The 119,531-nt window shown below is 38.1% G+C and overlaps 6 protein-coding genes across 13 annotated transcripts; 5 read left to right on the top strand and 1 right to left on the bottom strand.

Moving 5' to 3' along the window:
- Positions 1-20,395: 20,395 nt before the first annotated feature.
- Positions 20,396-22,131, top strand: ptgfr (prostaglandin F receptor (FP); the record flags this gene model as incomplete). The annotated part of the gene is made up of 2 exons (XM_084395820.1): positions 20,396-21,205; positions 21,802-22,131. 2 exons carry the CDS (start codon positions 20,396-20,398, stop codon positions 22,129-22,131), a joined length of 1,140 nt encoding a protein of 379 aa, XP_084251946.1.
- Positions 22,132-29,859: 7,728 nt separating this feature from the next.
- On the top strand, positions 29,860-33,231 carry btf3l4 (basic transcription factor 3-like 4). 2 transcript variants are annotated; one of them, XM_084395956.1, is made up of 6 exons: positions 29,860-29,945; positions 32,110-32,171; positions 32,283-32,396; positions 32,482-32,683; positions 32,769-32,828; positions 32,909-33,231. In XM_084395956.1, the coding sequence occupies exons 2-6, from the start codon at positions 32,118-32,120 to the stop codon at positions 32,953-32,955; spliced, it is 477 nt and encodes a 158-aa protein (XP_084252082.1). In that variant the 5' UTR covers positions 29,860-29,945; positions 32,110-32,117; the 3' UTR covers positions 32,956-33,231. The 2 variants fall into 2 exon arrangements, with proteins under 2 accessions (XP_084252082.1, XP_084252083.1); XM_084395957.1 differs by having other exon boundaries at positions 29,924-29,945; positions 32,113-32,171.
- Positions 33,232-34,349: 1,118 nt separating this feature from the next.
- zfyve9b (zinc finger, FYVE domain containing 9b) lies at positions 34,350-54,865 on the top strand. The gene is made up of 16 exons (XM_084394516.1): positions 34,350-34,442; positions 37,562-38,153; positions 38,228-38,327; positions 38,417-38,550; positions 39,453-39,567; positions 44,360-44,482; positions 44,748-44,903; positions 44,998-45,225; positions 46,141-46,223; positions 46,327-46,431; positions 46,639-46,789; positions 48,163-48,243; positions 48,401-48,563; positions 48,641-48,746; positions 52,771-52,947; positions 53,210-54,865. The coding sequence occupies exons 2-16, from the start codon at positions 37,668-37,670 to the stop codon at positions 53,369-53,371; spliced, it is 2,370 nt and encodes a 789-aa protein (XP_084250642.1). The 5' UTR covers positions 34,350-34,442; positions 37,562-37,667; the 3' UTR covers positions 53,372-54,865.
- Positions 54,866-55,442: 577 nt separating this feature from the next.
- On the bottom strand, positions 55,443-86,979 carry elovl1b (ELOVL fatty acid elongase 1b). 5 transcript variants are annotated; one of them, XM_084394519.1, is made up of 10 exons: positions 86,853-86,979; positions 86,557-86,640; positions 66,945-67,033; positions 61,451-61,552; positions 59,725-59,915; positions 59,435-59,515; positions 59,278-59,334; positions 59,085-59,190; positions 58,734-58,870; positions 55,443-56,294 (listed from the first exon to the last, which is right to left on the bottom strand). In XM_084394519.1, the coding sequence occupies exons 4-10, from the start codon at positions 61,509-61,511 to the stop codon at positions 55,956-55,958; spliced, it is 972 nt and encodes a 323-aa protein (XP_084250645.1). In that variant the 5' UTR covers positions 61,512-61,552; positions 66,945-67,033; positions 86,557-86,640; positions 86,853-86,979; the 3' UTR covers positions 55,443-55,955. The 5 variants fall into 5 exon arrangements, with proteins under 5 accessions (XP_084250645.1, XP_084250646.1, XP_084250647.1 ...); XM_084394520.1 differs by having other exon boundaries at positions 86,841-86,933; XM_084394521.1 differs by lacking the exon at positions 66,945-67,033 and having other exon boundaries at positions 86,853-86,968.
- A 758-nt stretch (positions 86,980-87,737) lies between these two features.
- Positions 87,738-97,687, top strand: mob3c (MOB kinase activator 3C). 2 transcript variants are annotated; one of them, XM_084394526.1, is made up of 4 exons: positions 87,738-87,928; positions 93,217-93,745; positions 95,879-96,081; positions 97,051-97,687. In XM_084394526.1, exons 2-4 carry the CDS (start codon positions 93,328-93,330, stop codon positions 97,078-97,080), a joined length of 651 nt encoding a protein of 216 aa, XP_084250652.1. In that variant the 5' UTR covers positions 87,738-87,928; positions 93,217-93,327; the 3' UTR covers positions 97,081-97,687. The 2 variants fall into 2 exon arrangements, with proteins under 2 accessions (XP_084250652.1, XP_084250651.1); XM_084394525.1 differs by lacking the exon at positions 87,738-87,928 and adding an exon at positions 90,426-90,715.
- Positions 97,688-98,591: 904 nt separating this feature from the next.
- mknk1 (MAPK interacting serine/threonine kinase 1) lies at positions 98,592-114,092 on the top strand. 2 transcript variants are annotated; one of them, XM_084394517.1, is made up of 14 exons: positions 98,592-98,787; positions 99,785-99,820; positions 101,245-101,332; positions 101,453-101,560; positions 101,785-101,882; positions 101,964-102,043; positions 103,391-103,464; positions 103,551-103,655; positions 104,499-104,554; positions 106,708-106,803; positions 106,912-107,106; positions 107,192-107,356; positions 112,401-112,444; positions 112,524-114,092. In XM_084394517.1, the coding sequence occupies exons 1-14, from the start codon at positions 98,731-98,733 to the stop codon at positions 112,711-112,713; spliced, it is 1,392 nt and encodes a 463-aa protein (XP_084250643.1). In that variant the 5' UTR covers positions 98,592-98,730; the 3' UTR covers positions 112,714-114,092. The 2 variants fall into 2 exon arrangements, with proteins under 2 accessions (XP_084250643.1, XP_084250644.1); XM_084394518.1 differs by lacking the exon at positions 99,785-99,820 and having other exon boundaries at positions 98,594-98,787.
- The last annotated feature ends 5,439 nt before the right edge of the window (positions 114,093-119,531 follow it).

Raw genomic sequence — 119,531 nt, 5'->3', positions numbered from 1 at the left:
AAAGAGCAAGCAGGTGAGAGAGAGAGAGAGAGAGAGAGAGAGAGAGAGGATGGAAAGTCAAAGGCAAGGAGACATAAACAGACTGAAATATGTCTGGAAGTGATCTAACAGTGCAGATGAGCAGTGGCAGCCAAACTCAGGATGCTGTCTGCTTATTAATTACAAGAAGAGACACTCCGTCTCAGCGTTTGTCCCTGATTGGATGGCATGCCCTGATTTTGCAGTGTTAGACGCGTTCCTAGGTCAACATATCTGATTGGTTAATTGGAATGTTGTTCCAGTATTAACAAAGATGTTGATCCAGGAATATGTTGTATTTGAAATCAGGTTCTAGTGATGTAGTACTCGAGTCCGGTCTCCAGACCGATTTCTGCTTTCTCGGACTCGTCTCGGACTTGTTCCTTCAAAGACTCGGTCTTGACTCGGCCATTTTTTTAATGATAGTAAAAGCATAGTCCATATTAAGATGTTAAGACTGCTCCTCTAAACAATTCCCAATCTAGCTTAGTCTGTAGGCCTAACTGTTGATTATTAACTGGGGTGATATTAAATCATGAATATGAAAACTGACATGTTTTTATGGTCTTGGTCTCGACTCCTAAAGACTCGGTCTGGACTCGGCCTTGCTTTCTCAAAGACTCGGTCTTGACTCGGACGCGACTGTATTTGAAAACCAACGGACTCGGTCTTGACTCGGTCTCGACCCTTCAAAGACTCGGTCTTGACTCGGACTCGGCATAGGCGGTCTCGTCCCCATCACTATCAGGTTCAGTCAACATTTATTTATCTGTTATACAGACTTAAATGGATAATTCTCTCAAAATAGAAAATCCTTTTCACTCACCAAACTTGTGTGACTTTCTTTCTTTAAAAAATATATATTTTCAAAGATATTGAGAGTTAATCAATGGGATCCAATTTTTTTGAGTATATTATGACAATTTAAATTTTCAGATAAACTATCCTTTTGAGAAAAAAAATATATTTGTCATTAATATTGTACAGAAAGACATGCATGTCTTCAGGCTGCTATCAGGCATAGATTAGCATTCTAAAATATTTATCCATGCTGTTTCCAATCCAACGCACACCTGCAATCCACCAAGAGCTTATCCAAGAAACTGATTAACCATCTGTCTGGAGAGGCAATAAATCAGCCATGGACGACCCACAATGTCCTTATGAATAATACAGATATGAACTGGACATGCATGGAGAGCTTACAATGCATCTTCGCCATACATAAAACATCTTGGAGATGTAAAATTCTCAATCTGAAATGTTTTCCCCCTCACGGCTTAAAGCTGATTTATCACTTTACCTAATGGCAAGACCGTGTAACCTATTTGTTTGCCTACAAACACTAATTGTTGGACACAAACCAGCTGCGAAGAGCTATTTTTTGGCTGTGAATGTGGCTGCGGTCATCAACATTCATAATTTGTTTCATCAGATGCCATTTGCAAATGCCCACAGAGAACGTTGTCCTCCACGCGAATGAATTCAACCTTGAATCTAAATATCCAGACTTTCATTAAGGTGCGGAGAGAAAAGACCTGACTGAGATGTCGTCTCTCTCTCTTCCTCGTTCACACAGATACACGCACTCATATAAGCTTAAACTCAGACATTCAGGATCAATATCATCCTATTGAATCTGAAATTTCCACACCTGAATGCTTATCTAACGTAACCGCATGTAATATAATATAGCTCTGATCAATAGGCGGATATGACTTTAACCAGGATTACATAAGAGAGAGCACTTCAATGGTTCTTTAATAGACAGAAATATGACTTTAATAAAAAGCTATTCATGTGATGAATTCATGCCCAAATGTACAGCAACACTCATAAAGCAAGTGGAATCCTGAATGTGATGTTCACATTGGACTTACTGAACTGCATCTAATTGTGGATCAATACTGTGCTGGTGTAGGTGCTAGTATCCAGTCACAACACCTGATCACATATCAGCCCTCCATAATTCATCACAGTTATTTCTGTGCCATGGAATCAGAATTACATACAAGCAGCACATCTGAGCTCATACATGACCTCTGACCTCATCAGCGCTCCATGTGTGCCAATGCTTAGATTCATGAATATGTGGGTCAATGACATGACCCTGTTTTTTGTCCTGTCTTTTAAAAGGATTGTTCAAATTCTGTCATCGTTTACTAACCCAAGTTATTCCAGACCTGTATGACGTCCTCTTCGGAAAATAAAATAAGATATTCTGAATAAGCTCTCAATATTTGTTTGTCCATATAATGAAAGTTTATAAAAACATTCTTCAAACTATATCTTCTTTTATGTTTTTCAGAAGAACGAAAGTCATACATTTTCATGTTTGTATGAATTATCCCTCATCATTTAAATAAAAATGCAACTTATACATGTAATGATTTGAACACGCTCGTTCTAAGATGTCCATCTATTTAATTTCTCAGAATTCATTTTGATATTTTTTGGGTACAGTCAAAAATATCCAGGTGATACAACTGTCCTGATGTCATTACAAAGAAAAAACTCTTCTTCTTGAAAAGTAAACCTTTATTATATAGTTTGGCTTCATCGTTTTGGAAAATAATCATTAAATATAAAATAAAAAATATACTTAAATTTATTCTGTTATGAATGATAAAAAGATTTATCTTGAACTCTGTCATGGAAACTAGGTATAAACCTTAACTTAACAATTTATTAATCAATTAAAAACTAATTTATGCCTGTATGATATTATGCACATTGAATCAGCGTTTGGATGATTCAGCTGCAGGCGCCATCTTCTGCACAGGCGTGGTAATTGACTCTCACAATGCATTATGGGTATTCTCTAGCTATTGAGCATATAGTGCATTGTGGGATTGAATGAATGCACTCGATAATGTGCAATATATGGTTTCGGACACCACTACCAATGGCTGTTCCCTCAAATAGTGCCCTATTTAATGGACTAGGGGGTGATTTCGGACACAGTCAGTTTATGCGAAAAACTTTTGATGCGTTCTGGCCGTTCATTTACACGACAACAGCGTTTTGGTGGCCTGAGAATGCAAACTTCGAAGTAGGTTTCAAAGTGCACGTTTTTAATCGAGTTTTGAAAACGATACCGTTATCATCTCCGTGTAAACTTCGAAAACGTGAATCTGTGAAAACGGTGGTTGTGTTGTGGTCGTGTCCAGGCGCAGGTCCTTCATCTGATCTGGATACGGCCCTGATCCGGCCGATTACGGTAAACCTCAGGATAAACAGAGAGACTATTATTAGCGTAGATGCCATTCTTCTTAAGATGTGACGAGTACATCAGGTGTTATGGGAAGTGTTCCTGGTTCTGGCTGACCTAATTTATGCAGCCTAATAATCATTTTACATGATTTGAATTATAGATAATGTGTATGCCATGAGTATGTTTTCAGTCTAGATTTAAACTGACAGTGTGTCTGCTTCCCGAATAGTGCTAGGAAGACTGTTCCAGAGTTTAGGTGCTAAATAGGAAAAGGATCTACCACCAGCAGTTGATTTTGATATTCTAGATATCAACTGGCTATACCGGTAATTTTGAGATCCCAGTAGACATGAAGGTCTAGCAGTGTATAAATGAATATCTATTGAACCTAAAGACACTTTTCCATGCAACCGTACGAAACCAACATGAATACAAAGAGCACATTTTTTCGAATTCCAAATGTGGTTTAAAGGAATAATACACTCCACTGAAACCTGAATTCCTTGAGTGTGAAAGGTTATTTCAACTACATAAATCCTTCAAGTCCAAATTGATTTTATGTCGAAACAGTCCCTCTGTTCTCGCTAAGATGCAAATGGGTTTTTCCGCTTTTGAAACACCATCTCTCTCCTTTATTTTTCATCTTTTCTCTTGCCTCATGGGGATTAACACCAAATAAATAGATTTCTAAACGCTCTCCCTGTAGTTCAACCACACACACAAAGACAGTGGCGCAGATATCTGTACATCTATATGATAACAGAGCTGCCAATCAAACACTGCTACAATTACTTTTGTTTTAAATAATGAAAGAGAATTAGAAATTGTCTGCCCCCCATGATACAATCTGAAACACTCAATATATTAATCAATAATTGTGTTTGGTTGTCTTTTATTCGAATAGGCAGTTCATACAATACATTTGTCTAATAGATTTCATTAGAATCGCATTATTTAGGACTAATCTTTTGATCTGTTTTTCCTAAATGCTGTTATGCTGAATAAAGACACTGCATGGAAAGGGGTCTTTAGGTTCATTAGATATTCGTAGATTTCATTTACACACTGATAAGTATATAATGCATTCAATACATCTTTTTTTTCTTTCTCCTGCTCTCTCTCTCATGTGATGAGATTATGGCCACCTGCTGCAATACTGATGAGGTTGTTGGTTGAGGTTCCAGTGGGACTTTTAAAAATACACCCGTGATAATTGCAGGAATACATCATTTAAGACCTTTAGCTTGAAACTTTAGCTGCATTCCCAAATATCAAATGAGCAGTCTCTTTCTTTAGCTGCAGCCAGCAGTCAGACTATGCAGTAGTGTTTGGATGTTTTCCAAACCTTGACAAACGTCATTAACAGCATTGTCTGATTTGACTGTGCTGTCAAACAAAATTATGGGATTTAGAATCCTCATTCAGTCACTTTTGATAAACTGCGATATTTAATTGTTGGAGCGATTGGACTTTTTCATGTTGCCTAAAAGGATTTTCACAGTGAGTAGGATGATGTCACTCCACAAACGAACAAATCACTGCAGAGTCTAGACAAACAGTTCTGGATCAAACACCACAGATGAGAACCAACAGACAGGGACTTAACACTGAAGGTTACATTTAATCAAACTCCCACTCCAGCTAAGCTTTCTTTAAAGGTGAAGTGTGTGCTTTTTTACGTGAATGGAGTCACCAAACAGAATAAAAAAATAAGGAAAACCTGTTTGTCAATTTTTTATTCATTCATTGGTCAAAATAACATGTAGTCCCGCCCCAAACTCACGTACACCATGGAGTCGTTTCAGATTTCCGGGGTTGGGGGTTCTCATAAGTGGAAGTCATCATAGTTGGGTAAAATTTTTAACATAAATATGATAAACCGCCAGTAGCTTTGTGTGTCCTCGTTCGAAGCAGCCGATTCATTCAGATAACGAAACGCCACGTGTGTTGCTCGGAAACTGCTGTGGCAAAAACTATTTTTGTTGCCGAAATAGAGCACAAAATAAATAACCAGCTGACTGTATATTATCCCTTAAATATACTCAATACATATTATTAAAGTTTTAAAAAAAATACACTTTGCTTTTAAATAGCTCTTTTAATTTTTGTTTAGGATTTTATACTGTGTTGTAAATCATGCAATATTCTGGCTTCTAAAGTCAAATGTAATCTGACAGAGAACCATATCCAACACACTAACTAGAAGTTTAAACTGCTTCCTGAACTATTATAAGATACATCTTTTTTTATTATTATTATTATTCCTGCTTCAAGTATGCTGGAATGCCAGATGGCATGGATCTGTCAAACTCACCTGGACTCATTAACATCAGCCCTGGTCTACAGCCATGAATCCCATACTGAAAATAAATATTGAAACAAAAATGGCCAAAGGCAAGGAAAGTGTATCTCCATCAAAGACCACTAATTATCAATTACATATAATTATAGTAATAAATTATGAAAATGTTCACAACCCTGAGGATATCTGTGATGGATGAGCTGCCAGGGGTTATGAACTACACTATAGAGATTATCAATACCCTTTTATTACAACTAGCTTCATTGTATTTTGGCCCTTTTAAACTCAAAAAGCATCAGGTTTTCCTGATGACCTCTGGAGAATCTGCAGGGTCAGTGACTCCAATTTCCCACCAGACGATAGTCAGCAAAAACCAGAGCTCTCATGTATCTGATTCCAAAAGAGGTGCGATGACCCAGCAAGAGCATTAAGTGACAGAAAAAGAGACAAAGAGGAAGACAGAGAGAAAGAGAGCAAATGCGATAAACGCAGACCGAGAGAAGGATAGAGTGAAAGATGACTGATTTAAGATGCTTGGTCTGAGAAGGGCATCGGTTGAGCAGTGTTTTCTGCAGGTGCTAACGAAGGCAAGAACTCTGTGTCTTTGCTCTTGTGGTTTTGACAACTGGGACAGATGTCTCAGAGAGGTGCTTTTTTCTCTCGCCCTAATAAGAAACAGAAATAGATATGGGTACGACCTGGCCACCCACAGATCAAAAAGTATGACACATTTTTAACAAAAGCAATATGTAGAGGAATATCTGCTCGAGATCACACCTCATTGTTAGTTCTTATTACATGTGTCATGCAAACAGACGAGTGGCAGGAAACCAAGACAAAGAACACATGTGACTGATGAAAACAAACTAAACGTCCATGAAAACTGATCCATGAACAAACAAAATTGAATGCGTGTGACAATATGGTTATCCAATTAAATGACAAAATTGAATGTTGTTGTTTTATTTGTGGTAGGCTATAAGTTCTCACACTGTGCCATATATTAAAACCTCAAGGTGCTCTGCGTAAGATCCTTTTATTTTCCTTTCTGACTGATCTGAATTTGAGGGTAGCAGCTGGAATAAATCACTAAATAAATCCTCTTTAAATTTCACCTTGAAAATGCAAACGTAAAGAACCACCTCATTTCCTGGACAAATGAAACTCTTCATGTCTGATCAGCCCTTAAATCTGTTCACTGAATCTTTGAATTGGATACAAGTTTACACTTCTGGGTAGTAACTGTTTACATGTAATCTGGATTAAGTAATCCGATTCCAAACATTTATTCCTTGTGATTAGATTGTATAACGTTTTAAAATGTTAATAATCAGATTACAGTTACTTTTTTATGGATTACATGATTACATATTATTCACACAATGGCAGTAAATTATTCATAATTTATTGATTCTACCTAATTCTTCTTTTTACTTTCTTAATTTTCCTTCCAAAATCCTATTGTGTGTCCGTTTAGCTTTGACTATTTACAATATAGAATTGGCATGTTTACTGTAAATGTCATAAAAATACATTTGTGATGCTTCTAAATTTCGGGGAAAAATAACCCAGCATTGCTAACTTAATACATACTACATGCAGTATACACTGCATATTGTCTACTCATTTTTTTTAATTAGTAAGTGCAGCAATATGAATGCAATGCTAAATGTTTGAAATAACAGAATGCTACATTGCATGCTAGTGGTATCCAGCTATCTTTTTAATTAAATTTTGTGTAAAATTATTATCTAATCAAATATGAGTCAGAAATAAGAAAAAGAAGAACTGTAATTGTTTCCATTTATTTAGCACATGCACTTTAAATAAAAGGTCAAGACGAGCTTGTTGATTTCTAAGATTTTTTTTATATATTTTGTCATGCAGTGTGCACCACTTTATAAGCTACTGCATTTATTGGCGAATGTAGAGGATCATACAGACATTCAATGCATTCAGTATGTATTATTTATTATACTGCAGAAATAGTAGTACGTTAAAATGCTATCTAAAACCTGTGTGAAATGATGTGGTGATAATTTGATCAAGAAGGGTTTAGGTTGGATTTTCTACGTATTTGAAAGTTACATAGACAGACTTTGCCCTCTAGTGGCTCCTGACACCCTTACTGTACTGAGTGTTGCTTGAACTCTGGAAGGGCTATGAAACTGATGTGATATTACCACACATTATACATTTAGCATAGCATTTGATTTACAGTACCTTAATTGAAGTGACATGCCTCCTGCAAGTGTTGTGCAAAAACATCACTGATGATAGAGCAGCGTATGGTGATCAGTAACTCTTAAATTCTATTTGGGGTTGAACCTGATTGCTGTAATGCAGATCGATAAACGGACATATCTCCTCAAAAATTACTCCTGCTGTCAATGTTTTTTTTTTTTTATACAGATGTAAGATGTTCCCATCTAGACACCCTAGTGTCTTGTAAAATCACACTGCTGTCATTTTACTTTTCAAGAAGCTCATTATTTCTTTTTTGCCACTGTGAACCTGATCTCAGTCCTAATTTAAAGACAGAAATTCAGAGATATTATTAGATGTAAAATATTCCATAAGTACTGTCATATTCATTCTTTCAGACAGCACTCAGTGCAGCATAATGCTGAAGTTCATCTGAGGTTTGCACTCAAAGAGTTACTAAACAAAAGTGACCTAAAGAATAATAAAATAGCAGTTTTGCTTCAATCTTTTTGAGTCATGACAACTAGTAAACTCTACATTGAGTTAGAGATACTTAAGGTCCCCCTGTGGTGTAAATCAAGCTATAAATGTTGTTTATATGATATGCATTTTTTTAATCAGTCCTTCCAGAAAAAGTTTTTTTGTGATTGTTGCGGGCAAAAATCCTTGATTATGCAGCACGTTTTCTTAAAAAATGCGATGGAATATGCGGGATATTTAGGCAATTTTATGCGATGAAATTGCAGGAACTTGCAAAAATTGCGGGAACTTGCAAAAACTGCGGCTTGATGAAAAAGAGGAAAAAAAAGTGATTCCCCCACCACCCTGTTCTCACTAGGCTACTACCTTAATGTAAAGAGTCATTTCTTATTCCTTCCTATGATAAGCAAGCATACTACATCACAGAAAGTGCTGGGAATATTTAAGTTCTCATCTTGTTTTATTTCAGACCTTAATAAACACATGGCTCAAACTTACAAAACATTGATGAGTCAAACAAGTTCTGTAGCTTTACAAAAGGAATATGCAACAACTTCTGTAAAAATGAATAAATAAAATATAAAAAATAAAATGTGTGCTTCCTGTTTTACAGAGCTAGCTATACAAAACAGACATCTTCTGTTAAAATAAGTGGTTCCAATGCACAAAGTGCAATCTCTTACTGTAACGTAAATTTACATACTAGGCTACTAATATAGGGTGGATTGCCCTAATGTGGGACATTTTTTGCTTTTCAGACTTTTGTAGAATATTACGATGTGAAGACAATACATTAAATCCACATCCAATACCTTTTTGGAATCCTCAGGGGGTTTTCTAATCAAATCAAAAGAGAAAATGCAGATAACACATTCATAAAATAAATTATACAGATATCAGTGCTTTTAGTGCCAAATTGTCTGAGAAAATGTGCAGCTTCCTAATGTGGGACAGTCATTTGCCTAATGTGGGACACTGTAAAGTCTATGTTAAAAGGTCTAAACCATGGTGCACCTTCATTCATGAATAATAGTAAAAACGTCCTCAATAAGTAATTCTGTCTATTTCTTTAATTCTTTATTTTTATGTTCAGTCATTTTACCATTTGCAAATGTTGTTCCTGTCATAAAACCAAGGTTTAAGATGAACGTTGGACAATTGAGCATCATCAAGCAAATAAAACAACATTATGGTTTTGCATGCATGAATTTATTATTAACTTATTATTATGAATGTATTTATTATGAACTCATGAAGTAGCCTATATTTAAAGGTAAATATATAAAATGTTGCATAGGCTTATTACAATATATCAAACAACAACAGATAAAAAAACAGCCGATAACAAATGGCCTGCAGAAGTTTAATAAGTCATGAACTCATGAAGTAGCCTATATTTAAAGGTAAATATATAAAATGTTGCATAGGCCTATTACAATATATCAAACAACAACAGATAAAAAACAGCAGATAACAAATGGCCTGCAGAAGTTAATAAGTCGCTACATTTCTGGGAATAGGCAACCTTTACATGTCCCTTGCCCTTAAATATCTGTAGTAATAAAGTATTTTAATACTGCAAAAGATCACTAAGAACATGTAAATAACCATTACTGCTGCATAAACCATGCTCCACCACACATTCTTGACTGGCATGTAGCTTTACAACTGTCCCACATTAGGCTAATCATACTGTCCCACTTTAGGACACTACTTGTCCTAAAGTGGGACAATAGAAAAATGTATTAAAATCAAATATATAGCTTAAATATATACTATGCTATACTATTTTTTAATGAACAAACATTTTATAAACACGTTAAGATAAAAAGTAGCATGATTATTTTGATAATAATTAATTTATACCCTTAACACTAATTTGGTCAAAATTGTATGTCACTGACCTTCTTGTAGCTTTCACAGCAAGTACTTCCTGTTTGATGATTGCCCCGCCCTAATTTATTACTGGACAGTTCAAAGAAAATATGAATATTAAAATATAATTAATATTAATATTCATGTCTTCATGACGTTCCCATGGCAACAGGGGAAAATGGCTGCTCTTGTGTGAAGTTAACGCTACATTTTTCAACTTTCTGCTAAGATATATGACTTTTTTGCAACGAAAATGCGGGGATTATGAAATCATGCAAGCCCCGCATATTTTGCGCGCGGAAATCGGCAATTTATGCGGCGAAAGTGTGGCGTATTTGAAAAAATGCGGCCCCGCATAAATGTGCGGACTTTGGCTGATTTTGCATTGAATTATGCGATCGCATAATCGCGTTTTTCTGGAGGGACTGTTTAATATGCTATAAGACAAACCATGTGCAAATTCATTAGTCAACACCATTGCTGATTATTTTCTTCTTAAAACTACAGTGAACCAAAGACCATCTCAAAAATGCGGTTTGAAATCGCTGGTGTTTCTGACGTCATAAACTACCTTGTACGTGTGATCGTCAACGAGTGGATCTCACTGGCTGGGCTAATCTGCATATAGATTTTTTTCCAAGGAAAAACGTTTAAATATGTCTTTTTGTTGATCAAAGATGAGTTTTAAGGGATACAATTATTGACTACAGGGGGACTTTAGAATTTGTAGCATAAACACTTTTTTCAGCTGATTACTCAAAAAATTAAGTTGGGTTACACTTTATTTTGATGATCTCCTTTAGACATTCGGTTGACTACAAGTAACGTTGCACCTACAGTACATGTAAACTATCTCTCATGTATTAGTTGAGTATTGCTAGGGGTAGGGTTAGGGTTAGTAGAATAAGTTGACATGTAGGCCTACTTGCAAAGGTACTCAGGCTATGTTCAGATTGCAGGCAAATCAGATTTTTTCTCAAATCGGATCCTTTCAGGCAGACGTCCGCACTATCATTGGCAAGTGATCAAATAAGATTTGTGTGTCCAGACATAACCAACCAATCTGCATTGGTTTGCTTTGGTAACAATGTACCCACGTATACGTGACGAGGCTTTCAAAACGAATGCAGGCAAAATGGAGGTTCATCATCTCACTCTCCAAATAAGTGCCCTGTCGAGTGGTGGTGCAGAACTCCTCCACTGCACAAGAAAAACCCAGCGACGGAGGAGACTGGTGTTGTGACGTTCCATGCTGTAGTCACGGTCGCAATCTTTGGACTTACTGTTTAAATACCGTACTTGCGAATACTAGCGGCGTTTGAAATCCGATTTGAGCAGCCAGAGAGTCCAGACAAAGACGCATCTGTAAAAATCTATCCAAAATCAGTCCAAATCCAATTGTTTGTTTATCCGATTGTAATTTGATCTAAAATGATTTATATCCACATTTGTACCTGTTCAAATCCGATTTGTGTGTCCATGCTGCTCTTTTGTTTTTCGAAATATCTGCATTGGTTTGCGTTGGTAGGCATACGCCAAAAACAAGAACCACAACATGGAGGGGTTTACAATATGGATGTCTTCTTATTTATGACATGAATTTACAGCTGCCGTGCTGGACTACTGCGTCTTATGAGGCTTATAAGCAGCTTTATTGTTTCCATTACATTGTCATTTTCTGCTTGTCTGGCGCCTTGCAACAACACAACCTTGTTTCTGCAGTGACTTTCAGCATGTTTCCTATAACAACGTCTTACATTTTCACATTTTAAGCGGCGTGAGAAAGTCACATAAACCAAGCGAAATCCGATCAGAGCAGTCAGACTGAAACGGATTTCAAGAAATGCGATTTGAATAGGATTTCAAACAGAAACGGACATTTCATGTTATTTTTTGCCATCCACACTTGCTATATCTGTTTGGATTTCAAAATTGGATATGGATTAACTGTGTCTAAAGAGAATCATCAAAATGAAGTGTTACCTTAACTAACTAATTTGAATGGTGGCCCTGAACCAACTGTTCTTCTCTATTTCAGATCAAAATCACAGCACGCATTGCAAATGCCAAAATTGCAAAAAAAAACATGCACACCATGTCATAATTACCATAATTTTGATATGACAACACGTGACTGTGGCAAGCAGGGCGGGGCCGAGAGCCGTGGGAAAGGAGCGAGGCTGGTGGTGCGATTGCCACACCGGCCTTGTGTCTCCCATAGAGTCCTGCACGGGTTCGGGTACCCGCGGGGTATTTTTGCTCAAATGGGTGAAAAATATCCAACTAAACACGGGTTTAAAACAATCACATACAAACGTAAAAATATATGCATATTTTTAGGAACACATCTACAAAAATATTCCTGTATTTCAAGTTGATACAAATTTTTTAAATCCACATCAGTTTATTTGTGCGATTGTGCCCACGCGCCACGCCCTCCCAGGATCTATAACGTTACCTAGGCTACTTTCACTTTTAAAAATGCATCATAACCGCGCGTCGAAATGGATGCTGAGGAGTTGAAGAAAAGAATAGCTAGTGGAGATTGTAAAGTTGTCGACAATACGTCATCAAAATTCAAGTCCAGTGTGTGGGAGAAATTTGGAGTTATCTGAAGAAAACAATATTGTGAAAGGCTTTGCTGCATGCAGTTTCGTGTTGGATAGCCGCAAATGTGGAACTTCATCGCTGAGGAAGCACGCGGATAACTGTGGTAACAAAGCAAGCAGTTCTATCGAACAGTATATTATTTTCAAAATTTAACACTGTTGTTCAGTATGTGTGGTGTGCAGGGCGCGTTTGAAACCAAAATTGTCAGATGTAGGCTAGACGAAATTGCGTGGCAGATATAGTGTTGTAGCTGCGTCTGTTAAGGCCTATTTATACTTCTGCGTCGAACTGCCGCCGTAGCTACGTCGTAGGCTGTGTGTAGCGCGCGTACCCTACGGCGTACCCTGACGTGCACCTCTCCAAAAATGTAACAACGCGTCAATTCTACGCGGACACAAGCGCTGTGATTGGTCTGCCAGAACCCCTCCCTCGGGGTTTCACATGCTCCCTAGGTGCGCGTCAACGCGGACAACGACACAGAAGTATAAATGAAAACCAACACGTTGCCTACGGCGTATAGGCTCCGGCGTAGGTCCGACGCAGAAGTATAATGAGGCCTTTAGGCTACTCAGTTTTGTGGTAACCTTAGCCATGTTCTTCATGTACCGGCCTTTTGACAGCTTCGGCTGAAGTTGTCCTTGTGTTAATTGTCGTTATAACTTCTGTATGACCTGGCAACATTACTGGCAACAAAAACTAAACATTTTTGTGATTGTGACTATAATGTGATTGGCTAAACTGATTTTATTTCGGGTGCGGGTCGGGTGTCGGTTCTATTTTAAGCGGGTCGGGTCGGGTGCGGATTTTAATTAGTGCTGTTGACAGATAACGGGTCGGATGCGGTTTGAAGCACTGCGGGTACGGGCGGGTGCGGATTTACAAAATCAGACCTGTGCAGGACTCTGGTCTCCCATGGAGGAGCTCCGGGAGGATAAAAGGAGCAGTGACGACAGTGAAGGGTGAGAGAGCACCAGGCCTGTACTATTTTACGTTGTTTTGTTTATTTTTGTGTGGCAGTCGTCCGTGAGGGGCTGCCACTTTAATTTCGTTTTGTGTTTGTTTATTTCTTTATTAAAGTTACGTTGAATGTTCACCGGTTTTCACCTCATTCTTCCCTGAACAATTAACAAATATTTGACAGTCCACCAATGGCTATATAGGCATCGTGGAGGAGTTCACCCAGCTGGTGAAGTACTGGATGGTAGTGTGTTTTGGGAACCAGACCCAGAATATTTTCTTATTCTTTTTCTCTCTCCTCTCTCATGTCTCTGTTACTCCTCATCCTTCTGTCTCCTTTTCTCTTGCCTCGTCTATCTTTACCCCCAGGTCCTGCGGCCACCGTGACTAGAGTAGAGTGAAGCCTCGTGGGTACCTCCACGCCCGTGAGGGGTATAAGGATATAAGGATATATGGCAAATAGTGTAGGGCAGAAAGCGCTTCTGCTTCAGTAATTACTTGTCATTAGTATTGGTAGAGTCATTGTTCATATAGTCAATATCATATATACCTTCATGTAGCCACTTAAAACCTAACCACGAGCACTACTCTTCAGCACAGTGGTAACATTTGCAAATTGAAAGGTTTAACGATATATAAGATGTTTTAACTTGAAACCATGCATTTGTTTAAGTTGTGGTAATACAGTAAATAATTTCATTTCAGAGTGATGAAGAGAACCTGTGAAATCACAAACCACTGAGCAGAGATGAGCTGCAGCTACCCAATGGGTCATGACAGAAACAGGGCCCAATGGTTGCTGGAGTCGGGAGAAACGAACACCATAAAACCACACACCATTTTTCCTTTTTATGTGATACAAAGAGTAATGCAGCACATCTCAGTGTGTACTTATAAAAAGAGATTCTTTCTGACCTGCCCTGGGAAAGATTTCCTCGCTACATTACACACTAAAGAGATACACTCTTCATTCTCACTTTCGAAGCCTGGAGACGTTCAGGTCATAATCCATTTTAGTATTACAAACCTTGTTCTCTGCTAAGGCACAAGTACCTTTTCTCTCCTTTCTCTTTTTCGGTCTGCATTATAGTGCAGATCTGTGCTAGACATCTGTATTTCAGAGCCAGAGGTCTCTTTTTTTGTCTGATATTGCCCCCCCCCCCCCCCCCCCCCTTCTTTATTGTGTTTTTGGCCACACTGTTTTTGCAATCACGTTAATGTTTTAAAATTAACTTATATTCACAAGATAAGAGGCCTCCGTAGATGTATTTTTATGTTTTTTAATTTTCTTTCCAATTAGTGCAACCTGCCATGAATTAACTATATTTTTTAGTCCAACCTTTTGTCTGAGATTGTCCTGCTTTGAACCCATCAGGCTGACTTGTTATCATAAATGTTGTCATTAAAACAATTTGCACCTCAGGTTTTTCTGGTGTAATCATGCAGATTTGAATAAGTTAGAATTACGTTTTTGAACTTTGGTTCCTTTAGGGTGTATTTTAAAGGCTGCACTGTTCACTTGAAGCAGGGGGTTAAACAAGTTGTTGCTTTTTCATGCGGACATAATGGTCTTTCCGGTACATGCTGTGTCCTTGGATACACCTGTTGTTCTAGAGGAAGATTAGTTTTCAAACATTTGTTCGTGCTATTAAAATATTTGTTTTCTAGTCAAGTCAGTCACCTTTATTTATATGATTCAGTGATGTAAACAGAGTTCAATTTTTCTGTAAAGCAGCTCTTTAAAAACAACCGTAATGTTACGGGTAATCTGTGCCTATTTCTGTTCTGTAAATGTGTTTTAGTTCAGTCCTGTGTTACAGTTTGTTTCTATGGTTTTTTCATTGATTCAGTTATACACAGTGATGGGAATAACGGCGTTATAAATAAACGGCGTTAATAACGGCGTTATTTTTTTCAGTAACGAGTAATCAAACTAATTACTGCTTCCTCCATTATAACGCCGTTACCGTTACTGTCAATAAAAATGCGGCGTTACTATAGTTGAGCTCACTGAAGCGGTTTTCATCCGAGTAGGCTCTCTCTCAGCCATAGGAGCTGCAAAGTTTTTTCTCATAATATTAATATTTTAATATTTAAGTTAATAGGTGTCTCTCACATTGTCCCACAGCAACATTAAAATAGTGTAGATTAGTGTACAATGTTTAATAATAATAAGATGTTCTATTTAGTGTCCATTTCATTCATTTAACATTTCATATTGAGGGTATCCAAGAAATGTCTTATATTTAAACTTTTTTGTTTTGTTTTTTAAGTAACGCAATAGTTACTTTCCCTAGTAATTAGTTACTTTTGTAATGATGTAATTCAGTTACTAACGCAGTTACTTTTTGTGAGAAGTAACTAGTAACTATAACTAATTACTTTTTTTAAGTAACTTACCCAACACTACACCTGTGGCTTGTTTCTTTGATTAGTTTGCCTTGTGTATTCAAACTCTGTGTTTGTTCTGTTCATTGTCCGTTCACGTCACATTGTTCTCGGTTGTTCTACTCCTGTTTTTGCCTTGAGTGTTTTGTTTGTTTGTTTGTTTGTTTGTTTGTTTGTTTGTGTGTGTGGTAAAGTTGAATAAACTGTTACTGCCTGCGATTAGATCCTGCCTCTTCCTTCTCTTCTGCAACCGCCCGTGACAGCTGAACGGATCGATCTAATGGATCAGGCGGCAATACAAATCCTCTTCCTCTCGCAGGGGGAACACACACAGGACTTCTTGGATTTATACCAGTCCACTACAATGACAAAAGCCTGTGTGTGTGTTTTCCGGGCAGGTTTTAACACGGAGACGAGAGCTTGGCTGCCTGGAGACGGTCTCAAGGGACGTTTATGGAGTATGTATAATAGATGCTTCTACACAATGGTTCCCCCTTTACCATCTGCAAGAAAGAGGAGTCATCCAGCGCACCTTCTGTTCACACAGCACCTGCTACATCCACAGTAACCAGCCCAGCAGACAGAAAGCCAGAGTCCACCACAGACATGGAACCTGAGTCTGCCATGATTTCTGTGCCAGAGCTGCAGCCAGTGCAAACAGTCGTCTCAAAGCCTGAGCCCAGCAAGACGTCTGAACAACTGCATGAGTCAGCAACATCGTCTGTCCCCGAAGGAATACTTGGAGAATATGAGGGGATGGAGTGGAGCCCTATCCCGTCAGCCAAGGTGGATGTAAGTGCACAGAACTTTGCACCCTTAATAATCTTGGCGGATCATGAAGAGAGCCTTATGCCTGTTTCGTTGCCATGCACCGAGCCTGTTTCGTAGCCCAACAGCGAGTTATTGAAGTCTTTGATGTTCCTACCTCCCACTCCCACCAACTCTGACTCTGTAACAGATTCCTGACCACAGAACAATCCTGAATATTCTGCCTGTTCCACGTCTGCCAAAAGGGCTGTTCCTGAGAAATATGTGTTCAGTATAGGCAAGGAAGGCCATTTATGAACCCCCTGCCTGCACTACCCAGTCCTTCAACCTTGTCTTCACTGCCTCTCATTAGCCATTGGTCTCTTCTTATGCTGCCTGCTCAGTGCTTCAAGGATCCACCTTGGACTGTTAGTTCGCCAGCTCAGCCTTGGAGTATCAACCCTATAACTCTTCCCAGACCCTCTGAGCCTGTCATTCCACATTGGCCCGTCGACAAGTCGGCTCCACCAGGTACCTTGTCCCTCCGGCTTACCTTGGTCAGTTGTCACTTTGCCATGACCATGGACTTATGAGCCTTTGTCTGTGACTTGTCCCTTCACCCGTGACTTGTCCCTTCACCCCTTTGGCTCCGTCGGGCTCCACCTTTCCTTCTGGCTCCATCCCAGTCCTTGGCCGACCTGCTCAGCCTCTGTCCTCTGCCACCCTGGCTTTGCCTCAGCCGCTCGTCCCTGCGGCTCCACCTTGGTCTCCAGCACCTTCTGTGTCGCCTGGTCACTTCAGCGACTCGGCTCCGCCTGAGTCTCCACCTCTATCGGTCCCCCTGGTTCCGCCTGTCAAGTATTCCTGCTGGGAGCTCTGCCCTGGCTCCTATCACTGACTCCTCCCTGGCTTCTTTCACCATCTAAGCCTCTGCCAACACTGCCAAAGTTAATCAATTATGGAATGAGTTCAATTCATCTATAAAGCGGCTCTGGAGAAAACAGTGATGTCATCATGCAGCTCAGTCCAGTTCTCATCCAATAGTGTCAGTGCAGTCAATCGATAAAAAAAATCATTTTAACCACAGTTATAATGTAAGTCTTCAGGTTTGCTGCTGCTTATTCAAAAACCTTTAGAGCAGGGGTTGTCAATCTTTTCAGACCCGTCGATCCCTTAATTTAGTAATTACTTTAATTGATACCATCAGAGCAGAGCTATTCATAATATACATACTGATATACACAGCATTCACTTACAACATCATCTGTTAAATGCAAGTTTAAGCATGCTATTACTAAACTACAGTTTAAACTATCTTTGCCATGTCCTGGATTCATCGCACTATTGTATTGTCCAGGGTTTGAAGCTCAAAACAGGCAACCAAACCAATCAAAGATCATTTTGGTCACAAAGATCACAGAGCACATGTGACAACAAGATTTCATTTATTAACATAAATTAACACAAAACAATATTTCTACAGCATTTATTAATTGTTTTGTGATTGTTGATCACATTTACTAATACATTTTTAAGATTTTTTTTTTTAAATGTTATCTGTTAACATACCTAATGCACTGCGAACTAACATGAATATGAGCATTTTTATTAACTGAGATTAACAAAGGTTAATAAATACTGTAAGAAGATTTTGTTCATTGCTCATTGTTAGTTTGTGTTAGTTAATTAACAAATGAGACCTTATTGAAGTGTTAGGGAAATAGGACAAGAGGACTTGACCCAGAGCAAGACCTAATGGGGTTTGTCTCTCTGCCAATAAATGACATGAAGGGTTATTTTGTGACCTTGTAAATATTTTTTAGAGCTTTATATTAAGCCTTCTCATCTGTTTCAGTTTTATAAATTACTGCTGTTTGACCACTTCAAAGAACAGGGTGGTGGTGGAGTTTAGTCTCTTCACATAAACAGACCCACTAATTGAAAAAAGAAATTCAAGCTGTACTTCATGCAAATCCATTGTATGATGTAAACTCTATATCCTGCTGTGCACTTGTTACAAAAAACATAAAAATGTAACACATCTATTTTATGTCTTTTCTTTTGAAGTAAAAGGTTGAGTTGTGTTTACTTTGTAAATGAATTTAAGCACATTTTTATTCACCCTTGTGTTCCCATATTTTAGCCTATGTATAAAAATGATGTCCACACTATGTGCTTCCAAATCCAAGTGTTTGTGTGTAATTGCATGTGCCAATATGTAATAAAGTTGTATGTTTATAAATGTTTATAAAGACACCTAATACAAAGTGGGGCCAAACCTATTGCTCCGAGTTAGCTAATGCAATGTTAACTAATGGGACCTTATTGTAAATGTTCCCACTTATTGCTGTGTCCTCACTCAAAGCCCGTGCGTCAACCATCACATTTCCCCTTGAAAATATTAAATAAATACAAACTGTCATAATGACATCGACATAGAATTAGGCACAATGCAATTTAGCCATTAACACTTAAATGTTTTTTTATTATAGAATTTATATAATCTTCAGAAGAAGAAGCAGCAGGCAGGACACATCCTGTGCGTAATGGCACTATTTGGCACGCGCAGCGGGTGTTCCGCTCTTACTGGCCCCGGTAGGAGTGAGAATAATATGTTAGAGTAATGGATTACATAATCAGATGAAATGATTTATTATATTATAATGATAGACCAAAAAACAAAGGACTGTCTACTGTATTGAAGAAATTTTGCACAGACCACATCTCGAGCAGACTGATGCGTGATGGGGAACCCGTTGGCCATTTAACTGTGGTGAACAGAGTGCGCGCATCAGTCTGATATTTCAGTGTCAGTGGATTTGCCCAGCAGCCGTTATTCACACTGAGAGAGCGAATGAACCTAGACTGCTGAGACTCGTTTGATTAACAGATGGTGAGTAAAACTGAACGAATTGATTTGGAAACAAGTGATTAGTGAAGCATTAGTGATTGCTGTAATGCTGTGGATCAGATTTAAGCATTTGTGCGCTCAAATTATGACAATATTTTATTGGAAATCTGAACTCAAGTCTTATGTTATTTGTGATAATTGTTTAAAAAGAATTCAACAAGTTATTTAACGCTCTGGAATGAGCTATGCTATTTTGGATATAGGCTATGTTAATCATAGCTATATTTAGAAGATAATTTTATTTTTATTTCTCAATATGGCTAAACAGGAAACTGTACAAGTAACAACAATGACCAATAGTTGACTAAATGTTGTACAAAAGTTAAGCTAAAAAGTTAATCTTAGAGAGAGAAATTAGATAGATAGATAGATAGATAGATAGATAGATAGATAGATTCTTGTATTTAACAACAGATTGATCCTAAATTAGATCAAATGTATAGCTTACAAAAATTTCACAAATGTGCTGTTTCAAGTAAACAAAATATGTTTGTAGAAATAAAACATAAAAATAAAATTTTATTTAGTGTTGATTTTGGGATCTGGCTGCACTGAGACCAAAATGAAGGTATTATAATTGCACACATTTGGGTTTCTAAATGACATCAAATTAGTCTTATCTTGATATTGTTTAATATAAATGAAATCACTTGAACTAATACTTTGTTTGCAGTGTGAAGTGCCGATCATGTCTTATAATGGGTCAGCTAAAGCTGGATGTTTGGTGTCGAGTGATGATGTGCGTAACGGGAGCTGTACCAAAAGAGAAGTGTCCGTGACCTCGACTGCCATCTCAATGACGGTGGGCATCGTCTCCAACACTCTGGCTCTCTTTATCCTGATCAAAGCCTACCGCAGGTTCAGATTCAAGTCTAAAGCAGCCTTCCTCCTGTTTGCTAGTGGTCTGGTGGTGACTGACTTCTTGGGACACCTGATCAATGGCTCTTTGGCTCTATACGTTTACGCCTCACAGAAAGACTGGGAAACATTTGACCCTCACAAGTCTCTGTGTGACTTCTTTGGAGTTTGTATGGCGTTCTTCGGCTTGACTCCTCTGCTGCTCGGGAGCTTGATGGCAGTGGAGCGCTGTATCGGAGTGACCCGTCCTCTCTTCCACACCACGGCGCTGGGGTCCCATCATGTCAAGAGTCTGCTGGGTCTGACCTGGCTCCTGGGTCTGCTGGTGGCCCTGCTGCCCATCCTGTTCCAGCGGTCGTACCAGATGCAGCGTTCACGAAGCTGGTGCTTCTTCCGCCTGCAGGGGCCGCGTGACTGGCTGGATGTCCTTCTGCCGATATTGTTCTCTGTGTTGGGTTTGCTGGCTCTCCTCCTCTCACTAGTGTGCAATACCACGACTTTCCTCACTCTCCTGCGAAGTAGGGTACAACTTGACCGTGATTATCATCGCCATTGTCGTAACACATCACACCATTCTGAGATGGTCTGTCAGCTTTTGGCAATCATGCTGGTTTCCTGTGTGTGCTGGGGGCCAATTTTGGTGAGAAGATGACTCTTATTTCTCACACTGGCTGGTAAATTGCTAAATAAACACTGTGTTATTGCTACGTAACGAAATTAATAAATAATTGTTCTGTGTTTTCTGTTGAGATACTGAATTTGTGGGATAGGTTATAATTCAATTATATTATAATAATTAATTCTGATATTATGTTTTTATTATTAATTATAATTACTAAAAAATAGTAATAAATAAATAAAATTATCGAATTATTTATAGTTATATTATTTACTGGTAAAAGTAAGAATTGCAATTTATAAATAAATTATAAAATAATAAATATGTAATTAACAAAAATATCAAATTATTAAATATTTACTGTTATATATATATGTAATAGATATATGTAATATATATGTATTGTATATAAATATAATTTTATCTTCAATAGATAAATGATATAATACAATTTTATATTAAATAAATGTTGTTTTATTTAAAATATATAAATGAATTTATATTAAATAAATGCATAAAATTGGTTGAGCATATAAAAAAATAATTCCTTTCTGCTTGGAGCTGCACACACAGACGTATCATTTTAGTGACAAATGCTTTTATGATTGAATCCCCAGATAACAGGCATCATCTTCAGCCTACAGGATCACGGTGAGGATCAGGCATCTTACACTCATATGCTGCTGGTTGTACGCATGGCAACATGGAACCAGATCCTCGATCCATGGGTGTACATCCTCCTGCGCAAAGCTGTTTTGAAGAGACTTTTTCTGGTGGCAGTGAGACTTTGCAGTCCTCACTTGAAAATTAAACTCCAGTGGCAGGGCATCACTCAGGAGAGCTCCACCATAGAGGTCAGGAGCTCAGTGATCAGCAGACCAGACTTCATCTGCCTGGATGGACCTTTCCCACCAGACACTGCCATTCAAACAGCTCACCCCCGCTGAGCCGCAATGGGGCATCATTCGCAATGAGACCTCCATTCATGGATATTACAGCGGAAAAGATCTGAAGGATCTGAAAGATCAAATCTGAGATCCATACGATGTCTCTTGTAGAGGAAATTTGCATTAATTTAAAAGTTCAGTCTGAGGCCAATCACAGAGAAGTACAATGTACCAGAAAAGTTCAAATAGGGACCAAAAAGAAGCTAGAGGCATACAGCAACTTGAGACGTTTGTTCAAATGGATAGCAGGGTCTATACATGTCTTTGGTTTTATAGTCTGTTGTGTCAACTACAGTAAGTGTGTTTTGAAACGTCATGAAAAAAAAGGTTAAATGTATCAGTCATGTTATGTAATGTGCTGTTTCCTTTGTCTCTCAATTACAGCATTTAATTAATGTAGCTTTTGCCTTATGTTTTTTTTTATGCTGCAATTTTTTTTTTTCAAAAATGGTGTCCAATGTGTTATGCATGTAAGTAATTTACATATTAAGATATAGTGGGTTTATGTCATGATGATGTTTGTATTTTATGATATCTATGGATTTTAGCATTTTTTATGAAATTGTCTCGATTTAAAAGGTGAACATTTTGCTCGGCTGCTGTAAATGTTTAATTGACCAGTGCTGTATAAATCTGTGTCAAATATCTATCAAATATAAATATGTCATATTATAGACAGCACTACCATATTTAGGACCTATAATGTTTATGGTCTGTTATTAGATTATTATAAAATGTACTGTCTCATGTCATTTCATACATTTGTGACCAGTAGGATAACACTGTAAATACATGCATTTATTATTGGGTTCATATCTTTTCCTAACTGTTTGTAAAAATGTTAAATTATATATAAAATATATTAAATTATGTGCTTTATTGTTTGCAAATTTCTATTGGTAATTTTTACTCAAGGAATGGTGGGAGACCGGGTAGTGTTTTAACACAGGGTCAGTTGTAACACTGTCAGTTTGACAAGTCAGAAAAGAGCTGAAGTGATGTCAAGGTCGTGTTGCTTGTCTCTTTGTGAGAGAGACTTTCTTTCGTGGAGAAATCGAAACAAATGAGCGCAACAGCACACAATAATCTCACACAAGAAACATACTGAGGTAAAAAATTAACATGTTGAGTTTAATTTATATATATATATATATATATATATATATATATATATACACATATATATATATATAACGTATAGTCTAGATATAGACCTTATGCGCCAGAGAAACGAGGGCGCCGCCATCTTTAGAATATTGTCTTTGAACTTCCGTTTTTGCGGTCGCTCTGTATATTTCTATGGCGTTTACTTAATGTAAACTTAACGAAAGTTATCATGAGGATTGTAATGTTTAAAGCAGACGTCTTAACAAATGTCAGTAGACCGGGAAGATTTTAAAACGAGCCGTTCATTCATAAATACGCAAGATCCCTGTGAAAATACATACCGCCGGAAGTCAAAAGACAACGAGCGCAGCGCTGAAAAGGGGCGGAGCTACATAAGGTCTAGTTACATAACACGACCAAGGGAGCTGTTTTGCTGAATATTATCACGAAATAGCCTATTTTATTATCATAAACGTTTATTATCACAAGTAGCCTATATATTAAGTTACTTACATTTTAGACACATTATTGACTGAGAGGTCGACAAGGCAATCGGCAGGCTGAAGCACCGCGAGGTGGTCGGCAGAGTCCAGGAGGGTCGAGCAGGCCTTGGGAGGGGTGATATTCCCTTGTTCTGGTCAAAGGCTTCCAAAGAAGACCAAAAGCCATGGTGGTGGCGGAAGTGGCAAAAACTGAGCACGAACGCCTTAACATCAAAGCGGTGTCCCAGGGCCAGCAAGGGCGTTGGACGGCATGGGAAGGTCTCACTGACAGGTCCATGTCATGGTCCGACCTATGGAAGATCCCCCAAGCTAGGCTCAGCTTCCTGATCAGAGCAACTTATGACACCTTGCCTTGTCCCCGAAACCTCCACCAATGGTTTGGTGCCGAAGAGACCTGTTCCCTTTGTAACACCAGCAACACAAGAGAGATATAGCAAGGCTCCTCTCACCGGGAAGTGAGTGGGCCATGAGGGTCGACTTGGGAAAGCAGCTCCAGTTCCCCAGGGAGATAGTGGAAACATCCCTGCGGCCAGACCTCGTCATGTGGTCAGAGGCTTGCAAGACCGTCCTCCTTGTGGAACTAACTGTACCATGGGAGGGAGGTGTGGAGGCTGCGTATGAGCGGAAGCGAGCCAAGTACTCTGATCTGGCGGCAGAGTGCAGGGAGGCGGGCTGGAAAGCCGTTATCTGCCCTGTGGAAGTGGGGTGTAGGGGCTTCGTAGGTTCCTCAACCGCTCGCCTACTCCGCGACATGGGATGCACAGGAGCGAGTCATCGGAAAGCCATGAAAGAGCTGGCAGAGGAGGCAGAGAAAGGCAGCTTCTTAATGTGGCTAAGGAGGAAGGAGAAGGGTTGGGGGGCAAATAACTAGGGCATCAGCAGGGGGTGGCAGGGAGAGATCCCTGCCATCGCTCCGCCACCACGAGACGTACTGGGGTTAAAGGAGCGAAACGTCGATGAGTGGTGGTCCCCAGCTGATGACCCGTTCAGGCTCACAGAAGTGTTCAGTGAGGTGTCACGGCACACCTGTTCAAAAGGCACCGGAGGAGGTGCGTCAGGCAGCGATGTCCAGCAGGAAAACCAACACCTGTATTTTGATATGTTTTAGTCATATTTCACTGACGAAAATAGTTCCAAAGGAAAACAGCAATCAGCGCGGTGTTTTGTTACTGAATGATTATGATTCAGCGTTTTGAACGAATCGTTTGAACGAATGACTCACTTAGACGGCCACTTGCCGCCACCTACTGGCGGTTTAGTTTCATGTTTAAAAGAATTATTGATTTTTTTCTTGTATATTTAAACATTTATTTAAAACATTACTCTCATAACATTAGGCTATTTATTGCAGTTACAGTTTTGCAATGTATAGACTAAATTATTTAATTTGATTGGTAACAGCCCCGTTCTATTATTATAACTGAATTTATTGATTAAATGTAAGAATTTGACATGAAAGATGATGGATACATTTAATAAGGTAAAAATTAAAATCAGCGCCTTTATAAAGGTAAATAATGCCCTGGGGTAAATATAACAAATATATAGATTTAAGTATGTAAAAGCTGATTGAACACTGATGAGAATATTGCTTCAGTATAGGGTACATTAAGCTATATTTATATTTATAGGTACTCGGTTTGGTCTGCAGCTATGCAGTCCCATATGCAGCAGAGTGCAATGCACTGTTTGTTGAGATACATTCCTCCCAAAACCATCATTACCATTTCACCATTTTGTGTGTCTTGTGCCACACTAGAACTTCTGTTGGCTCGGACCAGACGGGATAGCCTTCGTTGCCCTCGTGCATTGATGAGCCTTGGGCACTCAACACCCTGTCACCGGTTTGTCCCTCCATGGACCACTGTTGGTAAACTCTCACCACTGCTGACCGGAAGCAACCCACAAGCCTTGCAGTTCAGAGATACTCTGCCTCTATGGGGATATATGATGAAATTGATTACGCCTGTTCAGTTCAGTTTCCGCTGGTCCCATCCAGTCTCCTGTCTCCTTTGTCACCACTGGTTCTGCCCAGTCTCCTGTCTCCTTTGTTGTCGCTGGTTTTGCCAAGCCCCACGTCTCCTTCCTTGCACTCCAAGTCTCCTTTGTCACCGCTGGTTCCACCCAGCTCCAAGTCTCTTTGCCTCGAGTCTCAGGGAAGGAGATCTGTATGAATAAAAAGAGGAGCGACAACAGTGAGGGACGAGAGAGAACCAGGCCTGGACTTAACGTTGTGTTTTGTTTATCTGTGTGCGGCAGTCGTCTGTGTGGGGCTGCCGCTTTACTTATCCAGTGTAGACAGCGTCGACTGTTGCGATGTGATGCAACTGTTGCGTCCAGTGTATAGGCACGGTGTAAATGCAGGTATGGTATAAAAAGTGTACAACTATTTACAATATTTAAACATCCGTAAGCAAGTTAAGGCCTATGTGAAGCGATGGAAAGGCAACTCATGTCAGCCTGCCAGACACAAAGCTGACTCAATAGGTTAAACAACTGGGTGGCCATTTTCTTCTTTTCTCCATGTCTTGTGCAGTGGCCTGAAAAAAAAACAAAAACATGTATAAGCTTCTAGAAAGCACACTAGAAAGCATATAAAGTCATATGCATGAAAAGGAGGTAACAATCTTGAAGAACTAAATTCAAATCTTTGAACTTATACATACTTCACATTGATGATGTGCATCTTGATCATATGCATTCTGGTTATGTGACATGCACAGGAAAACCCAACAATAACCAGTCATGGCAATGCATATTCTCCAGAGGAAGCCTGTGTTCTGGATGACGTTGCAGACAATCCTGCATGAAAAAGATCAAATTTGATTATTACCATAAACTGTACACATGCTATATTTACCCATTTGTTCTTTGATTAACAAACCTCGTGACACAACGCATCTGGACCAGTCATTGTTTGTGAGGTCGTACTGGTCCTGGGCTGTTGGATAACATCCATGCACCATTTTGAACAGAAGCACCCCTAGTGAAAACAGTGTTGTCGGTTTTGCATGGTACTTGCCCATGTCATAATACTCTGGGGGATGTATGGTATTGTGCCTGGAGGAAAGAGATTTTTTCAGAAGTTTTGAGAAGTAGGTAGTGCAGTGTAAGTAAAAATCCTGAAGAAAACAGCTCCAGCTGTCCTGATGGTCGTGACAATGACCGCAGGTACCTCCCGATCTCTTGTATCTTCTGCTCAGTCTGACCGTTGACCTGTGGATGATATCCAGATGTGAGACTGACTGTGACTCCGAGTAGGTTGAAGAAGACTCGCCAAACTCGGGAGATAAACTGAGGACCGCAGTCTGAGATGATGTCTTCGGGAATTCCAAAGTGACGAAAGAGGGTTTCGACCATCTCGAAGGCAGTGGGTAGTCCCTTCAGCGGGATTAATTTACAGGCTTTGGAGAAGCGATCCACTATGACGAAGATGCAGGTATGAGAATTAGAGGATGGGAGCTCGGTGATGAAGTCCACTCCAACATGCGACCAGGGTCGGTTAGGAACGGGGAGAGGGACTAGTTTGCCTTCCGGAAGACGACGGGGAACTTTGGATATGGCGCAGACTGAGCATCCCTGAACAAATCGGGAGACTTCCTGGGTCATATTGGTCCGCCAGTAGCGATTGCTGATGAGCGAGAGGGTGTGCTGGCTGCCTGGGTGTCCAGAGCCCGGTGATGTATGAACTGAGTCCATGAGGGACAGACGGAGACGAGTTGGCACATATGTCTGTCCCTCAGGACCTCCCGGCGGAGCAGGCTCTGACTGCGTGGCTTCGGCGATTTGATCAGAGTGACTACTGGATCGGGCTCACGATGATGGCTGGAGGGAGAATGGGCTCGGGAGGTGCGATAATGGATTCAGGATGGTATAACCAGGAGAGTGCATCTGCTTTCAGGTTCTTGTTACCAGGTCGGTAAGTCACTGTGAAGTTAAATCTGGTGAAGGAGAGACCAGCGTGCCTGACGGGTGTTCAGTCTCTTGGATTCGCGAAGATATTCCAGATTTTGGTGGTCAGTGATGACTTCAAAGGGGTGTTGAGCTCCCTCCAGCCAATGTCGCCACTCTTCAAGAGCCAGTTTGATTGCTAGTAGCTTCCAGTTACCAATATCATAGTTTTGCTCCGCCGGGGACAGTTTTTTTAGAATAGAAAGCATGGATGGAGTTTGGGAGGCTCACCCTGCCGCTGAGATAGCACAGCTCCTACCCCATTGGTGGAGGCGTCCACCTCGACGATGAAGGGGAGATCTGGATTGGGATGAACGAGGGTAGGAGCTGTACTGAAGGCTTTCTTCAGTAGGCTGAAGGGAGTGTTATAGCTTCAGAGTTCCAGGACAGAGACTTGGCCCTACTGCGCAACAAGGAAGTGAGTGATTAGTTTGCTGAAGTCATTGATGAATCGACAGTAGAAGTTGGCGAACCCCAGGAAGCATTGGAGTTCCTTGATAGAAGTGGGCTGTGGCCAGTTCTCCACCGTCTCTACCTTCCTCTGGTCCATCCTGATGCAGTGTTGATCAATGACGTACCCGAAGAAGTGAACTGTCACGGTGGAACTCACATTTCGAGTTTTAGAAAGAGATGGAACTTACGAAGCTTCTGTAGGACCTGCGTGACGTGGTGGCGATGGTCAGCCAGGTTCCGGGAATAGATGAGAATATCGTCTATATACACACACGATGACAAAGCGGTGAAGGAAGGGAAGTAATGTTGTAATTTTTTCTTCTAGAATGCCACCTTCAAAACCTTTTCTTCTTTCTCCTCATCTCCTCTCTCCCTGCCCCCTCACCATCATCTATCTCATCATGCCGAGGAGGATCATGGTTCTCCTCTATGATGGGATTGAATTTAAGTAGTGCACAGGGTTGTTTGTGTACACTCTCCCTATCTGACGCTTTCCTTGGACAACAAATTAGCTGTCCCATAATAACTGTTCTATCGTTAGCACCGTTGTACTTTGCTTGACTACTTCGAAATTACTACGAGATGAGCGAGTTAGATTTGCGCTCTTATTTTCAAGCACGTCTGTCACAGAATTCTGTTTGTGACATCACAAATGCTCATGCAGGGCATAAGTGAAAGCAGCGTTTTCTTGTTACATGAGTTAGAAATAGTCCGAAAGTAATGCTCTAATTCAGCAAGCAAAACTTAAAAAAGTGGTTTCTGTCCTGTAAATGTACATTAATGTGTCTAAAATTTTGTAAACAAAATAAGATTAATTATATATTTTGTTTTTTTGTAAATGCTCTTTTTTACAATTAACAATTCCAAACAAAACACTTTTTTCCAAAGTAAAGAAAAATCATCAAAGTTCTCAATAATAAATGATTTAGAGGTCTTGTATATTTTTTTCTTTTTCCTATTTGTTCTACATAGTAAGTGCTTCCTTCTTTTTTGTTTATATAATGTTCTCAATAATAATAAAAAAAGAAAGCAGCGTTTTTAAAACATATGAGAGTGTCTAATGCGGATTGATAACAATTATACTCAGTTCAAGGCAAGTGTCGTTCATTCAGGCCACAGAAGGGCACAGTTCTCTGTCCATGAGAGGAAGATGTTTAGTTTATTTTCATGTGTTTCTCAAAGTTCTTGCCACCATTTTTCTTACCAGTTAATAATGATTATGGAATAATGTCAGTTATCTACTAGACAGCAGTGTCACTTGTGGCATGATGCTATAAGACACTGGGACTGATGGTTCTGATTTGACTTTTAGCATGAGCTCTCTAAGTGATGAAAATAAACATTTAAATATATAGCCTATGGTTAATAGCCTAACAGATATCAGGTATTATATGTAAATTGATTTAAAAAATGGTTTCTGTTGTATCTTGCCATTTGTGTGAGTGACCCGCTGATCTGCTTAGTAGATAGGCTACTTAGTGTCTGTGGGCATAACATGACAGCCTAAAAGAAAAATAATGTTTTATTTTACCACACTGATTTGAAGCCAAGGCATGCAGTTTATTGGACTTTGCGTGGAATTTTTTTCCGCAGATGTCAACATTTATACCATGGCATGCATTCAACAAGTTCATGCATATTTTAGCTTCACGTTTCCATCATTTAAGCCCGAGCCGCTAGGCGGCAGCATCACTGCTGTTCGCCATTACAACAACAAAAACAACGTGACGTCTTTTTTAGTCTGACCACTTCCGCCCTGCTCATTCAACGCATGCTTCTCTGAGCAGCTGAGTTTATCAGGTCAGTAATGAACACCGTTCTGTGTTTACGTTTAATATATTACAACCACTATGTCTTCGCTGTAAGCGTTATATGTGTTGAAGTCGCTCATTGCCGTGTGATTGAGATGTGTGTGCATGTGTGTTATGGTGGAGTGATGCACTCACTCAGATTATGCACCGTCAGGTTTTGTCTTTATTCTCCATCACTGCGTATGCCATCACGTCATGTGTTAGGGACAGAGACAATATTAAAGATAGAGAAGCCTGGAATATTCCTCAAACCGACGATTAAGCGTTTTTAAACGCGATGCCCTGTCTCAATATATGCCGTAATTTTCGCATCTCAACTAAGGGCTTTGTAGCTTCCTGACAGGCTTATCGGCAGCAATTCTCTCTGTAAGGACAGTTGACTCTGCAACTCTGAAAGGAAGAGTAGTTTCACAATATGTTGTGTGTTTGTGTAGTTAGTGAACGTACAATGTGGAGCTTTATGTGTAGTTTATCTTTGTGTTGCGTGCCATTTGTAAAATTTTGTATACAAGTTACTAATTATATTAATTGTAAAATATCTTTTAGATATTGAAATTAAAAGGTCTGATAAAGTTATATATGTATACACACACACACACACACACACACACACACATATACATATTACATATATATATATAATTTATATATAATTATATATATATAAATTGGTCAGTAATTACTTTAATTGGATATTTCCATGAGCATACACTTTTATGATGTGCCATTTTTTATGTGTTTTATGAAATTATCGTGTGCTATAGTTTAAAAAGAATATAAAGATGGAGAAATTATAGTCCATTGCTTTTTCCTTTTTTTGGCAAAAGTTTGTGCTCCCCTGAGGAATTTTGTCTGCTCCCAGGGGTGCCGCTAAGGGGGGAAAGTTAGGATGATTCTTAGGGCCCCCAGAGATCGATTTTATTAATGGAATGGTAATATAAATATATATAATATAATATAAATTGCTAGCGGTGCCCCTGATTGCATCTCTCTAATAAATTGTGCCTTAGCTCACAAAACTTTTTTTTTTGCAATCTTATGAGCAAACAAATTCTTTGTAAATGTGAATTAAAATGTTCTTAGGGGATCACAAACGCTTTCCATGAAAACGCAAACGTTTTGAAAGCTTCATACCACAATTGTTTTTGAGTGTTTTTAAAGCATGATTAATTGTGCAGAAATCTGTCTAAATTGTTTTATTAGAAAAATCGATATTTCTTTATTTGTTTTTGTTTGTTTGGTGGTGGTCTAGTGATGATAGCCATTTAACCTACAGGGGAACTCCAAAGTAAACTAAAAATGCAGTCATTTTTTTTTTTGTAAACCAGGCAAAATTGACACTCAACACATCACCATATATTTTAGTTGTAAAAATTACAACTAAACGTTTTGTCAAAAATGTTTACCAAAAATACAACTTTGACATTTTGGTAATGTTCCACCACGGGGTGGCTAAGTCAAACTTAGATAATAGATTTTCATTTATAGTGAAAGGTGGATGAATTTGAACAATGAAGCATCTGTTTGTTGGAAGTAAACAAACCCCTCTAAAGCTTCAATGTGGATATGTGAGAATTAAATATTTAATGAAAGGATCTGTCCAAAACTTTTATAGGACTTGGAAACCCATGATTATATATAATTGAGAAGATAAAGACTATCCCCCTAAGTTGATCATTATAACTAACTACATTTGTAGAGACTGGTTGATTTAAGTATGATCACCTGATTTTATATACTCCTAATATTTTATTTACAGACCATGAATATGTCAAAGATTTGATTTGTATTATTATGTATTTACATTTTTTCTTAGGAGGATATTATGTCCATTTGTAAAAGTGTGCATTGTCTTAAAGTTTATTTACCTATTGTGTTTTTATTTATTTATGTATTATTACTATTATTGTTATATTAACATTTGTATGTATGGTTAATTATTCTGCGGAAAGGGTTATGGTGTAAAAAGTTAAAACTTTAATTGTATAAAACTTTTTGTTAATGCTTTGGAAAAGTTTACACACATAAACATACACACACACACACACACACACACACATATATATATATATATATATATATATATATATATATATATATATATATATATATATATATATAATATATAAAATGAAGCATCTGTTTTGTTTCAGAAGTCAGTATGAACCAAGAGAAATTGGCTAAACTTCAAGCCCAGGTCCGGATAGGGGGCAAGGTAAGAAGTATTATCAATGAAACCTGAACATTAATGACTTTAGACATTTATTATGGTGTTGCTGTTGTTATTTTTTTTTGTCTTTACTCAGTCTTGATTTGTTTTCTATAGGGCACTGCACGCAGGAAGAAGAAGGTGGTGCACAGAACAGCAACAGCTGATGACAAGAAACTCCAGAGTTCATTAAAAAAGCTTGCTGTCAATAACATAGCTGGCATTGAAGAGGTAGAGCAGCAGCTCTCCAGTTTTCTTTACTGATCTCATTCAGTCGCGTTTAGAGATCATTGAGAATTTGGTCTTGTTTTTACAGGTGAATATGATTAAAGATGATGGCACAGTCATTCATTTCAATAACCCCAAAGTGCAGGCGTCTCTGTCTGCCAATACGTTCGCCATCACGGGCCACGCGGAGACCAAACAGCTCACGGAAATGCTCCCAGGAATCCTCAGTCAGCTCGGCGCTGACAGTCTCACGAGTCTGCGCAAACTCGCCGAGCAGTTCCCCAGACAGGGTGAGCAAAGAGTGCTTTTGAAATATGGGTGAATTTACAGTTTAGTGTAGACACTGACGTTGTTGCTTTGTTGTTACGCTTCAAGTTCTCGACAACAAAGCCCCGAAAGCAGAAGATATCGATGAAGAAGATGATGATGTCCCAGGTATGAAGTTTTGAAGCGTTTCTTTTGATCAAGCGGTAAATGTTAAGATGCCGATTTCAGTCATTATTCTCTCTTCACAGATCTTGTAGAGAATTTCGACGAGGCTTCAAAGAATGAGGCAAACTGATCATTGGACCTTCAGTAACTCCTGTTCAGGACAAAGTCTCCTGCAGTAGACATATCATTTCAACAACATATCCAGTGAAACCAGAGACTTTTATATCATAAATTGGCTGTTCCAGATCCATCCCTGACCTTTCTCCTGCATTTATACTGTAAGACTGATGGTTACATGGTTATAAATCTTAACCACAACGCTAGTTAAAATGCTAGTTTTGATGGTTGTGTCTTAATTATTTTTTTTCTGTTAATTAAATAAAATGATACTCATAAACATTTTCTATATGGTGCTTTGGTTTTCTTATAGAAGCTTGAAGAGATTTGACATAGTAATATTATAAGAATAAAATGTTTTCCCTTTGAATTGCTAAACAGGTTATGTCAAAACATTACTATACTTTTGGCCAAAATGGTGTTGTACAATTAATAATATCCTATGTAGCCTATAAATGTCATGATTTTTCTTTTTCTTTTGATGATTACAGTATGACAATCACGTAGAAACTGCATATATAGCCTATATTAAATGTAAGTCCTAAACTGAGAATAAAGATGGCTAAAGTGGCAATGGCGATATTCACACCGCAACTGCTACTTCCGGTGATACTGTAAAGCAAAAATAGTTATTTGTCAAGTTTAGAGATGACAGAAGTCACATAGAAACCAAGCTGTTGGTAAAAGGAGATAAGTGATGGAACCGATGGAAAATCTATGTGCGGAAATCTTTCGCCCTCTTTTGAGAAATTCCAGAATGCATTGCTTTCACCCACGAAAGTTCGCTGACTGACAGTAAATGTAACCACACTTTAAACATAGGATATTTTCTAATTTGGAACTCATTTGAGAATATGAGAAGCATCTAAGAATGTTAGCCTACTATTTCCTGAAGGCCTTTTTCTGTTAACCTATTAACATTGTTTGCATACACTACAGGCTTTATTTGTTTATTCATTTGCAATTATCAGAACATGAATAGGCCTAGTGAGTTAAAATACGTTCACATTCACCGATGTTCGGCGAATTTTCGCGGATGTGTCCAGTAATTCAAAAGGAACCCACGCAATCGGTAAAAATTTACCACGCAGACTTCGCAAAGTTGATCCGAATTTGCCGCGTATCAGCACTCAGCAGAAAGCTGGTTTGAAAGTGACTTTACTTTTCTTTTCTGTGACTTTGCCTGCGACATTTCTCATGACCGCACCTTTAAGATTGGTAATAATATATTGTAATAATAAAATAATATCTGCTATAATGAGACATAGCTCTCATCTTATAGGCTAGTCTACCCAAGTAAAGCAAAATGGGCAATATTAATAATTAAGAAAAAGAAAAGATAATAGCTCGTCAGAGTGCACGTCTTGACTTCTCAAGTGATTGCGACGCCCCTGTGAACGCGCGTTCATCTGGAGCGCCGCTAGCCTCGCGCAGACAGACCTCTGATGGCGAGCACAAGTCAACATCACACTGAGGTGGCGATGGGATGCAGAGATCCTGGTAAATACTTACGTACATTCGTTATATTTATTCATTAGATGTGTCAGTATCGAGCGCTACATAATCTGTATAATTCCTGAGGGAGTTTTTCGGGGTTTTATTCTGAGCTGATGACTGTAAGTGAGGATGTGGTAATTGGCTCTTGTTGACGGTACTGTGTCGCATTGCTGTAGTCACTCACCAGCAGCCACAGGCGAGAGTCATGTGCATCAGCCATGAACACATGCGTTTGCTAACCAGAAGAGATTCTGAATTACAGCTACCACTGCACCGTGTGTCCATGTCAAAGGCGTGAAGATCTTGTACGTGGAGGTTGCGGCGGCTTGTCTGCAATGCAGTGCTGAGAGAATTACCAAACGCACATTCAGTCATTCCTGCGGTAACAGATGCTACACTAACTTTTTGGAAAACAATTTCACATTAGACGGAGATTACACAACTAGAATGTTTTGACACTTCAGTGCGACGTTCAGACTTGAACGCTCTCATAACTGCAAACGCGCGACGCGTTCTAGTGTGTCGCGTCGCGTTGCTGGTAGTGTAGTTTGGGGTGAGGCGACAAACTGGCTCTAAACCAGAAAGCGATGCTTCTCAGCACTTTTTTGCAGCGGTTCTTTTATGTCTGAGAATTTGTATATTGAATACACATTGAAATGTGTTAGTGTTTGGATTGAGTGTTTAAATGCATCATTGTGAATATGTATCTGCATACACCCATATGCAGACGAGTCATTCTGCCCACTCAGCAAATCCTCACTGAAATAGTGATGCAGGACCTGTGTCTATCTGAGACAGTGGCACAGCATTACATACAGAACACCGTTCAAAGCCTAGTCTGTTTTCTAAATGCATAGACATAATTGTAAACAATTCATCTGTGCATATGTTTTATCTTGAACATGTAAAGTGACCATGTAAACTGTAATACATTTTTTACAACTGGATCGTCAGGTGAAAACAACAGATTTCTTTCTGGTGTATGCAGAATACATATTCATAATGATGCATTTGAACGCAATTAAATATGCCATTAAGTATGCAGGATTTCTTCAATCATTTAGTCCCTTTAAAGGTACAATATGTACGATTTTTTTAATAAAATATCCAAAAATCACTTGCACAGTGTGATATATTTCCTGCAGTTGTGTACTTACAGAGTAAGTATGGTCCTAAATCCCAAACGTTTTATCCCAAAAAGATTTTTTTATTTCAGAGAAATTCTAATTTTAAATAATGCCTCGTCCCTGTTCACTTGTTGCCTGTCAATGACATAATATCTGCGTTATCCCTGGTTTCCGCTCGTACTGCCTTAGTAACCATGGCGACAGACGTGGACAACTGTGTTACGTCTAGCGGCACGCTCACGCCGTTGTTGTTTCGTTCAAACATTATGGACCATGGCAAGCAGACTTTGGGACAAAAGGAGAACTAAAACGAGGATCAATATCGGCGTGGCGTTTTCGTGATGCCGAGAGCTCCACGTCCGCGACAAACTTCGACTTGACAGAGACGCCGCTCTTGCATGTACTTTATTAGAGAGGTGAGCAAATGTACATAAACTAATCAATGTTAGATAGCTCAACATGATGAAATGCTAGAATATGATCAGTATGTTATTCTAATGTTGATCTAGCTTAGTGCTAGTCTCATACAGCCAACAAACTAACACATAGAATAACATTATAACCTTCAACACACTCAAATGCAGTTTAGTGTGATAGTGTAGACCAAGTGAAACAGCGCTGCGTTACCTCACAAGTTTAATTCGTCTAGTAAACTGACCTGTGTGAGTAGTAATTCCGCACTTGCGGGTAACTTAGTTCGGTAGAATTAAATGTCCTTATTATTTCTTTATATCCGTGGGATTTGCGTGTGACGCTGATATCTGTCTCTCATTAGCAATCGTGCCATGCTTCATACCACAGTCATGTTAAAAACATCAATGTATTCACTCCTCCATAAACTTTATTAGATCTATCAATCAGCATGACGACAAGTTCCATAATTCCGCTTATGCGTCATCAACCTAAGAGAAAGAGATTAGCGACCCCTAGTGGCGATAAAAATTACATATTGTAGCTTTAAATCCTGCCTCTCCACTTTTTGAGTGCAACACCAACATCTCAAAATCCAATCAAGAACCAATGAAAATCTCCATTCTAATTTTTCTCTCTCTCAAAAATCTGTTACACTCTGGACCACATGTAACCGTTGTTGTTAGTGGTTGTGTTTGTTGTTATTTTTTTATTTAAATTTTACTTAATTTTTTACATCTTTATTATGTACTAAAAAGGAAAAGCTGTTAAAAAATCTCTTACACTCGGCTGTACATCACTATATGTAAGAAAAGATCGCTACTTATGTTTCATCAAGACTTTAATACAATAATTCCTTCCCTTTTTACCTTTTAACCACGTAAAGCCTGGCAGATGAAATAAAATTATGAAAAATCATTGTTTTTAAATGGAAGAGTTTTTTGAACCTTTAGACAAAATCTTATTAAAATTAAATAAAATCGTTTTTTTTGTTGAGTATCATATTTGATACATTAGGCTGTTATGGCTCATATAGTATAGATAAAGTATACTGCAGATAATAAAGTTTATTATATAGATAAAGGGAGAATGATTTCACTGTAATCTTTGTTCAGTAACTTAAAAAAAAACTCTTATAAAGCTCAAAAACAATATTCGTAAGATGATATTTAAATGCTTAGTTTTATGATCAAAGGTCTGTCGTTTTTATTGTGGGGGCTTATAATACATACAATATATATATATTTAAAATATTTCCAACAATATAAAAGTTATTCTTATGTTTACTTTATAAAAATCATTAATGATTTCACCGCAAAAAGACGTGTACCACGACCTGAAGGTGGACATTTTTACTAATATACTAAAAGGCCTTTTACTTTAAAAATATATTGGTCAAACAGAAGGCATACAGTAGATTGTGTATAACTGGTATTTTAGCAACATTTTGATCATGTTGATAATTTAAAAGAAACTTGTGTATAAAATATGATAAGCTTTATAGGGTTAAAATAGAGGCCAAAGCAGTCCTGACAAATCCACTGACCTGCTGGGAATTAATACATCTGACTCATCTTTTGGCAGGACTTTGTGCAGGCCATGTCGTGATGGTTTGAGGATAAAACAAAGCGCGGGGTGGGCTAAAATATGATCAGCAACCCTCTCGCGTTGAGCTCCCTCCACTGAGACTATGAGGCAAGCAGTGACCGCCACTCTGTCTGTGTGGGGCGAGAGGCGTTTTGGGTACTCCACCCTCAAGGACTCCAGCGAGTCTCTGCTAGACGAGCGCAAGCTGAGGCCTGGTCTGAAAGAGGACTCTGTCATTGAAGAGAAAGAGCGGGCGGAGAATGAGCAGGAGCACCTGGAGGCTGTGCTGGGACTCCCATCGTCCCCTGTGGAGGACACTGAGAGCACGGAGCCCTCAGACTCTGCGCTGGAGTCGTGCCAGGACCGTAAGGAGAGCGGTGGGATGGAAGCGTCTCTGGTGTCTGGCTCTAAGAACGCTGACTCTGCGGGGAGGAAGGGTTCTCTAGGTGCTCTGCCTGTGCAGCGCTGCAGTTCCCTGGGCACTACGGCCCCTCAGTGGGTCCCTGACTCTCAAGCACCAGCATGCATGAAATGTGGATCCAAATTCTCCTTCACCAAAAGACGTCATCACTGCAGAGCATGTGGGAAGGTGAGAGATGCATGCGATTCTGTGACCAAAATGTTGTTTACCTTCAAAACATGAAAAGTCTGTTTGGTTTGCAGGTGTTTTGTGTGGTTTGCTGTGACCTGAGATTTAAGCTGACTCATCTCGGTGGGAAAGAGGGGCGAGTCTGTGTCACCTGTCATTCAACTTTGATTAACCGTGAGTGTGGTGGTGGATTCCGCTACTTATGTGCTTATGTACTGTTATTACACATTAATTACGGTGTTATAATGATGTAATTTTACCAGGGACTCTTCGCAAGGACCAAAAGAAGGTTTGGTTTGCAGATAATCTCCTTCCCCAGTCTGAGAGTAGAAGTGCCAACAGCTCTCCCATTCACAGGAGTGTGTCTCACACACAGAGGACTGAGCTCGCTCAGGCGGTATGACGGGATATCTTTCTGCTTATTTTATTTAATTTATTCCTTTAAATTTTTTTTAAGTAACTTTTTCAAAACACTCTTACAATGACCCTATTTCGATTTTTATTTTATCTAATACCTTCATCCCTGTAATCTTTGTTCAGTAACTTTAAAAACACTATTATAATAATTTTGTTGAGATTATTTTTATTTTAATATTATTATTATTATTTTCTCTTCAATTTTGCAAAGCAACTTTAAACACTTTTACACTCTTATTATTAGTGTCGGGTAAGTTACTCATTAATAAGTAAGTTAAAAAATCATTAATCACATCTTCAGTATAATTAGATTACTGTACTAATAACTCTCTCTAAAAAGTATTGCATTACTTAATACTAATTATTTTCTAAATCCCATATCAACCTCGACCAGTTAAACAATACAAGGGTAGACAATCTTTTAATTATTTTAAATAAATAATATAAAATTGCATAAATTATTCTTGAACTGACCAAAGTATTTAAATGTTACATTAAAACATACATTTTAACATTAAATGTTACACTTTGATGTTAAATCTACTATTGTTTTATATAGAATTGTTGTAGAATAAATACAGTATCTATTTAGTGCAATTACATTAGAAGTAACTGTAATTAAATGACAGAAAATTGAAGAGGAATGCCGTCCTTTACTTTTTCAAGGGGAAATTAATTAAATTACAGTAAGTAATTACTTAGTAATGAGTTACACCCAACACTCCTTATAAGGACATAATATAGAGGATATTTGGTTTTATTTGAAATATTTTTGTTTTATATATATCTTGAAATAAACTGCAGAAAAAAGCTTTTCTACCTCATAGCACAGTTATTTTATGTATAGTTGTATGTATTTATTTATTTATTTATTTGCTGTAGGAAGTGACTGACATTAGAGCAGGAGATGAAGTCAGAGGTCTTAATGGCAACTCCACAAAACCCACTCCACCAAAGGACCTTCCCCCTATTCTGACATCAACAGGGGTCAAAGGAGGTAAGAATGTGTCCACAAACTCACTGCTAACAAAGACATTAGATTTAGCTTAAATTAGGCTTAAAGGTGACATTTTATGCCCCTTTTCACAAGATTTTAGGGTGTGACCAAAATCACGCTGTTTTTGTGTGTGTCCCTTTAAATGCAAATGAGCTGCTGCTCCCCGCCTTCGTTCAGAGGAGAACTGGCCCCCGACTGAGCCTGGTTTCTCCCAAGGTTTTTTCCTCCATTCTGCCACCTGATGAAGTTTTAGTTCCTTGCCACTGTTGCTTTTTTTCCACCTTTGTTGCCATTGGCTTGTCTTGCTTAGTTGGGGACATTAAATTTAACATCTATCTATAAATTATAGGAACGTCTTTCTGTCTGTGCGTGTGTGTGTGTGTCTGTTATTCGCATATCTCTTGAACCATTAGTCTGATGGATTTCAAACTTGACAGATGTCTTGCTACGGGCACGAGTAAGTGCAGTGCCAAGTTTGACTTTGTTTGGATTAGAAGTGCAAAATATATTTGTAAATATATTGGTAAAAGAAGCACACATTGGCTTTTGCCGCTCTAGCCGCTAGCCACTCCCCCTCTCACACTGACACTGAGTGAGCACAGTGCAGGACCAGAGGCCACTCCCCCTCTCACACTGACACTGAGTGAGCACAGTGCAGGACCAGAGGCCACTCCCCCTCTCACACTGACACTGAGTGAGCACAGCTGGCCACTCCCCCTCTCACACTGACACTGAGAGAGCACAGCTGGCCACTCCCCCTCTTGCACTGCACACTGGCCACTCCCCCTCTCACACAGACACTGAGTGAGCACAGTGCAGGACCAGAGGCCACTCCCCCTCTCACACTGACACTGAGTGAGCACAGCTGGCCACTCCCCCTCTCACACTGACACTGAGAGAGCACAGCTGGCCACTCCCCCTCTTGCACTGCACACTGGCCACTCCCCCTCTCACACTGACACTGAGTGAGCACAGCGCAGGACCAGAGACAGAGAGGGTCGAAGAAAGCAGTGGAGCTTAAGTAGCGTTTTCTCTGAGTTCACTGTGTAGCCTGCGCCCTGAATCGTCGCGCTTATTCATTTGTGGATGTTAACTGAATCTGTAAGTCAGCTACACTGTTTACTTCTGATTATTATATTTTATTCTGGTGCGCTTAACGTTATCGCTACTGTGTAATAGTAGCCTATGCTATTCACCAACTAAACATACCCTATTCAGTGCATTCAGAGTCTCTTTCACGGCCATCATTTGTAGTAGCCTATTCACAAACTGTTTGCTCAAGCATATCCTAGTCTCAATGCTAAGTTATTACTGTGTCATGCGCGCTGAAGTTAGCCTGTAACTATGTGATGTTGAATATGCTATGATAAATAGTTGTTCATGTAGGCTATGCAGGCTTAAACGAGGTTAACTCTCCTCTTACCGATTGTGATGGCAAATCCCCATATCCTTACTGTACACCATACCACTTCATTAACTGTACTACTGTCTACACTGCACTATATGTCTATACTGTTCACATTGCACTTTTCTGCATTTTTGCACTTCTGGTTAGACGCTAACTGCCTTTCATTGTCTCTATAATTGTAATCTGCACAATGACAACAAAGTTGAAACTAATGTAAATCTAATCTAATCTAATCTAAACTCCTGCTACCTGTACACAGATACCCAAATACATCACCATTATAAATTGTTTTGCAACCATGTAGTTAAATTTTCCATATTTATTGTATGTCATTATGTCAGTATCAGTATTTGCTTTCTACCATGCACAGATAAAAATGTTACTGAACTTTTGTTGTGTAATTGCAACAATCAGCACTCAAACACACCAAACCAACAATTACTAAAAACACACACAAAAACTGATTTTGCACGGGCACTGCACTAGTTTCATTAATATTCAACAATAATATTGATCTGCCTGCATTGACACTATTTTACAAGAACTGAACTGAGAATTTATATATATAAATTAACTAAATTAATAATAATAAAAAAAATATTAAAAAAATGTAAACAAAAATGAAACATCACTGAACTTACTTAAGCTGGACTGTGATGCTATTTTCTGTATTGTAAGAAAATCTTCTGTATTGTAAGCGCTAAATTAATAAAAAAATAAAAATAAAAAAAAGACGGCCGATCCTTTACACGAGCTTCGGATACTCCAGCAATAACAAACGCAAATTTCAGTCAAATCTCCGAAATAACACATAGCCTTAAAGAGAGACTCAGGAAGAGATTGTAACTTTTAGCCTGCACCTGGATGTTTTTGAATGGTTAGTGGATACATGGATGTAGTTGTTGTGGAGTTAGATTGATTCATCTCATCGATTTGTTTAACTTTTACACAAGTTGACACAGTTCCCTGAGGTCTTTATAAGACAGCTGTGACATTTTTTTGGTGAAAGAGTGTTCTGTGCAGAACAGTTTGCATGCTTTGCTCGAACTTTTGCCATTGCGTTAGAACTGGTTACACTGTTGTCGCTTGCGTAAACCAAATTGGCGGCGCTGTGGGTGGAAATTAGGGGTGGGAATCTTTTACCATCTCACGATTCGATTCGATTCCGATTCTTGAGGCCACGATTCGATTCAAAATCGATTTTCGATTCAAAAAGATTTTCGATTCAAAACAATTCGATTTTATTCATAATTATTTCTAATCAGGTTTCTGATCATGATCTACTCTCATCTGCTTTGCTATACAGAATGACAAACGGAGACATTAAAGTGTCTTTTTCACATTTATTAAGTTCAATTCTCAGGGAAGTGCCTTTTATCAAAAACATTGAAAAAATGTTTTTACTTGGTACTTTTAAAGCAAAGTATTTATGATGACCCATAACGAACTTACTTCCAATACTTCCTATATTAATTTTATTAATAAAACAAATGGAAGTGATTTGGCAAGTCAACTGTAAGGTTACATTTGCCAGCATATGTCCCAACATTGCTGAGAACCAACAGGAAAATAAATGTGTGCTTGTACTAGCAGCGTACTTGTAGTAAATTAATAAAAACTTCAGCATATTCTGAATCTCTAGCATAGTAGCATTTAATAATAGACTTCTAACCAACATCCTCTTGTTATTTCCAATGAGCAATATAATCCTTCAGACAAAAAAAACATTTTGCTGTAGCAAATTCACAAACAGTTTTCGTTCAAAAATATAGAATTATGTACCAGATGCTATCATAACGTATAATGCTTGTGGACTTATGCATATTCTGAATAATTAGTAACATACAAAGTCTCTCTTGACTTATACACAACTAAATAATAAAGAGTTATGACTTGAAATGTTTGCTGTATACCACAATCAAAAACAGATTATACAAAGAAAGTGAATGAACATCTGCAGAGAGTAACTTACAGTCAAAATGTAACTTTTTGTGACTGGCATTGCACATTTGGCGCTCAGCCATCATGCGACCGTTATGTGCGCGTCTCTGTTATGTGCACGCCACAGACTGTCCGCGCACGTGCACGTCCGCTTCAGAGTTCCGCCTTTTGCGTTCCGTCAATGTTACGTTATTAGAATTTTTTTTTTTTAGAAAATCGATTTTTGACATTTGTGAATCGATTCAGAATCGTCCACGTCCCGAATCGCGATTCATCTAAGAATCGATTTTTTCCCCCACCCCTAGTGGAAATGTGCAGATTAATGGGCGGTAATATTATAATAATATCCCCTTCCTACGTCAGAAGGGGAGCGAAATCAGATCGGCTTAAGTTTTGAAATGCTTGCAGAGGAAGGCAAAGACAAAGACAAAGTCACTGGGTTGTCACTTTTCTCGTTTTCAGGGTTGGTAGAAGCACAGGGGACCCTATTATAGCACTTAAACACGGAAAAAGTCAGATTTTCATGATATGTCCCCTTTAAAGGGATAATTCACCCCAAAATGCATTTTCCTAGGGCTGCCCCCTAATATTCAACTAACTGATATTCGACTAGAAGAGGCTTAGTTGACAAAACATTTTATTAGTCGTTCACCTATCATCCATCGACCGCAAATATGGCTTATAATTTGTATATGGCTTATCAAGTAACGTGCCCGATTGCTCTAACGTCAACCTAATTAGATCTGCGCTGCTATTATTAGGCGCATGTGTGCGTTTGTGCGGAGTGGAAGCTAAAGTATAACGCGTTTTACTGCATGACATTGAAGCGCGATCACTTGCATTTTTTCCTGATAACAATAAATAATAATAATAATAAATCTTATTTGTAATGCGCCTTTCTCAGACTCAAAGCGCTACAGCATGTACAGAACAAAATAAATCAAACAAGGAGAAAAAAATACATAATATCAAAAAATACACAGTAATAAATTATAAATTAAAAGCTTGACTAAAAAGATGCGTCTTAAGAAGTTTCTTAAAACAATCCACCGAAGCAGCATTCCTAATAGATGCAGGTAATGAGTTCCATAACTTAGGCACATTATAGGAAAAGCCATCCCATTGTTTTTAATATACAAAGAGAGATAGCCAGCAGAGCGGAGAGAGCGAGCGGGTATGGATGGAATAACCAAATCGCAGATGTAATCTCTTAAATGAATGACTACTAGTCGACTAGAAAAACCTTTAGTCGAGGGCAGCCCTACATTTTCCAAACCCTCATTACTTTCTTTTGTGGAACAAAATGATTTTCCATATAATGAATGCATACAGTGGGACCACAAGCTTACTTGTGAAACTTCCTTCTAAAGTATTTGATTGAAGGTTTGTGAGTGATTTTGAGTGATTTTGAGGTTTAGGCTGGTGCTTGTGTTTTCTCTGCAGACTATACTCTGGAGGAGAAGAGAACAGAGTCGTCACTCTTAGAGGAGTTGGAGAGGGGTCTCGCAGAGCCTCTCGTCTTTGTGCTCAACGCCAACCTGCTGGCCGTGGTGAAGATCGTCAGCTGTATGTTCCCAATGTCTCACTCCACACTTGATGGATTTATGCTTTTGGTGATTTGACATGTGGAACCTGTGCGAATCGGTATGGTATATTATATCGTGATTGAAGCTGTGTAGTCAGTCGTTTCCAAACCATCACGTGTGTGTGTGTGTGTGTGTGCGCGCGCATGTGCGTCTGTTCTCAGGATGTGTGTGCATGTTCTGTACATCTGATAACAATATGCTGGTGTATTCATGTGGGTCGCTGTGGTGTTTTTGTGTTCCTGTAGATGTGAACCGGCGGTGCTGGTGTGTTATGTCGAAGGGTATGCATGCTGTTGGACAGCCGGAGGTGGTCATTTTACTGCAGTGTTTGCCTGAGGAGAAAAGATTCCCAACGGATATTTTCAATCATTTCATTCAGATCTACTGGGATGCCCAGACAGGTGACACTTGTATCAGATGTTACTCGACCATAAAACTTAGATCGAACATTAGCAATGACTTGATAAATCTTGATTTTGCTGTTTCTCCAAGCAGCAGGAAAGCTCCTGAATCACCTAAGTCACTCTTTGGTATCCCGGGGGTTTCTGGGTAATAACGAGCATGCAGGCTTTCTTTACGTGCGTCCGACATTCCAGTCTCTGGAGGGCCTGCCGTTACCTGTGCCGCCCTTCCTGTTCGGACTCCTCATGCTCCGTGCCGAGGCTCCATGGGCCAAAGCCTTTCCACTGAGACTCATGCTGCGTTTAGGAGCGGAGTACAGATGTAAGAAAACAGTCTCAAAATAAGAGAAATATATACACTAGCATTAATGTTTTTTTTTACTGTTTTTGAAAGAAGTCTAACTAAAACTGCATTTATTTGATAAAAAAAAAAAGAAAAAAAAAATAATATTGTGAGATATTATTACAATTTAAAATAACTGTTTTCTATTTTTAATGTATTTTAAAATGTCATTTATTCCTGTGATGGCAAAGCTGAATTTCCACCAGCCATTACTCCAGTCTTTTTCAAAACTTTGGGATCAGTAAGATGCCAAAAAAAGAAAAAGAAAATTTATTCAGCAAAGATGCATTAAATTAATGAAACGGTTTGATGAAAGACATTTATAATGTTACAAAAGATTTCTATTTCAAATAAATGCTGTTCTTTTGACCTTTCTATTCATCACTGAATTCTGAAACAAAATATGAAGCGGCACAACTGATAATAGTGATAATAATAAGAAATGTTTTTGAGCACCAAATCAGCATACTAGAATGATTTCTGAAGGATCATGTGACACTGAAGACTGGAGTAAAGATGCTGTAAATTCAGCTTTGCATCACAGGAATAAATTACATTTGAAAATATATAAAAAAAAAAAAAACAGTTATTTTAAATTGTAATAATATTTTGCTATATTAAAGTTTTTACTGTATTTTGGATCAAATAAATGCAGCCTTGGTGAACACAATGAGACTTATTTTTAAAAAAGGTTTTAAAAAAATATCGACCCCGAACTTTTGATGATTTGGGTTAACTACTTATTTAACATGCTATTTAGGGTGGATAATATGCTAATTGAGATGCAGCGTTAGTCTCTACGATCTTAAAATCTCTAATATCATTCATAATCTCTGTATGCATCATGACCCCTGACCTCAGGAAGTACACTAACTCAGTCCTGCTATCCTGTAGTTTATCCCTGTCCCTTGTTCAGTGTGCGCTTCAGAGAGCCTCTCTTCGGACCCGTCAACAACAGTATCATGAGGCTCTTAGTGGTGAGACTTACGACCGGTTTCATTTACTATATCCTGTCATGCAGCTTATGTAGTTTGTGTGACGTCTTTAAATGCCTTTTTTATTCTGTTTTGACTTTCAAAGGATTTCCGTTTTTACCGTTACACGCTGCCGACGGTGCCGGGGCTCGTGGTTGATCTAGAGGCTAGAAGCACCTGTATAAGGATCCCTAAAACACGTCATCCAGAGGTACCATAACCATGAACTGCTCAAAATAGAAAATGCATCAGGACAGTAGATGGTATTAGCATGATATTTACTAAATGTCAGAATATATTGGAGTATCAGAAGGATTATTATATAAATGATGTCCAATAGATAAGCAAACCTGAGGTAATAATTCCTTCATATCTCAGGATAATGTTTGTCTTGTCTCTGTCTCTGCTGGTGTTTTAGCTGCTGAAGGCTCTGAATAAGTCTAATGAAAGAGTGCTGGCCCTGGGCGCCTGCTTTAATGAGCAGGCCGACTCTCATCTCATTTGCGTGCAGACGGCAGATGGACAGTACCAGACCCAGGCCATCAGCATTCACAGCCAACCCCGCAGAGGTGAGAGAGAACACCGGCGTGAGCTTAGACAACTACTGGAATGTCTGTCATGGGCCCCTAAAAGTATCTGGACACTTTTTGCACCTACAGCTGTACAAGTGTTATCAAACCTAGTGGCATTTATTTTAAAGAAAGTTAGCACAAACATATTTTTCAAGCAAATCATTTCACATAAAGAAGTTTTAAATGATAAAATGAAACTGTTTGTGGTTTTACAGACTTTGTGGATCATGTTCTTAAGCCCTATTCAGACGGTAATTGTTTGTCATCAACTTGTAATTACGGTTTCTGCAAGGACGTGAATCTTGTGATTATGGTAATTACATCGTGGCGTGATCTTCAGATGGCCATTTATTCTTGTGAAGGAGCAAATATCATCCTACGAACCCGGGAATGCACTGCTCACTTGGTCAGTCACATGATTGTCAGCTGTAAACAAAATGTTATTGCTTGGACAAATAATACATTTATATTTCATTTATTAATAGTATAATCATTTCCTATTATACAATTATTTAAATATCCTATTTTAAAACGGGAAAATTGACATGCTGTATTGTAAATGGATTTCTCTCTTACGTTTTATCTCTCAAAATTATGGATGACATTAAAAAAAAAAAGAAGATATTAGCTTTATTAGAAATTAGTTAATGCAAACTCTAGCTAAACATTTGACCCTGGGTGTTTGTTCGACTAGTAAAATGATTAGTTGTGCAAGCCCTAATTTATATAAAAGTATATAATATAGTAAATATTTAAAAAATGTATTGCATACTATAATAATGGACCGTTTCAAAAGTTTCCAGAATAATGAAAGGCTCCGTATTTTAAACGCACCGCAGCAGATGCTGTACGGTACTTGGCAGTGGTCAAAAAGGATTTACAAAACGACTTTTGGATCGATGCTGTCTTGAGATTCAGACGGCAATTAAATTACAAAGTGTTTGTAGTTGTTTGGCAGGGAATTGTTTCACGGGTGGTGGGAGGAAAACAGGACAGGACTAAAATTGCAGACTAGCCAATGTTGAAATTACCTTACTTCCCCGTTAGAAACCATTTCCGTCTGAATAGGGCAATATGATGGACTATACCTGTGGTTACTCAGCTAGGAGACCTGTGTGAACTTCATACATTCGCTAAAATGTAGTGTAAAAACACTAACGATAAAAAAAACCCGCTAAGAAAACGTTTGTGAATGCACACATACTGTATGAAAACTGCATCAACGAAGGACTGATACATTAGCGTCTTTCCTTAAGCGCTCACTTGAGGGCGCTGTCTGACAGTCTTGGAAAGCGCGTTTGTTGGTTGTATTCTGTGTTGACTGGAATTCTCTCACTGAATTGAAATCTTTGTTTCTGTTCACCTTTCAGTCACTGGCTCGTGTTTTTTTGTCTTCAGTGGAGCGCTCAAACCTTCATCAGGGTACTTGGCCAAGTCCAGCATTGTAGAAGGTTAAAGATTTGTTCATTCCTATTGTTTCTTGTTTCTCATTTCAACAGTTATTTAATGTTAATGCCTTTCTATCTACGTTTATCTTACTTGAATGCGTATGTCTAGAAGTTTGGCTGTGCATGTGCTAAGATTCCATGCGTCTGCTTATCATTACAGATGGCTTGATGGTGCAGGTAACCATGGAGACCATGGGCGAGTTACGCCGATCTCTACGGGACATGAAAGACTTCACAGTCACCTGTGGAAAACTCCACCCAGCAGAGAGGCAGGAATATGTGCACATTCAGTGGCAGGATGAAGAGCCGCGCTTTAATAAAGGGTTAGGAAGAATATAATAACAGTAGATTAAGTTTAAATCTGTGCTAGTTGCCACTCATTCTGTCCTGTATCTCACAGCATTATCAGCCCCATTGATGGGAAGTCTATGGAATCTCTCACAAACATCAAGACCCATCAGCGCTTAGAATACAAAGCCAATGGGAAGCTCATACGCTGGACAGAGGTAAACACTGAACATGTTTATGCAACTCGTGGACTGTATGGGCCCTATCTTGCACCCAGCGCAATTGACTTTGTTCACCGACGCATGTATCATTCCTATTTTGCACCCGCGCAAAGCGGACTTTTCCCTCCACAGAAGCACGTCGCTAAACTAGGGAATGAACTTGCGCTCCCTGGGCGGTTCAGCGCAAAAAAGGAGGCGTGTTCCGGCGCAAACGTTCCTTCATGCTATTTTGCAGGTTTAGAAAACAATTGCGCCACTAACCAGGAAAAAATAGTTTAAAGTCAGTGGCGCGTTGCGCATGTTATTCAGATGCTTTTTTAAGGGCGCATGCTTGGCCTTAATCAATGTAGCGTGTGCACAACGCGCATACACTTTGATTCTCTCATCTACACAGAAGCAGCAGTTTTCATTTTTGCAAATCATACATTATTACGAACGATAGATAGATAGATAGATAGACAGATAGATAGATAGATAGATAGATAGATAGATAGATAGATAGATAGATAGATAGACAATTTATTATAAAAGCATACATCTAGCTTACACGTTTACCCAAATTATCATACACCTTTTTAACCGAAGTCCCTGACGAGAACGTTGCTCTCCTTGGCTGTGAACCGCTCCTGGTGTGCGCCTGGCAAATCCGCCGTTATAATAGGAATCCGCTTTAGAACAAGCGCGCCTGCTCTTAAAGGGAATGTGAGATGTCGCTCTGATTGGTTTATTTCACGTTACGCCCAAACCACACCTATGAATAATGAAGCTACTTCAGACCAACCCCTTTTAGATTTGCGCCGGGCGCAAGAGTCATTTATCCCGCCGGGAAAATAGCAACAGCGCTCAAGACCCGCTAAACTAGGGAATGAACTTGCGCTCCCTGGGCGGTTCAGCGCAAAAAAGGAGGCGTGTTCCGGCGCAAACGTTCCTTCATGCTATTTTGCAGGTTTAGAAAACAATTGCGCCACTAACCAGGAAAAAATAGTTTAAAGTCAGTGGGAGTGGCGGGGGGGGGGGGGGGGGGAATCAATTGGTTCGTTCCAAGCAGAATAAGTATTTTAATATTTCTGTTCATGCGCTCCTTCTGTAACATTACCGTATCCGTTCCAGAGTTTTGGTGCTAAATAGGTAAAGAATTTACCGCCTGCGGTTGATTTTGATATTTTAGGTATTATCAACTGGCCAGAATTTTGAGATCGCAATAGACGCGAAGGACGTTAAGAGCTCGCTCAAGTACTGGGGAACTAAAACATTTAGTAATCAGGAAGATTTAAAAATGTATGCGATGTTTAACAGGGAGCCAATGCAGTGTTGACAGATCCGGGCTCAAAACACCTCAAAGGCGCAAGCGAAATCAAAGAACAAACTGGTGTGACGTAATTTCGAACAAAATCAGGCCAAAACAAAGTTGGTTTGGAGTTGGTTTCGGGAGTTTGAAACAGCTTGCCGAAGCTGCCATTAGTCTGTGGCGAGTACGTAATGGGTATGTGCGCTCTGGGGCTCTGCCCTTTTTCACATGGAAATCTTCTGTTTCATTTCCTCTGTTGAGTCTGTCGGTCAGACTTCCACGAGTGAAAACATAAAGACCCGGAGAGCTGCTTTTTTTGTAGAAATTGAAGTGTAATTCTAATTGAAAGCAACACAGATGCTGTTTTTTTCATGTTTAATACCAGGCCTGGCCCACCCAATCAGAAGCTTGGCCCACCTTGGCCCCACACCACATAACAGCTAATCACAAAATTGTTCAATCTTCAATATTCAGTCGCTGCTCTCACGCCACACACCATGTTCTTATACAGTGAAACATACATCGTGGAGCAGAGAGGACACTGACAACGCGCTGACAGACAGGACAGATCAGGGTACTTTTAATATGAAACAAAGTCTCAACTTTCAAATTTGGTCATTTTTTTAACGCAATCTAAAAAAGAAATACCGTTTTGTGGCTCTTTAATGTGTCCGACAGATCGCTGTAGAGCCTCAGTTAAAGCTGCTCGTGAACCGATCATCACTTCCTTAATTTATAGCATCAAATAAACATACAGTAAATGAACATAAGAAGGAATGTTGTTTTAACCGCAGAAAGACGTCAGTACACTCCGTTATTCAAGTTCAAATCGTCCAACGTTAATCTACTCACTCTCCTGACCACTTTGTCGGACAAAAATGGCGGGTGGCGGATTATGATTGGTCAGATCGCCTGTCAATCAAACTCCCAGCGAAGTTTGAATCTTCATGATGACTTGTAATCGAGAGTTACCACACTCTGTAGCCTAATAAAACACAACATGCACAGATTTCTTGTTCCAAAAGGAAAACCTTGTGTTTTTAGCTCATGAAAAAGCAATAACACATGAAATGGACTTGGGTGAGTTTGTAACAGAATTCTCTAAAATGAGTAGAAAGCTAATGTTGTAAATTATAGTGATGTAAGTAGATCTTTTTCAGGACCTGCCCCGTTTTCTTCAAATCTAAAGCTAAACTGATACAAGATCTGTTGTGTGGTAAAAAAAACAGTTTTCTAAAATGAACAAAAAGCTGATGTTGTAAATAGTATAGTGATGTAAATAGTTATTTTAAAAGACCTGTCCCAAATCTAAAGTTACTTAATTGATACAGGATCTGTTAAGGGGTAAAAAAAAATCTAATATTACAAACGCAAAAAGAGAGAATGTAAAAATAAACCTGTTAAACATTTTTACCTCTCTATATATAGAGTTATTTAATAGTAGCAAAATATATACAAAAATAAATAAAAAATACACCCGGCCCACCTTTCATCTCATATCTGGAGCCGGACCTGTTTAATACTGTAAAGCGGTTTGGTTTAAAGCATTTCTATTGTATGAAGTGCTGTATAAATAAACGTGACGTGACGTGACTGGCGTGTTGAATTGCAGAGCTCTTGCAAACATCCAAATCGCTATTTTTATTTTATTATCGAGAAGAAAGAGAGCAGCAAATATTTACATATTTATCTAAACGCCACTCTCAGCAACGTGGGCGCTAAATGTTCGCTAAAAGTATATTGCTACAATGGTATTTCAAACTTTCTCTTTACCCCTAAACGAAAAATGAAAAGGACTTTGCTGTGAGTACATCGGGGCCTTAACAATTACAGATTTAGAAAGGAAAAGGACCCTCTTCCTAAAATTTAAAAGCCAGCTATATATATTCATGTATAAAGACCCATTTTACACTTTGACTAATAAAAATCTTTTATGGATACTTTTTGTTTCTATGTATTTGTTTGTTTGTTTTTTATTAATATAACCAGGGCTTTCAGCAGTCACTCCTAATAGCCACTTTGGCAGGTTGAATTTTATATAATATACATTTTTCATTTGCAGTCTTTCAAAAAGGCATCTGAAGTAATAAACTAAGTGTTTTGAAAAATATAGATTTTTCGATACATGGCGATATCTGAAACTCTTCCGAAGGATACACAATACCAGCTGCGCGTTCTCGCTCTCTAATCTCCCCGAAAGCGATTTGACCCACACATAAAAAAAAAGTGATCTTTACCCTTTACTCGCTCGTTTCATTTGCTCCGGATGAATATTGAATTTCGAAGTGGGATTGCGCGTATTGATTTATGAGTGCTCATAAAGACACTATATTGGCTATATAAAACAGTATAATGGATCCGTGCATCAGGTCTTAAAGTGACAACACCTGCTGCCAAATTATGATTAATATTTAAAATATCTATATGGCAGTTTTCCCTATGTCAAAATTGTGGCCATGTGAAAATGCTGAGTGGCTAGCAACTTTGGAAAACCACTAACCACAGTGGCTGGTGAGCAAGAAAATTAATGTCAAGCCCTGAATATAGCCACTATATATAAACTAAATCTTCCTAACAAAATAATGTCAATAGCCCTTTATTTTGATTTATAGTTATGGACTAAGAGCTTGCTGCATCTTAGTGGTTTTATCTGAATGTGATTTAATTTTTTTCCTGAAAATGCTTTTGAGAACCACTTTCAACAATTGGTTAATTCATGTTTTGATGTCACAGGTGTTTTACTTGCTGAAAGACCAACATCCAAATGGTCCTACTAACCACACCAGCCACAACCGTCTGTCAGAACGTCTTGCGCGGGCGTTCTGCCTGGCACTGTGCCAGTCTCTATGTTTGCTGAAGGAGGACGGCATGACCAAACTGGCACTGAGAGTAATTCTGGATGGCCAGAAGGTGAGATGGTGACAATTATGTCCACAGCTGTGATGCCAAATGATAATAAATGTTCAAATATTAATAAATGTTGAACATGTACACTTTGAGCTGCTTTAATTACTGTAGTTCAGTATTATGTAAGGGCAGGTCAGGAGTGTAGCATGTGAGTATTACGTATCTGACATTCTCCCCACTGTTCTGCTTTATTTTAATAGTGCTGTAGTTGATTAGGTTCTTAATCTATGTTATCTAAATTTTTATTTTATTTTTTATCTTTCAGGTGGAGTTTTTGGCAGGCGGTAACGGTCAGCGCCTTCCAGCACCGTACCAGGACTGTCTTAACCAATCATTAATGTCCGTGGTGCAGAGTAACTCTCAGTACCAGGGTCTCGCCGCCTGCCAGCTAGAGCTCATCTTCTATATTCTGGAGGATACGTCATAGAGACGGACCACCCACTGTCACATGTGCCAACACTCCCAGAAACCTCATGAGCATAACCTTTGAGTTCAGTATAATTTGAGAGTGGAATGTAGTAGATGTCCCCATGGGGCAGCTTTTTTTAGTAGTTTATTCAATACCCCACTGCTCACTGTGAAAAGGTCGGGGGTTACAACATCAAATGGCTTTAAAAACTGCTAACATTTCTCAGTCATCACTAGAGGTCGACTGATATATCGGTTTTGCTGATTGATCCGACTCCTGTAACAGCTCTTGGAATGATCATATAATGGCATAAATGAACATTGATATTTCATTAGGTGCCACAAGGTTCTTATGGAAGCGCAAGTTATACAATTAAAATGTAACTGCTACTTTATCACATCCTTATATCTGGCTATTACAACTTATTACAAAATTCTCTTAATTGTGACTATATCTCACAGTTGCGACTTTATCTTAATAGTAACTATATCTCACAACTGCGGCGACTTCTCACACGTGCGACTTATTTTCTTGTAATTGCAGCTTCATGTCTCACTATTGTGAATATTTCTCATAATTGCAACTTTTAATTCCATTAAATTGACTTAAATTTTCGTAATTGCGGCCTCATATCACGCTTTTGCATCTATTTGTCTTGTGATTTAGCAGCTTTCTCGTAATTGTAACTTTATAGCTTACGTGTGCGACTATATTTCTTGTAATTGCGGCTTTCTATTGTGACCATTTCTCATAATTGTGACTATTTCTATTCACGGTATAAAGTAACTGCGACCTCATATCTCACTGTTGCAACTATTTGTCTTAATCGTGACTTTATATCTCACAGTAGCAACTTTCTTGTAGTTGTGACTTTATTCCTCAAAATCGCATTCAAATCTCACATTCGTGACTTTCGAACTAATAATTGCAACTTCAGTACTAACAGTACTGACTTCAACCAGTCAGTAATTATACTAGTTAAAGATATTATTCGCATTCATTCAACCGATTAAAACGAACTGAAAATGTTAAGTTTCCTTTCAACATTGAGTTCTTAGTTATGGGTATCAGCAAAACCTATTGTCGGTCGACCTCTAGTCATCACCAACGGATCATCTGTGACAAATCGAAGTAGCCGTCTGTAGTTTATTCTGTAGTCTGGACTCCTCCTAGAGACCTCGGCTTGGTCAGAGGAAAAAAAAAATTGAAACCTAAGGCCAGATTCTGGTAAATGAGGACCAAAGTGCGACAGAAAACATGATTCTTAAGCAAAAGACTTTTATTAGCATGACCTGATATTGGAGAGAGACTTGGTTTCTTCTTTTCCTGAATCTTCAGTCTTCCACTTGTAGAACTCATTGTAGCTATGACGATCTCGGCTGTACTTCCCGAGATAGGCATGAGGATGACATCCTTCTGAGTCACTGTACAAATCCCATGTAAACGCCCTGTTCTCCCAGCTTGCCAAGAGGAGCGCCCTGAACTCTGCCCTACATTAACGCACACCTGCTGAAAAAAAAGAAAAAGGAAAAAAAAAAAAGACGGGAGGAATTTAGCCAAACAAAGGCGAAGCTTGGATAAACAGGAGCGCGAACTATACGCACAAACTTGTGCACTGTGAGCTTGAAGTCATTTGTTCCTACGCGACCTTCTCTTCTCCCTCGCACACATACTGCGTAGGACGCTTGCTCATCTGGTCTTCCTCTGTTGCTTTTCAGGCACTGAATGGACTTTTTGTTTACATCCAACATGCTGCACATACTCTAGATGACAAATGCAGATTATGAAGAAGTGCGGCATGCACACACACTGCATTTCTTTATAACCACATCCGATGGGAGCCAACCGACTGCCCTCGAAGGGCCGATGAATCCTAAAACGCGAGAGCGAACACCTGCATTCTTGTAGATGACAAAATGTTATACAAAGTATTTTAATATGTCAACCATTTGCATTGGAGATGCCAAATACCATGTGGGAATGTCAGCTGGAAATGTAGGTCAAATTCCTTTGACCTGCACTGATTTTATTCGAGGAGGAACTGTGCCATTGAACAGCATAACTTACATGAAATAAACAGATAACTGTATTTTAAAATGGAAATTATTTAATTTTTGTATTTATTTCAATAGTAACAATATTCAACGTAACGTATCAATCCCGTTAGTTTATACGGTACAACTATTTACAGATGTAATTCAAGTTTGATGTTGACTGTACAGTGTCTGCTGTTGGGGGGAGTATGAAAGACACACAGATCTGTGTGTGTGTGTGTGTGTGTTTGTGGCCATCTGTGAATTCGTTCTGTTGAGCAACATCAGCGGAGGATGCATCAAGTCAGGACTCTTCCTTTTCCTCTTCCTCTTCTCTTCATACATTTTGCTCAATAATTATTCTTTAGATTAATTTATGACAAAAAAAATAAACAAATGGGGTTAAAGGCATTCATATCCCCATGTACTTATTTAATGTACACATAAAAAAAAAAAAAAAACAAGATTTGAAAATGAAAGGTCCCAAAACACTCTTTGGACTCCATAGTGCCATTCTGCAGGTTCTCCTGGTCATCCGTTTTGGGTCTTCTCCTCCTGACCTCAGCCTCTCAGGCATTCTTCATCTTGCCGTTGAGAGTGCTTCCATTCTCGTGGTGTTTCTTCCCGTTGCTCTGGCCGTTTGCATGTACGCCATGGCCGTTCGAAACTACCGATGAGCCGTTGGCCACTGTGGTAGATCCATTGGCCTTGCCGTTCTGGGTGAGCTTTTGGTTGTTCTTCGGTAGCCTCCTGCCCTTCACGTACGCCTGGTACCAGAAGTTCGAGAATAGCACGAAGAAGAAGGTCCCGTACATCCAGATGAGGTGAATGAACAGAGGCACCTGGTAGTCGCAGCTCTTCATGAAGTACCACTGGGTTACATGAAGAGACACCAACACAAACTGGATCTGTTGAGAAGAGTAAGGAAGTCTGAGTTTTTGGTATAGTTTGAAGACGTCTTTAAAGGGATAGTTTGTGGAAAACAAAAATAAATGTGTAATATTAATGCAGCTCTTTCCAAACAACACCAGTTCAGGGTTGTGAAAGCTTGTTCCACCACAGAATAAAAAGAAATTGCTTTTTAATCTCACAATTCTGACTTTTTTCTCGCATTTCTGAGAAAAGTCAGAATTGAGAGATGTTTTCGCAATTGTGACTTTATAACTCGCGATTTTGAGTTTATATCTCGCAATTCTGAGAAAAAAAGAATTGCGAAAAATCTTTGACTTCTCAGAAGAATTGTGAAATATAAACTCGCAATTGCAAGAAAAAGTCACAATTATCTTTTAAAATGTTTTATTCAGTGGCAGAAACAGTCATTCTAAAATTTAAAGGGTTATTTTACTCGAATGAAAACTTTCATCATTTACTCCCCCTTAAAGGGATAGTTCACCCAAAAATGAAAACTGTATGAATTTCTCCAAACCTTTATGAATTTCTTTCTTCTGCTGAACAAAAGATATTTTGAAGAATGTCAGTAACCAAACAGTTGATGGACCCTATTGACGTCCATAGTATTTTTTTCCTTCCATACTATGTAACTCAAATGGGCCCATCAACTGTTTGGTTACTGACATTCTTCAAAATATCTTCTTTTGTGTTCAGCAGAAGAAAGAAATTCATACAGGTTTGAAACAACTTGAGGGTGAGTAAATGGTAACAGATTTTTTTAACAGAATTAAACCTTTAACTCTGCTTTTCTTCCCATCCAGTGAGCTGTTGACTGAATTTGTAAATTGGATCAACCGATTCACTGAAAAGAACGATTCTTTCCTGAATCAGATTCTTTCAACTCACTTGAGTGGATTATCAGTGAATAATTAAATTTCTGTTTGTTTCTCACAACTTCGGAAGCCTTGGAATTAGGGATGTCCCGATACCACTTTTTCACTTCCGATACGGTACCGATGCCGCAGCTTTGGCTATTTGCCGATACCGATATCAATCCGATATTTTTATTTTATTCTATTCTTGAACTAATACTACTAATAATAAAATATATGGAAGCACTTTACTCAATTAGCCACATAAAAACATCTCACTCAAATGGAGAACAAATACTTTTCCAGTAATAGTCCACAACAACAGTTGATAATGAAAGACTGCCATCCTTTATTCAAAAGACCTTGAGATATGTTTGGTAATTGTACCTGAATGAATTTAAAATTAATTTGCTATATTTCAAATCAATATATTTGTTTCCTTAAAATTTTAATTAACTTTAACGTTATTCTCATCTGAATTATAAATAATTTATTTCTGTATAAAATAATACTACCATTAAAAACACATTTGATTTTCTTTTTTAATCAATGTAGAATGTGTAACTTCAAAATAAACAGATTAGTGCTCTGTTTGAGGACAAGAAATGAAAACCAATGCAATATGATGAATGTCCAAAAGATGAGATAATTTTTGCTTTTAAACAGCGTGTGTGTGTGATTTTGGTTGGGTGACAGTTGTAGGTTACAGTTTGACAAGAGTTTACAGTTTGACAAAAGCACAATGTTGTGTTTTACACAAATATAAGTAGGCTAAACACTTTTTGCAGTTTTAATGATGTCCTGTATGAACAAAATGACGGAGTATGTTTTTATGTTTCCACTGTTCGATCGCGCCCGTGCCTCTCTCTCTCTCTCTGACACACACACACACATTCCAGCATTGCAATCTTGACATCACAGCCTGTTCATTTTGCTGCGTTCACACCAAACGCACACCAAACGCAATTCGCGTCTATCGCATCTAGTTCGATGCTTGAACAGTTTGAATCCATTCGCGCGTATAATGATAAAGCGAGCGTTTGAAGTGAAATAGAGCTAAGGCGGGGCTACAGATTAGGTGTCCCCAGAGAATGTCTCCCTAAAGAACCCGCATATGTCTATGCGCGTATCTAACAGTAGAGTTCCGCATTACATTAATTAATGTGCACGCGAGTTTTATTTATTTTTATACCGTGTATTCTCCGTGTAAATCCATGCACCGAACCGTGACGCACGTACCAAACGTACGTTCAATACGAATACACGTACCGTTCCACCCCTAATAGGTATCGGATCTTTTTTTTCTCCCCTCCGATATCCGATCTAGCGTTCTGGGCCAGTATCGGCACGATACCGATGCCGTGGATCGGATAGGGACATCCCTACTTGGAATAAGTTGAATAGACCATTTTTATGGGCCTTTTTTGGTCCATTTTGAAGCTTGACAGTCATGGACACTACGAGTCTTCAAATACATCCTTTTGGTGTTTTGTGTAATAAATAATGACAAATTTCAGGGTGAACTATCCCTTCAACATCCACACAGGTGAGTTTTATTCTGCTCTACAAATAGAATAAACATACCAGCTGAATTGCAGTCATGTATTTCTTCCACCAGAGGAACTTCTGGAAGCGAGGCCCGGCAGCAGAAAGGCCGTAGTAGGAGTACATGATCACATGGACACAAGAGTTGATCATGGCATGGAAGGAGCCCATTCCACCTGCAAGACACAATGCAGTGAGTCACACATAGGCTAAAGCAGTAAAACAACACACTCTGATGACCATCAAAAACCATTAGAACATGCAAAAGTTCCTGTCTGACTGGAATAGAAATTTGTCAGGGCACATGAACAGGTCACGTCAACTGAAACAGCATGTGCCATTCATGTAAATATCTGCTGACTGACCCAGATGGGAAGGAGAATGGCTCACCTGGTGCATAGCTCACGCCCCACCACCACGTCCAGGGCATGAAGGAATGGTGGAAGATGTGCAGGAAGGTGATCTGACCGTGTTTCTTGCGCAGCACAAAAAACACCTGAGAATAATACATCATTCATCAATACATGAACCAACATAACTAGTTTAAAATCAGAAGTTTTGGAGTGGCGTGTTTAAATCTTACAGTGTCCATAAGCTCAATGAACTTCGAAAACAGGAATAACCAGGCGACTCTTGTCATCTAGGAAAAAAAGACATCTTTAATATGGAGAATTTGATTATTTATGCACAAACTGCAGTAATATTTGAGTATATTACAGGGTACAGAAAGCAAATCTTACTCTGAGTGCCTGAGGGCTGTCTGAATAATCACATGGGTCACATCTCCACGTGTATCCTGTTGCCCACCCCGACATCATGAACTACACATCAAGTAAAATATATGAGTATATGAATTTCTCTTCAGGAACTGGTTGTGAGCAGCAATGCAAAAACAGAATAGCGTCTCCATAATGGATCAAATATAACACGCCTCTCTACGTGCCAATACAGAAAAACAAACGTGTATTCAAGTTCAAACACATCTGCGCAGTCACGCCACCTAGCAGAATGAATATCTCCTGATTCTCACCTCATATACGATATACGCAGACAGGACAACCAAGGACAAGTTGTAAATGATCATAGCTTCTTTCAACTGGAAGGGTTTACGGTTGGCCATAAACTTAGGGCCGGCGTATAGTACGAAGAAAAGATAAGCAAGTAGAATAGCAGACATACTGACTGGAGTCCCCATTAGGGGGTAATCCTTCAACCGTGGGTCTAGAAGGAGAGAGAGAGAGAGAAACACAGCTCTTTTACATATAGCAACAGCTTAACAGAGATTTCACACACAAAAATCAACTACATTTTATTCAAATATTGTAACTGGATGACAACGGTTTCTCCAAAAAGATTTGACCGTTATGAATTAGTGATGGGGAAATATATCTTTGAGCGTTTTAGCTTTAGCAATTTTAGCTTCCTTGTATCAGTCTAAAAAAAATCTATTGACAGCCTTGTAAATGCATAATAAACTATTTCTGACTTAAGTAACTTACATTCTTCTGACATAGTAAATTGAGTATATTGTGTAAAATAAATGTTAATTTCAGATATTTTGTGTACACTCTCAAAACAAGAAAATGCTAATGCCTCTAGAATTGAGCATTTCCCAGATGGCAAGTTGCATTCCATTCTGAAATCCGTCAGACCACAACTCATAACACTTTGTAAACTTTGTTGCTTTTACTACAGTCAATTTCACTTTCACGTCAACTAATATCATGGCAGAGAAACAGTTTAGAAATCTCGTTAAACATGTTGCAATTTTAATAGCCATTTCAGCAAGCATTTGTTGTTATCAAATTGTATTGTGTTTATACCAAGAATGCAAACTCACCAGGGGTGAAAATTCATCAAATATCAGCTTTAAAAATGGGGATTTACAGCATGAGAAAATAAGGATAAACTTTTTTTTAAACAAAATCTCTTTTCAGTTGTCTGAGACTACATACACACTGTTGTTTTTATGGAACCCATTCAATAAGGCTATATACTTAATCTACAAGTACTACTACTACTACTACTACTAATAATTATTATTATATATTTCTATTTTATTAAATTATAAGAATTTTAAAGTCCTCCTGTGGTGAAAATCAAGTTATTGTTGTTTATATGTCTATGTGGTGTTTTTAATATGCTTTAAGACAAACCATGTGCAAATTAATAGGTCAACACCATTGCTGAGTATTTACTTCTTAAAACTGCATTGAACCAAAGACTGTCTCAAAAGCACGGTTTGAAATCGCTGGTGTTTCTGACGTCACAAACTACCTTGTAACTTATCACGTCAATGAGTGGATCTCTGAGCTGGTGTGAGTAACTGGAGACGAGGCGGGGCGGGGCTAATTTGCATACTCATAGAACCACGTATACTAAATGGAACAAGGGTGTAGAGTTACTATAGAGTACTATACTAAATAGAGTAATCTATTTTAAGGCATGAAGAATTTTATTTTCAAGGAAAAAAATTTTATATATGTAATTTTGGTGATCAAAGATGAGTTTTAAGGGATAAAATGATGGACTACAGGTGGACTTTAAGAATAATAAAAAAAAAAGCATAATTTTATTTTATAGAACAACAGTAAAATTACAAAACTAATACAAGTATGCATCCCTGGTATACTAGCTAATACCAGATTGTCCATTGAAAAAGTCATATCGGTTCACCATTTATCTGAATAGAACCAATTCAGATTCAGGACTACTTAATGTATCTATGTAATCATTTCATGAACATGCATTTTTACCTGTTCCTGCTAAGAGGCTGTCATAGACCTCCAGTACTCTGTCTTTCACCATCTCCAGCATTTTCACTGACGTCAGCTTCACGTTTGACTACACAAAAGCACCTGTGAGGGCGAGCAGAGATGTTGTCAGTTCAGAGTATAATGTCACGTGGCACAAAACATGCATGAGTGCAGATAGTGCGATTCCTCAGTCAGTACTTGATCTCCACACAGGGTTTTCTACCAGCCAGTCTTATTGAGTTAAATGCCAAACAAAAAAAATGCAGTTAGTGTTTGTGAGGGATGGAATGAATTCACTGTATCAGGTGACCTCAACAGCTGAGCCAGTAAAAATGAAAGACCTTGAACCACACACTGGAAACATGTGATGTTCATCTCGTGTCTAGCCAGATGCTGCATTGAATTTGTCTCTTACAAATGTGAATTACATAAACACTTACTCAACCTCTACTAGAGTTCAGAAGAAAAAAAATACATGTATTGTATCAGAAATAATCACTTAAAACGGTTGGAAAGCAAAACATTTTATTCCTGATTTGATTTCCAAATTTTATTGTCACATTCCCTCCATGCATTTCTTTTTCCTCTTGGCTGATATGGTCTGACGTTGGGAGGTGTGGCCACAGGAGGGAGTGGAACGGCACAAGTGAGGTAATGTTTTCCTCATTTTAACCTTCATGAAACGCTCGGTCACCTCCACCATGAATGTGTCAATGCTTGAGCTTTGATACAATAAACATTAATGGATTCAATACAGCTGACTAAAGCGGAGTCTGATCTTATCACAGATCTTCGTTCCAACTGAACTCTGGGTAAACAGGAAGAATTCAGGTGTGTCGCACACTATAGTTTGAAGTCTTTCTTTTCAATAAAACAAAGAAGTTCCTAAAGAAAGCTGGGAGGAAAGACTGTACAAAGACGGTACAGAAAACACTACAGCAAACTCCCGCTACCCAGTACCTGCGTGACTCGTCATAGACAAACAGAGAGAAGTAGCTACGGCTACAAGGTTCTTCCGCAAGACGCAAGCATATTAACCGCTAAAGCGCCAAAAGTTACAGACTGCAGCTTTAACAATTGCAGGTGTAAAAATTCACCTTGCCTCTGCTGCATTGAATGGGCATCTCGTTATATGATAGTAATATAATATAATATAATATATATATATATATATATATACACACACACACACACACACACACACACACACACACACAGGCACAGCTGGGAATATTGAATTGGGCTCTCTTTCACATCTTCTCGTGCTTGAAAGGACAAAATCACACAAAGTATCCTATTAAATATAGTTGGTTGTCTTGAGTGAACAAAGAGTTGAGGAAAAAAACGCATGTGTACAGTATCTGTAAATTGGATCCATGCAGGTCCTATTAATCCCGCTGCTTTCTGTGTCATTAATGCTAATCAAACAACAAAAGACAAAGAGAAAATCACTCACTGCTCTTGTCTGAGTAACCTTTTTATTCAGGATTCATCTGTGTTTAATTTATACAGTAAAGACTACGCAGTGCTATTTTACATTTGATTACTTTATTAAATTTCTGTATCTGAAAACAGCTGTTAGAGCTACATGAAAATGTACCTGAAAAGCTTTCTTTTTTCTGTTGTATTTGTTTGTGCAATTACTGACTGTTCATATGTCTTTAATAAAAAATTGGATTAGAGAATTGTGAATTTTGCTAAAACAGTTTAACATGGTAAAAATTTCTTAAAATCACCAGCCATTGGCAGGTGTGGCAAAAAGTTAAGTTTAGGTGTGTTTATATATACACAAAGATATGAATTTTTATATGAATTATATATTTATACAAAAAAGGGTCACTCAAAACTACAGCCAAACGTAATCCACTGACCCATTCAGTAGTCATGTATATGAGGATATATTTTTATAACCGTATATTTAGATAAGATTAGCAGTAAATTACTCATTTACAGCCTTGATACAATGATGTGCCCATATCAGCAGGGAAATATATGACCCAACTGTCCTTCTGATAACATATATACACACACAGACTGACTGGCACTCATTGGTCAAAATAATGATTTCATCTAAAGAGCGATTATAGCAACGAGAGGGAACAATGTATAAAGGGTCAATAAATGCTGTCTTTACCTTCCAAGGGCTCCACTCACATGAACAAAAAGCTCTGCCTTCCCTGCCACCCAACATCTGCTCTATAGCAACGATGGAAACTTCTCTTAAATGGCAAGTTCAGAGTGAAAACTGACAAACCCAGACTGGTTCTCTCACATATTCTCTGTGTAGATCCTTGGATTGGGGCACACAGATGTCACTTGAGATGCTAGTGATAGTGGGAGAGCAACTATGGGCTAACAAGCACATTCACAGAAGGACTGATCAGAATCATGGACCATGTTACGTCAGCACACAGAGATGTTCATAGAAAACACACTGTGGCCTTCAGGTTCAACCACTTTCTGGGTGCTATCGCTTCGAGGAGACTGTGTGATTGTAGAAATGTGATAAAATTCCTGCTTTGTGAGTAAAACCTGCATCATATTGACCATCAAATGGAAGTCAGGAGACCTGAGATAAGATAAGTGCAACACTGACTTTAGCAAAAGGAAACACAGCTTGAATGTGAACTTGACCGACTTATCAGAAATATTCCTTCCTTTCAGACTTTGCGTAATATAAATTCATAGGAAAAATCTCATTGAAGTTTTCACAATAGTCAAGAATTAGCGGGAGTTTCTCAGAAAAAAAATGCCTTTATACAGCCAGGTGTGATCGAGGTTGAACATTCAGTTCACATTAACTTGTACAGTCTTGTTCTGTAGGGAGATCCTTTAAGGATCAAATGCACAAGGAGAAACAGAATATGGTGCAAACTAGTTTTTGAACACAGAAAGTGATGTCATCCTCCTGTACACTCAATAAAAATGCATGTAAATAGGCCCAGTGTGGTCTTGTACGTTTGAAAAACCTGAATGCAAGCAGTGTCTGATCACGGTTGCCAATGTGGGGGAAATCTAATTGTGCAAGATATGAGAGGCATCTGTAAGACGTCTCAGGATTGTTAATGGCTGTGTGGATGCATTGTGAGGTTTTGGCATGGCTGAGAGAACACATGCCTCAAGAACTAAATTCTCCAACAGTGGAAACTCACGGAAGCCACATCTAAACACACAAAAGAGCTTCGACTTGACCAGGTCTAATTGGTGTTTATGTCTCAGTGGGTTGCATTTGGATTTGCCTCTGGATTGACTGTCCTGATAAAAATGTACACTTCCTGGAAGGGAATGACAACACTATGAGTCCGTGGTCATGATGTTAGTAAACCTCTAAAATGCATTGGAAATGCATTATAAAGTCTGATGCGTTTTGTGTTTGATGGCTAAGTGTTGCGCTGTTATCATACATATGTGGAGCACGTCTCAGCTGCTCGGTTAACAAACTCCATCTCTACATATGGTGTGAGTCTGGGTTGCTTATATGTTCATCTGGAAACGCAACATTCACCATCTCATCAGATTTGTAACAAATCATTTTAAGCCTACACCAACACGGGGGAATACATCAATATGTTTCTAAATATGCACATTGTTCATTGAGATTTCAAAATAAAGGTTTACACCTTCACTACTAAAAAAATTAGACAAACGAATTCCACGTAAGAAATTACAGTGGCTGTAGCATTTGTAGCAAATATTGTTTGGCCAATATTAAACAAGGATTTGATTATGCTGTAAGATGCAACAACAATCACCAGACAATTGGTGCCCCTTGCAGGCATTTGTTATAATACTTAATGTACTTAAGTTGATTATGTACTGTACATTACATGTATTTTAACAGTGTTTTTCAATAAAGCCTAATGATTACTTTATTTGAACCCATTATTATTTTCTTATTATCATTTTAAAGGCTATTGTTTACTTGGGTCTTTTTTGTGTGTGTGTGAGAATACAAATAGACCTAATTACTCGATTAATCGTCAGAATATTCGATTGATTACTCAAATAATCATTAGTGACAGCCCTAGATTAGTTAAAACATTTCAATATGCACCTGAATTACTTTGCATTTTGTGACTTTCAGTCAAATAAATGACTATTTTTGCAGTTTTTCCTGCGCTGTTACACTACGGGAACTCACAGCTGCCCACACAGAAGAAAATGAATAGTTGAATAAAGTCGTTATTTTTGTTTGTTTTTGCACACAAAAAGTATTCTCGTCGCTTGATAAACTTAAGGTTGGAGTCACTTGGACTATTTTAACGATGTCTTTACTAACTTTTCTGGGCTGGCAGATGAAATTACATAGAAGCCTATGCAGGAGTGAGCCAGCTCTCAGATTCATCAAAAATATCTTAATTTGTGTTCCGAAGATGAACAACATGAGGGTGAGTAATTACTGACAGAATTGTACTTTTTGGGTGAACTAACCCTTTAATTGTCATGAAAATAATGACCAAACATCTTAACGGCCCTAACATGCTCAATTTTCTTAAAGTAAAAATATATTGATTATTTAATTATTTATATTTTGACTTTTGTAAATTGAAATATGACCCAGACACAACTCTCAAACTGTTTGTCATTCTGTACTGAACCTGAATACATAAAAGAAAAGAAAATCAGATTATAATCACCTAGACATTGAGTGAAAGTCAAACCTGAACATAACAATGCAGCATTGGTCTCTAAAGATTAGACAGGAAAAAGAAACTAACACAATGACTATTTATGGTAACAACACCCTCATCAACGCCCTATAAATGCATAAAATAAATCATTCCATCGTATGTTAGCATTTAGTTTCACAGGGGTCTAGTCCCTCTTCCTCCTCTACTCTATCAAACTTCCCCCGCTCTCTCCCTCTCTCCATCTCTCAACATAAGGAAAACATAAAGCCATATCCGGCCCTTTAAGTCTGCTCTGTGAGAATTAGCGGGCAGGCGTAAAATGACACGGTTGCTAACAGAGACGGGGAACCACCCTGCTCTCAGCCCGCCTGTCATGTGACCAGACCTCATCAGGTCAAAAGCCACAGGCAGAAAAAGACATCTAAAGACAAGCAGAAAATCACTATTAACTGAATAATCTGTCTTACCTTTCCTAGACAGTACAGCACAAATCACTCTTTGAGCAAAGAATACGACTCCAAAACAAGTGCACTTCAAAGTAACCCTTCCATTTATGGGCAATAGGGAAAGTTTTAAGTACTCAAAGTGAAGCTCGAGCGACAGTTAGCTGCCGGGAGAGCGAATGGAAAGGGTGGGGTTACACACAGGCTGCGGCAACAGGCATCCTGTGAGTGAATCATGCGGCGAAAAAAGGGAACATGTTTAGAGTTAATAATAAACAGAAGAGAAGAATCACAGTATAAAAGCTGTTTGGAGAGGCGACATCTCCACTTTAACATACTTTATAATGATTAAAAGCAGTCTGCATAGGAAGGGCAGGAAAAGGACTTATGGAAAAAGTCTAAACAAAACGAACGGCTCACCTTACAAACTCCTGCCTCCTCTGAGATTCCTGATCAGTGCTGCAGCCCAACTCTTATCTTCTCCTTCGGCGTCTGCCCTCTCACTGCGGCTAGAGGAAGAAACCAGGAAAGCGGTAGTGGAGAGGGAGAGGCAGAGAGAGACAGAGAGAGAGAGAGAGAGAGAGAGAGAGGGCAGGAAAAGTGGAAGGAAAGAGACAGAGTATAAGTGTGTGTGTTAGAGAAATGACGGTGTGACTGGTACGGCTGCCTCCTGGTCCCTCCCACCCTGACTCACTCTGTGGATGAATAACTGGCTCTGAGACAGCAAACTGGAGGATAGAGACTGAAAATGGGAGTAGGACAGCGAGAGAGAGAGAGAGTCTGTATGTTTGACTACACGGCGAGTAAGTTAGAACTATTGACCTGCAGTTTAACAGCTGTGGCGACATGGTTAGTGGTCGGTGAGCGGCAAGGATCCTGTTACTATATGAAAGTTTTAGGTCAACCTAGGGCTGCTCAGTTATGGCAAAAATTATAAATCATAATTATTTTGGTCAACATTGTAATCACGTACACAAGAAATGTATTTAACCGATTTCAAATTTTCAATTTCACAGCAGACTACTTGGCTAACTCATTTAAGTAAATAAATTAAAATTATAAAAATGAAACACACAGTGTTTAGAGGTTTACTAACATCATGACCACAGACTCATAGTGTTGTCATTCTGAAGTGTGCATCCCTTCCAGGAAGTGTACATTTTTATCAGGACAGTCAATCCAGAGGCAAATCCAAATGCAACCCACTGAGACATAAACACCAGTCCAGTCATTTAAGACAGAAAGCACAGATCCAATATACTGATAGGGCTGCACGTAATTGCACGTAAACCGATTTGGCTTATCGCGATATTGAAATCGCAAAGGCTGTGATTATTTTTTAAGCGCAGCTTGTCACTGATGTACGGCTCTGGATTGCTACTCCATCTGAAAGCACTGAGAGTTTGATTTACTTATAACGTGCATTTGAAAAAGCATTTTTCCAAACATGAGAAGCATTTATGAACCTCTTGTCCAACAAAACAACATTTTCTCAACAGCTTTTACTCCAAAATTACTTCATAACGACAGTTGAGTTTCCTTCTGTGAGATGGCTTTTTACACAGAATAAGGCAGTCGTGTGTTTATTAGTCATGTTTAATCAAAGCGTTTCATTCTTCTGTTTATTCAGCTACAGCGATGATAGGGATTTCCTGGAATGATGTGCATTATCTACATCTGCGGCGGGGCATATTTGGCGTCTCTGAGCGAGAGCTCAGATGGAGCAGCATTTACTACCGATCAGCCCCACTGCACTGACAAACTGCGCATAAAATAATCGCAGCCTTTGCCAAATCGCGATCGGTTTCATTGCGATTAATTGTGCAGCACTAAATGATACGCATTCTATTTTCTCCCAATTGTTCACGTTTACTTGTGACATAACTGACTAGGTTTACGTGAATACTTGCCAAGCCTTGCATTTTGACATATTTTTGTGTGTATTTGACCGTTTAGGCACGAACCCGAAGCCCAAAGTTCACTTTGCTTGTCCGTGTTCCACTCCATCTCGGAGCACACACACAGGTCAATTATGCTCACCAAGTTGCATTTATTTGATAATTTTTTTTTTTTTTTTTTTTTAAGTACAGTAAAAACTGAAATATTGTAAAATATTATTTCAATTTAAAATAACTGGTTTATAAATTTCAAATGGAATTTTTTGTTATCATGATCGGCCGTTACTGATCCTAATCCAGATCATTCAAGCTTAATATAAATATGTAAGCTCTCTGGTGACTGTCAATGTTAACCCCTTTATAATATAATTCATATTATCATACAAAAAAACAAACAAAGGTATCAAGTACATTGTCTTAATTGATAGAATACAAGAATAAAATAGAATAAAATTTTAAAGAAAATAGATTTTGATCCTGTTTGGAGGTTATGTTACAACACTGCTGGGAAAACTCCGGAAAGAGTGATGCAATTTATTGATCTATATTGTTATTGTTCATGATTGACATGATGACTATTAGAAAGGATTTATGACAGGTCATAAAATCAAGTTTGGAATTGTTCACAAGCATGCCAACTGCATCTGAGATAAATTTTGTGTTGATATCTCAAAGCAATCAAAAGTTATGGCATTTTGAACCATGGTAAACTTTTTATCAAAAGTCCAAAAACCTCTCCAAAGAAATTATCTGAGTGTTAATGAATATAAGAACTAGGCTACTTACATGTTACGCCACAAAGCATAAACATATTTAGAATTAGTCACAAGTAATAAGATCCTGGTTGATGAGGGATGATCTTCCAGCTGAAGTATACCTGTCAATCTGAATGATCAATCCAGTCCAAGGTCAGTGTAAAACACTGTAAAACTACTTTGAGTTGAGATTGGTCTCAACACATTGTCCCTTCCCAATATACAGACCTCCAGTTTTCAATATACCAACATACCCAAGATCCAGTTTCATTGGCTGCACTTTCAAATTACGTTGGATATCACGGTGTAATAATCGCTGCACGATCGGATCCCGGAAGTCCTATACAGCTTTAGCCAAGCAGCATGTCATTTCACTCCGTGAGGACTTTCTCAAGATCTACGCATCATGTTATATTGTGTGTGGGCTCATTTGAATCGAAACAACCTGCTCTAAATAAAGCTGTGCGATTTACTATGGTTTACTAATGCTTTTCGAAATGACAAAGCAGAACGTGGTGCAAAATCCACCATCTGTAAACTTTTTACGTTTTTTAAGTCATCAAATTGCGATCGGTTCATGAGATCGACCAAACCTACTGACTACCGATCAGGTCATATAATGTGATTACTGGCTGATACCTATCTGCGGCCGATCGATCGGAGCATCCCTAAGAATTATTTGTCATTTACTGTTTGCCCTACTAATATAACAATACAAATAACCAACATATTTTTGCTAAAACGTCTTAACACATCATTAAAAAAATACAATGCAGAGAAAACCGTTTTCTGAGTGAGGATGCAAACAAATATTTTAATCAGACAATTTGAACTGACTCACCGAAATAAATCAAACATATCAACAGTAAAGGCCAGTTCACACCAAGAACGACAACTATAAAGATAACCATAACAATAACTACATTAGCATCTACACCAATAAACAATAATGCTATTTATTCTAAGCACACACTGCAGTTTTGGTTGTCTACTACTTTAAATTAAGTTTTATGTAACAAAGTTTGGGAGGAGCACGTTCAGGTAATCAACCAATCAGCACAAGAAGAAGCCGGTTTAAAATGTAGCCTTCCCTCACCTCTGTCCCATGACAGTTTCACAGCATCCCTCCACCACCCCATCACCTCACTCTTGGCTGGTTTTCTATCCCAGGCAAAAGGGGGAAGTATTCTGGGTTCGGGCCAAATTCCGAGCTCTGAGCCAAATACGCATAAATTACTATCTGATTTCATGTACGTGTGAACTCGTGAAATGCTTAAGCTATTTAAAGTGGAATGAATTCTGATTGGCTGTCAATGATTTTATTGTTCATCAGCTGTGAAAAAAATAAAATAAAATCTCTCAAAGTGATTCCAATGATGTTTCCCTACAGACGAATTGGGATCTCGCCTGAGAGCCCAATCACTTTTGAATGTAAACTAAAGCCAATGGACATTGGCATGCAAGATTTGCATCTAATTCGATTATCTAACAAGATTATACATCTTGTATAAATATGGAAGCAGATGCAATACACATTCAGCTTTTCGCTTCGGAGAAGAGCGGTTCAATTGTTCTGCTCTTCAATCATCGGAATGTGAATTCAGTGAGTGTCTACAAATGTTCTTCGGGAAGAAGCCTCTGTTCCGGTGTTGGTGTGACGGCGCTACAGTAGTGGTCGTGATCTCTGAGAGTATTTAAACGGCTGTTTTCACAGCTTTCGAAAGCGTTGTGCCTTACATGAGAGTGCTGTTCATTCAGCTTGAGAGCGGTTGCACTTTCAATGAGTTTGAATACACACTGCAGGCTGCACTATTTCCTGCTAGTTGTGCTGCGGCCATTTCCCCTGTGCGCTTCAGTGCTTTACAGAGAGCTAAATTTCCCTGAAAGAGCAATATATTTCAGAATAGCCAGGGTGACCTGAGGTCCACAGTGAGGGCAAGATGTGGAGCTTCTGGTCCTTCCCATGGGGGGCCAGTCGTCTCATTCGGGGCTCCGCCGGACGATCAGATGTCGATTGCTGCATCGGAGGGTTAGCTTGAGTCCTCCGGGGATGAAAACTCGGCTACGTTGCCTCCTACGGGGAGCCTGACCCAGAACTCGGGCTGCCCGAGCCTGACGGCTATGTTTTCCTGGGCCGCTGAGAGAGTTAGGCTTGAGTGAAGGCCTCCACCGTGTCCCAAACCCCCGAGGTTGGACGATTGGTTTCTCGGGGCGGCTCGTGCTGGTTTTCAACGCACTGCCCTAGCACCTTTCTTTCCAGAAGTGCATGGAGAGGTCACCAGATTGTGGACGGCACCTTTTTCTGCCAGAAACCAGTCTCCTCTTCGGGAGATGGTGACTGCATCACTCCCTCCCTTGGAGGAGGGCAGGGTGGAGAACGGTGGTACCCAAAGTTTCAATAATATCTCTGGGTCCCAAGGTTGGCGGTGTGCAACGCCTTGCCACCCTCAGGCCCCTTTTCTATCGCCAGCGGACAGCATTGTGCACTTCGAAGATACAATCAAGTTCTAGGAGTTCCCCTAGAACAAGTGTCCATGCATGGTTGATGTAGACCTATTTGCCGCCCTGGACACGTCTCACTGCCAGTTGTTTTACTCCCTGACACAGCTGGCCCCAGGGCCTACGCAAGTATGTGTTTCCCCCAGTGAGCCTACTCGCACAGACACTGTGCAAAGTAGCCAGTAACACCGGAGACCCCGCTTAAGTGTCGGCTTGCTGCGCCATTCCCCTCCTTAGGACCAAATGCGTGCGCTACTCTGCTCCAGTAGAGTTCCCCAGTTAGCGAGCCCTGTTGAGTTCCTATACCACCACCTTCGGCAGTCAGACGTGGCGGAGCGTCCAACGCCAGGAATGGACTTGTAAGTACCCCCATTGGTTGACCTCTGATCCCTACCTTGATCCCATATGTGTATTCTTCCGCGGTACGGCTCCCCTAATGGTGAGCCCGTGTCTTTCCTTTGGCAGAGTCCACTCTGCCGGCTCTGACTGCGTATCGATTCCCCCCCTAACTAGGCCGGAGCTACCTCAGAGACCTTCCATATGTAGTACTGTCCTAATGGCCATCCTTACAGGTAGGATGTGGATTCCGCAACGTCCTTTTCCAAAACTTGAATGGGCACGCTTTCCCAGTGTTATCCAATAGTCTCGCTGTATGGATCATGCGGAACAGCAGTGATTGACCTCCTCTGCGTAAGCCCTGTTCCATCTTCTGCCCCAGGAGGTGCGGGGGGATCAGGAGGCTTACATAGGGCGCTGGAAGGGGAAGCAATAGTGGCACTTTGTTAGGGATCCCAATTCGTCGGTATGTCGAACATGTCTGACTGAAAGGGAATGTCTCGGTTATGTATGTAACTTGTAACACTCGTTTCCTTGAATAAGGGAACAGAGATGTCACTTCGCGGCTACGCGTGTAACCCTCGCTCACTGAAGGAGGGAAAAGAGATGTCACGTCCCGTCGCCACAATTGCTGTACAACCGCTGAGCGGCCGGGTCACCAGTTCGGCTCCTCAATGAAAACCTGAATGTGCATTGCATCTGCTTCCATATTTACACCCGTGCTGTGTGAGATGCAAATATTGCACGCCAATGTCCATTGGCTCATTTCATTTACACTCGAAGGTGATTAAGTTCTCAAGGCGAGATCCCAATTCGTCAGTCCATTGACGTGACGCCTCTGTTACCTCCTTCAGGGAACGAGTTACATATGTAACCGTTCACTCTGAGACGTTCTCTGTGTTGTTATTGTTATAGTTGTGGTGTGGTGTGGATTCTGCTATACTTTTATATTTAGAACGATTTTCTTTGAATATCTTTATTGTCATAGTTATCATCCTTGGTGTGAACGGCCCTTACCACTGATTTGATTTCACTACTGAACTTTAAAGAAGTGTTTTTAAGAGAGTTCACACACAGTGATTAGCAGCAAAAAAGTGACCAAACATAATTCATTTTTCATTTTTTAATGAACATAATTCATAATTCAAAACTTGTCACCTGACCCGCTTTTAGGGAAACCCAATGGCTAAGAAAATCATGCATTATTTTCAACCCTATTATCACTAGTAAAATCCTCCTCAAATATACGATATAGTGTGTTTATTGTAGTAGTGAAAACTGAACCCTCCCGGCCTGTGCTTATAATATTATTCACAAGCTGAGGCAAGAAATCAGTGCAACTCTGTAATGATGAAGGGGGCTATTGTTGTACACCACCCGCTCTTACCAGAAGGACAACAGAGAAACACACCCTGCCACACAAAGCCAGCATCTATAACATCACTAACCCTCATAAATACAAAAACCTCCTCCAGACCAACAAGAGCACAGCCCTCAGTGACCATACATATATTAAAAACACCCTGTGTTCTTTTTGCATAAACTAAATCTAAAAGCTAAGCTGTCATGTTCATGCAAATAATGTAAACTACTAGCCTATGTCCTGTCAAAAAGAAATCTGCATAAACTGTGACACATAAACGGATGATTTGGACAGATCATTAGAAAATGTCAAACATACTTTCTTTTTTTAGTTCATGCAAAGATTTATAAATGGATGGCATTCTCCATTGAATACTAGTAAAACTGCGAGGATAATATTAATAAAAAAAATTCTCAAGTAAACATTTATAGGTGTTCAACATATAGGGTGTTAAAAACCAAAGTGGATTCACTGACAGCACCTGAAGTACCACTGTATACACCATTAAAGGGAACCTACTATGCAAAATTCACTTTTACATGGTGTTTGAACATAAATGTGTGTTGGCAGTGTGTGTACACAACCACCCTATAATGATAAAAATCCACCAAGTGCTTTTTTTTAAATCCCCATAAATCATAAGCACTGTCTCAGAACGAGCTGTTCTCAGATTCGGGGCAATGTGACGTCACTTTGCACAGGCCCCTCCCACGACTGTTGATTGACACTGCAGTTTGAGCATAGACCCGGCCTGAGTGAGCTGGACACAGTCCGCCATTGTTTCCACGCTGGAGCAACTGTAGACAAGAATGTCTCCTAAGCGATTGAGGTGTTTTGTTGTTGCATTTAAGAATTAACTTAGCAGTCTTCATTTACTCTCGTTGTTACTCGAGGATGGATCTGTACCGTTCGTGATTCAGCTTACAGTCTCCGGAGTGACAGGCCTAACGTTACTGATCACGGCAAAAATGAAAGAGAGAGCGCGCACTTTATGATTATCTCATCCAGTCGTGGATATACAGTTTAGTTGATTAAGCACCCACTGAAAAGGTGTGTATATATTTGTTTACTGTTAGTTCTAACGAGTGTTTTGTGTATTTCGCTGTGTATGTTCCATGATAATGAAAGGGAGAGAGAGAGAGTTTATGGATAAGACTTTAATGCGCACTTATATACTGTGTTTATTCGGCTCTTACAGTGATTTTCTGGACTAAAACTAAGGCTTCATCTTTTGAGTGAGGTACAATAAACTTAATTGAACTCATCAGTATATTTTGGTCATCATTCGGATGGGGTCTGCTACAGCAGGCTTGTATTAATAGTGGATAAAAGCAGATGACAAATAACTGTAATTAAACTAAACTATTCCTGTTCTATCTCCATACAGCATATATTCTCTGGCTATGTGGGCATTATTGTCCGACTCCGAGTCGAAATGAACACCACTACTGAGAGTTTCTGTTTTGATATTATCAGATGAGATTGTCCTGGCTCTTAGCGAGAGCTCGTGAGGCTCCGCCCCCTGGGCCGGCAGCAGCAGTTAATTTGCATTTAAAGGGATACACACTAAAACGGTGCGTTTTTCTGAGCCCTAAAAAATGACAATTGAAACATGCTGTAAAAAATTATCGGTTGGGTATTTTGAGCTAAAACTTAACATACACACTCTGAGGACATCAGAGACTTATTTTACATCTTGTGAAAAGGGGCATAATAGGTGCCCTTTAACACTTTGTTTGAACGGGTTTAAATACATTTTACCTTAAAAACAACCTTCTGAAAAGGTGGTGCAACAATCAAGTAAAAAAAAAAAAAAACGTGTAAATGTAACATGATTAGTGTAAACATCTTAAATCATTATTTAAATATATATTAAGTTCTTAGACATGTCCTCTTTGTATTCATGCTGATTTCATATGATTTTGACATTTATTTATTTTATTTTTCCTATTTGTAACAAAATTTCAACCTCAAAAAAAATGTAGTGTAGCCATAATCGTTATTATATAAAAAGTTTTTAAAAATGATGTTTGCTTGTGGGTCAGTGACACTAAGGCTATGCTGCAGTGCTGCCCAATTCGGATTCAGACCTGATCTGTTCTATGCAGTGTGAACAGCAAATACATAAAATAAAATAAAATAAAACCTTTAAATGTAAGGTTAGATCTATTACAGTAATTAATATAGGCCTAATTCCTTACTATATACAGTGAATAACTAATCTAACCCAACATTTAATTTAATTTTAGAGTAAAATTACTTGTGAAAAGTGAAAAACGGTAAATTGACATTCCCAGAATTCCTCTGTAAAGCACTTCACATTTGATGTATTTTTGTAGAAATAACTAGCTATGTACATTATGGTTTTATGTTACATCTAATGTTGTTAAATCAATGTTTATTGCATTTTTTTATGTCATGTGACTAAGTGTTAAACAATTAACAGGTTTTTAAATGTATTTTTACAATCTTTTACCGACAATATTTTTTTACAGTGATAAACCAAATTTGATCAAACACATATTTATGCATGTTTTTTATTTTGTCATTCATGAAGTGATGCATATTTCGCATTATAAACCACATGAAATAATTGGATAGAATTAAATGATAGCAGCTCGATCTACAGTACATACAATCTCTACTCTCAGCTTTCTACCAGCATGGCACAGCGATAATGGTGAGGGCCACTCAAAAAAAACAACTAACACCCAAGTCAATCCTATAGCAACCAATGCTGCTACACACCATAGAGTAAACACACACAATGATCTGATCTGATGACTAGCAATGTGAACATGCAGCTTAAGAGCATTGCAGAACCAACTTAGGATTTCCACACATCATCGAATTTGAACCTTGTGCTTCACCACAAAGAGCTTTCAACAAGTCCATACAATATATGGAAATCTGTGAGGTGACTGTGGATCAAAGAATTTATGAAGACATATTCAGTTTTGGTCTTGTTCCACAAGGTGTAGGGCTAGAGTGTAATCATTAACAAATTCAACAAACCACAGGGGATGGTCTACAGATGGTCTATTAAGAAAAATCAATAACATTGTACTCATTAGCAGATGCACAAAGATTCCGAACATGAATTTTTTCCACTCCCGGTGATCACAGCTTAAACGGACAACTGCTCAGTCCAACTAGAAGTTCGCTGGCTGGTTGTTAAGTGGGTGAAAGGTGAGATGCCTGAGGAAAAGTCCTCTCAGACTTTCGGAAACCAAGTTCACAGGTAAAATGCAAATACTTAGATACTCATTGCAAACAGGAGATTGGCGTCACAGACCATTCAAGCTTGTTGGACCAGTGTGTCCATCCCCTTAAGGATGAGCAGTGTGTGTGTGTGTGTGTAAAACAGAGAAAGACTGTGGCTATCTTGATAACTAAATATTGTGAAATTTACACTGTATACTGCAGTGCTGCTAACAGGTACTATTTTGTAAAAAAGTGAGGAAGCTGTTAAAAGAAGTGAAACATGATGTGTATGATAACAGGAAACCACTCACATGTAATAATTTATAATGTAATACATGACCTACTACTTCTGGCGAGATTCTGAAGTGTGCATTCGAAGGACACTTTACTATCCCATGAGGCCACAGGAGAGGATTTATGAATGGAGGTGAAGGGACGCAACTGATGCTGGTAGGTCACATGATAATGATAACTAGCGGATGTATTACGTCCGGATTACATTCAAACTACATAAATTCATACAGAACATACTTTTTTAACAGTCGTGAAGTAAGTTCAAATTGAAATGTAGTACCTACTCAGACAGCATGCGATTTCTGACGTAACTTGTCTGTTTGTGATGCGCAAAGAGAAGTGCGCACTTCGCTTACGCAATCAGCACGTGCATAGTTGACGATTACAGACTGAATGGATGAATGATGCATTTATATAGACTGCAATCGCTGCATCCTTGATGAATAAAAGTATTGATTTCTTTTATTTCTTTCCCCAACAAATAAAATAAAAATTCTTACTGACCCAAAACTTTTGAACGGTAGTGTTTAATGTTACAAAAGCTTTCCGTTTCAGATAAATGCTGTTCTTTTGAACTTTCTATTCATCAAAGAATCCTGAAATAAAAATAACTGTTTTCAACATTGATAATAATAATGATAAATGTTTCTTGAGCATCAAATCAGCATATTAGAATGATGCTGAAAATTCAGCTTTGATCACAGGAATAAATTACACTTTACTATATATTCACATAGAAAACAGCTGTTTTAAATTGTAATATTTCACAAGAGATGAGCAGAAGAGATTTCTTTTAAAAACATTCAAATAATAATTAAAAAAATTATATATAAATATATGGGATTATATATAATATATATATAAAAGCGCAATTTCATCAAGTGGAATAAGATTTGATCATAAGCTTTGCTGCAACAGGAAGTGAAAATCTTGACCATATGACCGGCGTCATGGGTTTTTTGAAGTATCAGGCCATTTTGGAAAAGATTATGATGCCTTCAGTGTGTAAACTAAAGATTTACTGGATCACTGGACTAATGATCCCAAGCATACATCCAAATCTATCAGAGCTTGGTTCAGGGGTCAGTTCTGAATGTTCTTGAGTTAACAGATTTATATTTGCTAGTAAATCTTAGGTGAGATTTGAAAGAAACAGTGGCAGCACGGAAACCAAAGAATATAATGAGTTGGAAGTTTTGCACACAAGGAATGGCCTAAGATTTCAGTAGAAAGTGTCAGAAGCTTGTGAGCACTTACAGGCAACGTTTATTGGAGGTTATGAAGAGTAAATGATTCTCTACAAAACTTGATTCTTGAGGGTTGCATAACTTTGTACATGGATGTTTAGAGCCAATTTGATATTTTTCAGTAACTCTCAGAATCACTCAAAATGTGACCCTGGACCACAAAACCCCCAAAAAAACCATGAGATTGTATACATTTATACATCATCTGATGATCCATTGATGTATGGTTTGTTAGGATAGGACAATATTTGGCCGAGATACAACTATTGAAAATCTGGAATCTGAAAAAAAAAAAAAAAAAAAAAACCTTGGCCTTTAAAGTTGTAAATTTATGTTTGTGATGGTGCTGCATTCACTCACAAAAATAAATGTTTTATATATTTATGGTAGGAAATTTACAAAATATCTTCATGGAACATGATCTTTACTTAATATCCTAATGATTTTTGGCATAAAAAAATAAAAAAAACAAATCGATAATTTTGACCCATACAATGTATTGTTGGCTATTGCCACAAATATTTGGTGATCCAGGGTCACAAATGTGTATTAATAAACTTTCTATGATGGTTTACTGATGCCTTGGTTGAAGTGTTTTTGTTTACAAAACCAGAAATGTCTTGCAGGTCAGAGGGGGTTCAATAATTTAGCAATCTAAACAGGTCGAGCTGGGGAGGTGGAGGTTTTCTGATGGTGCTCCGCAGAACAAGCTTAAAGCGAACACTGAAATAGACTATTTAAATAGAGCAATGTTGAGTTTGTTTTTCTTTTCTTTTAATTTTACATAAAAATTTCACATGGTTGTGTGATCTGACTGCCAAGAGTTAAGGAGATGTGAAAAAATGTGGCCCTCTTGTTATTTTATAGATGCAGAAAATTAGCATACTGTGCAAAAATGTACACTATATAGATAGAAGAAGTACTGTGTTAGTATGCTATGCTAAAAGTGTGCTAGATTAAAAAAAAAAGTGCTTTCTGCTGGCCAAACAAGCCATGCTGGAAATGCCCGGGTATCTCCATCACAGTAAAATGTGCAAAATGTGAACCTTCTTTAAGCATCTTGTCAGTACAAGAAAACAAATGCTGATGAGAAAAGAGACGAGATGTTAACACAACAAATGGAATTTAACCACCCCCGCACCTGAACGTGACGTTTCATTAAGAGTCGACTGAATTTACGTTCAGAGAAGTCCTAAAAGGTGGTCGATTCGCCTCATTGGCACTGCTGAGAGTGTGTGAATTGAAGCAGAACAGAACTAGGCCACAAGAAGAACGATAAGGTTAAAGCATTTAATTTGTTCTCTTTTCTTGGGTCTGTCCTGATTTCTTATTACCCTATTTTTATATCTACTGCAACTGGCACACAAACACAGATGCATCCACAGTTGTACGCACACTGAAAGAAACTTTTTTTGAACGATCTGTTCATATCCTCCTGGGACCCAGGAATAGACTTTTGTCCACTGTAGTGGACATTATATTTTAAGTGAATTTCTCAGACACCGCACATGTCACATGACACAATCTGGGTGTCCTGTAAAGAGCACATTCAGGACTTTTCAGAGATACCAAATGTTTGGAGGTTTCACCATGAAAACAACTTCTCCTTGGTCTCTAAAAATGTCTGACATTAATTTAGTGATCAAATGTAGGGAATATAATATATTGTAATTATAATTTAAATCGGACTACTTTTCAAATTGTATTTCATAAACCAACATCTCAGGAAAATGTTATGGGGTTTCAAATAAAAAAAAAAACTTTCTGTTCCAGAACAGGGCATTGATTTCATACATGTAGAGGACATCAGGACTTAAATCATGTTTATCAGGCATTTTGTGAGACACAACAAGTGAATATGGAAATAAATGATACATCAATATTCCTATGAAATATTAGATATTATTATTAAAATGTTGCCAATTATTACTCCAATTATTACACTTCTTTTTTCATTAAATGTTGGTCCAAGAACACATTAATGTGCACATTAGATACAGTGTATAGACACATTGCATTGAATGGGAATATTAATTTATGGCCATTTTACCCACATATTGCATAAAGTAAAATGGTGTATCAATTCATTCCATTATATCTTTCATAACATAGTTGAGAATCATCTTTATACAAATTTTGATTAAAAAAAATCCTGAAACCCCAAAATGTATAGGCGATAAAAAAAAAAAATCCCATTGGTTTTGCCTGTACATATAATTTCATGTCATTTTTTTTTTTAAACAACTGAGTCCTGGTGTCCGCTACAGAGGACATAGCATAACGTATGAATAAAATATTATTTTTCAAAAATGTTTTTTTTTTTTTTACCATTTGTTTCTTGTGCTCTAAACCAGTGGTTCTCAATCCTGGTCCTGGGGACCCACAGCTCTGCACAGTTTGTATGTCTCCCTCATTTAACACACCTGATTCAGATCATCATCTCGTTAGGAAAGAGCTCTATGAACTGAACTGGGAGTGTCAGATAAAGGAGACATATAAAATGTGCAGAGCTGTGGGTCCCCAGGACCAGGATTGAGAACCACTGCTCTAAACAATGTGATGACATGAAAACCTTTTTTTTCTGGGTCTCAGGAGGATATGACATAATATTAATTTGTCAATTCTGCTCACGAGCATCTCAAAAGCAATGCATCTGATACCAGAAACCTGATATTTACTACAGTTTAGTTAGTAGTGATAATCATATATGTTCTGCCCAAAAAAAAATTATATTATTCTTTTTTTCTAATTAAGAAATGTTACTTGATCACCAAATCAGCATGCTTTCTGGATGATGTGATAACTGCTGAAAATTCAGCTTCGCCATTAACAATTTTAAAATATATTAAAACAGAAAGCAGTTATTTTAAATTGTAATAATATTTCACATTATTACTGTTTTTTTTAATTAATTAAATAAATAGGCACAAATTCTGCTAAACTACTATATGGAATTCTACAGATTTTTGAATTGAACTTTCACCCTCCTGGACATCTCAAACCCTGATAACAAGTTACGAAAATTGCAAGTTTCATTCTTTTGAACAAAACAATCCAACAACTTCTATCAGATATTCGATCTGTGAGAAAGAACAAGACAGAACAGCTCTCCTACAAAGAAGTGAATCAAGAGCCACGTCAGTAACAACCCACAGACAAGGAAATTACTTTCATTCCAGCTAGTCAAGACCAAAAACTTCACAAGCTTGACAGAAAAGACATTACTCAAGTTTTTTTTTCAGCTTACGCACTTGGCTTATATTACTTATGACAAGTTTGTCAATCTGTAAATTCCTTTTTAAGCTCAACTAGGCCAACTAGAAACTGTTCCATACAAACTTTCTAAACACAAACACTCCCGGCCTTCCACTCATGTTCTCTTACTCAGAATGAATGGATATCTGGGACTCTCTTATTACAAATGGCCTCTGTGTTGAGAGATCTGCTGCGGTGAGGGTGTGGCTTCTGTAAACTTCAGGTGTGTTCACCTGAGGAGTAACCTGAGGACTTGAGCAACATACTGTACAGTTGTTTTCCGTTAGGATCAGTATTGTATGTTGAACACTGGTCGACAGTAACAGATCATTTTTAATTCGTTACTGTACTTAAGTGGGCTACATTTAAGTATCTGTACTTTATCAGAGAATTTTGATTTTGGGAAACTTTCACTTTTACTTTACTAGATTCTAGGCTTGCTGTGATAGTCGGTGTTACCGGCGTTACACACACCGGTGTGTGTTACATTGAGGTATAAAAAGTGTTGTTATTATTATTTTATACTACAATGATTATTTTAATCATTCATATTAATAATAAAAACTTAAATACAACATTATACTACAATTACTGTTATTATTAATACAAGTACAGCAAACCTAGAGATAAAAAAGTAATAATTTTAAAATCATAATCACAACTTTTCAAAATAATCCATAAATCAAACAACCCTAAATAGAGGTTAACCACAAACGACTGCACTGGAAAATTAATGACAAAGAGTCGATTAAAATGTCAGCTGGTCTGAAGGTCACTGAATAATCCACACACTGCATGAGTGTGTGATTACAGAGCGGTTAATAAATATGAGATGGTGTTGTTGAGGTAATTGTAATAAGTTATTTCAGCATGTGCTGCTCTACAGGACAGTGTTCAGGGAGGTGAAAAAAAAAAAGCATGGGCCCTGTTAGCAAAACTACTGAATGCTTATACAGCAAAAAAACATGTGCACAATAAATACTTGTGCACTCACACAAAATGGCATCATAAAAGACCCCATTCAGCTTCCTGTAGCTCAGGTTTCTGAAACTTTCTGTCTCGTTTTGGAAAGAATCAAGCCCATGTTATTCTGTAAACCATACAGCAAGGACCACACAGGCCAGGCAAGCATAAACCAGAGGAACACATGGTAAATCCATGCTGGGTGACCAGATCCACCATCTTAAACCAGCAAACCAATTTAGGCTGGTTTAAAAGAGGTTAAGAATGTGTGTTTGTCTCAATCCAGCAACCAGGGGGAAAAAAATGCTATCACATTTCACAAACTCCCTTTGTACCTCACTGAGGGCTTTTACAACAAATGGCTCATCTAATAACAATGCTCCATGGAACCATGGCAACCCCTGAATAATGCTAATGCCAAGATACAAAAGTTTATTGTAATCTTGGCTATGAAGGGTCTGGTGACATTTCAAGAAAGACTTTAAGCAGGTATTGTTGAATTAAGAAGGTTAAATGAGCCTGTCAGTGCCAGGTATATGAACATTCAGCGCCAAGAGTGTTTGCAAACAGGTATTTCTTAGTTTCTGCGGTACACAAGAAAAAAAAAAACATATCACTCAAACTTCATCACTGCCTAACCAGTACGATACATGGCCCCTGTCAGGCCTCCAAAACCTCCAAAACACAAAACTGTCAAAATCTGTCAAGACAGGCGCTCAATCCAACAGCCTTCTTTCTTGGTAATGGAAACTTAAATGGATACTTGACCCAAAATGAAAACTGTGATCATCTACTCACCCTAACAGTGTTTTGGGGCCCTATATTTCAAGGTTGCGTCTCAACAGTTTCTCTGTCAGAAAGATATCAGTTCTGCTGTTGTTCATACCAGTAGTGATGTTGTACAATGAAGACATTGCCATGTCGCCGGAAATACAGTCATCAGTGTCCCAGTGTCTAGTGAGCCAGCCAGGGTCCTTATGAGTGCCCGAATTCATGTACACAATATACTGATTCAAGACCTAGGAAGCTAGTGAGCTGATTGAGATGCACCCAAAGTCTTCTGAAGCCAATTAATATATTAATAGATTTGTGCAAGGAACCGACTGAAATTTAAATTATAAATTAGTCATAGGATTTTGAAAAACATTTCATTTCTGGGTGAACTATGCCTTTAAACGAAATGACCATTATTAACCATTTTACTTTAAAACTGAAATCCAAATTATTAAGGTTGCTTATTTAAAAGGAGGGACCGAATTTTTAAACAAATACATTAAAAGTCCAGAAAATTATCCAACTTTCATACAACAACACTAATCTGGCCTGCCTGCCATTATCCGTATCAATCAAATCAGTAAAACTACTCACAAATATTTAAACAGGTGCTCTCCCTGAAATAATCTAGATACCAGACTACTGGTGGAGACAATTGAAAAAACAATTGAAAATAAAAGTGTGCGAGCTGTCACATTAAGTACGAGCTCTGATGCGTCTTACTCAGCGCTGTTTCATGAGAGGAATGAGTGAGGAACGAGTATGTCACAGGGGAATGCCTCGTTTCAGGAATGAATGGAATTAAACTACAATGTGATTGTTTGATTCAGCAAGGCTGAGCAATGTGTTTGGAGTGCAGGTGTGTAGAGAGTCAGTCAGCGTTTACACCTCGCGCATTGAAACACTGTCAATAACACATGCACCAAACATTCTCATTGCTCTCTTATTTTCATTTTTGGGTGAACTAACCCTTTAAGTATTTCTTTATCACATGACTTTGCAGCAATGTCACATCAGGTTGGCAAATACATTAATTCTGAAATGTCACAATGACCATGCCAATAGTCTCATTTGAAATCAATTACACATTCGAAATACATATACAATACAATGAGGTTCAAACGTCTGAGACCACTAGTAAAAATGCTCATATTTTAAAACAAAAATCATTATAAATGATCATCACCATAACAATTTGTGTGAAAATGAATTTCCATTTCTGGTTAATTTCTCTCACACTGCATGAACTCAAAGTCTAAAAGCTGTTGGTAATGTAATGTTCAAAATGATTCAAAGAGCATCTTGTGCTTCAATGGAAGACAATCTGGTCTTTTGTACAAACAAAGTAATTCACATGTCACAATTTTACTTATTTGATCTAGAAACTGTACAGAATCTTAATTCATTTTGCATAATCAACTTTAAAACATGACTTTGTGCACTTCTGCACAATTCTAAAAACTTTTCTGTTGCAAGGTTTAGCCTAAATTAGATTTTGTATCACACAAAACCATCCAAAATCTCATTACAGTTATTACAAACCAGAACTTCCCAGTCTCTCTCTTCTGTGAACAATTGGCAAAAAAAGAGAAGTTGAGATTTTGCATTAAAACTGCGATGCAACGGAAGAACGTAATGGATTATCAAAACATTTGACTAAATGACTGAAGAAGTCCTGCATACGCCACCAGAGAGTGTATGTCGTTTCACTGGAAGGTCCAGGTATGACGATTCTATTAAACATTATTAAATTAACGAAACGCATGCATTGCTGAATCATTAACAATTAAGATTTATAATATGCATTTCGAAAACCGACAGGGTGAACAAACATTCATTTCATGCCAACTTTAAAGATTAATCTTATGAACTCATTGCATTCCTTAGACACAGTGTTCCAAAAAACTCTACTCAGTCTTATCAAAGTTCATTAGATGTCATTGAACATGAAATATAACCAACAATGCATACAACAGTAAACCATCAAGTGAAACTTGACTAATATAAGTGTTCCTAAGTTCCTATTCTCGGCCATCGTAAGTACGAGAATACCTTCCAGCCCACAGAGAGAATGCAAAAGGTTAATGGGTGTTTACTGAACACACAAACTAGGCAAGGTGTCATTCATCTCTTTGGCGGAAACTAACAGAACTCTAAAGAGGAAACTTGCATAACACTTAGCAAGTGAAACAATCTTTCAACACACTAACAACTAAGATGGAGCTCTTCTCTTAGGTTCGATTAAAATATTATCAGCAGTTCGAAGGAGAATACAGCAGTATACGGGGTCTAACAGTTCATTCATTCACTGCACAGCAAATCAATGGAAAACTAAACATACATTGTGTTACAAGACACAGCACTTATCCGTATGGTTAACACCTAAGTTTACACTGTAAAGAAATCAGTAAACAAGCTTCTTATTTTAACATTACGAAGCATTACCATGAGGAACAGGTCACCTTCACTTGCCTTTGTTCAAGGTTAAACATTTCTGAAAGGGAGATCACCAATGTCTACAGGAAAGTAAACAAGAGGAAAAGTATGCCACCTCTTCAGATGTGAAATAAATCACCTATTACAATACACACAAGTGGTGCTTCAATGGATAGTTCACTCTAAAATTTTAATTTGGGCATCATTTAGGTTTGACATGAGTCTGAGTAAATGATCATTTTTGGGGTGAACTATCCCTTTAAAATTGTAATCTATTTAAACAGTCTATCGTTTTGACGCAAGCAACTTTAGGAAACTGAAAGAAGAGTGATTTAGTGTCTGTTTCACTAATATCACTCTCAAACGAAACATATGTGCTTGTTTCTGTAGCTCAACCGTATGGGTCTAGTAAGGGGGATTGATTTCCAGGGAACACTGTTCAGATAAAAACTGACAGGCAGCTTGACAACATACAGACTTAAAAAACATAGTCCCTGTAGAAACAATCAGACACAGGAAAGCAAGGCCCCCACAGGAAGTCAGCTTGTGTCCACTCTGCGATCACAGCAAAATCGAGATTACGCTTTGACAGAATGCACAATATACACAAACACCTTTGAAAAATATGTGGATAAAATTAAAACTGAAACACTACATATCTGATCATGTTTGAGTCAGTCTGCTAACATGAAGAATAGTGAATAAACTTGAGTCTGTCTCCATCACTAAACCACTTTAGTTACAGTCTTCATTATTTATCAGTCTTCATTATTTATCTTTCTTGATATTACTTCTGCAATTTTTTTGTTTTGTTAAAATTTAATTGCTCCTTTCTCAGTGCTCTACAATGTTACTGTATTGTTTTAATAATATGTTACTTTAATAATAATACTACTTACTTATATATTTGCTCTGATGCTATTATTACATGGCATAATTTGTCACCGTACGAATTCATGCAGGCAATACAAATGTGGTTTAGTAGAATTTAACAATGGAAAGACTCACCTGTAACGGGTTTAGTGCTCGGGCTCTAACAGCAGATCGTTTAAACGCTTTTGGCTCTTCGGATCTCGACTTCTTGCGACACACCTTGAACAAAAGACAGGAAACAACGCGAAGCTGAAATTAAACCAATGGCAGCCTTTCAGAGGCGGAGTAAACAGAAGTTGCTGTAACGTTACTTCTTCAAAATGTCACTGTTCTGCGTCAAACCACGTGGGAACCGCAAAGTCCATTGTTAAAGTCATTTCACGAATTAAAGTTTTTACTAATTTTCCCTAAGTACACACCTCGAGACCAACCTGTGAAATGATGAAGCAGGGCTCCAGTCCTCTTCAGGTGGGAATGATGGTTCTGTCGTCCTGCCCTGCTCACGAAAACCAACTGTACTTTCGTGTTTTCCCTCAGGTGTTTTGTAGGCTCAACCCAGCCCTCTGAGAGAGAGAGAGAGAGAGAGAGAGAGAGAGAGAGAGAGAGAGAGAGAGAGAGAGAGAAGGCACAGGCTGTCTCAAGACCTACTGGAATTTTTGGGCATCGTCTCTTTCTGTCTAGGTAGGCGGCACAAGGTTTTGAGACACAACCATACAGTGGCAAAACAGCCAGATGAAGAAGGCTACTGCACATCTTTTATCATTTCACTTTCACTCTCTTCATATATAAGTATGTCAACAATATAAATATAAATCTATTTATATCTATCTATCTATCTATCTATCTATCTATCTATCTATCTATCTATCTATCTATCTATCTGTCTGTCTGTCTGTCTGTCTGTCTGTCTGTCTGTCTGTCTGTCTATCTATCCATCAGGGGAGGTAATGGGAGAAAGACGATTAAATGTTAATAAAACTCCCAGTTATTCATTTCATTTCATCTCAGAATATTACTGAAGTCGGAACCACCGCTGCTCTTCCCCCATGTGCCGAATCTGCCGATGTAATTACAGTCGTTCAGAAACTGTGCTGAAGCGAGTCTGGGGAGCAGGAGTAGGGAGGGGGATGCAAATCCAGAGCCGGGGACTTGTGCCTCCGTTGGTGATAAACATTATCCAATCACCATCGAGTACACCAACTCAGCGGTTGAGTGTTGAGAAAAACACATGACAGAGGAAGCTTGTCCCCCTTGGTATATCAACCAATCATTGTAGAGACGTAAATTACGTGACATTAGTTTGAACTTCTAGCGCTGATGGAGAATAGAGATATTGAATTTGAATATTTTAATTTGAGCAGAAACTACAATGATGAAAAAGACAAAAATGAAGTAAGACACCATGCCTCATATAGGCTAGCTATCAGATTCGCTAAACGGCAAAACGTACTATTTTAACACGAACATTTAAAAGGACAGAAATATGAATTTTTTCTTCAAGTGCTAGGTGAGTGAAATTATATTTATATTTTCATGCTAACTATCTATCTATCTATCTATTTGGCTTATTTGTATCTGTCTGTTCTTTCTATCTGTTCTGTCCATCTATTTGTTTCTTAAGGCACTGGGTCACATTGAAAGCTGTGGTACATTAATGTCTGCAGCTGATATGAAAATTAAATATACATTAGTGGAACATTAGACATTAACTATTTTCATTCACTGCTTTGCTCTGTATTCCCTGATTAAATCTAAGGTAGGCTATAGGCTATCCCACAAAGTAGACTTTCTTCATGATTGGTAAGACGTGTCTTTTTACTAAACCTTATTACTGTCATTCATGTTACATTAAGTCAAAACATCCAGAATTGCATACACCTAAGCTAAGGGTAATTGCTATATGTATGACAAGTAAGATGAACAGCACAGATAAGACACTTGAAATTATGTAGCAGTTGCGCAGGATAACAGGTCAGTAAACTGACATCATTCAGTGGCGTGTTTAATTGAACTCTGTAATTCCTTTCATTTTTATTTAAATTCACCCCAAAAAAGTTCAATATTTGTACTTGTTCATATTCAAGTATGCAAAATAAACCCCACAAGTTGTGAGACAAACTGCAAAATTTGTACGTTTAAAACACTAAAAATGAATCTAGGCTCGGGTGTCAGGTATTATACATGACAACGATGCCCTGCAGTGACCAAAGCCCAGTCCAGTTTGATGAACATTTGAAGAAAGAAGTTTTAGTTTTGAAACATCTGGTTTCAGGTCATAAATTGTCCAACTGGCACAGCTGGTTTAGGATGTCTTGAAAAGAAAGAACATGAACTTTCTGCCTACGTCACAAACATGCATATAAATAGCAAACACTGCAAAAAATCACTGGCACATATTTCTTGAATATCTAGTTTTTGATCTGTAACATAAATATTTCAAACACAAACACATTTCAACACTGTTGAAAAAAATCAGAAAATTGTAGAAATATAATTTGCTCATAGATTTAGAATAGACATGAAACAGATTCTATGCCTCGGTAAATGTGAAAACATTGTACTTTATTTATTTTTTTACAAAACAATTAAACATTGTCTCATATAGGCCTAAACAAAAACACACAAACATTTTTTTATGTAAATTTCCATTAATCATATTCATCAAGCATATCCCAATTATCTTCATTACTCAAGAGATAAAGATTCTCCAAGTTTTTTAAAAAGCCGTTCTAATCTTTCATAATATATGCTTATATATATATATATATTTTTTTTTTACTTACTTTATACTTTAAAAGATTTAAAACCCAAGGTCAATGATTGTGCCACTTAATAATTTGTTAAATATTTATTTCCATCTAGTGGTCACTAATAGTAATTACATTACTTCACAATTGTGCTCAGAGTGTTTATAGGGATTTGTAATCTGGATTACGTAATCAGATTTCAAACATTAAATTCTTGTAATTATATTATATTATGTTAAATATATCATAATCAGACAGTTACTTTTTATTGATGACAAGATTACTCAACATTCACAAAATGGCAATAAATTATTCAGAATTCATTGATTCTCCCTAATCAAACGATTGATTCTTTTTATCTTAAAAAAAAAATATATATATATATATAGCCTATATATATAAACTTGCTTGTTCAGAAAGTCTTCCAGTTTTGTGGAATTGCACACACAGACAGGCCACACAGCATCAAATTAAATATTTCATCTTTTTGGTAGTTAGTGTTTTATTTTGATTGTTTTTATTATAAAATTACTTATTTTAAGTTTTTTTTTTTGTTTTTTTTTTTATTAATTATTCGCTTTTTAAAAAATCCCTCTGCAGTTCCTTCCCAAACCATAGTTTGGGAAACCCTGATAATGTCAAATCTAATGCAATTCATGTTGTTGATGACAAAAAAGGGAATCATTTTTCTTTCTCGTTGTATTTTTTATCATTATGGTGCAAGATTATACTATTCAAATCAATGTTATAAACAAGTTAGGTCAAAAGTAATCTAAAAGTAATCAATAAAGTAGTCAGATTACATTACCTAAAAATGTGTAATGTAATAGATTACATTAACTACAATTTTTATCATGTATTTTGTATTCAGTAATAGACTAGTACAATTTGTAAGTAATCCACCCAGAACTGTTTTTCTGATTTTATTTACTTATCAATTTTAAGTAAAAAAAAAAAGTTTTATCTAAAGATAAAACCTAATTATCTGCAACAAACTTGGCGTCTTAAATCTGGCGTCTTAAATCTAAGTTAGTGAAAAATATGGTCCAAATGTTCTATTTAGATGGTCTGAGAAAGTGTGAAGTTCCAGTCCTCATGTTTGAAGTTTTTAAGCACAATGGAGTTTGGGGGGGGTGTGGTGCTGGGCAGGGCAGGGCAAAGGATGTGGCTTGATGTGGGACTGGACTTCACAGACTGATGCTCCTCCCACCACCAATGAAATCTTTCCTTTTAACTTCACACGACACGCACACACAGGCACACAAAAACAGACAACAGGGCCTACCAGACAAAATCAGGATATGACATCATACACAGGAAGGGAAGCCAAGTAACTTTTCAGCTTGTTGTTTTTACTCTATACTCTATTCTTAACTGAGTTTTGGAGGGATAAGACCGGCTGATGAGTGGGAAAGGGAAAGAATCCTCACAAGACAATTTGGATTTTAACTGTTCCCTCTTGGAAAGAACAGGAGCCAGAGGAATTCTTTTCAAGTTTCCCACAACATTCCAAGTGTCTGCAGCGGGACTAAAGCCAGATTCTTTAGGTAGGGACCTTAAAATCTCCAGTTTTACTTGACTTCTTTTCATTAAGATGCTACTTTTGTTATCATGATCTGTGTTAATGTGGTAATGTCAGAGCTCATGTGCCGTGGGGGCTCAGAGAAAGCGTGATCAGACACGTCAGTGTTTGACGTGATTGTTGGAGGGGTGGACAAATAACTCCTCTGTCCTTTGGTTCCATATTGAATTAATTGAGTTCAAACCAACCTCTGCAACTGTGTCCATTATAAAGTCTTTACTTTACTTGAGAAAGTGAAAGGATATTTAACACGTTGGTTAGAAACGGGGATATGTCTATTTTATAGAATTGAAAAATATATAGAAGAGAGTAAATCAAGTAGGCTGTTTTAAGTGCCTTTTAATGTGTGAAAATACTGTGATGTGCATTATCAGTTCCAGCAACAAATGCCAGAAACAGACTTATGAGAACTCTAAAATGTTCCTGCAAAATATATCTCAACATTGGCTATGAGAGGTATAAGAGAAACTTTAACAGTTTATCTAGTAACCAGGCTTTCTGTGAATACATATATGGGAGGAGAGAGAAAGAGAGAGGGAAAGAAAAACAAGACTTATCAAAAATAGACAAAGAAAGGATGGACTCAATCATGGATACTCAGCCAGGACGTTAAATGAAAACAGAGAGGCAGGGTTTGATTGTACGGCTGAAGAGACACTCCGAAGAGTCCCTTCAAAACGCATCTCATTTCAGCCACTTCGAACAAACACAGGAAGTTATGAAAATGGTGATGTGGATAAAACAACGCAAATGGAAACTTAATGCATAGAGAGAATTAAATGAATTGTTGCTTGTAGTGGTTTTTTTGAAAAGTTTAAAAAGTTTTTTAAAGAAATTAATACTTTTGTTCAGCAAGGATTCAATAAATTGATCAAAAGTGACAGTAAAGACTTTTATAATGTTATAAAATATGTCTATTTCAAATAAATGCTGTTCTGTCATGACAACTCTCGGAGAGATTGGCATGGTAATGGATATGGCAAGGTCTTGGTGGAATAGATCTGCTACGCTGCTGCTGCAGAGCATACCGAGACTTGCTAATGCCAATACATACACGACACGCTGCTGTGAGCATGTAAGACATGCTGCTGCTGTATAATATAGCATGAATTACCTATAGCAGATCTATACAGGTGGAGCTGGGGAAGATGGAGGGTTTCTGAAAGCGCGCTGCAGACTGCTGACAGCTACCCTGGTAATCCAGAGTTCTCGCGAGAGCACAAGTTGAATTTGCTCAGTGAGTTTACTCTGGCGTCGAGTAATGATGCTCATTAAATATGCCCTTGTATCCGAGCTGCACCAATCACATCGGGTTATCTGATATAGGCGGGCCAGAGGCGAGCTAAACAGATGAGGACAGCGCTGTGACGTCGAAGTCATTAGTAAAAAGTGCAAGATGGCTATGGATGAATACCAGTTGTTTGAAACGGCTTTGGCCGCTACAATGAACGAGTTAGGCTAGACTTGGCTTTTTATCTAAAAGAGGAACAGAAGACGGCGATCAAATCGTTCCTTTGCAAGAAGGGCGTTTTTGCTGTTTTGCCGACCGGATATGGTAAGAGTCTAATCTACCAGTTAGCTCCGCTAGTAGCTAAGCGTATGGGGTTTATTGTTGTGATTGGTTGTAGTGTTATCCAATTGCGTGCAGTGAGATTTTCAAATGCATGCTTGGTGCCGCCCCTCGAGCTTGTCGATTTTCATTAGTCGACGCCAGACCATTAATCTTTTAGATTTAGGTCTGGATTTCCAGGCTAGCTAACAGCAACACTAACGGTATTTGTTTGAATGTTGAGCCGCAGCTCATTGGCCGCTAATGCAAGAGCAACCAATCAGCTGCGCTAATGTAGATGATGATGCAATCGCTAGATTCGCTACCAAATGAGTTAAGGATCAGCCTGCGCCATCTAGAGTTTCATGCCAGAATATCTTTTAAACTTTATATTCATCAAATAATTCTGAAAAAATGTTATTACAAAAATGTATTTATAATAATAGAAATATAATATATTCGCCAGGAGTGGCATAAATTCGACCTACAACAATGTGACCGACTGATAGGGAGCATGCCAAGACGCATGAAAGCTGTGATTGGAAATCACCAAATATTGATTTCTGAACTCTTCCTAAGTTAAAACATTAGTATTGTGTTGTTTAAAAATGAATATAAACTTGTTTTCTTTGCATGATTCACGGTCTGAAAACATTTGTAATTTTGAAAAGTAAAAGAAATCTTTTTTTTGTAAAGTTTCTGCATTCTCTGCAAATAAATGCTCTAAATGACAATGACAAATGTTGTCAGTAGTTTGTAGAATAAATAAAAAATGTTACTTTTACTCAAACAGATAAATGCATATCAATAATAAATCCAGAGAAACTGCTAATTTTGCAGTGGCCTCTTAATTTTTTCCAGAGCTGTGTGTATATATATATAAGAGAGGCATTGCTTTACTTTCTTCTTCTCTCTAGAAACTTCTTTATCGGATGGGACGAGGGCCCAGGGAATCATAAGAGTCAACATTCACAACTGGCCAGATCCTGACTGGATCTGACTCCACCATCACCCTGCTCAGTTCAGCAATGGCTCTGTGCTTGGGTCAGGTTTTCAGCAAAGACAAAACATTCCGGCCTCGAAAGCGTTTTGAACCTGGGACCCAGCGTTTTGAGCTGTACAAAAGAGCCCAAGCGTCTCTGAAATCAGGCCTTGACCTGAGGAAAGTGGTGCAGCTGCCCGATGGGGAGAACATTAATGACTGGATAGCTGTGCACGTGGTGGATTTCTTCAATCGAATCAACCTCATCTACGGGACCGTGAGCGAGTTCTGCACTGAGAAGAGCTGTCCCATCATGTCTGGAGGGCCACGATATGAATACAGGTGGCAGGATGGGGATCAATACAAGAGGCCCACCAAACTGCCTGCTCTTATATACATGAACCTCCTGATGAACTGGATCGAGTCACTCATCAATAATGAGGACATCTTTCCTACACGAGTAGGTCTGTGATGTCAAATGTGTTTTCCTGACATCTTCATTGCTGGGATAGGGCTACTAGTGCAGTCTGTTAATGACGTGATGCTAATTTATTTTTTTGTTAATTGCTAAATTAATCATTTGATATATTTTTAGGGGGCATAAAGTACAAAAAATATCAGGGTGCATAACTGTCCTAATATCATAATGAGGAAACATGCCATTAAAACAATGAAATTCTTGAAAAGAAAACCTTAGTGAGAAAAAGAAAACCTTATAGTTTGGTGTGTAAAAATCTATATTTATTATTTATTAGAATTAAACATTTTTTTAACAAAACTGCTTCACTGCTTATTAGATTTGAAAAACCTTTGAGTTTATAGTGAAACCAACATGCAAACATTTTCAGGGAAAAAAAAAATAACACAGGAAATTATATCATAAAGCTGGCTGTATCAAGATCAAAAAGTCCCTCAAAATTATTATTCGACCTTTTTAAACATAATGATATTTTTATGAATTCATATTTCTTTTTATAAAAATACCCTAAAATATATTTAACACATGTACAGTACCAGTCAAAAGTTTGGAAACACTACTATTTTTAATGCTTTTGCAAGAAGTCTCTTATGCTCATCAAGCCTGCAGTTAAAAAAAAAAAAAAAACAGTAATATTATGAAATATTATTACAATTTAAAATAATGGTTCTCTTTTTTAATATACTTTAAAATGTAATTTATTTTTGTGATGCAAAGCTGAATTTTCATCAGCAAGTACTCCAGTCTTTGGTGTCTTATGATCCTTCAGAAATCATTCTAATATGATGATTTGATACTCAGTTATTATCAATGATGGAAACAGTTGTGCTGTTTAATATATTTTTTTGGAATACTTTTTTCAGGATTCATTGATGAGTAAAACGTTAACAGCATTTATTCATAAAAACAGCATTTATTCAAAATAAAAACATTTCTAACAATATAAATCGTTACCATCACCTTTTATCAATTTAACGCATTCTTGTTGAATTAAAGTACTAATTTCTTTTAAAAAAAAAAGTTATTGTTCCCAAACTTTTGAACGGTAGTGTATATTGTTACAAAAGATTTCTATTCTAAATAAATACAGTTCTTTTTAACTTTTTATTCATCAAATAATCCTGAAAAAAGTATCTCAGGTTATAAAAAAATATTAAGCAGCACAACTGTTTCCAACATTGATCATAAATCAGCATATTAGAGTAATTTCTGAAGGATCATAAGACACCAAAGACTGGAGTACTTGCTGATGAAAATTCAGCTTTGCATCACAAAAATAAATTACATTTTAAAGTATATTAAAAAAGAGAACCATTATTTTAAATTGTAATAATATTTCATAATATTACAGTTTTTTTTTTATTTTGTTTTTTTTTAACTGCAGGCTTGATGAGCATAAGAGACTTCTTGCAAAAGCATTAAAAATAGTAGTGTTTCCAAACTTTTGACTGGTACTGTACATGTGTTAAATATATTTTAGGGTATTTTTATAAAAAGAAATATGAATTCATAAAAATATCATTATGTTTAGTGTTTCCAAACTTTTGACTGGTACTGTATATTCACAGTATGGGAAAATATGTTATTACTTCCTTATGGTTAAACCCCATTTTTAGAGTCATAAAACTTTTCAAAATATGAAACCAATATCATGTTTTAAACTAGATATTTTACAAGGTTTTCCTATCTTTTCAGACTCCTGCATTTGTGACCTTTTTATTGTTTCAGTAAGTAGCTTTGAAAACCTTAGCGTATTAATGCAAATGAAAAGAAATAGGACAAAAATATTTAGACAGAAATATCCAGTAAAGTTTCTCAGGAATTCCTGTATGATTTGTGGGGCCAGGGAACACAAGACACATACTTCTGTCTGGTAAAAAAAAAAGAAATTGCTGGATAGAGTTACAGAAGCTATACTAGCACTGCCAACAATTCATAATTCCACTGGCTGACCTATTTGCTAAAACCCTTGAGAAATACTCAGTAGGCTTTTTCTCCTTAAATACCATTTGAATTTTCACATGGAAGAAAATCACACAGCACAAGTCTACCATTTTGAAATGTGTTTATGATACAAAGCAATGTGATAAGGTTGACACTGGTTTTCTTCTGTTTTTAGGAGTCCCTTTTCCAAAGAACTTTCAGCAGGTGTGCAAAAAGATTCTGAGTCGGTTGTTTCGGGTGTTTGTACATGTGTACATCCATCACTTTGACATGATCTGTAGTATGGGGGCTGAGGCTCACATCAACACCTGCTACAAACACTACTATTTCTTCATCTCTGAGTTCAGCCTAATCGACCACTCGGAGCTGGAGCCACTGGTGAGAGAGCTGCGCTTTCATTACTGTTATAGAGCAGAGGGGCATGAATGTTATGGACTGTCTCTCAATGAAGTAATAATAAATATTATTATACACAAAATAATAAATGATGGTAGTGGCAATCAGTGTTGGGAGTTACGTAATCAGATTAGTAACGAGTAATGCAGTTACGTTCTCAAATGCAGTTACTTGTTCAAATAAGAAACACAAGTTACTTTGTTTTTCCGTTTATTGACTGACACCTCTCCTGTCCCCATGTTGAGAGAAATCGGGAGAAAGTGCAGATGTGTAAACATGATGGTTATTGTAGTTCTAGACTAAATGTGAGCAGGCATTTACTCATCTCACTTGCACAAAAACACATTCGGTATTCCTCAAAATGAATAAAAACAGTGAAATGCAAACTCAGAAAATTATGCAAACCTATAATAATTACATTTAAAATTACACAAATAAGTATTTAGTCTCACTTTATTAACCATGTCTTTGCTGCTGAGCTTTAATGATCCTATTAAACCGTACCAGTAGGTAAAAAATGACTTTAGAGAAACATACATTTGTATTCCTTTTCTCTTTTTTCTTTCTCTTGCATCATTCTGCAATCCAGAATGGCAGCACAACTGAAAAGTTTGAGCTTCGCCCTCTACTGTACAGGCGTGATTTTGCATTTCCTTCAGCCTGAGGCTTATTCATTTCACTTACATTTTTTTTTTTACATTTGCATAAAAATAGACCTTTTGTTTTTTTGTTATAAAAAAAACAAACAAGCCCAGCCCAGGTAAGAAAAGTAACACAAAAGTAGCGTAACACAATTAGTTTCTTTTTTAGGGAGTAGTAACACAATATTGTAATGCATTACTTACTTACTTGCATTACTTTTAAACTTTCCCCAACACTGGTGGCCATTAGTGAATGCACAATGAAAATGTGGTATTTGTCCTGATAATTGGGTCTTTTCTGTCTTTACAGAAAGAAATGACAGAGAGGATCTGCCATTGAAAGATGTGGAGAATGGATGTGCATCCAAAAGCAAAAAAAAAACAACTTCAAACATTCAGGCCAAAAGAATAATGTACTTGAGGCCTGATCTAAGATCAGGCGAGATGTGAGACTCACAAATGTGCTAAACTGCATTTCTGAAATACTATGGGTCCAGCAATTCAATACATGTTCTAGAGACAGTAAATGTTTAAATTATATATCTCAGATTGTGCAGTATTGATATGAAATGATGCATTGATTGCTTAGTATTCTGCATACGGTTTTGAGCATTTCGCAATGTGACTTCAACGATACTTTAAAAATATTTGTCCCTGAGGGAAACTTGTCTTGAAATGGCATGTCTTAAAACTTCTGCTGAGTCTGAGATGTTACATTGCTCTGTCGAGTCTGTGCCAGTGTGCAGGGGCGGAAGCCTTTGCTAGTATTTTTATTTAACCAGGGCATGTGCAGTAAAAAAAAAAAAAAAACTATACCATAGCTGGTGAATGATGAGGAATAGTACTCCACAGTATTGTTCTTATTTCAGGACATTTTGTTCTGAAAATGTGCTGGTTTTGCTTTTGTATTTTTGCATGCAAGTTTAAAATACAAACATTTTAAATTACTCTCTTCTTTTTCATTTTTTTTAAACTGGTTGGGAGAATACAAGCCAGAAGTTTCTCAAAACAATGAAATATCACTTTCAGACATTTCTTATACTTATAGCTTTAGTATACTGCTTATTCTCTCTTATATCATCCGTATATCATCCTCATCACAATATCCATACAATTATATAGACTGGTTGAAATATGAAAATACTAGCCAATACAATTGTACGAGTAAGGTTTGACAGATTCATCAAAAAGAACCGAGTTACAGGACAATTCACTATTGCTTGCAAGCAAAATAATTTATACAAGAGCAAACGCTCTGATGTTTTGAAAAACACCAGAAAAAATTATATTCTGTATAACATTTTAGGAATTAATAAGATATTCATAATGTCCATGTATTTTCCAGGCTTCGGCTATTTCACTGATATATCCAGGTTTTTGATTAGCCTGTGGCAACCCTGATTTATGCAAGGTTAGGATTAAAAAGAACTGAATTATTTCTAAATTAACACTGTAAAAAGGAAATGAACGGCTGACAAATGCCCGAGTGGGAAACATTCACGGCAGAGAATTCAGATTCGCATTAATTAATAAATACGTCATCCAATTATATAACTACTTTATAGGGACTCTCTCCTACGGACACGGTAGTCAGCATTTACATTAAAAGAGTTGTATTCACTTCACTGTATGAGTCTAATTATTTAATTTGACCGACACAAGTCCCGTATTACTCCCATAAAAACGCTTAAATCAGATTCGTGGTAGCCCTCTGGTGGCAGCAACGTCTTCCTACATGAATATTCATTAGGTCATGCTTGCGTCACCTCGTAATCTCCCTCGTTCGTCCAGTCACGCAACCTGATTAATATTCATGACCCAACCCGTCACCATGTGATTCGCAAATACACCGCAGTCTCAGTGACCATCAGTAGGAGGGCGGTTTGGCGCGATTGGGGTGGTGCTGTTGTGGTTTCTGTGTTGTCCTGCAACTCCTCCTCCTCCTCCTTCTCCTTCTCCTCACTCACTGCTGCTGTGCTGTACAGCGGGGATGGCGGAGGCACTCACTGAACAGCTAACGTTAGACTCATTCGGCCGCAATTTTCAGGTTTGAATCTTTTTTTATATATATATAAATAATATATATGTATATAAATGGTGTTTTACATGAGGTCAAGTATATCTCCAGCACGCTGGTGTAATCTGTGTCATGTGATAAAGTGGCTTCATCGATTGGGTCGCTCGGTTCGCGCCAGGTCGCAAAAACAAACGTTTGTAACGTTACTTAATTCTGTAAGCGCGACTTGTATGTATTAAAACTATGAGTTTCAGTTACTCAAAAAGAACATTTCTTCGGTTAACTTAGCACTGTCACAATTCCGCTGACATTGCTACACTATTTCGGTTCTCTGACACTTGTTGCTTGTTTTCGACACTCATTTTAAGTTCATGTTCTTCTTCTCTTAAAGGGATAGTTCACTCAAAAAACGAATTCTGTCGTTTATTCACCCTCATGTTCACACAAACTTGACTCTTCGTGGAACATAAAGATAACCTCAGACTCCTCACTTTCATTGCATCTCTTTTCCAAACAATTAAAGTGAATGGTGATCAATGTTATCATTGTTATCATTCTACCTACTATTATGCAATAACAGAAGAAAGTCATAAGGGATTGCTAGAATTTGTGAATGAACGGTCAGTCAGCATTGAGTAGCTACTGTTGCTTTAAATATGCTATTTTCCAGCCTCTGCTACTCTAATCAATATTCCCGCCTATTACCCAATCAACGTTATTTAATATAATTTCGTATATGCCATATCATTTAAAACTCCTTTATTCTCATTATTTCTCTGTATTTAAGTAATACAATTAATATATCGTGTTAAGTTTGCTGGATTTCCCACTCAGAAGCCAGACGTCACGACACTAATATCTTTGGCATGATTTCACTCAACCTACTTCGAAGAAACACGTACCGTATGTGGCACTCAGGTGACGCTGCAGAGCAGACGTCACGAGTTCTCCCTGCGGCGCGAGCGCTGTCACGGCTCCGTCTCGCGCGGCTTCTGGAATGATCGTGTCTGTCTGTGTTTTCTTTCAGCTCTCGGACCTTCAGGCTCGCCACTGCTCCCGTCAGGTACTGGCAAGACTTGCCTTAAAACGGGCTTTTTGACTTGTTTGTGAGTCTCAAACTGTAAAGCAGAGCTTGCACATGTATTTCGTTGTGGAAATGGGGAGATGTTTAGAAACGCATTAGTCATGCGAGGCTTGTTCAGATTGAGAAATCTGATAAGAGCACACTGCAAGTTTTAGAGCTTGGGTTCACTTCCTCTTTCTATGATATAAGTTCATGTTTACAGGACATCAAAGTGAACTTAAAGTCACCATGAAATATATATTTTTTGGAATATTGCAGTATTTATTATGATTTATCCCTTCACATCATGAAAAAAAAGCATGTGTCCTCATAATCCTTAATCAAAATAACTTCCCACTTCCTCTTGCAATGACAGCAAACCACTATCAAATGATTCAATCAATTCTCAAAATAAAGCCCTGCCCTAAATTATTTCCTGTTTGAGAAGCCGGTTTACTCGGATATACGTCACAATAGAGAAGAAAGTACTTCTGTTTCATGCCGACTTTAAAATATGATGATAATTTAGTCATGCACATTAAATATTCGTGGAGGAGCATATACAGCAAAAAAGAAGATAGTCGCGTTCATGTTTGTCAATGACAAACTCTGGCTCTTGTTCACTCCAACTAAACTAAACTAACGCAAAAAAAATATTTGAAAATAGAAATTTTTACTATAACAGCTGGGAAATAACCATTGCAAACAACATAATATAATTAAAAACAGTACATTTTATGTTGACAAAATATGCATATTATGCACGCAAAAATGTAAGTAGTTTGAGAGTGTAGTAGAGAGACTGACTCAATTACGTCAATCATAGTGCTTCATTGGATTGGATAGGTGCTAAAGAGTTATTTTTTGGCATGATTTGCTTGTTGTCATTCTCTGATTGGTGGAGATTTATTTGCAGGATTCCACTGATAAACTATCAAATAATGCAGGCTAATGACTTCAACAAATGCATTTACCATTGATTAGCCGCCGCGTAGCTCACAGAAGATCGCTATAGAGAAAATGAATGGGAGTTTTACTTCCGGACTTTCTGTTGAGGTCGACTAACAGCAGGTGGAGATTATGCTTCGGCACTCTGCTGCTGTTCCTGCAGTTCCCGGATGTGAAATGTTGTATTTTCTGTCGGATTTGAACCACTGAATTTGTGGAAGTGAATTTGTAAAGCAAAATAAATGGACCGAAAATTGCCTGTTGAAGATTTATAGGTTGTATTTTTTTGAACAGAATGAATATTTTGCAAGTGAAATCTGAAAGGTGAATATTAATTATTGAATTTTTAATAATGAAAAAGTGTGTGAAATGCACTTTATATGTCTCTAGAAGCACTGGAACATTGATGTTGTGTACTATCACTTTGTTTTAAGTGTAAATCTTTCTTTCTTTCTTTCTTTCTTTCTTTCTCTCAGATAACCAGTAGCACTCTGGCATCTGGCCAAGTGGAGAACCGTGGCCCGCTTCCTCATGCCCCCAACAGTGCCTCCCAAACCCCCGCAGGTACAGCTGCTTAGGGCTAAACATTTAAAAACATATCCTTCGAATCTTGAAATTTGACAGAGTAACAGAGTACCCAAGATCTGTCATATAACATCTGCGGTTTTGTGTTTTTTACTTCAGGATTAGGAATGGAGAGCAGTCAGCCAATCAACATCACGGACGCGGCTACACGCCGGAAGAAGAAACGCAGAACCCGGGCCGCGGACAGTTTCACAGGCAAATTTAGTGGTATTATACCATCATTACAATACAAGGACATTACAAAAAAAAAAACATATTACTCCTCATATTGTGTTCCTGGTCTTTATTTGGTTTCCTCTCAGCATTATTCAATGTTCGTGAATTGTTATCATGCACCATCATAACTTCAGGATGTTTGATTGCATTTCCTGACTACGTTTCCTGATTGGGTAAGGTATGAGTCAACTCAGAAGTGTGTGTGTGTGTTGTAGATCTGTACAGGCTGACGGATGAGCTGCTGGGTCAGGGCGCTTATGCTAAAGTCCAGGGCTGTGTGTGTTTACAGAATGGCAACGAGTATGCTGTGAAGGTGAGAGGGTTTTTTAGATAAATATTGCATTAGTTCGTTGTCAAACAAACATAATAAACCTTGTGTGGTTATGTTTCTTAGATAATCGAGAAGAAAGCTGGTCACAGTCGCAGCCGAGTTTTCAGAGAGGTGGAGACGCTTTACCAGTGTCAAGGAAATAAGTAAGATCATATTCCAGTATCCGCTTGTTAATTCTTGACGTATCGAATTCTGTTTCCGTGTCCAATTCTCCACTAGTAGTGGGAAGTTTGGATCATTTTACTGACTCGGATCTTTGAATCTCGTTCATCAAAATGAACGAATCTTTTTTCGGGTCATTTAGTTTATTTCAGCAGAATGTATTTAAAGTTTTACATGTTAATAGCCAAATTCCTCAAACACATCAAATGTTGATCGCATTTAGAATGAGAAAAAAATTGCAATGCAAGGAAAAGGCCAAATTATGAGAAACAGAAACAATTCATTCATTTATGTGGGTCTTCAGCCTATGCAGTCTGTTATTTACCTCTCCTCCCGATCTGAGTCTTTCGTTTATCCCGGGACATCTTCATAAACTGAGCTGTGCAGACTGTAGTACCGGATACAGAATTGATTAGTTCACGTTTCGAGTCTATCGACTTCGGGTTCGAGTCGAGACTCGAGAGGTGAACTAATCATTTGTCTTTCCGGTACTGACTGCATAGCCTCTATGGGACTGACAGGAAGAACGAAAGACTCGGACCCGAACCCGAAGACTCGAGAGACAAGCTAATCATTTCTGTGTCCAGTACAGAACCTATAGGATGTTGCGCATGCGCGGTCAACACAAAATTAACGAAACACTCTCTGAGACAACTCTGTAGTCATGAAATGAACGAATCGTTCATGACCGACCCATCACTATTCTCCACTCCGTTTCAAGTGAGATCACACTCAACATCCATTTATGAGCACTATTTATATATAAATCACAAATTTAAGCTACGTGAGGCTGTGAGGGATAGACTTGCCGATGTAAAAAGCTGTATAAAGCTGCTAGATTAGTTACAATTTTCCACAGCTCATGCTGTGTTGAGTTTTTTTGTCTACTGAAATCTCTTGGAAAGATATTTTTGCAGTGTTTCGTCAGCAGAACAATCCAAAAACACATTAAATAATAGTACAACCCACTCAAGAGATGTATGTCTAACCCTCACAGCCGCGCTTTCATTCCCGTTAAAAATCAAAGATGACGCTGCTGTGAATAAGATCTGTGGAGATAAAGGTTAGGATCATGAGTTTTCCCGTAGTATTACAGCATGCCTTGAGTGTATATTAGCACGGTTTGGTGTTTGCTTTTGGAATATGAAGCGTTTTTTTTGTTTTTTTTTAACCCAGAAACAGTGGTGTCAGACTTAACAAGTGGATAGTCATTATACTTTAATAAAAAGAAAATACTGTACTTTATATTAAAATTACTGTATAAATACTTGATTGTAGTTAGTAGTATACATAATTACACAACTGCATCCATTGTGTGTTCTTTACAGGAACATTCTGGAGCTCATTCAGTTTTTTGAAGAGGACAGCTGTTTTTATCTGGTGTTTGAGAAGTTACGTGGAGGTACAGTTATATTGTAGTGAAATACAAATGCAGTCTCAATTTCAGTTAGTTTTTATTTCTGATTATTTTTCTCTTTTTCCTCTCAGGTTCCATTTTAACACACATCCAGAGACGAAAATACTTTGATGAGAGAGAGGCTAGTCATGTTGTCCGGGACATAGTACATGCACTGGACTTTCTGCACAACAAAGGTAAATAATAGGGGCTTTCGCACCGGATAGTTCTAGAAACTAACCACCTGGGTGGTTCTCCGAGAACTAACGGTTCCCATAGGAACGTTTTCCTGTTGCATTCGCACCGCCAGTAGGAACTCTGAAGTGACGTAAACCGCGCTCGTTGTGACTTATTTTGACGGCGTGGCGGACCTTTACTTTGACGCCGCTCAGAATCAGAACGCCAGAGCCTGAGCAAACAAACCGTGCTCACATTCTCCATGTTCATTATAGTTTACGATCTGTCTAACAGTCTTGTCTAATACGTTATTAGTTAGAACTGTTATAAATAGAAAGTAGACAGTATATGAAAAGTTATTAGTGTGTACTGTGTGGTTGATGTCCAGTGTTGCTAGCTGAGCAGAAATACATAATCATGTTTGGTTTTTGGTCCCCTCAAAGTTGCGTTGGATTTTCTCCCCCTCGTAAAGGCTAAGTGGCCCATCGATCACTGTTTTCCATGTTCGTATAGTTCGTTTCTGGAGTAAATATATAGTCTATAATATCTGTGTGTTTACATATAGCTGTTTTAAAAATGGCGGGTGCTGGTGTTTCGCATGCGTTTGGCCAATCCGCGTACACTAACGTCACGGATAGTTCCTATAGTGCTGGTTTAGACCCTACTCTGAAGTAGGAGCTAAATTGGTTCCTCCAAAAGAGTTCCTAGAACTAAAATCATTCCTAGTTCCTGCGGTGCGAACACGCCGACATCCGGGTACTTTAGCCAATAGTTCTAGGAACTAATGTAGATTTTCTCTGCGGCCCACTGACCATGACCCGTGCGAATCGGTTTACTTCAGACTTGTTTCTGTTTTTCCACAGGAATCGCTCACCGGGACCTTAAGCCTGAAAATATCCTGTGTGAATATACTGATAAGGTAATGCATCCATTTTGTCTTCTAAACCCCGGGTAAACCGAATCCTGGGTTATCTTGCTTCACGTTTCTCACTGCTCGAAATTTTCCCAGGGTTTACAATTAAATCTGGTTATTTATAAGATGACTCTTCACACTATACATTTCTAAACCCTGGGTTAACATCCTTTTATTTTTTATTTGCGGTGTCAGTGTCATTGATTGGACGAACGCCGCACTCGCCCTGTTTAAATAAAGGCTCTGGTATTGCGCATCTTCATTTATATATTGCAGACTGTACTATCAAGTTTTTCAGACTATAACAATGAAACGGTCTCTTATTCACTCCATTTAACGTGTTTTCCATCACCATTTGACATGTTTCCCCTCAAACTCTGAAACTGTTTATACAACACGTGTTACTGTGACTGTCCAAAGCATGTGAATATGAGGCATGTGATGGGTGTCTGACGTTAAGCATCTAGTTGTAATATTCTATCCCTGCATCGTTTCGCACATCGCCATGCAGTGCCAAATTTGTGTGAGCGATGATGTGTGAAAGGAAAAAGCAGTGCTAACCCCGCTTCTAAATTAGACGTTTGAAACGTTCCTTTACCTGGGGTTATAGGCAGGGTTTAGATCGACGATGACCCGAGGTTAGGTGCTGTATGACAAGCCCTCTTGTGTAGTCTGCAGGGCTATAAGGGTTAGGGTTTGGAGAATTCTGAGAGATGTGGTGCAAATTCAACAGTAAAATTAAAGTCAGGCCTCTCAATGGTAAAACTCGAATGTATTTGTCTGCAATCGCGATCCAGGGTCTCTCTTACAAGCGAAACATAACTCAGAAAGCCACAATTTTTTTATTTTTTTCATTTAATTTTCATTTATCATAGAACAAAGACTTTCAAAGATGATTAGATAAATGAACAGATTATTCATAAGGCTTTCTGACTCGTATTCATCCAAATTGTTCTTCCTCATCATCCCATAATATGGTTACCTTACATGCGTAAATAATGTTTAATTGGAAACATTTTATCTGACTCCCTAGACTCTCCCCAGGCCTACCGACCTTGACTACAGAAAGAAGCAATATAACCAAGTTCTCACAGCATTTGCAGATTAAACTTGAAACATAAGAGAGAAAAGGAACAATGTGTCTTCTACCAAGAGTATGATGGAAAGAGGGGGCCTGTGCTCAGTAGTTATCTACGGCCTTGCATTTGAGTGTCTCAGATAAACTGTTCTACTGAGGTCATGCAGATTTTGACTGATAAGCAGAGACCTGCCTGAAACCTTCAGTTCGTCCTCTTACATTCTTAATAAGCACTTAACATTCTCTAGAAACATTAACTTTGTCCTCCTCCCCTAATCTATCTGTTAAAAGCATCATATATTGAGCAGCAATAAAAGTAGTCTGTTTTCAGTACATACATTAAAAGTATTGATTTACATGTACATATATGCATATTATGTCAAAAACTGTATGATTCATGATTAAAAAGTTATGTAAGGAAATATTTGTACCTCATGCAAAATTAACCAAATTAATCATGTATAAGCTGTAGCATTTACTGAATACACAGGGAAATCTGCAAGAACTAAAAAATGAAAGAAGTCTCTTACGTTCACCAAGTCTGCATTTATTTGATCAAAAATACAGTGTAAACAGTAATATTTGTGGAACAGTATTACAATTTAAATGAACTCTTAACTATTTAATCTAAATGAACTCCAACCTATTTGAATATATATTTGTAATTTATTACTGTGATCAAAGCTGAATTTTCAGCATCATTACTCCAGTCTTCAGTGTCACATGATCCTTCAGAAATCATTCTAATATACTGATTTGGTGCTCAAGAAACATTTATTATCAGTATCAATGTTGAAAACAGTGTTTGCTGCTTAAGATTTTTGTGGATTTTTTTCAGGTTTTTTTTTTTTTTTTTTTTTTTTGATGAATGGGAAAACTTTTGTAACATTATAAATGTCTTTATTGTCAATTTAATGCATTTTTTCAATTTTACATTTTAATGCATCCCTAGCTGCTAAATAAAAGTATTATTTTATTTTTTTAAATCACTCACCCCCAAACTTTTGATCGGTAGATAATCAAAATGTATGTTTAAAATCTAGCCAGTCTTAACTGTAACGAGTTTGTTGCTTTCATTCAGGTTTCTCCTGTGAAGATTTGTGATTTTGACCTTGGCAGTGGAGTAAAGCTGAACAGTGCCTGTACCCCAATAACCACCCCTGAGCTCACCACACCAGTAAACACAACCTCAGATTTGTTCTCAATGCTTTTCGCATGCTAGAACTGTTATAGTAGTGTTCCCGTGTTGAGTAGCACTGTTTGAGAGGTGCGTTCTCTGCTTTAGTGTGGCTCAGCAGAGTACATGGCTCCCGAGGTGGTCGAGGTCTTTACGGATGAGGCTTCTTTCTATGATAAGCGCTGTGACCTCTGGAGCCTTGGGGTCATTCTCTACATCCTGCTTAGCGGGAGCCCCCCCTTCACCGGCCACTGCGGCACCAACTGCGGCTGGGAACGAGGAGAGATGTGTCGTGCCTGCCAGGTAAGGCACACGCTAATCCAAATATATGTACAGTATTCACTTTATCCATGTAGAGACCTTTAAAGTGTTGTTCTCTCCCGTTCAGAACAACCTTTTTGAGAGGATTCAGGAGGGGAAATATGAATTTGGGGATGGAGTCTGGGCTCAGATCTCAGCCGGTGCCAAAGATCTGATCTCGCGGCTGCTTGTGCGAGATGCCACTCTTCGGCTGAGTGCCGCCCAGGTCCTGAAGCATCCCTGGGTGCAGGGGGTGAGTCTTCTGCTCTCTTTAGTTTCCTTGAAGCCTTTTTGATTTTGAACTATATGAGCAATATGGAATTTCTGATAATGAACAAGTGTGGTAGACAATAATTTTACTTTTGTGCATTGTAACCTTTTGAATAAAATAAAATGTTTTACAAATACTTTTATTCTGAAAGGCCACATTAAATTGATCAAAAGTGACAGTAAAGACTTACATTGTAACCAAAAAAAATCTATTTAAAATAAAGGCTTTTGATCTTTTGAACTTTCATAAAATAATTAATTGCGTTTTCACAAAAATATTAAGTTGCACAACTGTTTGATTGTCAACATTGATTGTAATAAGAAACTGTCAACATTGATGATATTAAGAAATGTTTATGTCTTGTGCACCAAATCAGCATATTAGAATGATTTCTGAACGATCATGCGACACTGGAGTAATGATGCAAAAATTCAGCTTTCCCATAACACGAATACATTTCATATATATATATATATATATATATACACAGTAGTGTGCAAAAGTCTTGGGCATGTTAAAGACTGGATTTAGTCTGTCTCAGTTTTTTCTGTTTCTTCATGTAATCACAGACGGACTCGATGATGGTGAGATCAGATCATCCTGGCTGTTGTCAGATTCCTTATGCATACACAAATATCTGTAATATATACAGATATATACAGGCCACTGTAATTTGCTCTGGCCCCCTTCCTGTTCGCAGGAGTGATGAGATAGTTAGTAGATTGTGTTCACTGAATCGCTGGCTGTCTGAGTGGTGTCCGTGTAATAATATAGAATTCATAGACAATTGGAAAAGTTTTTGGGGCAAACCTGACCTGTTGAAAAGAGATGGTATTCACCCCTCCTGGGATGGTGCTGCTCTTCTATCTAGTAATATGGCTCATAGTCTTAGAGCTCAAACATGACAAATTGGGCACCAGGTCAGGAAGCAGACAGACTGGCTAAACCAACCGTCTGCTAGCGGCCTCGCGTCACCCAGGTCAGATAAATCCCATCACATAGAGCCTCTTTCACCTAGCTATCATCATATAGAGACTGTGTCTGTTCCCCGATTTTGGAAATCCAAAAAATGTTTAAACCTATCTAAGGTTAAAAATTTAATTGATGTTCAACAAATAAAAAACAGCTATAATACAGATGAGCAAATGATAAAGCTTGGGTTGCTGAATATTCGATCGCTTACTTCAAAAGCACTCATTGTTAATGATATGATTTCAGATAATAACCTAGATGTGCTGTGTTTGACAGAAACCTGGCTAAAACCAAGCGATTACATTACTTTAAATGAGTCCACCCCGCAAGATTACTGTTATAAACATGAACCCCGTCTGAAACGCAAAGGGGGTGGTGTTGCTGTAATTTATAGTAATATTTTCAAAACCACTAAGAAATCAAGTTTCGAATATAATTCTTTTGAAGTGTTAGTGCTTAATGTAAAAATATATAGTAAAAATGATAAATCACGTTTGAGATGTGTGCTGGCTACTGTATACAGGCCACCAGGGCACCATACAGACTTTATCAAAGAATTTGCGGACTTTCTATCAGAGTTAGTATTGGCTGCAGATAAAGTACTAATTGTTGGTGATTTTAATATACACATCGATAATGAAAAAGATGCATTGGGTTTGGCATTTAAAGACATTGTAAACTCAATTGGAGTTAGACAACACGTGTCAGGACCTACTCATCGTCGTAATCATACTCTAGATCTAATATTATCACACGGAATAGATGTTGATGCCGTTGAAATTCTGCAGCAGAGCGATGACATCTCAGATCATTATCTAGTCTCGTGTAAATTACATTTAGCCAAGGCTGCAAAGCCGACTCCGTGTTACAAATATGTTAGACCTATCACTTCTGCTACTAAAGATTGCTTTATTAATAATCTTCCTGACCAGTTTCATCATCTCAGCATCTCAGATAGCTTAGAAAAACTTGATATTGCAACAGAAACTTTTAACTCTCTCTTTTCCAGCACTTTAGACACAGTTGCTCCTTTGCGCTTAAAGAAGATTAAAGAAAATAATCCAACGCTGTGGTACAACGAGCACACTCGGGCCCTTAAGAGAGCAGCCAGAAAAATGGAGCGCAACTGGAAGAAAACAAAATTAGAGGTATTTCGCATTTCATGGAAAGAGAGCTCGATTGCTTACAGAGAGGCTTTAAAAGCTGCTAGATCTGCTTATTTTTCAAACCTATTAGAAGAAAATAAACATAATCCTAGGTATTTATTTGAAACAGTGGCTAAACTAACGAAAAAGAAAGCTTCAAACACAGAAGTTTCCAAGCAGCACAGCAGTAATGACTTTATGAACTTCTTCACTTATAAGATTGATAATATCAGGGACAAAATTATAACTATGCAACCGTCTACTACAGTATCGCATCAGGCAGTGCATTGTAGTCTCCCTGAGGAAAAATTTGATTCATTCATTGCTATAGGAGAGGAAGAATTTACTAAACTCGTTAAATCATCTAAATCTACAACATGTATGTTAGACCCTATACCGACTAAGCTACTGAAAGAGATGCTTCCAGAGGTCATAGATCCTCTTCTTAATATCATTAATTCCTCTTTGTCTCTAGGATACGTACCAAAAAACTTTAAGCTGGCTTTGATTAAACCGCTTGTTAAAAAAATGCAACTTGATCCTTCAGAATTAGTCAATTACAGGCCGATCTCGAATCTACCCTTTCTGTCAAAGATACTAGAAAAGGCAGTATCTTCACAACTATGTTCCTTTCTAGAAAGAAATGATATCTGCGAGGATTTTCAGTCCGGATTTAGACCATACCATAGTACTGAGACTGCTCTCGTTAGACTAACAAATGATTTGCTCTTATCATCCGATCGTGGTTGTGTCTCTCTATTAGTGTTACTCGATCTTAGTGCTGCGTTTGACACCATTGACCACAACATTCTTTTAAATAGACTAGAAAACTATGTTGGCATTAGTGGAATTGCACTAGCATGGTTTAAATCATACTTATCTGACCGTTATCAGTTTGTAGCAGTAAATGAAGAGATGTCTTATCAATCACAAGTTCAGTATGGCGTACCACAGGGCTCAGTACTAGGACCGCTGCTGTTCACTCTGTACATGCTACCCTTAGGAGATATCATTAGGAAACATGGCATTAGCTTTCACTGTTATGCCGACGATACTCAGCTCTATATTTCTTCAAAACCTAACGAAACTTACCAATTCACTAAATTAACAGAATGCATAGCTGATATAAAAAACTGGATGACTCGTAATTTCCTACTTCTAAATTCTGAAAAAACAGAGATTCTAATTATTGGACAAAAAACTTCCTCACGTAATAACCTAGAATACTGTCTAACACTTGATGGCTGCTCTGTTAAGTCTTCGTCGTCGGTTAGGAACCTGGGTGTGCTCTTTGATACCAATCTTTCATTTGAAAGTCACGTGTCTAGTATCTGTAAAACCGCATTTTTCCATCTTAAAAATATATCTAAATTACGCCATATGCTCTCATTGACAAATGCGGAACAATTAGTCCATGCGTTCATGACCTCAAGGCTAGATTATTGTAATGCTCTACTGGGTGGTTGCCCTGCACGCTTAATAAACAAACTACAGCTGGTTCAAAACGCAGCAGCTCGAGTTCTTACCAGAACCAGGAAGTATGACCATATTAGCCCGGTTCTGTCAAAACTGCACTGGCTCCCTATTAAACATCGCATCAATTTTAAAATATTGCTGATTACTTACAAAGCACTAAATGGTTTAGCTCCGCAGTACTTGAGCGAGCTCTTAACGCATTATACTCCTTCACGTCTATTGCGATCTCAAAATTCCGGCCAGTTGATAATACCTAGAATATCTAAATCGACTGCTGGCGGTAGATCCTTTTCCTATTTAGCACCAAAACTCTGGAACAGTCTTCCTACCATTGTCCGGGAAGCAGACACACTCTGTCAGTTCAAATCTAGATTAAAGACACATCTCTTTGACATAGCGTTCACATAATACATTATAGACTTCTATAATTCAATATTAGGCTGCATAGATTAGGTCAGCTGGAACCGGGAACACTTCCCATAAATCCTGATGTACTTGTTACATCATGAGAAGAATGGCATCTACGCTAATTTTAGTGTCTTTGTTTATCCCAAGGTTTTCCCGCAGCCTGCCGGATCCAGGCCGTTTCCAGATCTGATGAAGGACCTTCGCCTGGACCCGATGTCAACGCAGTGCTGAAGGGCCAACTAGTCTCTCCCTATGGAGGATCCCTTTCCCACTCTACAGATAACGCGTCGTCGGGAAAACTCAATTTGCGTATCTACCCCGAATTGATAAAATAAAATAAAATTCTGAATCAAAACTATAAGGAAACACCAGTAATTTGTTTAGGTTTGGTTTGTAGGGAATTCCAAACCTGCACACATATATTCAAACGCACATAACTATAGAACCCGTTCTTAATGCGCATCTGAACGCCATCAGCGTTTCTCACAGGTTCGCTAAAGTCTGTGTAGAGAGAATGGTGTCGTCTTGGCGGCCCTAATTTAAAAACAAATGATTGTTGCGACGGAAGCGAATCAATCAAAACTAACTTTAGCTGGAAAATAACTTTATTAAAGAACCGCTATAAAGCCAAAACAATCTTACGTTATATTATACATTTATCTCTGTGAAGCTGCTTTGAGACAATCTACATTGTTAAAAGCGCTATATAAATGAAAATGACTTGACAAATATCACTGGATTATTACAATTAATGGCAAAAACAATGTTTGCCTAACATGCCTAAGACTTTCGCACAGTACTATATATATATATCTCAAAATATATAAAAATAGAAATTGTTAGTTAATATTTCACAATATTACTGTTTTTACTGTATTTTTGATCAAATAAATGGGAGTTTTGGTGGGCAAAAGAGACTTCTTTCAAAACATAATTCTTACCAACCACAAACTTTTGAACTGTAGTGTATATTATACAAACAAAATGTAACTTTATATAGTTATATTATGTATTTTATTTTACAGAATGCACCTGAAAGAGTTCTTTCAACTCCTCGTGTTCTACAAAGGTATTTGATTTGATTCAGTATGAAGTATATTTTTCAGTTTCTGGAATGTTTCTAACCGTCGCTCTGGTTGGACCCACAGGAACTGCAGCACTAAAGACCTGACACAGTTCGCAGCCGAAGCCATCGCATTCAATCGGCAACTGTCCCAGCAGGAGGAAGAGCAGGAGGACTCCTGTGTCGTCGTCTGCTCCATGAGGCTCTCTCCTCCCTCCAACTCCAGATTAGCCCGTCGCCGAGCACAGTCTCAAGCACTACGCACCAACACCTGATGCCTTCCCACTCCACAGGTGCTCCAGCGTTACAACCCTTCATACACGTACATTCTCTGGCAAACGGAATGGTTCTTGAACAAACCGTAACGCAAACACACGTGTGTATGCACCACAAGCTCAGTGCTACCAACCTGTAGCACCGGAACAGACTAACCTTAAGTATACAAACCAAAAACATGCAGATGTTTCGAATTCATTTACAGCTCGGGTTGATTGTCTTTCTGTGTAATGTGAGTTTTGGGTGTTTTAGGCATCAGAATTTATTTTTATTTTTATATTTATTACCAAATATTTATGGCTGGTGGTGTTTTACAGTCAGATATAAAAAAGGGTGATCAGCTCTAAGGGAATTAACAGATCATTTAATTTTAATGTAACAACATCAGTGACGCTTTTTAATCTACATTAGCATTAATTTTAACATTTTTTTTTAAAACACTTAAGTTACTGTAAAGCACTGGACCTCTTGCTTTGTCACTTTTTACCATTATTTTATACCACTATTTGTTTTTGGTTTGTTTTTTGTGTTCACAAACGTCTAGTGTTTATAGTTATTGTTGAGTGAATAATGTTTTGGTTTATTTGAGCTATGTAAAGCCATGCTGCCTGACAGTAACATATCTTAGAAATACATTATGAAGTGTATCATTATGTATGGAAACACCATCGAGAGGTATGCTGCTTTAATGAGGGTGCTCATGAGGTATTATAGACGTTTGACCAGTTACTTTCAGCTCAAACAGTTAGTAAATACTGCTCAGTATTTTTGTCTTTTCAGATGATTATATTTTTTCATTTAATGTATATTTTTGCATGGTTCTTGCTTAGTGTCTTTTAGAGTGTTAAACATTATTTTGTTGAAAATGTGAAGTGTTTTTCTATGCATCAGGGCAGTGAGCCCATTCTGCAGCCGACTCCGTTATTAGGTGGAGTAAGTTTTATATTTTTAGTTTGCATTCAGTGGAAATTGTGCCATTTTTGGGGGCAGAGCTCCTAATTAGCAAAATAACTAAATGACCTCGCAGTTGTCTTTTGTATTATCAAATTATAAAACATGCACAGTTATTTTTCCTGTTATTTGTTGCTCAAAATGCTACTTGAGGTTAGATGAAATGGTAAGAATTTAGTGGTTATCCATGTATGTAGATTTGAGTGTGTGTTGGGAAACATTTACAGGGATGACACTAGAGGGCGCTACCTCATATTAATGGTTCTCAGTACTCTGTGCTTGTATGATACTGTAATGCAGTATCTTTAAGTCTAAATTTCAGATGTCTATGGAATGGCCATTTAAACCCTAAGCACTCTGGAACAGATCTGAGGTGTTCATTTGGTTTTCCAATTTTGAGAAATAAAGCAGTTTGCACTGAAACCTGGCTAATACTCGAGTCTTTAAGATGTCATACAGCAAGTTTACTGTACACTGTAACGATCACTTAACTGCTTTTATGTGGGGTGCTAAACATTGTGGGTAGCAATAGAAATAGTTTCTTTTGAATTTGATTATGATTACACTGATAAAATCTGGCAATCATGAAGATTTAAGGTTAAAATCTTTTTTTTTTTTTGTAAAGGAAAGTGTATACGTTAGATCCTGTAACTGTTCATTTCTTTTACCATACCTAATCACTTCTTGCCATCACTAGTTCATTTTACAAATTATTATAAAAGATGATTGTTGTCCATCACCATTAGCGAAACAAAATGCTGTTTAAAATGGTTATGCCCCCAGTTTCACAGACAAGGCTCGAGCCTAGTCCAGACTAAAATGCATGTTTGAGCTGTTTTACCTGAAAGTACTAACATATCTTAAAATAGACATCTCAAGACAAATAATGTCTTTTTTCTAAGGCACGTTTATAAAAGCTACTTAAATATAATAATCCTGGCTTAATATAAGCCCTGTATGTGAAACTGGGCCTTAGATAGATATAGTCACACTGCTCTCAATTAAATTACTTTTAAAAATCACCATCCAGAAATCACGAGTCGTGGAAAAATTCGTTGTCAACTTTGCAAACATTTGGTTCTTTTTAAAGTATAAAAGTATGATGATGGATTTTAAGTGTGTACTTCTATGGAATAAGTTTGTTCATTTTTATATTTTAATAACAGGGCCAGAGAACATTATGGTCCTTCTTGTAAATTGTTTTTAATTATTCCCTGCAAAATGTACCTCATGTAAATGACCTGAATGAACAGTCAGTGCTTATCTTCACCGTTAGCACCTGAACCCAATAAACCCAATAAAGAAAAGCATAGACGACAAAGAGAAGTGTACTATCTTTAAACCTTTCCTCAAGGCTTTCTTGCGCTGAAAAGAGCGTTTTCATCATTTCTCAGTCTGCCATGTGGAGGAGATGAAGACAGAATGTGTGTCCTTGGATATGAGTGTCAATCACGAGTACCTCGAGTTGATTTTATATTCTACATACCGTGTGTGAGCAGATATGATGCATCATGTCATTTGTAATGTTTCAGCCAGACCTGAAAGCGTTGAAGATTAATATGGAGGAGGAGGACAACAGGTTTCATATTATCGTCTTTAGAGCAATCATGAGCGCCCCGTGCGGTGATGAGCGGAATGACTCGGTTGTGAAGCGCTCAGCCTAGTCGCTCCATCACAAACCTCCAAGAGCCAAACGATGCGCTCCTCCAGCGGCTGAAGTTGAAGAGCGAAATAACATTACCTTGAAACTCCTGAAGATTCGTAAAAATACAGGACAACACCGGGCAACACTTCGAAATCTCATCTTCTGGTGAGTTTAAAGTCAGACGAACTTATTTTTACCTGAAGAGCTGGGAATCGTTCTTGATCATTATGCAAGATAAACGAGAGAAATGCCGCCCGCAGTTAAATTACTGACTTTAAATATGTTTTTATATAGATTGAATATCTTAATACGTTGTTTTAGATTAAATGTATATAAAGTAGTAGGTCACTGCCAGTCCAGAACGTCTAAGCAACTGAGTGACAGATAGATAGATAGATAGATAGATAGATAGATAGATAGATAGATAGATAGATAGATAGATAGATATGGATAATCAGATACAAAATTTTAAATACAATTAATCCATCATATAATCTATCAGTTCAATGCATAAATGTAAAACAATGTTTACATTGATTATGAAATTGTAATTGTGTATATGATGTTCATGATTAAATTCCTTATGCAGACATAACATCCGATTAAAACATTTACATAACCGTTACGCCTTGTCATGCAAACATTAACATGTCTTGCAAGTAATAAAGTTATATGGTAGTGTAATTTCCTCACAGCCAAAGCTTTCACATCATCAGACTCATATGGTCTTGACGGCACTAATTAAATTGGCTCGGCCCAGAGTTGGTGCTGACATGACCCACAAACAGGCAGGCGGATGTTTGAGGACCAGCACATTGCTATAATACTCATTACTGCTCTCCTCCTTGTTTTCTGTTTTCTCTCTCTCATTTCTCCTGTTTTATGCAGTGGCTGAGAAGGTCAACAATATTGGAGGATGATTTTCTCTAATGAAGATGCCCACACTGGACTTAAGAAGTCAGGTGAGAGGAGGGCGCTCCGCTCTCCAGGGTTGCCATCCCCGGCTCTTTGCTGCGCTTGCGGGCTCTGCATCATGTTGGCGGGCATTAACATCACCTTGGTGGGTGCTCTAGCCTTTACTAAACTCCTCCCCTTAAACAACCCTCCCATCATCATCGGACCCATCCTCCTCTTGGTGGCCTTTTCATTTTTTGGAGCGTGTTGCATCTGCAGTCGCCGACCCATCGGACAGACTTCTCGGCTGTCTTCCGGACGGGACCACTGGCCATTGATGAGGATGGGCGGAGCCGTGTTCGAGATGGAGACCAGTGAGCCCACTCTTCAGGACACCACAGCCATTCAGCTCAGTCCAACAAACTCCCCAAGCTCCTCCCACCGCTGCAGCCCCGCCCACCTTCCCGGTGCTCCACTCCACCCTTCAATAACCAACGAGTTCTCGAAGGGAAATGATGTGATAACTCATAGTTTGGACCATGCTGTGTGCTAAATCAAACCCTTCAACCCTCAGAACTGCCTGTCAAATATCCACAGTCACACCAAGGTCTTTAAATAAGATGTTTCATGAGCAGACATGTAATAGACCACGAACAAATTCAACTTGCCATCAGCTCACAGGGTCAGTCCAACCTTTGGCGTAAGACTGGTAGTGATATAAGAAAAGCACATCATCATTTCATCATCTCATCATCTCAGGCTCAGAATAGTATGAAAAGGAAGAATACAGGATTAATGCAGGATCAGTTTGAAAGTGTTTTATCCAGCGCTCCAGTCCTTTCTGGCAAATCAGATCTGGCAAATTGACTGAGCTGAAGTTAGAAATAGAAAATCTTGAACAATTTTGGCTGGTGAAGGATGAATTTTGCTCATGCAGAAAAAGATCAACCTTACTCTGAAAGATTGCAGTGGCAATTATTATTATTACAGTTTTAAGATTTAATCTTCAGACGTGACACCTTTTCATTTGCAATGTGTATCACATGTTGGTGAGTCTCTGTTCAAGAATGGTATTATCTGTGGTCTGATTGGGTTGTTTAGTCGTACATATTACATTATTATTATTATATTAGTATATCTGTAAATGCATAAAACTAGAGATGCACAGATATTACATTTTTGGCAGATACCTAGGCTATAAGTTGCTTAAATTATTTTCATGTTACGGTGATGTTATACAAAATGTATATACTGTTTAGTCTTAATAATTTAAAAATTAAACAGTTACTAATATCAATCATTTTAAATGCCACAAATACACATTTACCTCGTAGGCTTATAGGTCCTCAACTCAACCTGCTTGCAATCACATTATTCTCTATAAGGCACAGCTGATTGGTTCCTGCTTTATCAGCAGCCAATGAGCTCGCTGCTCAAACTTCGAATAGGTCAGAATTTGGTGTTGCAGTGCAGAACGCTTTCAGAAACCCTCCACCTTCCCCAGCTCCACCTATATGGATCTGCTACGGGTAATTCATGGACGCCATTTTGTACAGCAGCAGCATGTCTATAAAGCAGCGTGTCGTGTATGTATTAGCCTAGTAAGTCCCTTGCTCTGCAGCAGCAGCGTTGCAGATCTACTCATATCTATTACTATTCCAAAACCAAATATATCAACATTGTCATTCCCATTACCAAAACACTCAGAGTTGTCATGACAGAAGTGAATTTAAGCATCACAGCATTGTAATAAAAAAAAATGGACATTGCTTTTGAGATTCACTAAAGATGACATTTAACAGAGTTATTAAATTATTAATATTTTTTAAAGATTAAGTGAGCATTAAGTTATTGTTTTACTGTGTCTGTATGATGACACGTTCATCACCATATTCTCTGTTCTTCTTGTCTGTTAGTTGACTTCAGTAATTGTGGAAAATGAGTCTCATTCGTGACATCAATAGCAAAATTTGATTTGACTATCTGATTGAATAATCTGTGATGAGGGAAATGACAAGCACATTCAGAAAATATTTACAGTGTTAAATGAGGAAAAAATACGACAACTTCCTGTCAACACTTTCCAAACAGCATAATGTGTCCTGCTTTTCAACAATCTGTTCCTCCTGATAACCACGACAGACAAAAACCTCGCACTGGTCCAAGAGCTACACAAATCACAACAACACTGTAAAAATCTGCCTCAGATACACAAGTGATTGATCAAAGCCAATCTGAGCAAGTTGGATTTATATCACACAGATTACAGAAATCTCTTATCGTACAGGCAGTTCTAGCAACAGCTCAGGCGTGTTTGTTCAGTTGCACTGCTGTACCATCTGTGCACACAACACAATTACTGCTCCCGCTGAGACACCTCAGCATTTGCTACACATCCACATCAGGGTACACACAATGTAACTGGCTTCTCTGTATGTGTGCCTTTGGTCATGTACTCTTCTCCACAATGGTAATGCCCCAAAATTCAGACATAACAGAAACCCTTTTAAATTAAAGAATAACAGAACATTAAACTAACAGATCACCCCCTATATTAATTTTGAGTAAACAAAAACATAATATAACACTTAATTTTAACATTTACTCTCCTTTAACAGCCGGAAGCAAAGGAACTGCTGTAACTCATTCAATTTGAGTTCTGTTATAATTAATAACTGAGTTCACCTTTTTTCTATTAAGTATAATAAACGTTGAAATATTTGAGTAAACTGAACTTGTTTCATTTAGTAAATTTGACTGTTAGTGTATAGATATAAATTAGTTTATAGTGTATTACTGTATTTTCATGTGAAGATTATTATCGTATTGTCATTTACAGTATTAGTAGGCTACAGTTGAGTTTAGCATAATATATTTCAAACAAAATTAATTTTATACCTGTATAAAACAATCCAATGTGGAAGCATGTTTGCGCCACAAAATTAAAAAAGTCATTTTTATCTCACAATTCTGACTCTCAATTCAGTTGTGAGATATAAATTCGCTAGCCTGACGTCGTCATACTCAGATTCTAGTCAGAATGTGAGTCTGAGACTGCTCCATAGAGATTTGATTATGGGGTGTGTCTCAACCGAACCAGGAAAAAAAAAACCTCTGCACTCAATTGGATAGACCTACAACCAATCAGAGCAACGGAGTAAATGACGCATGTTCTTCATTCATATTTTCAACCAACAAAATGTCGCGGCTCTCTGTTCCTCTTTTAAAATGAATGCGCTGCCGATATCTTCTATAACAGACGCGATGGCGGAATCTACACATGATGTTTCATAAACAAAGTTCGGGAGGAGCACGTACAAATAATCA

Source organism: Rutilus rutilus, assembly GCF_951802725.1.
Source record: "Rutilus rutilus genome assembly, chromosome: 22".
NCBI classification, from domain to species: Eukaryota; Metazoa; Chordata; class Actinopteri; order Cypriniformes; family Leuciscidae; genus Rutilus; species Rutilus rutilus.
This window is presented reverse-complemented; position numbering and strand designations above follow the sequence as displayed.

Coding starts and splice junctions, on each gene's coding strand:
- btf3l4 (XM_084395956.1), top strand. CDS start 32,118: ATGAACCAAGAGAAATTGGCTAAACTTCAAGCCCAGGTCCGGATAGGG. Junction 32,397..32,481: donor ACATAGCTGGCATTGAAGAG/GTAGAGCAGCAG, acceptor TTGTTTTTACAG/GTGAATATGATTAAAGATGA. Junction 32,684..32,768: donor CGAGCAGTTCCCCAGACAGG/GTGAGCAAAGAG, acceptor TTACGCTTCAAG/TTCTCGACAACAAAGCCCCG.
- zfyve9b (XM_084394516.1), top strand. CDS start 37,668: ATGAGGCAAGCAGTGACCGCCACTCTGTCTGTGTGGGGCGAGAGGCGT. Junction 38,328..38,416: donor TCATTCAACTTTGATTAACC/GTGAGTGTGGTG, acceptor TAATTTTACCAG/GGACTCTTCGCAAGGACCAA. Junction 48,747..52,770: donor AGCTCATACGCTGGACAGAG/GTAAACACTGAA, acceptor TTGATGTCACAG/GTGTTTTACTTGCTGAAAGA.
- mknk1 (XM_084394517.1), top strand. CDS start 98,731: ATGGCGGAGGCACTCACTGAACAGCTAACGTTAGACTCATTCGGCCGC. Junction 103,465..103,550: donor GTTTGAGAAGTTACGTGGAG/GTACAGTTATAT, acceptor TTTTCCTCTCAG/GTTCCATTTTAACACACATC. Junction 103,656..104,498: donor GGACTTTCTGCACAACAAAG/GTAAATAATAGG, acceptor GTTTTTCCACAG/GAATCGCTCACCGGGACCTT.
- elovl1b (XM_084394519.1), bottom strand. CDS start 61,511: ATGCTGGAGATGGTGAAAGACAGAGTACTGGAGGTCTATGACAGCCTC. Junction 58,871..59,084: donor GGGCGTGAGCTATGCACCAG/GTGAGCCATTCT, acceptor TGTGTCTTGCAG/GTGGAATGGGCTCCTTCCAT. Junction 56,295..58,733: donor ACATGACTGCAATTCAGCTG/GTATGTTTATTC, acceptor TCTTCTCAACAG/ATCCAGTTTGTGTTGGTGTC.
- mob3c (XM_084394526.1), top strand. CDS start 93,328: ATGGCTCTGTGCTTGGGTCAGGTTTTCAGCAAAGACAAAACATTCCGG. Junction 93,746..95,878: donor CATCTTTCCTACACGAGTAG/GTCTGTGATGTC, acceptor TTCTGTTTTTAG/GAGTCCCTTTTCCAAAGAAC. Junction 96,082..97,050: donor ACTCGGAGCTGGAGCCACTG/GTGAGAGAGCTG, acceptor CTGTCTTTACAG/AAAGAAATGACAGAGAGGAT.